Source organism: Capricornis sumatraensis, chromosome 8 (assembly GCF_032405125.1).
Source record: "Capricornis sumatraensis isolate serow.1 chromosome 8, serow.2, whole genome shotgun sequence".
In the NCBI taxonomy this organism is placed as follows: domain Eukaryota; kingdom Metazoa; phylum Chordata; class Mammalia; order Artiodactyla; family Bovidae; genus Capricornis; species Capricornis sumatraensis.
Window position 1 is genome coordinate 28,020,548 of NC_091076.1, and position 131,008 is coordinate 28,151,555.

The 131,008-nt window shown below is 38.7% G+C and overlaps 1 protein-coding gene across 1 annotated transcript; it reads left to right on the forward strand.

The window, feature by feature from the left end:
- The first annotated feature begins 18,586 nt into the window (after positions 1-18,586).
- ANO5 (anoctamin 5) lies at positions 18,587-89,632 on the forward strand. Its single transcript, XM_068977361.1, has 20 exons — positions 18,587-18,599; positions 19,735-19,808; positions 22,675-22,788; positions 29,171-29,239; positions 30,740-31,024; positions 37,624-37,737; positions 42,696-42,811; positions 48,812-48,946; positions 50,157-50,262; positions 50,360-50,420; positions 60,637-60,788; positions 62,811-62,885; positions 64,671-64,893; positions 68,730-68,899; positions 69,785-69,882; positions 78,456-78,586; positions 80,896-81,101; positions 82,753-82,931; positions 84,507-84,612; positions 89,402-89,632. Exons 1-20 carry the CDS (start codon positions 18,587-18,589, stop codon positions 89,630-89,632), a joined length of 2,658 nt encoding a protein of 885 aa, XP_068833462.1.
- The last annotated feature ends 41,376 nt before the right edge of the window (positions 89,633-131,008 follow it).

Sequence of the window (131,008 nt, forward strand, 5' to 3'; positions counted from 1 at the left end):
CTTTTATCTTTATTCTGACACTCTACAACATATCCAAAGACTTTGAAATAGTTTTAAAAATTAATAAAAGTATAGAATATATCCTAATAATAATAACAATATCATCAAGAATAACATTCATGATTTCTGTGCCAGCGACTGGCTGCATGAAGCAATTTACATGCATTTTCATTTAATGCTTATGCACATCTTAGAATATAGTATGGACATTAAAGCCATTTATATATTTGGTAGCTTTGAATTTGGACTTCCCAGGTGGCACTAGTGGTAAAGAACTCGTCTGCCAATGAAGAAGTAAGAGATGCGGGTTCAGTCCCTGGGTCAGGAAGATCCCCTGGAGAAGGGCAAAGCAATCCATTCCAGTGTTCTTGCCTGGAGAATCCCACGGACAGAGGAGCCTGGTGGGCTATGGTCCACAGGGTCGCAAAGAGTTGAATGTGACTGAAGTGACTTAGCATGGCTCAGCACACAGCTTTGAGTTTATGCTGTATTCTTAGATTGCAAAGCAGGCTAGGAAATGTGGTTTTTTGTTCTTTTTTTTTTTTGTGAGAGCTCATTGCTGTACCATATAATTAGTATTTTGTTAGTAAAGAACAAGGAAGAGAAAGGATATTTGTGGGGAGCCAGCAGCATCTGCTATATTAATTGCCTACCATTAATAATCTTCCCCATTTCAGTAAATGGATTCACAAATTGCTCAAGTCTAGTAATCTTTCATCTTCTTTGTCTTTCCACCTGCACAGCTGCAATTTGATAGCAGTTTGTTTTCCATTTTTACTGAGATATCTACAGTCCACTTAGGTGCCTTCATTTGCAGTGTTTCCAACTGCAGACTAGACCCCCATCATCTCTTGTGATTTACTGCAGCAACCTCTCATGATTTATTTCTTTTCTCAATTCTCACTATCTTTTAACACATCCTCCAGTCAGTAACTAGTGCTTTTCATAAAATTTAAATGTAAATGCTATTTAAATACTTTTTCATGGTTTACTATTTCACCAAAGAAGAAATCGAGTCATACAAGGTCCTCCACAAATGGTCCCCCACTCTATGCCTTTCTAACACCTTCTTATACCTGTCTGCCATTTACCTACTCATCTTTAGCTTGGCCTTTGTTTCTTTCAACACCTAAAAAAACTGTTCCTGTCTTGCAGCCTTTGGGTGTTCTCGTGTTTCTTGTATCTTCTCAACTTTCACATCTCAGTATAATTATTACCCCCTCAGAGAGATTTTCTGAGTTCCTTATGTCTAAACCGCATCCCTCCTTGTTTTTCTCTTTCTCTGTTTGCTCTTTTAGTCTCTTGTATAGCATTTATCACAGTTTTGGGTCTGTCTCCTCTCATTTCAGTCACCAAGTCATGTCTAATTCTTTGAAATCCCATGGACTGCAGCACGCCAGGCCTCCCTGTCCATTACCAACTCCCGAAGCTTGCTCAAATGCATATCCATTGAGTCGGTGATGCCATCCAACCATCTCATCCTGTCTTCCGCTTCTCTTCCTGTCTTCAGTCTTTCCCACCGTCAGTCCTTGCAGTGAATATTCAGGACTGACCTCCTTTAGGGTTCACTCTTTCAACTCCTTGCAGTCCAAGGGACTCTTAAGAATCTTCTCAAACACCGCAGTTCAGAAGCATCAACTCTTCAACACTCAGCTTTCTTTATAGTCCAGCTCTCACATCCATACATAACCACTGGAAAACCATAGCTTTGACTAGACGGACCTTTGTTGACAAAGTAATGTCTCTACTTTTTAATATGTTGTCTAGGTTGGATCATAGCTTTTCTTCCAAGGAGCCAGAGTCTTTTAATTTCATGGGTGTGGTCACCATCTGCAGTGATTTTGGAGCCCTCCAAAATAAAGTTTCTCACTGTTTCCATTGTTTCCCCATCTATTTGCCAGAAAGTGATGGGACTCAATGCCGTGATCTTAGTTTTCTGAATATTGAGTTTTAAGCCAACTTTTTCACTCTCCTCTTTCAGCTTCATCAAGAGGCTCTTTAGTTCTTCTTCGCTTTCTGCCATAAGGGTGATGTCATCTGCATATCTGAGGTTATTGATATATCTCCCAGCAATCTTGATTCCAGCTTGTGCTTCATCAAGCCTGGCATATCACATGATGTACTCTGCATACAAGTTAAATAAACAGGGTGACAGTATACATTGATGTACTGCTTTCCTGATTTGGAGTCAATCTGTTGTCCCATATCCAGTTCTAACGATTGCATCTTGACCTGCATACAGATTTCTTAGGAGGCAGGAAGGTGGTCTGGTTTTCCCATCTCTTTAAGAATTTTTCAGTTTGTTGTGATCCACACAGTCAAAGGCTTTCATGTAGTCAATAAAGCAGAAGTAGGTGTTTTTCTGGAACTCTCTTGCTTTTTCCATGATCCAGCTGATATTGGCAATTTGATCTCTGATTTCTCTGCTTTTTCTAAATCCAGCTTGAACATCTTGAAGTTCATGGTTCACAAACTATTGAAATCTGGCTTGAAGAATTTTGAGCTTTACTTTGCTAGCATGTGAGATGAGTGCAATTGTGCAGTACTTTGAACATTCTTTGGCATTGCCTTTCTTTGGGATTGGAATGAAAACTGACCTTTTCCAGTCCTGTGGCCACTGCTGAGTTTTCCAAATTTTGCTGGCATATTGAGTGCAGCACTTTTACAGCATCATCTTCCAGGATTTGAAATAGCTCAACTGGAATTCCATCACCTCCACTAGCTTTGTTCGTAGTGATGCTTTCTAAGGCCCACTTTACTTCACATTCCAGGATGTGTGGCTGTAGGTGAGTGATCACACCATCATGGTTATCTGGGTCATGAGGGTCTTTTTTGTATAGTTCTTCTGGGTATTCTTGTCACCTCCTCTTAATATCTTCTGTTTCTGTTAGGTCCCTACCATTTCTGTCCTTTATTTTACCCCTTTTGCATGAAATGTTCCCTTGGTATCTCTAATTTTCTTGAAGAGATCTCTAGTCTTTCCCATTCTATTGTTTTCCTCTATTTCTTTGCATTGATCAGTGAGGAAGGCTTTCTTATCTCTCCTTGCTATTCTTTGGAACTCTGCATTCAAGTGGGTATATCTTTCCTTTTCTCCTTTGCCTTTTCTTCTCTTCTTTTCTCAGCTATTTGGAAGGCCTCCTCAGACAGCCGTTTTGCCTTTTTTGCATTTCTTTTCTGTCTCCTCTGCTGTAAATTTAACAATAGAGAATGAATGCACGTTAGTGATTATCACCACCATTATTATCATCGTTGTACTGACAATCAGTGAGAAGAACTGTGAAAAGTCTGAGACTTGACTGCATTTGAAAGTTGACAAAGTAGGCTATTACAATTTCATGGTTACTGGTAGAAGATTATGAGACACCTGGATGGGAGACAAAGAACAGTTAACTATTCACAGCATTAGCAGTAGTCAGAGTAGCAGCATATGTCAATTTCCCGAGCCCAGGTTGTCACAGGTCAGTGCAGAGAGGGCGTAAATATTTGGTGTGTGGTTTGTAATACAGGACAGCAATCTGAGCTCAGGCAACTGGAGTGTTTTTTTGGCGAGTAATTGTATTAATTGTATCCCAACATTTACCTACCCTTAAGTATTCATCCGTAAGTAACATACTTTGGTTCTGCATAGTTAAACTTTATGTAATTGAAATAATGCTAAGTATTTCTGCCTTTTTGCTGAACTGTTTCTGGGAGATTTATGTTTTTGCATCTAATTAAAACTAATTCAATTTTATTGCTAAATACCATACATGGTGTGATTATACTACATTGTATTGATCCACTTTATTGTTTCTGGATATTTGGGGTGATGCTAGTTTTCTGAGTGTTATATGCTCAGTCATGCCCAACTCTTTGCAACCCCATGGAGTGTAGCCCACTAGGCTCCTCTGTCCATGGGATTTTATCCAGGCAAGAATACTGGAGTGGGTTGCCTTTTCCTTCTCCAGGGTATCTTTCCAGCCCCCAAAATCGAACACACATCTCCTCTGTCTCCTACATTGGCAGGCGGGTTTTTTTGTTTGTTTGTTTGTTTTAACCACTGAGCCACCTGGGAAACCTTGGTTTTCTGGTTATTACCAATAATACTGTTATGAACATTCTTGTACCATTCCCATAGTGCATGCATTTCTACTGAATTTACAGCTAAGATAGCAGTTGTCAACTTTTTTTTTTTTTAGTCTCAGACCCCGTTTATACTTTTAATACTTATTAGGAACTTCAAGGAGCTTTTGTTTATGAGTTAACTTTATTGCTCAGCCGAGGATATTCACTTCTGTCACTTCTATTCAGCATAGTACTAGAAGTTCTAGCCAGACCAGTTAGGCAGGAAAAGGAATAAAAGACATCTAAATTGGAAAGGAAGAATTAAAATTGTTTCTGTTCACAGATAATATGATCTTTTAAATTTTGAATTCTCCCTATTCAGAGTTTTAACATATTGTGATCAGTTGGCCATTTTAACATGACCTTTTTTGTTGTTTAATTTAGACAGACAATTCAGTAGAGAAGACCGTTATTCCAAAGCAAATGAGGTAAGTTAAATATATGTGTTAGCTCCTTATAAGTCAGAACAAAAATTGAGGCAAGGTTAGATATGTGCTTCATACAAATACTTGGGTCTTTGCACTTCGGTTATTTATTCATGCTACATTCTTCATGTTTTGTCCTCCAACCTATTACTTTTTAAGTAGAGCAAATTCCATGTTTCACGTAACCTTAATACTGACTCTTTCTGGGTGTTATAGGAGAGAAAACATAAGTTTGGATTTGTTTTGAGGCTTTCTGTGATGTAAACTCAGATATGCTGAGACTTGATATGCAAGATAATAGTATTTAGCTTAACCCGCTGCTTGATAATGCAAGGAATAATATTTGATGGCTTTTTTTGTCAGAGTTAGCAGTGTCTGATTAGTGCCTTTTTACTGAGGTGTAATTGACATATAATCTGATATTAATTTCTGGTGTGCAGCATAATGATTCATATTTGTTCATGCTGCCAAATGTCATCACAATAAGTCTAATTACCATCCATCATCATACAGAGTCACAGATATTTTTTCTTGTGATGACAGCATTAAGATTTATTCTCTTTTAGCAAATGTGCAATAGAGTACCATTGACTGCAGTCACTGTATCATGTATTACATCCCCATGACTTACTTGTAACTGACTGTTTATACCTCCTGACACCTTTCAACCTTTCGCCTGTCTCCAACCACCTCTTTTCTGGCAACCACCCGTCTGTTCTATATGTCTGTAAGTTGTGTTCTATTTTGTTTGTTTGTTTTATTTTCTAGACTCCTCCTCGTATAAGTGAAATCATACAGTATTTGTCTTTCTCTGTCTGATTTATTTCACTTAGCATAGTACCCTCAAGTTCCATTGATGTAGCAATTGGCAAAATTTTATTCTTTTTCTTATGGCTAAGAAATATTCCATTGTGTGTGTGTCCATATTATTTATTAACTTTTCCATTCATAGGTACTTCAGGTAGTTTGCATATGTTGGCTATTGTAAATAATGTTGCAGTGACCTTTGGGGTTCATGTATCTTTTCAAATTAGTATTTTCTTATTCGTTGGATAAATAACCAAAAGTGGGATTTCCAGACCCTGTGGTAGTTCTGTTTTTAATTTTTTGAAGAATCTCCATACTGTTTCCCATAGTATCTGTACCAATTTATATTCCCATCAGCAGTGCATAGGGGTTCTCTTTTCTCCATATTCTTGCCAACACTGTTATTCCTTATGTTTTTGATAGTAGCCATTCTTACAAGAGTAAGGTGATATCTCACAGTGATTTTGATTTGCATTTCTCTGATGATTAGTGATGTTGAACATCTTTTCATGTGCCTGTTGGGCATCTGTATTTCTTTGGGAAAATGTTTATTCAGATCCTCTGCCCATTTTTTCAATTGGATTGTTTGGCTTTTTTGCTATTGAGTTGTATGGGTTTTTATATATATGTATATATATTTTGGTGTTGACCTCTTATCAGGTGTATGATTTGCAAATATTCTCCCATTTGGTAGGTTGCCTTCTCACTTTGTTAATGATTTCCTTTGCTATGCAGAAACTTTTTAGTTTGATGTAATCCCACCGGTTTATTTTTGTTTTTACTGCATTTGGTTTTAGAGTCAGAGGCAAAAAATTATCTCTGAGACTGATGTCAAGGAGCTTACCACCTATATTTTTTTCCTGGGTTTTATGATTTAAGATCTTACACTCAATTCTTTAATGCATTTTTAATTTTTTTCTGTATGGTGTGAGATAGTGGTCTAGTTGCATTATTTTGCATGTGACTAACCAGTGTCCCTAACACTCCTTAGGGAAGAAGACACTATCCTTTCCCCATTGTATTTTATTGGCTCCTTTGTTATAAATTAATTGAACATATATAATAGGTTTATTTTGGGGCTCTCTGTTCTGTTCATCTATGTTTCAGTGTTTATATCAATACTATTATGTTTTGATTACTATATATTTATAATATAGTTGGAAATCAGAAGGTATGATGCCTCTAAATTTGTTCTTCTTTCTTAAGATTGGTTGGGTTATTCAGGGTCTTTTGTGAGTTTAGGCAAATTTTAGGATTGTTTATTCAGTTCTGTGAAAAATACCATTGGAATTATAGTTGATTGAATTAATCTTAGATTGCTTTGTGTGATATAGACACTTTAACAATAGTAAGCTTCCAATCCATGAGCACAGACAGCTTTCTACTTACGTGTATCTTCAGTGTCTTTCAGCAATGTGTTCTGGATCTTTCACTTACTTGGTTAAATTTATTCTTAAGTATTTTATTCTTTTTGATGCAATTGTAAATGGGATTGTTTTCTTAATTTCTCTTTATGATAACTCTTTACTAGTGTGTATGGAAGTGCAACTGATTTTTGTGTATTTTTATACCCTACAGGTTTACTAAATTTAATAATGAATTCTAACAGTTTTTGGGAGACAGTCTTTAGGTTTTTGGTTATATTAACTCAGGCCATCAGCATGAGTTAATATAAATAGTGACAGTTTTACTTTTCCTTTTAAATGTAGTAGGCCTTTTATTTACTCTTCTTGCTTAATTGATCAAAGTATCAAGAATGAGCATCTTATTATTGTTCCTGATCTTATAGAAAAAGGTGAAAGCTTTTCTTTTGAGCATGATGTTTGCTGTGGGTGTGTCATTTATAGCCTTTCTTATGGTGATATATAACTTAGTAATTAATCAAAAACTTCTCAACAAACAAAATTCCAGGACCAGATGGCTTCACTGGAGAACTCTACCAAACATTCAAAGAAAATTTAGTATCTATCATTCTCAAGCTCTTCCAAAATATTGAGGAAAAGGAAACACTTCCAAATTCATTTTATGAGGCCAGAACTATGCTGATACAAAAACCAGACAAGGACACCACAAAAAAAGAAAATTACAGGCTAATATACCTCTTGAACAGATACAAATATCCTTAACAAAATATTAGCAAGAAGAATTCAAAAATGCATTAAAAGGATCATATGCCATGGTCAAGTGAAAATTTATTCCAGGGATGTAAGGATGGTTCAATACATGCTAATCAGTCAGCATAATACATCACAGTGACAAAATGAAAGACAAAAATCATATGATCACATCAAAGATAAAAAGAATATGATACCAAAAACCATTTGACAAAATTCAACATCCATTTATGATAAAAACTCTTCATAAAAGTAGGTAAAGATCAGAACAGAAATAAATGACATAGAGACTAAAAAGATAATAGAAAAGATCAATGGAATTAAGACCTGATATTTGAAAAGATAAATACAATTTACAAGCTTTCAGTTTCAACTAAGAAAACAAGAGAACCTAAATAAAATCAGAATTAAAAGAAGAAAAGTCGTATCCGTGCTGTGCTTAGTTGCTCTGCTGCTGCTGCTGCTGCTGCTAAGTCACTTCAGTTGTGTCCGATTCTGTGCAATCCCACAGACGGCAGCCCACCAGGCTCCCCTGTCCCTGGGATTCTCTAGGCAAGAATACTGGAGTGGGTAGCCATGCCCTCCTCCAGGGGAGCTTCCCAACCCAGGGATCAAACCCACATCTGTTATGTATCCTGCGTTGTCAGGTGGGTTCTTTACCATTAGCGCCGCCTGGGAAACCCCATGTACGTACAGAATTTTGCATCCAATTTGATGTGTTTCATAGCTCCCCTGAATTGTAGGTTTAGATTTTGCATAGAGAATCTAGAGTTTTTGTTGTTGACAGTTGTATGCTCTCCATTGCCTTATTATTAACAGTGCTGTGTCTTCTCCATGGTGCTATTAGGACCTGAGAAGCAGCGAGTCCAGTTTTCTCATCTGTCAAGAACCACGGGTAAGCAGCCATCAGTAGCACACTTTCTTGCATAGACATGATGGGTTATCTTTGTATAATCAGCAGTTATGACTCTTACTTAGTTCACAATTATTTTTCAAGTTCTTATACATGATATTTGATACTTTATTTGCAAACAATCCATTGCTTGTGGGGAAAAAGGTGTCATCAGGCGCATTAGTTAGAATGGTGCATAAAGCATAGCACTTTGCCTGCATTTTACTTTCTCAGTTTTAGAGATGAGAAAATGAAGAGTGTGAGACGTTTAATAATTTGACCAAAATTAAGGGGGCATATCCTGGACTAGATTAGAACTCAGGTTTCTGAGGTCTAATTTAGTATTCTTTCTCCATACGCCTCTCGTCTTACCTGTAGGTACACACATAAGAATAATCATGAAGAAGTACAATTTATTTAGCAAATTTGAATGTCAATTAAGAGGTAAATAAAGGCATTCAAAATTTTATATTAGTTGCCCAGTAACTAAAAGATACCATTTGGGAAGATGGGGAAACAGAGTTATTTTCTTACTGACAATTTTGATACAAATGTTTTCCTTTTCACCAGCATACTGATCTTTATGTTCCAGAATGAAGGTTGTGTGGTTGATCACAGTAAAATACTGGAGATTTTTTTTTTTAATTTATTTTAATTTATGTTTATTTTTTGACCATGTTAAATGCTTACCTGATTGCCAAGTTGAAAACCATAGATCAAATAATGTTAAGTGGAGCCTAAAGCTTATGCATCCAAGCACTGCATCTCGGACTCTTTTGTTGACCATGATGGCTACTCCGTTTCTTCTGAGGGATTCCTGCCCGCAGTAGTAGATATAATGGTCATCTGAGTTAAATTCACCCATTCCAGTCCATTTTAGTTCGCTGATTCCTAGAATGTCAATGTTCACCCTTGCCATCTCTTGTTTGACCACTTCCAATTTGCCTCGATTCATGGACCTGACATTCCAGGTTCCTATGCAATACTGCTCTTTACAGCATCGGATCTTGCTTCTATCACCAGTCACATCCACATCTGGGTATTGTTTTTGCTTTGGCTCCATCCCTTCATTCTTTCTGGAGTTATTTCTCCACTGATCTCCAGTAGCATATTGGGCACCTAATGACCTGGGGAGTTCCTCTTTTGGTATCCTATCATTTTGCCTTTTCATACTGTTCATGGGGTTCTCAAGGCAAGAATACTGAAGTGGCTTGCTATTCCCTTCTCCAGTGGACCACATTCTGTCAGACCTCTCCACCATGACCCGACCGTCTTGGGTTGCCCCACAGGCATGGCTTGGTTTCATTGAGTTAGACAAGGCTGTGGTCCTAGTGTGATTAGATTGACTAGTTTTCTGTGAGTATGGTTTCAGTGTGTCTGCCCTCTGATGCCCTCTTGCAACACCTACCATCTTACTTGGGTTTCTCTTAACTTGGGCGTTGGGTATCTCTTCACGGCTGCGCCAGCAAGGCACAGCTGCTGCTCCTTACCTTGGACGAGGGGTATCTCCTTACCGCCACCATTCCTGACCTTCAATGTGGGATAGCTCCTCTAGGCCCTCCTGTGGCTGCGCAGCCACCACTCCTCAGGATGCTCCTGCAGGCCACCACCCCTGCCCTCGGGCGTGGGTGTCTCCTCCCAGCTGCCGCCCATGGCCTCGGGCTCCGGGTGGCTCCTCAGGGTCACGGCCCCTGCCCTCCGGTGCCAGGTGGCTTCTCTTGGCTGCCCCTGCCCTCGGACACAGGGTGTCTCCTCCCGGCCTGACCTTGTACGCAGGGAAGCTCCTCCCGGCCGCCCCTGACCTCCTATGCGGGGTAGCTCCTCTCAGCTGCCACCCTGACCTTGGACACAGGGTGTCTCCTCCTGGCCGCCACTGACCTTGGACACGGGGTAGCTCCTCTTGGCCGCCGCCCCTGACCTTGGACGCGGGGTGTCTCCACCTGGCTGCCGCCCCTGAACTCAGACGCGAGGTAGCTCTTCCTGGCCGCCACTGACCTCAGACCCGGGGTAGCTCCTCTCGGCTGTTCCTGCGCCATCGCAGCCTGGCACTCTAGGCTGCTGCCCCTGACCACAGACGTGGGGTAGCTCTTCTCGGCCGCGTTTAGTGCACCAGCTCTCATAGCCGCCTGCGCTTAGTGATTATACAGTGGAAGTGGGAAATAGATTTAAGGGCCTAGATATGATAGATAGAGTGCCTGATAAACTATGGAATGAGGTTCGTGACATTGTACAGGAGACAGGGGTCAAGTCCATCCCCATGGAAAAGAAATGCAAAAAAGCAAAATGGCTGTCTGGGGAGGCCTTATAAATAGCTGTGAAAAGAAAAGAGGCGAAAAGCAAAGGAGAAGAGGAAAGATATAAGCATCTGAATGCAGAGTTCCAAAGAATAGCAAGAAGAGATAAGAAAGCCTTCTTCAGCGATCGATGCAAAGAAATAGAGGAAAACAACAGAATGGGAAAGACTAGAGATCTCTTCAAGAAAATTAGAGATACCAAGGGAACATTTCATGCAAAGATGGGCTCGATAAAGGACAGAGATGGTATGGACCTAACAGAAACAGAAGATATTAAGAAGATGTGGCAAGAATACACAGAAGAACTGTACAAAAAAGATCTTCATGACCCAGATAATCATGATGATGTGATCACTAATCTAGAGCCAGACATCTTGGAATGTGAAGTCAAGTGGGCCTTAGAAAGCATCACTACGAACAAAGCTAGTGGAGGTGATGGAATTCCAGTTGAGCTGTTTCAAATCCTGAAAGATGATGCTGTGAAAGTGCTGCACTCAATATGCCAGCAAGTTTGGAAAGCTCAGCAGTGGCCACAGGACTGGAAAAGGTCACTTTTCATTCCAATTCCAAAGAAAGGAAATGCAAAAGAATGCTCAAACTACTGCACAATTGCACTCATCTCACATGCTAGTAGAGTAAAGCTCAAAATTCTCCAAGCCAGGCTTCAGCAATACGTGAACTGTGAACTCCCTGATGTTCAAGCTGGTTTTAGAAAAGGCAGAGGAACCAGAGATCAAATTGCCAACATCTGCTGGATCATGGAAAAGCAAGAGAGTTCCAGAAAAACATCTATTTCTGCTTTATTGACTATGCCAAAGCCTTTGACTGTGTGGATCACAATAAACTGGAAAATTCTGAAAGAGATGGGAATACCAGACCACCTGACCTGCCTCTTGAGAAATCTGTATGCAGTTCAGGAAGCAACAGTTAGAACTGGACATGGAAAAACAGACTGGTTCCAAATAGGAAAAGGAGTACATCAAGGCTGAATATTGTCACCCTGCTTATTTAACTTCTATGCAGAGTACATCATGAGAAATGCTGGGCTGGAAGAAACACAAGCTGGAATCAAGATTTCCGGGAGAAATATCAATAACCTCAGATATGCAGATGACACCACCCTTATGGCAGAAAGTGAAGAGGAACTAAAAAGCCTCTTGATGAAAGTGAAAGAGGAGAGAGATAAAGTTGGCTTAAAGCTCAACATTTAGAAAACGAAGATCATGGCATCTGGTCCCATCACTTCATGGGACATAGATGGGGAAACAGTGGAAACAGTGTCAGACTTTATTTTCTTGGGCTCCAAAATCACTGTAGATGGTGACTTCAACCATGAAATTAAAAGACACTTACTCCTTGGAAGAAAAGTTATGACCAGCCTAGATAGTATATTCAAAAGCAGAGACATTACTTTGCCGACTAAGGTCCATCTAGTCAATGTTATTGTTTTTCCTGTGGTCATGTATGGATGTGAGAGTTGGACTGTGAAGAAGGCTGAGCACCGAAGAATTGATGCTTTTGAACTGTGGTTTTGGAGAAGACTCTTGAGAGTCCCTTGGCCTGCAAGGAGATCCAACCAGTCCATTCTGAAGGAGATCAACCCTGGGATTTCTTTCGAAGGAATGATGCTAAAGCTGAAACTCCAGTACTTTAGCCACCTCATGAGAAGAGTTGACTCATTGAAAAAGACTCTGAAGCTGGGAGGGATTGGGGGCAGAAGGAGAAGGGGACGACCAAGGATGAGATGGCTGGATGGCATCACTGACTCAATGGATGTGAGTCTGAGTGAACTCAGGGAGATGGTGATGAACAGGGAGGCCTGGCGTGCTGTGATTCATGGGGTCACAAAGAGTCGGACACGACTGAGCGACTGAACTGAACTGAACTGAAAGCTTATGCTATTTTGGTGTCACTTTTTAAGAAGAATAATAGGACAATAATTTACTTTAAAATCTTTACGAAAATGTTAGACTGTGAGAACGAACACATTGCTAGAATTCTTCCTAAATGCTTGAAGGCACTGATGTAAGAGGCACTGAAACTTTGACTTCATTATTTGAATGCAAATCCATCTCCATTTGAAACTATGAATCAAAGCATTTCAAAGAAAATTTCTTCTTTCTTTTTTCCTTTTAAGGCTTCTGTAGTAAGCATTCCGTTTTTAATTTGTCCTTCCAGTGCACCCTTTACTTTTCTTTGTGTCCATGTCTAAATATGTATGTGTATTTACATTTCTCCTTCTTCTTACACTAAAGATAGCATACTCTATGTATTGATCTGTTCCTTGGTTTTCACTTAAAAACATCCTGGAGTTCCCTCTGTATTGCATATCGATTTTACTTTCATTTGCTAGTATGTGACATAGTATTCAATTGTGTGGGTTTAGGATAATGTATTCATCCAGTCTTTTACTGATGGACCTTTTGGTTGTTTTTAATCTTGGAAATCTTTTCTTTTTTTCAGTCTTTAACCCTTGGGAATCAGGCTTATATTTTGGCCAAGTGTATCTTTCTAAATACTATTTAATCATCAAAAATAAAGGCATATGTAATTTTACCATATACTACCAAATTTCCCTCTGTTTTGCATTTCTAAGAAATATACAAGTGTTCTCTTTCTCCAGAGCCTTACTAACAGTGTTTAGTGTGTTTAGATGTTTGCCTGTCTGTTAAAGAGCTACAGATAGTGGAGCTTTTTCATTTACTGCTGTATCCTAGGATAATTTAAACTTTCATACCTCTCAATATGTGTGAGACATTTATCTTTTTTCTGCATTCATGGTCATTTTCATTTATTTTGCTAGATCATTCTGTTTATATACCTTGTCTGTTTTCCTGTCAAGCTGTTAGGTTTTCTTTTTTTTTTTTTTCCTTGATTATTTTGGGGAAACTGTTTACATATTTATTATCACCCCCTTGCCCCTGAGGGAAATTGAGAGGGGACAATTGTTAGAACCCAGGAGACAGTCAGTGAACTTCAGTGGAGGGAGGGTTAGAGCTCTCCTGAATCCAGCCTCAGAAAGGAAGAAATTTATACTCTCCTCCCTCCCTTCCAGTCATCTGTAGGAAGCCAGAGATGAGAGGAACTCTTTGATATCTATATCCAGTCACCCTCCCAAGGGAAAAACAAGCAGGGTAGCGAAGGATAGAAAAGGGATCTGCTGAGACAAAACGGAGATATTAGCTGCACATCACTGGATGTATTTCCCCTTTGGGGGAAAAAATGTAATCCAACCATTATTATGCGGTAACTTACCAACGAATGATTCTACAACTTCGGAAGAATTCACACAATTTAACCTTTTATTTTAAGGTTAAAGTAGGAGGCCTGCTGGAAGAGGGCATGGCAACCCGCTCCAGTATTCTTGCCTGGAGAGTCCCCATGGACAGAGGAGCCTGGTGGGTTACAGTCCATGGGGTCACAAAGAGTCAGACATGATGAGCCTCTAAGCACAGCACAACGCAATCAACAGTGGATTTGATTGAGTATCTAAGTGTTCTTAAAAGTGTTACTCGCTCAGTTGTGTCCAACTGAGCAACCCCATGAACTGTAGCCTCTATTCATAGAATTCTTCAGGCAAGAATACTGGAATGGGCAGTCCCTTCTCCAGGGGATCTTCCCGACCCAGAGATTGAACCCAGGTTTCCTGCATTGTAAGCAGATTCTTTACTGTCTAAGCCACCAGGGAAGCCCTCTCAGCTTCCTCACCAGGAAGTCATCAGTACCTAAATGGCTTGCTGAATAGCTAGGTTAGAAGGATGCTAAAACCATTAAATGAGATACAGAAAAATGAAGATTATACCTAAAAGAACCTGTCTTAGAGTGAATGCCGTTTGTGTTTAAGGGGAATAATTTGAAAAGCTATTAGGGTTTAAAGGAGGAGGAATGGGTATTAGAAAGCACACTATAGGCATGCCTTAATAAGAACCAACATGCTGTTAATGGTTTTAAGGGGGTGTCGATTTTACTCACCTCAGGGACAATTATTCAAATATTTTATGACATGTATGGCATAGATGCAAACCATCCAGAATGTCTATTTGATTAAACGAACCAGAAGCAATTAGCATGAATATAGTTTAGTATTTATAATTGGTCCATGTATCTACTTAGATAGGATCGCTCTAGGACTCAAGACATTTAATTCCGTCTCCTGGAGATCTTATTCAGTTTCATGGTTTTAATTACCATTGATATGTTGCCACACTCAATTTGAAGTTTCTAGTATAGACATCTCTCCTGACATTCAGCCTTAAATATCCAAGTCTTTCCCCACCATATGCATTTGAATGTCTAAAGTGAAGTGAAGTCGCTTAGTCGTGTCCGACTCTTTGCGACCCCATGGACTGTAGCCTACCAGACTCCTCAGTCCATGAGATTTTCCAGGCAAGAACACTGTCAAAAGACATTCCAATATTTATGTGTCTAAAATGTAATTTTTTCCCCAGACAAGAAGCTGCTCAATTGAAATCTTTCATATCTCAACTACGCACAATGTATTCTTCTAGCTGTTCAAGTTAAAAATTATCATCACTATTGTTTATATATTACATACAATGAAATGCATTTTAGGTGTACAGTTTGACAAATTTTAACAAATCACAGCAGTCAAGGTATAAATTTCCATTACCTCAGGAAAAAAGCTTCCTTTTTTCTGTTTTACCCCTGCCCTCGGCAAGCTCTGATTTAAAAAAAAATTTTTTTTTCTAAAGTGATATGCAGCAGAATCATACTGTATATACTATATTTTATTTCTGGCTCCTGGACTTTTTGTTCAGCACAATGTTGCTGAAACTCACCTGGAATTTCATGTGATACTGATAAATTGAATCTTGTTGAATATCTCCATAATTTTTTGGTTTCTTTTGTTTTATTGCTAAGTAGTATTCCATTGTATGGATATACTAGAATTTGTTTATCCATTCACCAGTTTGATGGATATTTGAATTGTTTTCAGCTTTATAAATAAAACTCTTAGGAATATTCATGTAAGAGGTGTTTGTATAGACATATATTTTCATTTCTTTGTATTAATTTTCTAGGAGAAATTGTCTGGGTCATATGGAAAGAGTATGTGTAACTTTATATGAAATTGCAAAAATGTTTTTAAAAGGGGCTGTGTATTTTTCATTCCCACCAGTAATGCATGAGAGTTCTGGTTGCTCTGCGTGCTTCCCAGCACTTGATATTATCAGCTTTTTAATTTTAGTGGTTGAGTGAATGATACCTCATGGTTTCAGTTCTCATTTCCCTGATGAATGATAATGTTACACATTTTTTCATGGGCTTATTGACCATTCATACATCTTCTGTTAATTATATGTTCAAATCTTTTCTGTATTTTAGAAACTGGATTATCTTTTACTGACTTTTAAAAAGTTTGAAAGCAAGACCTTTGTCAGTTTTGTGTATTCCAAACATCTTCTCCCAATCTGTGACTTTCCTTTCTTTTTTTAACTTAACACTGTTTTTTAAAAAAACAAATTTTCAAAGTTCAGATTCTCATTCTTTTTTTTTAATGAACCATGCTTTTTGTGCTCTAAGAAATATTTGTCTGTACCAAAGTAGAGGAGATTTTCTCAGATTTTCTACAGTTTTATACTTTTAACTCTTACCTTTGGTTTGAGATTCATTTTGAGTTAACTTTTGTAGATGATTTGTGGTGAGAATTAAATTTATTTGCTTTTTACTATGCATATGTAGCACGTGTTATCATTTCCTCATAGAATCTTTGTGGAACCTGACCATGTAGGTGTGAGTTTATTTCTAAACTCTGCTTTGCCCCATCATATGTCTATTCTTCCGACAATATTACACTGTCTTGATTACTCTCACTTCAGTTCAGTTCAGTTCAGTTGCTCAGTTGTGTCTGAGTCTTTGCAACACCATGAACTGCAGCATGCCAGGACCCCTGTCCGTTACCAACTCCCAGAGTTTACTCAAACTCATGTCCATTGAGTTGGTGATACCATCCAACCATCTCATCCTCTGTTGTCCCCTTCTCCTCCTGCCCTCAATCTTTCCCAGCATGAGGGTCTTTTCCAGTAGTCAGCTGTTTGCTTCAGGTGGCCAAAGTATTGGAGCTTCAGCTTCCACGTTAGCCCTTCCAATGAATACCAGGACTGATCTCCTTTAGGATGGACTGGTTGGATCTCCTTGCAGTCCAAGGGACTGTCAAGAGTCTTCTCCAACACCATAGTTCAAAAGCATCAATTCTTCGGTGCTCAGCTTTCTTGATAGTCCAGCTCTCACATACATACATGACTACTGGAAAAACCACAGCCTTGACTAGAAGAACCTTTGTTGGCAAAGGTTCTACTTCTACTTTGTTTTCACTTTATAGTAAAAGTATGAAAATCAGATTATTTCCAATGTATTCTTCATTATCAAAATTGTTTGGCTACTCTAGAATCTACATTTTTCATATAAATTTTACAATCAGCTTGACAAGTCTAAAAAAATTATTATTGGTGTTTTGATTGTTATTGCTTAGAATCTGTAGATTAATTTCAGGAGAATTTACATCTTAACGATATTGATCATTTTCAGTACATCAACATAAAATATATCTCTGTTTTGATATGTTTTAGTATATATCAGCAATATTTTCATTTTTAATGTGCAAGTATTATACATATTGGACTTCCCTGATGGCTCAGAGGGTAAAGTGTCTCTGCAATCCAGGAGACCTGGGTTCAATTCCTGGGTCGGGAAAATCCCCTGGAGAAGGAAATGGCAACCCACTCCAGTACTATTGCCTGGAAAACCCCATGGATGGAGGAGCCTGGTAGGCTACAGTCCATGGGGTCGCAAAGAGTCGGACATGACTGAGCGACTTCACTTTGACTTTCATTATACATATATGTTAAATCTGCCCATAGATGCTTCATATTTTTGATCCTCATGTAAATATATCTTTTTTTCATTTCCACCTGGAAATTGCTCTCTTTCTCTCTCTCTCTTATCTCTTATCTTGGATTTTTAAAAATATGCAGATTTAAAACACCTGGCATAATAATTCAAAAGTTAGGACTTACGATGTTCAAGTTATGTGTAACGAAAGAAAGATGTTATTGCCAACTTCTGTGTAGCACCAGTAATAAAAGTTTTCAACTCTGTTTATAGAGAAGAGGCTCTAACATATCTTTTTACAAATAAATTAGATTAAATTTAATGAATTAGAAAGACACAGACAAGTTATGCTTATGGTAAGTTTATAATAATGTGAAAACTAATTTTAATATCATGGCAATATTATTAAAAAGGCAAGAAAAATGTGTGCATTAAATGTAGCCACTTACTATATTAAAAAATTCAGTGCTTAGACAAAACTAGAAGTGAATACACCAAATGGTTACAAAGTAGCAAAGAAATAGGAATGATTTTAAAAATACGTTTTTAGTAGGTTTAGTGTTACTATTTTATAATGAAAAGTGAACATGTTTGGCACATGATGGAAATATATAATAAAGTTATTAATTCTAAATTTTTAGTCTATGGAATGTTAATTGTATCATTTTGTAATCAAGTCCTTTGGTGATCTTCATTTAATATATTTAAAATGTTAAGTCAGTACTTTTTCTGGACCAACTGTTGATACTGAGCTCACTGATTTTTATATTGTGAGGATATCGTGTATTAGAAAGGCTGCAGAGTAACCTGACAATAGATGTATTTATTGCAGAAGGCTTTTTACCAGTCATTTAGGTAAATTTTTATACCTTGCATTCTCAACATTCTTAATGTGGTGGTACTAGTTAAACCATGACTCCAGGGCCAACTTATTCTTTAGGCCTGCGAGGCACAAAATACTTTTTGGAGCCCATGGAAATGTTTTAATTTTAATATATTTTAAAATCAGAGTAAAAAAAGTATAATCATATATATTATTTTTTATTGAAAATTTTAATAGAAAAGGGACCCATGAAAGTCATAATATGGTCCGATATGGCATCTTACAGTATGAGTGTTTCATTTCCCTTAACAATTTTGTGATGACTTCTGGTGAAACATCTGAGAAAAGTAGTAACTTGTGGATCTCATGAGAGATCCCAAGAAAATTAAAATGCTAAGTTGAAATATTTCAGCCCAATGCAAAATAATATGCTTTATACAGGGACCTCCATCCATCATGTATCTGTCTTTTTTTTTAAGTAATGGCAGTCATCTATACATAGTAGGCTCTTCAGTTTACAGAGCTGAGACTTTCCCAGCTTAGTCACCAGTTGCTGGGTCTCTCTAGCATATTCCAGAAAGAAAACAGTTTAAACAAAACTTTGCACGGCAAGAACTGAAATTCTTTATTGATAATTTAATTAGATAATTTATAATTTCATTTTACTGTGAAATATAGTACTTGCCTTTTTGTGCCACAGGTTGTTTTCCTTCCAAATATCATTGATTATCCCAGATGTTTTTTAGTGAATTGCTTTGGTATTCTAAAAATAATGGTAACTGAAGATTGAAGACAACTCAGCATTTAAGTAATTAAGTGACTTTTTTCCCCCAGCATTCTGATAGTGAAATATTTTATTTGTAATGAAAGATTGTTAATCTTTTAGATCTGATTAAAGCTTGGAACCTCTTTCTAAAAAAAAGTAATTACACACACACACTTATACGGTGATGGTAATTTCACTATTTTTTTCAGTAATGAAATATTTTACACTATTGGGTGAGCTTTTCATACCATACATGGGGTCCCAGAATAACTGTAATAATTTTGCTTTCTTTGCCTGATGTATATAGGCATACATAACAGAATTTCTACTACATCTATTTTACTTGACATTTCCATTCTCATGTTTTCCTTCATTATTTTTTCTGTTCTTTCTTTCTTAATCCAGGTCCACAGATGAGTTTGTTTAAAGTTACTGTAAAAAGATTTAGGGAAATTTACTTGAAAGTCCCCTATTTTTCTTTCATTTATTCTGTATTGTCTTCTTCCTATTTTTGTTCTTCTTTTCTTCTTACTGTCTTCTCCCACCTTCCAGATCTTAAGTATTACACGTACACATGAATATTCACATGAGCGATCATACTGGGGTTGGTTTGTCTGCATGTCTGTTTTGAGGGAAATCTTTAATTCTGGGCAGGATTTGCTAACATTCTATTGATTGCTTCACAGTCTGCCAAGCGATACAATTTGTTCCTGAGGCGGCGTCTTCTGGTAACCAGTGCAGAATGATAACTGCCTGTGCTTTGGATGATTACATTGCTAGCCTGAGCCATTTTTGTTGTAATGAATGCTATTAATTTGAGGGACTTTGTCATTGGTTCCTATTCCCCAGGCAACTGAGATTTTAGAATGGTGATTCATAATCTTTTTGGGGTCTGATTTAAGCTTTGGAACCTCTTCCTTAAAAAAAAAAAATGTAATTGCAAACACAAATACATGCACGTGCACTTACACACTTTGAATTTACATACAGTTTCAGAAGTTTATGAATTCCCATGAAGAATCCAAGTTTATGAACCTCAGAATAACTACCTCATTCAGCAGTCACACAGATGTTTGCCTCACTGTAAACAGGCATTTCCAAGAACAAATATAAATACAATCAAATATAAATAAAAAGATACACACACACACTGCAAAAAAACGATCTTAATGTCATGTTTTCTGCAAAACAAAAGAATGAGATGTTCTCATAGTTTTCAGTTACTTGTAACAAAATTATCATGTTTTTCTGCCCCAGTTGACTTCAGCCAGTTTGTGTGAACAGTGCTAAGGATGTCTGCCGCTGCTGCTACTAAGTCGCTCCAGTCGTGTCCGACTCTGTGCGACCCCATAGATGGCAGCTCACCAGGCTCCCGGGTCCCTGGGATTCTCCAGGCAAGAACACTGGAGTGGGTTTCTATTTCCTTCTCCAATGCCTGAAAGTGAAAACTGAAAGTGAAGTCACTCAGTCGTGTCCAACTCTTCACGACCCCATGGACTGCAGCCCACCAGGCTCCTCCGTCCATGGGGTTCTCCTCATAGCGTTTACAGGGCTACCAGTGATTTCTCTGTATTTTAAAAATTTTTTACAGTTTATAATTAGGAAGTGACATAATGATAGAAATGTGGGTTTTTCTAGGTAGCCTTTGGTTTTTGAGAGAAGGGAATTACATATGCTCATGGACAGAGGAGCCTGGCAGACTACAGTCCCTGGGGTTGCAAAGAGTTGGACACGACTGAGCAACTAAGCACAGCACATTTCAACTGAACATTCAGGAAATAATTGGATTAAATAGTCTAGCTACTTTGTTTGTTCCCTAACGGAAAAAAGCTCTGACTGTGGTTTTTGTTGATTTCTATATGCACAGCTTCTGTCACCAGAACTTCTCTTTGTGGACCTAAATTTAGCTGTTCAAACAATATGAATTCTTACCAATATATGTGATTAAAAAAAAAAGAAAACTCTACCAGACGAAATATGACTGACCCAGACTTAGAGCAAAGAGATTATTTTTCCCTCTAATTTTTTGCTTTGATTGTATTTCATCTAATTAGTATTATTTTCGCTTCCCCAGTTTGGTAATTTCATAAAATATGCTAATGCTGTGACAACTTACAAGAGCTCAAATAATTTTTCATTTTGTTCACTTTTTTTAGTGATTTATAATCAAGATCTATAACATGGTAACAGTTTGAATTTTTCACTTTTTTTTTTTTTACTTTCTTTTATGAGAAGAAAGATGACTGTGTATCCTTTGGGGTGCAAAAAACTCAGACATAACATTTAAATAACTATATCTTGATATGTAATCTCTACACTCCTTGAATATTTTTTGTTTCTTCATTCTTTTTTCACTCATTTCCTCCTGTGCATTGGGAGCTAGTTCTTTCTGAGACATACCAGTTATGCATTCATATAACTAAAATACAGTTATTCTGTTCATAAACCACAGATCAAATGAGATTTTTTTCTTATTCTTACTTGACTGATCTACATCCAGTCCTTTTTATGGGTGATTTGCCTGGCCTAACTTGAATGAAAAAGAACATCAGTTCAGTATAGAATACCATAAAAGAAACTCATACACTGAAATAAATACCAGTTATGAAAATTAAAAACCCAGTTCCCCATTCACTAGTTAGCTCAAGCAGTTGGAAAGTTGTCTATATTATGAATTTGCATCACAGGGTTAGAGAGATCACTGATATGCACTCTATCATCTATTTACATCATTCTAGGTATTATATGTGGACTGTTGCAAATATTAACTATTACATATTACATGTAAACTTCCAAGTGGACCAAATCAGTCAAACTTAAAATCTCTTCTTTTTGAAGCTCTGATTTTTTTGTAGTTTTGAAAGAGGAGGAATTAATGAACTATACATGTGAAGGGTAAATTTGCAAATTTGACTATTTTAATGAGAGAATTGATAACACAGATTTAAACAATGGATTGATTTTGGCTCACTTAAGTAATTGATGCTGAAAAGGAGATTTGTATGCGAGTTTATTTGAATTGAAGCCAGCTAGCAAGCTAACTTGCTTTCTGATTTTTAGCTGCATCTTGATTTTATTTTAACCCTTCAAAACGTTAATTAAAAATTAGCAATTTTATGAAAACATAGCATGAGCATGAATTATGTTTTTGTTCTTGCAGTGTTCTTGTACTAATTCATGAATTAGTCTGTAATTAATTATACCCCTAAAGTAGTATGTGACCATGAATTATTTGTTGGACTAATTGTTATTTTGCTTAATGAAGTAACAAGTCTCTCTGAATATGCTTTTGGGATCAATGTATACATGTATTCATTTTGTATTTTGGTATAATTGTAGCATTTTTATTATATGCGCATGTACTCAATATGCTTAGTTTCATCTTGAGTCTTCATTGTTTAATATGTAACTTCTTTATGAATGTGACTTTCTAAAATAAGCATGATCTTCCACTGATGAAAGCTCTTGTCTTCATCTGTCATTTTCAGAAAATGAAATTAGATGGTGACCAAATTTTAATTTAATTTCTTTCATTCTTTTGCCATCTGAAAATAAAACTGTAATTTAAAGCTGTGCCATTCATGTCTCCTGCAGTTTAAAAAAGATGAACAAAGCAAAGATTCTATCTTCTTCAGAGACGGGATTAGGAAAATTGATTTTGTGCTTTCCTATGTTGATGACATAAAGAAAGAAGCAGAATTGAAGGCGGTAAGTATTTACGAGAGGGAGAGATGGGAATAATAAAAAGAAGCACATTCCGTAATTTGACAGGGATGTTTCCACTGAAATTATTTTGTAAGAGTTAACGGCCCCAGAGTATTTCTGGAAGCAGAAACTGAGTGGAAAGGCTACAAAACATGCAACCGCAAAATGCATACGTAATTTCAACTTTTTTTTTTTTAACATTTTGGACAGTGGCTTCTTTTTGTAGCTCACCTTTGTTCTTAAATATGACCACCAGAATTTGAGGTGTATGTATGAATATAATATTTATCTTTTGTATTCAATATCATTTCAGCTTTCATTAATCCATTCTATCTGAAGTAGCCTTGACATTATGTTCCTTCTGAACTTACATTATCACTTTCTAAACTTACATTATTTGTGGTTTTTTTTTTTTTTCCACTTATCTACTGTCTCCAACACCATTAAGTAAGTTCACAAAACCAAAGACTTTGTCTTTGTTACTGGATGCTCAAATGCCTAGAGGAGTAGTTGGAGAATAATGGATGCTTAATAAATATTGGTTGGTTGGTTTAGTCCGTAAATAGCTGTGTCCAGCTCTTTTGCAACCCCATGGACTGTGTAGCCCACCAGGCTCTTCTGTCCATGAGATTTTCCTGACAAGAATGCTGGAGTGAGTTGCCATTTCCTTCTCCAGGGGATCTTCCTGACCCAGGGATTGAACTTGGGTCACCTGCTTTGCAGGCAGATTCTTTGCTGATTGAGCCATTAAATATTTGAGGTGTCCTGCAGTCCATGGGCAGAGACGGCAATGGCACCCCACTCCAGTACTCTTGCCTGGAAAATCCCATGGACAGAGGAGCCTGGTAGGCTGCAGTCCATGGGGTCGCCAACAGTCGGACACGACTGAGCAACTTCACTTTCATTTTTCACTTTCATGCATTGGAGAAGGAAATGGCAACCTACTCCAGTGTTCTTGCCTTGAGAATCCTAGGGACGGGGAAGCCTGGTAGGCTGCTGTCTATGGGGTTGCACAGAGTTGGACACCACTGAGGCGACTTAGCAGCAGCAGCAGCAGTCCACGGGCCCTCAAAGAGTTGGATATGACTTAGTGACTGAACAACAGCAATGGGTAAGCATATAAACACACATTTACTAACATGCTTAACATAGGAAATAAATGTCCCATAAAGTAAAAAACTAGAGATATTATGTAAGTCCCTGTACATATCCCTCCCTGTCCTTTTCTTCTGCTCTTTCCCTGGCAACTCTTCCACTAGGGCACTAAAATTCATTCACGGTCACCACTTTCAGCTCTTGTCTGAATGTCTCTTCAAGCCTAGCTTCTCTTGGGGATTTGATGCCTTCCCCAGCAGCCCGCTTAAGTGGTGGCGGTTTTTCCCCTGCAGATATTTTTCCGGAGATGGATGAATGCCTGCTTTCCTTGTATCTAGTTGTTGATTCCAGTCCATCCTCCCTTGCTTAGCCCTAAAACTCCTGAGCTTTAAATCTCATCAGAGTTATCACTACCTAGCACTGTTGCTACCCTTATTCCGTCCCTGATCTTCCAACAAGGAAGATTTTGTTAACAAAAAGTTTCTCAACAATTTTAGCTCCTGGTTCACTATTACTCTACACCCAAGCTCCTTTTTTAATTATTTATAATCTCAGTGCATATGTAGATGATTATTTTGGCATCTGGCCTCTCTGTTCCTTGAACTCCCTTTTCCAGTTATCTTAGTCTCTAACTCAGCTCTTCATTCCCCTAGAACTTGCCATTACTAATAGCTACAACTCTTTACAATCTCATTCCAAGTATCCAGCTGTCTGACCAATACCTGTCTTCCTTCAACTCACCAGGACCAGATTAAATATAATTATGTTAATCTTCTTACTGCTGTTCTTATCTTTATGCCCTTTTTTATGCTTGTTCAGTTTAAACCTCATATCAAATTATCCTGTAAGGCATATGCCATCAAACCCCTTGATCCTCTTTCAGTCATACTTAACTTTGAAAACAACTTCATTAAACCCAGCTGTCTACCTGTTACATGCCAGAACCATGCAGAAAGAAAGACATCTCACGCACTTACTGACTTTATCTCGTATTTGTGCCAATGGACCTCAACTAGGTCCTTAATGCTATCTGGCAGTCACACTTTACTTCTTTAAATTATTCAGTTTCCCAATCTGCTGGATGACTGTTTCATAACCTTTTCTCTCTCTTATCTGGATGTATCCTCCTTATTTTCAAGCTTGGCTGACCACTTTTCTAAGTCACTGAGAAAACTGAAGCAAGTAGAAGAGAAATAATTAATTTTCATTACCATATCTGTCCATCTACCAGTATCTTCATCTGTGTAGTCTAGCTTTCTTTCTGTTACCACAGATGAGCTGTCTTTCCTTCTGTCTGAAGCCAAGAACTCTGCTTGTGTCCTGAATCCATTTTTAGGGATCAGAAAGACTACCCCAGGTTTGCTGTTTCATTAAAAGACCCCACAGGACACAGCATGCAGCCATACTCAATGGCTATGATATATTGGAATGAAATAAGTAAAGCAAAATCAGCAAAAGGAAAAGAATGCATGGACAAAATCCAGAGAAAACAGGATACAGGCTTTTAAGAGTTCTCTCCAGGTGGAGGGGAGTCATGGGACACACTTGATTTTCCATTAACAATGTGTGACATTGCACTGGAAGTGTTGACTGCTAGGGAAGCTCATTAGTGATGCAGTGCTGTAGGATTTAACTTGTCACCTTCTGCTGAGCTCATAGCGATATTTCATAGTCCTGAAGGGAAGCAGGTGTTCAGTATAAATGACATAGTTTGTACAAAACAGGTGAAGTAAAGTCAGCCACTCTTAGTAGTTCCAAGAGTGGTGGGAACACTCCCCAAAACCAGTTTCCAAACACCAGAACCAACTTGCAGCCAGGCCTCTCTATCTTAGAGCAGTTTTAAGCCTGTTATAGTATGCCTACTTAGGGATGTTGCTTTTATGATTCTTTCTCCCTTAAACTGCATGTTGTGTTGTTCTTTACTGAATCATTTCTTCCAACAAATGAATGTACTGTTGATTTTTCCTTATTTAAAAAATAAAAGTTAAAAAAGCAAGAACAAAAACCTCTTGATCTCAGTTTCCCTGCCAGCTACTGTCAGTTTTGGCTCAGTTTTCTCTTAAACCCATTCCTATCAGGCCTTAACCTCACCCACTCTGCTTATCTTTATATAAATGAATCAAGCGTTCAAGTCTCAACCCTCATTTTGCTCGACCTGTTAGCAGCATCTGCCACCACTTAGCGTTCCTTTCTCCACGCTGCACATTCTTGACGTGGCTTCCCAGTCTCCACGTTCTTTCAGCTTTCTTATTTCACTAGCCACCCCTTCTCAATCTTTTCTTCTCCCTCATCCCTTGTGAGCATAGTCCCTTAGGCTCTGTCCTTGATCCTCTTCTTGTCTCAGTCTATCTTGATTTCTTTGATGATACATCCAGTCTCACAGTTTTAACATTTAAGACCATGTTTATGCTAATTCTGTTTACTTTTCCACTTCGTACATCTTTCCTATATGGCTGTTCTGTATCTCTACTCGTAAGTCTTACAGAATCTCAGACTCAGCAGGTCTAAAATGAAATCCTGGACTTCTCCCCAAAGCCTGATTTATCTACAAGTCTTCCTTGTCTACAGTTATTTATCATATATTCAGTGGTTATAAAGAACAGAATTTATAGTGTATTGTAAATGGTCCAGTTAAATCACTTTTTAGTTTATATCCCTAGAAGGTAAATGTCATGGCAATTTGGCACCATCATCATTTATTTTAAAAAAATGAATTATATGAAGAAACTCTTTTTTAACACTGCAAATTTTACATAATTTACTTTTCCCCACCTAAAATTTTCCTTCCACTTTTTCTGTGTAATTTCTTCCTAATTTAAATGTGTTTTATATTTAGGAGGCTTCTATCATTTGTTCAGTCAAGTTTGCTACAATAAATGTGTATGTACATTGAAGGGTTTTTATTTCTTCATCAAAACAGTCTAAACCTAAAGCTTTTTCTTTTGTTTTTTGAGGGTGGTTTTTTTTTTTTAATACAGTTGCACAAGTACATAATTGGTAAAACTTGAAATACTACAATATTTGACAAGTAATTATCAAACATCAAAAGTAAACTCATCCTAAATGCATCAGTTAATGAAATGAATGCATGGGCTTTAAACAATATCTTCTTTTTCTTTTAATAATTTTGTTGATTCATTCATATGTGACTGTGCTTGGTCTTCATTGCTGCTGCACAGACTTTCCTCTAGCTGTGGCTATCAGCAGCTACTCACTCGTGTGGTTTTCAGGCTTCTCGTTGCGGTGGCTTCTCTTGTGGAGGAGCATGAGCTCCAGGGTGCGTGGACTTCAGTAGCTGCAGCACGTGGGCTTCCGTAGTTGCTACTCCCTGACTCTAGAGCACAGGCTCAGTAGTTGCGGCACACAAGCTTAGTTGCTCCGCGGCATGCGGGATCCTCCGGGACCAGGTGCTGAACCCATGTCATCTGCCCTGGCGGGCAACTCCTCAGCACTGAGCCACCAGGGAAGCCCAGCCGAATTTTCTTTATTTGTAGATGAATGAGAATTATTCCTAGAATGAGATGAGGTCCGTTTAGTCAGCTTCAAGTATATTCTTTTTTTTATGTTAGTATGACTTAGTCTTGTTCAGATAAATAAGCAGATTGGAATAGAAATGGTACTGTTTTAGCAACTTTTAATCTTTTTGGGTGAACTCCTGAATTACAGCAGCAAATTGCAAAGTGATTTGTCTTAAAGGTAATATTTAATGGTCAATCACCTAACAATTCTTAGCTCAGCTTTCAATTTTACTGAAGTCAGAGAACTGGTGTCCACATGTCTCACAAAAGCATTTGTTACTGTAATGAGAGGAGGTTTTCACTTTTTTTGGAAGAAAAGCTATGACCAACATAGTATATTAAAAAGGAGAGGCATTACTTTGCTGACAAATGTCCATCTAGTCAAAGCTATGGTTTTTCCAGTAGTCATGTATGGATTGTGAGAGTTGGACTATAAAGAAAGCTGAACACCGAAGAATTAATGCTATTGAACTGTGGTGTTGGAGAAGACTCTTGAGAGTCCCTTGGACTGCAAGGAGATCAAACCAGTCAATCTTAAAGGAAATCAGTCTTGAATATTCATTGGAAGGACTGATGCTAAAGCTGAAACTCCAATACTTTGGCCACCTGATAGAAAGAACTGACACATTGGAAAAGACCCTGGTGCTGGGAAAGATGGCAAGCAGGATCAGATGGTTGGATGGCATCACTGATTCCATTGACATGAGTTTGAGTAAGCTCCAGGAGTTAGTTATGGAAGCCTGGTATGCTGCAGTTCATGGGGTTGCAGAGTTGGACATGACTGGGTGACTGAACTAAACTTATTCACTTTTTTAATACTGATAATGTACTTTGAACGTCCTTCTCGCCCCTTGTTTTTTGTTTTGTTTGTGCTTTCCTGGAGGATTGAAGCCTGCTTTTTCTTTTGGTCATATAGGAGAAGGATAATTGTGAAAAATATCAGATAGGGGAGAATTGTTCATAAACATATTCTCACATGTTGTAAATGTTGGATGTTGGAGAGAAAGAGCACATTAAAATTATATTCCTTGTAAAGTCTGAAGATCTCTCAAGGTGGACATACCCATTTGAAGATATGTCCTCTGATATCCTAGTAAAACCTTTTAAAATTTCATTTACTATTTTTCATAGTTATGTCATAATTTTTTACATTTAAGTCACAATTGCAATTTTTCACACTTGCATAAGGGTTAACTCATACTTGAATTATACTCAAATCACAGTTACAATTTTTCACACTTACAGTTAAAGCCAAAAGCATTTTGAATGTTAATTATTGTTTTAAAGCTCACAAGTAATGATTATTTGCACTTAATTGAATTAAATTTAATTTTACCTTTTCTGAGTGAAACTATTCTTCATGATTAAAAAGTCATGATGATTTTTTGCCTGAAAATTGCATTAAATATGTCATTTGTTTAAAGTGTCTGATATCTTTGTAGGACTGAGTCTTCCCAACTAGAAGTGTAATATATCTGTGTTTATCAAAATGTTTTATGTTAATTTAGTAAAGTTTTCTGTATTTTTTTTTCCAGAGAGCAGTCCTGCATATTTCCTGGAGATTATTCCTAGATATATTGATTTTTATAGTTATAGTGTGAATTATAATACAGGTGAAAAGCCATTCATGGCACTCAGATGGGGGTAATACATAGAATGCTTTTATATACAATCAGGGAACATCTGAAGGCCCAGTCATTGTGTAACAAGTCTGTTTATCACTGGGCAAATAAAAGTATATTACAGAATTCTACTGATTTGTTTTTCCATAGGAGAGAAGAAGACAATTTGAACAAAATCTCAGAAAAACTGGTCTTGAGTTGGAAATTGAAGATAAAATGGTAAATGGAGTTATTAGTCTATACCAGAGTCTTGGTTTTTTAAGTTTTGTTTCCTTGTACTCTGACCTTTGACTGACTAGACTGTTGTGTTTGAGAGCAAAATAAGTTTTTCTGCCTACAGACATTTACACTGGGGTTGACAGGGCCTGTGATATTCCAGGTAAATAACTAGGTCAGTGCTCTGAAATTGAGATGATGAGTGATGAGTAGAATGCTTTAAAAATAGGCATGCATAGTTCTTGTCAGGATCCAGAGAAAGTAAAGACATGGTTTTTGTTTCATATCTGTCTCATTTTGAAGGTGGCCTATAATCTAACACCTTGACTAGTTAACCTGGCTATCTTACAACACAGACTTTTAGTTAAGGCCTAGACATTTTTTTCTGTTCATTAACATGACATTTTTTTCCCCAACCTACCGTTTACTTGTTTTGAATTTCTTTCCAAATTGCTTTTAAAGACCTATTTCAGATCCATCCCTGTCCATGAAATTCTAATACTCTAGTTCTAAATTAATATTCTCTACTTTGTATTTATTGCTGAATTTTTTCTTACTAAACTCTAATAAATATGAATTATACCATGTATTCTATCTGTAACTTAACTATTCTCCTTTGTAATGAACTGTTGTTACCTAAAGTTCTTCTTCTAGGTATAGGCAATACATTGAAACTGGGTAAGAAGAGCAAGTACATCTTATATTTTGTGTGTATTTCTCGTATGTCCTAAGCATAGTTCTGAGCTAATAGCTAGTTGTTAAAAACTTAAGAGATTGTCCAGAACCGCATGTGTTTCTATAGGTATCAGGCTAGTGTACATTGACCCTGAAATATATTTAAAAAAAAATTCTCGCTTTGTTTTCTATGTCTCTTCCTTTCTCACACACATGAATAATGTGTTTGTACATACGTGTGTGTGTATATGTGTGTGTGTATGTTGCTATTTTTAGCTGCCAAGACTCTTTTGAAACCCAGTGAACTGTAGCCCACCAGGCTCTTCCATCCATGGGATTTCCCAGGCAAGAATGCTGGAATGGGTTGGCATTTCCTTCTCCAGGTGATCTTCCCAACCCATGGATTGAACCTGTGCCCCTCCTGCATTGCAGGCAGATTCTTTACCACTGAGCCACCAGGAAAACCCACATATTATACATACATACACACACACACACACACACACACACACACACATATGTATCTCATATACATATATATGAGAAAGAAATGGCAATCCACTCCAGTATTCTTGCCTGGGAAATCCCATGAACTGACGAGCCTGGTGGGCTACAGTCCATGAGGTTACAAAGGGCCAGATACAACTGAGCAACTAAACAAGAAGAAGGTATGTACCACTGTTTTAAGGATTACTTTTCTAGAAATTTTGCTGAAATTTTTCAAAAAATTGAGAATGGTGTGACATCTTTAATTTGAGGTTTTGTAAAAATTTTCTTTCTTTAATCAATTTAGTAATCTTTCCACTATTTTGCCTCCATTTTATACAGAACTCTGAAGATGGAAGGACTTACTTTGTCAAGATCCATGCCCCTTGGGAGGTGTTAGTTACTTATGCCGAAGTGTTGGGAATCAAAATGCCTGTTAAGGAGAGTGATATTCCCTCAGCTGACAGAACCCCTTTTAGTTGTATGCTTGAGCCTCTGAAGCTCCCAAGGGGCGTGAAGCATCCTACTCCGGATTATTTCACTGTTCAGTTCAGCAGACATCGGCAAGAGCTCTTCCTCATTAAAGATGAGTCAAGCTTCTTTCCATCTTCATCAAGAAACAGAATTGTAGGTAGAGAAGACCTTTGGGTGCATCCCTTCAAGTGTGCTTTTATACGTGTACATGTGCAATACTATGACTACAAGGTGTTTCTGTGTAAATTTTGATGTGTTCCACGATATTGGGCAGATCTGAATGTCCATCTTGGACCACATAACCCTGTCAACCTCCCTACTTCTCAAATTGTTTAAAAGTGAATAGTTGACAGTGTGAATATAGCAAAGAGGCCTCATGCAATATTGGGGAAATTGCTTAATTAAGACCTAGAGGACTTTGATGTTGTAAGGTTTCTGTAAAATCATTCTATAATTTTAGCCTTTGGTTTTATATATTCAGTGCATATTAGGAGAAATATTGGTCATTCCAAATGCAAATGAAGTGTTTTAATTTCTGTATATATGGTGTTGACTGGAAAAAAAAAAGCACAAGCTAAATTTTGAGAATTATGTTTTATTCAGGGACATTGTCATAGACTATAGCCTCTGAGGAACTGTTGCAAAGAGGTCATGGAGGACCCAGGATAAAACAAACAAACAAACATGTAATGGAGCATTAAAAGATTACTGCTAATCACAAAATGCAGATATCTCAAGTTAATAATTTTAGTGCTTTTCTGGGTATGGGAAGATTGAGGAGTCTGGGGTGTTGAAATTATTCCTTTGATATACCTCTTAACTATGTAGGACCTGTATCCTGCTTTTCTCTCTCCTGAATTCCCCATTGTGGCATGGCTGCAGTAGTTAATGGCTTGTTGGCAGGCAACATTCTTTGTTTATTGAAATGGAAGGCATTATTTTATTTTGTCCACAATAGACAGCATTTGAGAAACATCAGAGCTTTTTCCTTTCATTTAAAACCATTTTCAGTCTTTTTTATAATAATATTTCCTCTCCGGTTGTAGTCCTAGAATCTAAATTTCTCATTAAAAATCTCTCACCATTTCTTTGCCCCTGTTTCTTCTTGTTAAAATAAGAGTATGCCTACCTCATAGGTTACCCTGAGAATTAAATGAGTTAAGGTGTGAATGACTTTGAATAGTTTCTGGAATGCATGAGGGATTTACTAAGTGTGAGATCCTATTATTATTGATCTGACTTTAGAGGAAAAAAATTCAGGTTCTTTGTTACTATGTATCTCTTACTTTGTTACTATGTATCTGTTACCTACTAATGAAATCACCAGGGTTCTAACAATGACAAGAGTCTTCTTCTTGAGATTACTTACTCTTTCCTTGAGGAATGAGAGACTTCATTCCCTTTAGATTCACCACTCCTAAGTGTCTAAGAAGGATTTTGAAATAGTCATTCTTCCAGTCCCTAGATCTGGTTTTTGAACAATTCACTGACAGGAATATTAAACAAAATGTAATACCTAGAATTTACATAAAAATGCAAATCAACAAACTAAAAGTTCTCTCCCTTGTCTTACTTGGATTAAAAAGCACCAGTAGCAGGAACAGCAGATGTAAGAGGCAACATTTAAGGGGATGTTGAGCACATGGCCTGAAATCAGAAGGCCAGATTTCAATTCCCAAGTCTACTTTATAAACAAGGTAATCTGTCTTAAAACAGAGAATGGTAAAGACTAGCGTTATTGGAAAGATCAAATGAAAAAGTGTACATGAAGCCCTCTGTAAACTGTAAATGCTTTAACATATTGCTAGCAATAGGCGATTGAATTTATAGGAATAAGTTAGTAACTTGTTCAGGTATAGAAAGGTCAGTACTCATTTAGCTTTACTTGTTTTTTGTCACGAGTGCTATACATTGGGTTAATTCAGCATTAAAACTCAACAACTTCCCCTCCTTCACAATGGAGCAATATTGTTCTTGCTCTATTCAGGAAGTTATTTGGAAAATTGATGTAGAAAAGACCCTTCCTTCCTATCTGCAACTGGAACACTGTAGTTCATGTATATATATAAACTGTACAGTGTTACAAGAGCATCTTTCATTGGTACAGGATTTCATACTTTTCAAAGCATCTTCATCATGATATCTGAGCCTCACAATGTGTATTTCACAGATGACCCCTCTGTTAGGCTTGGCTGTACTATTTGCCACATAATTTATTCTAAGTTCATCTAATTGAAGTGTTCATAATAATAAAGCTTCTCATATCTCTATATGAAGCAGATAGCTACAACTTGGGACCAGATGCCTAGAATACACTCCCATATAGAGACAAGGAAACAGCGATGCTGCCTTTCTTGATGTTTTCATTTGAAAGAGATGGTTCCTAGAAAACTTAAGAAAAACACTCCTGAGTTAGAGAACTGGCAAAAAGTTTATTTAGCTTTTAAAAGGATTTGCATACATCTCTGAGAGAAGAGAAAAAGAATTTATAATTATAAGTCTCTGAAGGAAATGCTCTAAGATTTAGCACCAGGGAAATGTCTGTTCTTTCGTTCCTACCTCCATCCCTCCATCCTTCTTTACTCTCTCTTTTTTCCTTCCTTTCTGACTTTCTTTCTTACTATTTTGACATATACCAAATGCATGTATCCAAATTTGTATACTTCTCAGTCATATTTGCAAGTATATACTTAAAACAGTGACACTTCAAATGTGCGAAATAGTCTTCAGTTTCCTTAAAATACTATTACTCTTAATAATAGCAAGTATTTAAATCAGTTCAGTTCAGTCGCTCAGCTGTGTCCGACTCTTTGCGACCCCATGTCGCAGTACGCCAGGCCTCCCTGTCCAACACTAACTCCCAGAGTTCACTCAAACTCATGTCCATCAAGTCGGTGATGCCATGCAGCCATCTCATCCTCTGTCGTCCCCTTTTGCTCCTGCCCCCAATCCCTCATAGCATCAGTCTTTTCCAATGAGTCAGCTCTTTGCATGAGGTGGCCAAAGTATTGGAGTTTTAGCTTTACCATCGGTCTTTCCAATGAACACCCAGGACTGATCTCCTTTAGAATGGACTGGGTGGATCTCCTTGCAGTCCAAGGGACTCTCAAGAGTCGTCTCCAACACCACAGTTCAAAAGCATCAATTCTTCAGCACTCAGCTTTCTTCACAGTCCAACTTTCACATCCATACATGACCACAGGAAAAACCATAGCTTTGACTAGATGGACCTTGTTGGCAAAGTAATGTCTCTGCTTTTGAATATGCAATCTAGGTTGGTCATAACTTTTCTTCCAAGAAGTAAGCATCTTTTAATTTCCTGGCTGCAGTCACCATCTGCAGTGATTTTGGAGCCCCCCAAAATAAAGTCTGACACTGTTTCCACTGTTTCCCCATCTATTTCCCATGAAATGATGGGACCAGATGCCATGATCTTAGCCTTCTGAATGGTGAGCTTTAAGCCAACTTTTCCACTCTTCTCTTTCACCTTCATTAAGAGGCTTTTTAGTTCCTCTTCACTTTCTGCCATCAGGGTGGTATCATCTGTATATCTGAGGTTATTGATATTTCTCCCCTCAGTCTTGATTCTAGCTTGTGCTTCTTCCAGCCCAGCATTTCTCATGATGTACTCTGCATAGAAATTAAATAAGCATGGTGACAATATACAGCCTTGACGTACTCCTTTTCCTATTTGGAACCAGTCTGTTGTTCCATGTCCAGTTCTAACTGTTGCTTCCTGACCTGCATACAGGTTTCTCAAGAGGCAGGTCAGGTGGTCTGGTATTTGTATCTCTTTCCAAATTGTCCACAGTTTATCATGATCCACACAGTCAAAGGCTTTGGCATAGTCAATAAAGCAGAAATAGATGTTTTTCTGGAACTCTCTTGCTTTATCGATGATCCAGTGGATCTTGGCAATTTGATCTCTGGTTCTTCTGCCTTTTCTAAACCAGCTTGAACATCTGGAAGTTCATGGTTCACGTATTGCTAAAGCCTGGCTTGAAGAATTTTGAGCATTACTTTACTAACGTGTGAGATAAATGCAATTTCTGGTAGTTTGAGCATTCTTTGGCATTGCTTTTCTTTGGGATTAGAATGAAAACTGACCTTTTCCAGTCCTATGGCCACTGCTGAGTTTTCCAAACTTGCTGGCATGTTGAGTGCAGCACTTTCACAGCATCATCGTTCAGGATTTGAAATAGCTCAACTGGAATTCCATCACCTCCACTAGCTTTGTTTGTAGTGATGCTTTCTAAGGCCCACTTGACTTCACATTCCAGGATGTCTGGCTCTAGGTGAATGATCACACCATCATGATTATCTGGGCTGTGAAGGTCTTTTTTGTAAAATTCTTCTGTGTATTCTTGGCACCTCTTCTTAATATCTTCTGCTTCTGTTAGGTCCTTACCATTTCTGTCCTTTATCAAGCCCATCTTTGCATGAAATGTTCCCTTGATATCTCTAATTTTCTTGAAGAGAAATTTCCCATTCTGTTGTTTTCCTCTATTTCTATGCATTGATCGCTGAGGAAGGCTTTCTTACCTCTCCTTGCTATTCTTTGGAACTCTGCATTCAGATGCTTATATCTTTCCTCTTCTCCTTTGCTTTTCGCCTCTCTTCTTTTCACAGCTATTTGTAAGGCCTCCCCAGACAGCCATTTTGCTTTTTTGCATTTCTTTTCCGTGGGGATGGTCTTGATCCCTGTCTCCTGTACAATGTCACGAATCTCATTCCATAGTTCATCAGGTACTCTATCTATCAGATCTAGTCTGATATTTAAATAGCACTAATATTTAAATAGCACTTACTATATCCTAGACACTGTTTTTTGTACAACATAGTGATTCAATAGTTTTGCTGGTCATGCTCCATTTAATGATAAAATAAAATGGTTATATTCCCTGTGCTCTATAATATATCCATGTATCCTATTCATTTTGCATATAACAGTTTGTATCTCCTCTTATTCTCCATATCTCACCCCTCCCACCATCCTTCTCTTTATTGATGACCACTAGTTTGTTCTCTCTGAATCTGTTTCTGTTTTGTTACATTCATTCATTTTATTTTATTTTTTTTAGATTATAGGTATCATATTCTGCATATTTGTCTCTCTCTGACTTATTTCACTTAGCGTACTACCTTTCAGGTTCATCAGTGTTATAGCGGATGGCAAAATTGAATTCTTTATTGTGACTGAGATCTATGCTTTCAGATCTATGCTTACCCTTATAGTTTTCCCTTTTCTTATTCCTTTAGGATCATAAAGTTTAAACACAGGCCTTCCATAGTCCTCTTATGTTTCATAAATTGTTATCTGAACTATTTATCCTCACCAATCCTGTGAAACAAAGTACTTACCAGGTGAATTAACCAAACTGCAGTTGGACTTCTTTCTTCCCCCAAAGACCCTAAACTTGGCTGTGCCCTTAACCTGAGCCAGTGTTGGCATGTAGACCAGCCCTTCCTTAACACAGAGAAAGACACTTCCCGAACCTGGCTTTCTTCTCCATGTTCCCATCTCTCTCTATTGCAGTAGTCTGCCTCATCCGCTTCCTATAATCCTTTAAAGTCTTTCCTAAGTCTAAATTTGGTTTTATTTGATGATACCATGCTGTATTTATTAACATAGCTTTATCATAAGTCTTAGTATCTGGAAGAATTCCACTTTGTTAGCTCCCCAATATAGAGTTCTTTTCAGTGAATCTTGCCTTGGGAAATAATCCAAAGTATGTAAAATAGCTAATATTTATCACATTTTTTATAAAAGTAAAACTACCTCACATAAAGTATCATTTATTTATCAAGATGTAAGTATTAAACAGCCCTTAAAATGAATAACCAGATTAGATAAAGATTCAAGGATGACAGACCTTGCAATCAGCAATTCCTTAGGTAATGTTTAAAATGTGAGGGAAAGAGAAATAGACCTACACAGTGTGAAAAAGGCCAAAATCAGAAAAGCAGAAATTTTGAAAAGTTTCTGAAAGACAAAAAACAGATGAGATTGAATTGACAAATATACAAGAACACAGCCCAAGGAAAATATAGAGTCTTATAAAGGATAAGACTGATAAAAATATATAAATGATCCCATAGCAGTTATATAGAGAGGAATGATCTTCTTGGGCTAATAGACTCATCATCTCATGTTACTATTAGGAAAAGGCCCTGTATGAAACGTCAGAGTAATGGATTAGGGAGCGTTCAGGACAGCTTGGCCAAGTGTCACTTCTGCTCCCTATTACCCTGACTCAACTGTTAGGAGCAGTGATATTGGACTCCAGCTTAAAGCCCCAATTATACTGTCAATTCTGGTACAAAGAACTCCCAGAGGAGCTTGGGACATGAGAAGAAAAAATAAGTTAGAAGCCATTCTCCCTCTCCCTGAGGGAATAAGGAGCTCTCATACCCAGGAGGTGTGGTACCTATAACTCTACACAACCCCACCTTCTGCATCTTCCCCCAAACAGCAAGGGAAAGATTCCTTCCATTACCAGAGTCTGTATCTGCATTGAGAAAACCTGTGTGTGTGTGTGTGTGTGTGTGTGTGTGTTTAGTCACTCAGTCATGTCTGACTCTTGCAACCCGATGGACTGTAGCCTGCCAGGCTCTTTTGTCTATGGGGATTCTCCAGGCAAGAATACTAGAGTGGGTTGCTATGCCCTTCTCCTGAGAAAAAGTTAAATTGTGGTTTTGAAACATGTGGAAAGCATACATTTCTGAAAGGTATATCTATGCTTACCTCATAGGTTTATTATATTCTCTCACGGTGTCCTTTTGGCATGGAGGATGGGAAGAAAAGGTTTGGCATTGAAAGACTGCTAAATTCTAACACTTACTCATCTGCCTTTCCACTCCATGATGTAAGTATATGCTTGGTTTAGAAATACTGAGCCTGTTTTTGCTTTCCCACAGTCAGAGGCTTACTTGTTGGGAGACAGAATCTTCCATTTGCTTCCTCTTTCATGACAGATTGCTTAATCTCGCTTATGTTGGGGAAAATCCCTTGGATTTCCTAGGTCCAAGCTGAGAACTATGCTGAAACACATAGTTAAAACCTCTCCACATTGAGGTTTCAATGGAAATTTATTAAAACATCTTTACATTTGCACATGAGTTTTTTTAGAACCCATATTGAAAGTGGACATTATATTAATAGTAAAAGAACATTTTAGAACATGGCTTTTGAAAATTTATATTCAGATTCATCAGATCTTTTCTTTTCATACTTATAAACTTTTGAAGTTGTAAAGGACTTAAATTGAATGCGTTCTTGAATTCATTCATCAAATGTACAGTTGGTTTTAGTTACAGTGTAAAAAATTCCATGGACAGAGGAGTCTGGTGGGCTACAGTCCATGGAGTTGCAAAGAGACATGACTGAGCAACAGAGCACGCATCTTTGCAGAGCATTCTGTTAGGTATTATTGGAACACACCATGAATCCAGGCTCACAGGCTAGGAATTTCTGGGAAGTAAAGCATAAATACAAATGCAAAACAAACTAAAAACTTCAGTCCATAAGAAAGATTCAAATAACTGAGATTGTGCAGAAGGATTCCTTGGGCCTGGCAGATCATGTTGAGTTCAACAAAGAAGTGACATTTATATCATGCAACCATTCAACCAAACCTACAGCTTGACTTGTCACCCAAGACAGCCTAGTTTCTGGGGGTATCTGAGAGAAATCTTTCCTTTTGGATATTTAGTGTTTAAATTTCATCACCTGTTATCAGCAGGCATTTTTTGGCTAAATTCATGTGAACTACTTAAGGATCATTTCCTGGAGCTTTGCATTCCTTTGTTCCTGTTTAACTCTTCCACACTTATAAAGGCTTTTTGATGATGATCTCTTTTTGATAAACACATACCTTTAGAATGTAGAAGAATTAGGTATTTCTGTTTAAACAAGTGGCATCTTAATCATTGCCCATGTTTTTGAAAATTATATTGTTAAAATTATTATTATTGTTAAAATTATATTGTTAAAATTATTATGTTTTTGCTCTCATGGTTTCCAAAAGCCCAAAGGCAGCCTCTCTCTTTTTCAGCTATTCTCTGTCAATATTTATTCAAGTGTTAGCTGTTGACTCTAAGTCTGTTCAACATTAGTTAGTTGATTATCTTTTCTATGTTAGCTACAAGGGTATAGAGGAATTGTCCACAATGAGTGGCAATTCTCAATACAAGTATCAATTGAGGTGAATTTAACTTGTTTTAGAGAAACTCCCCGCATACCCCGCACCACACACACATATTTTTTTCCCCTGGGCCCAAGAACTTCTAGGGGATTATGTATTTTAAACAATGCCAAGACATTTGATCAAGTAGAGAGATCTATAGTAGTTTAATGAACACTTTGCAGTGCAGTCTTTGTACGTCTTTCTTCACCAATGGGTTCATTCTTTTTTGTGTGTGTGTGAAGATTTAAAAAAATATTTTCAGTTCCTAGCAAGCAGAAAAATCAGAGTTTCATTGACTTTCATCTTTTTAAAAAATATTATCTATATTTATTTGTGGTTGCACTGGGTCATTCTTGTTGCAAACAGGCTTTCTCTGGTTGTGGCAAGTGGGGGCTACCCTTTGCTACCCTTTGTTGCGGGGTGCAGGCTTGTCATTGTGGTAGCTTCTCTTGTTTCAGAGAGTAGGCTCGAGGTGCCCAGGCTGTAGTAGCTGCAACACATGGGGTAGTTGCGGCAGAGTGTGGGCTCTTGGGCATGCAGGCTTCAGCAGTTGCTGCGCACAGTCTCAGTAGTTGTGGCTTGTGGGCACTATAGCTTGTGGGCTTTAGTAGTTGCGGCACATGGGCTCAGGAGTTATGCCACGTGGGCCTAGTTGCTCCACGACATGTGGAATCTTTGAGGACCATGGATCAAAGGGCTGTCCTCTTCTTTGGCAGGCAGATCCTTATCCACTGTGCCACCAGGAAGTTGCTTTTGTTTTTTTTTTTTTTTCCTCAAAGATTTTGAGGATTGTTTGTTTTCAGGGCATTGATTCTTTTCTAACTATCAAACTGTCTTCAGTAACCAGCAATTTTAATCCATACATCTAGCCTTCTTGTAGAGTCCTCCATGCTCTCTAGAAAATCAGTCTTACTAGGCTGTTGCTAGAGAGAGCTATCACTTACTGTTAATTTTTACCTCTTTTTCTTTATTCTCTCCTCCATACAGATTTAGGTACTAGACTTTTCCCTTATGTGCTTTAAAGAAACTCTTTGTTTTTAAAGATATCCAAATAGGCTACTTTTTTCTTTTTTCTTTGTCATTTCTCAAGATTCAGCAGGACTAGCTACAGGAGACGAAAGTTGGAATCTGGATGATATAAAATTTTATACCTTGTCATGTGAGTTTAATTTTAAATTAGGTGTTTGCTCCATGTTGTCCTCAGCAGTTTGCTTTTCTAGGCAAACAGTTAAGGAAACAACATTGAGCAAATATATATAGATAGTGCTCTGCATCGGTACTCAGCACTCAGTCAGGTCCCATGCTGTGCAACCCCATGGACTGTAGCCCACCAGGCTCCTCTGTCCTTGGAATTTTTCAGGCAAGAATACTAGAGTGGGTTGCCTTTTCCTACTCCAGGAAATCTTCCCAACCCAGGGATCAAGCTTGTATCTCCTGGATTTTCTGCACTGGACGGCAGATTCTTTACCACTGCACCATCTGAGAAGCCCTAGACAGAGCTCTGCTAAAACCTAATTAACTTTATATAAATAAGGCTACTTGGAGCTTACCTGGTGGTTCAGTGGTAAATAACCCACCTGCCAATACAGGAGACATGATTCAATCCCTTGGTGGGGAAGTTCCCCTGGAGAAGGAAATGGCAACCCATTCCAGTATTCTTGCCTGAGAAATCTGAAGGGAAGAAGAGCCAGGTGGGCTACAGTCCATGAGCAACTTAGCAACTAAACAACAATAGTAAGGCTACTTGGTACCTAAAAATGGGGGAGGAACTTATATGTGAAATAATGTTGAGGCTCTGAAGTGCCTTTGACTGTGTGGCTCACAACAAACTGTGGAAAATTCCTAAAGAGATGGGAATACCAGACCACCTTGCCTGCCTCCTGAGAAATCTATATGCAGGTCAAGAAGCAACAGAACCAGGCATGCAGCAACAGACTGTTTCCAAATTGGGAAAGGTATACATCAAGCCTGTATATTGTCACCATTATTTAACTTATATGCAGAGTACATCATGTGCAATGCCAGGCTGGATGAAGCACAAGCTGGAATCAAGATTGCTGGGAGAAATATGAATAATCTCAGATATGCAGATGACACCACTGTTACGGCAGAGAGAGGAGAGAAACTAAAGAGCCTCATGATAAAAGGGAAAGAGGGAAATGAAAAAGCTAGCTAAAACTAAACATTCAGAAAAACTAAGATAATGGCATCTGGTCCCATCACTTCATGGCAAATAGATGGCGAAACAGTAGAAACGGTGACGGATTATTTCCTTGGGCTCCAAAATCACTGCAGATGGTGATTGCAGCCATGAAATTTAAAGATACTTGCTCCTTGAAAGAAAAGCTATGATCAACCTAGACAGCATATTAAAAAGTACAGACATTATTTTGCCAACAAAGGTCTGTCTAGTCAAAGCTATGGTTTTTCCAGTAGTCATGTACGGATGTGGGAGTTGAACCATAAAGAAAGCTGAGAGCTGAAGAATTGATGCTTTTGGACTGTGGTGCTGGAGAAGACTCTTGAGAGTCCCTTGGACTGCAAGGAGATCCAACCAGTCAATCCTAAACTAAATCAGTCCTGAATACTCATTGGAAGGACTGATGACGAAGCTGAAGCTCCAGTATGCTTATGTTCTCCAATATGCTTCAGTATGTTCTTATGCAAAGAATTGACTCATTGGAAAAGACCATGATGCTGGGAAAGACTGAAGGCATGAGGAGAAGGGGAGGGCAGAGGATGAGATGGTTGGATGGCATCAGCAACTCAATGGATATGAGTTTGAGCAAGCTCTGGGAGATGGTGATGGACAGGGAAGCCTGGCTTGCTGCAGTCCATGGATTCCCAAAGAGTCTGGTATAACTTAGCGACTAAACTGAACTGAACTGAAGTGCTAAAAGTCTGTTTTATATATTTTAATTAAATTTTTTGGATTAAGTTTTTTGGGGAAATGAGTATCAGTGATAGCCAGTGACTTTGGATCATTCACTAACTTTGCTTGAGGTTGTTTTTTCATCAATAAAATTAAAAAGTCAGCGTGTTTTCAAAGTCCCAGCCAGTTATAGTTGTAGGAATCCCTAAGCTATGACTGTTGGAACTTGAGTAGGAATGAAAGGAGCATTCCACATCAAAGGAGCAGCTTGAGTTAAACCAGCCCTAGGCTTCCACTTGTGGTTTTAGATAACCTGGTGTGAGAATTTAATAAATAAAGCACTGTTATTTTCATTTGTTACAGAGTGTAGCAAATATACTACACTCTATAATACACTAAAGTGAAAGTGAAAGTCGCTCAGTCATGTCCAATTCTTTGCGATCCCATGGACTATACCCTCCATGGAATTCTCCAGGCCAGAATACTGGAGTGGGTAGCCATTCCCTTCTCCAGGGGATCTTCCCAACCCAGGGATTGAACCCAGGTCTCCCACATTGGAGGCAGATTCTTTCCCAGCTGAACTATCAGGGGAGCCTGTAATGTACTAAATGATACAGTAATTTACATAGATGGCATATGAAAATCCAAATTGAAAAATGAAAAAGAACATTTGCCTCATTCACTCGCCTTCTTATGAAAGCAGTGCTCCTTCATTATCCTTTGTCTTTTGTTTTGCTGTTCAGTAATTTCTTCTTGCCTCCTGTAGGGTCAATATTGGAAGGCATCAGAACCTCCTAATCCTGTCAATCAAAGGAACATACTCTACCAGAACTGGGCTCGGTTTTCCTATTTTTACAAGGAGCAGCCTTTTAATTTGATTAGGTAAGTTTCTTACACAAATTCAAACTGATTAAAACTTGATGATGTCCTTTTTATTCACGATGGCATCACATTCCATTCTTTTTACTATTCTCACCCACTGTATTTCCCATCTGCCCAGTTTTGTATCTAAACTATCATTTAGTCATTCATTTGTGAGAAAAACACTGTTGTGAGAATAGTCTTAACCACTATGCAGAGATAGCTCGATGGTTCAGAGGTTAGGCCTTAGTTTTTAGGTAGATTAGGTTCAAATCCAAGTTCTTTCTCTTAGAAACATATAAACAAGTTCAAGTTATTTAACCTCTAGGAGACTCACCTGTAAAATAGAAATAACAATAGTATTTTCCCTTTGGGGTTATTTGATAATTAAATGATATATGTATGTTTTTTAGAATGGGGTTAGCACTTAGTGTTTAATATATTTTTTTGTTCATTTGTTTTTCTGTGGGTCCAGGAATTTAGAAGATAACAGAAAAGCTGTATATAGTTTGTATATATCGATCTCAGCTGTGAAGGCAGTTCTGTTATTTCAATTCTTAGTTTCATTCGCTTTGCAAGAAGACTCTGGTTGCAGGGTCTTGCTTTGCACCATAACAATGCTACATACATACAGGGGGTCAGGAGACTCCTGCTATGGTTTCAGTAAAGAACCAATCAGATGACAGAACCCCTGGTTATGGTATTTTTACTCAGTGATTTGTTTTAACTGCTCTGCTTGCACAGCATCACAGCCTCTTTTTCATAAGACTGATTTGGATGTGTATATGCAAGTCAACTGAAATGTTATTCCAATAGTTTCATTAAAGGCAAATAAGAGGGGAAAATTTTAAGAATAAATAAAAGACAGCTAGCGTATAAAAAATGGTTTCTATAAATCATTATATGAACTCTTCATTGGATGGATATTTTAGTTGTCCTGATTAGTAGTCATTTAATTTTTTAAGTTATAAAAGTAGGACATGTGTCTGAAAAAATTCTAAGCAATAAAGATGTGTGCAAAGTTTTAAGTGAAATTCCACCTCCCTTAAACTCCACCAAAGTAACTGTGCTTGATTTGGTGATAGCCATTCAGCTTTATTTTTATGTGCATGTAAAACAACATACATACACAAACTTTTTTTTCCTGAAACATGGGAATCTTTACTTACTTTTTTGCTAAGATTTTATCACTGAATAATGTATTGTTCATATACTTCCCTGTGAATGCACCCAGATCTATCTTCTGCTTTTTAACAGAACACGGAGTACCATATTAAAAATTTTGCATAACTCTTTTATCTATTTTTCTTTTGAGAAAGATTAGGCTGTTTCAAATTTTCGCTATTACAGTCAGTGTTGTTAAGAACATTTGCAGACATTGTTTTCAGAGAATGTTTTCATAGTATACTTCCAAATAAGCAAGGTTGTCAGAATGAGGCTTACATATTTTACATTGTTGAAAATATATTGAGAGTACTTAGCTGTCTACAGATATTTCTGCTATAAATATTCCCCAAAGGTGTATACTTATAACCTTTGATATAGACAAACACATTACATCTAAGATCAGTACCTTGTTGGCACTTTCTGATTTTCTTTTAGAACAAAGTGGAAGCTCAGATATTTCATCAGATAGCAGTACCTAACTTAAAAATAACTTTTAAAAGTTTTTCATCATATTATAGCTTTTCATTTATAGCAAATTGTACTGCTTTTCCATTTCAATAATGAGATAATCTTTAAAATAAAGTTTAAATTTTAACAAAATTTTTGTAAAGAATTAATGAGTAGGTGTGAAGTGTTTAACCAAGTAAATCAAAAAGACAGGAAAGAAAACACCATGGTATCACAGAGAAAGGAATTGCAGAAAGCAGTTATTATCCTTAAGGTTGCTCTCAGTGATTATGTAGGACAGTATCCTTACTCTTACTAATAGACAATGAAGTATTTAAGGTAAAGGACCATCAAGTACGCATTCAAACTACTTATTTGTAAATAATTCAAATATATATATACAGCCACCCACTCTAGTATTCTTAGGCTTCCCTGGTGACCCAGACGGTAAAGAATCCACCTGCAATGCGGAAAACCTGGGTTTGATCCCTGGGTCGGGAAGATTCCCTGGAGTAGGGCATGGCAACCCACTCCCGTATTGTTGCCTGGAGAATCCCCATGGACAGTGTGTATACACACACACACACACACGCACGCACGCACACACACGTGTGCGTTAGTTACTTAGTTGTGTCCGACTCTTTGTGACCCCATGGACTGTAGCCTGCCAGGCTCCTCTGTCCATGGCATTCTCCAGGCAAGAATACTAGAGTGAATTGCCATTTTCTTTCCCAGGGGATCTTCCGGACCCAGGGATCAAACCCTGGTCTCCTGCCTTGCAGGAAGATTCTTTACCATCTGAGCTATAGGGAAGTTCATAGACACGTATATATGGGGTAATATATGAAGTGAGGTAAAATGCAGTGGAACAATATTTTATTTATAATGAAAGAATTAAAGGGTACATAGGTATTATTTGAATTATTCTTGCAACTTTACCTCTATATTTGAAATTATTTCCAAAAAAATATTTAATAAAAGGAGAGTCCTGAAATAGATCCATATATGTATAGATAGATAGATTTCCAATAAAAGTGCCTGTTGTTCATTGGCGGAAGCATAGTCCTTTCAAAATATGATAGTAAAACAAGTGGCTATCTACATGAAAAGCATGAATCTTGATTCTTTCCTGTATAAAAATTTAAACTAACTTGAAATAGATAAGATAACTAATTATAAGGACTACAACTACAAAACTTCTAGAACATATTGGAGAAAACTGGTCTGGAGTTAGGCATGGACTTTTGAGATAAAATGCAAAAAGCACAGTTTTAAAGACATAAATTTAATTTCAAAAATTAAAATGTATGCTCTTTAAAAAACACTATTACAGAAATAAAGAGCAAACCAGAGGCTGGAGAAAATGCTTGCACAACACACATATCAGTAAAGGACTTTTATCCAAAATATTTAAGGAACTTTTATGACTCAATGATAAGAATAAAATGGAAAAAAAAAGATTATAAAAGATTTGTCAGCAAAGAAATATGTTTATGGATTGCCAGTAAGTATGTCCAAAGATGTTGTTGCTGTTCAGTCGCTAAGTTGTGACTCTCTGCAACCCCATGACTGCAGTAGTCCAGGCTTCTCTGTCCTCGACAATCTCCTGCAGTTTGCTCCAGTTCATGTCCATTGAGTCGGTCAAACTATCTCACCATCTCATCCTCTGCTGCCCCCTTCTCCTTTTGCCTTCAGTTTTCCCCAGTATCAGGGTCTTTTCCAATGAGTCGGCTCTTTGCATCAGGTGGCCAAAGTATTGGTGCTTCAGCAACCGTCCTTCCAGTGAATACTCAGGGTTGATTTCCTTTAGATTGGCTGGTTTGATCTCCTTGCACTCCAAGGAACTCTCCAGAGTTGTACACTATCTTTATTCACTAAGGGTATAACAATTAAAATGCCATTGACCACTGCACACCCACTAGAATAGCTAACATTGAAAAGATTGGCATCAATAAGGGCTGTTAGGGATGTGGGACAACTTGAAATCTCAAAGGTTGGTGATGGTGATACAAAATGGTATAGCAACTTTGAAACAACAATTTTGACAGTTTCTTATAGAGTTAAATATGCACTTTCTATTCAAAGGATAGATCTACTTGTCCCCAAAATATTAATATTATTAAAACATTTATCATTGCCACCTGTATCACACATGCTCAGTCACTCAGTGGTGTCTGACTCCTTGCAACCCCATGGGCTGTAGCCTACCAGGCTCCTCTGTCCGTGGCATTCTCCAGGCAAAAATACTGGAGCAGGTTGTCATTTATTCCTCCAGGGGATCTTCCCAACCCAGGGATCGACCCTGTGTCTCCGGCATCTCCTGCACTGGCAGGCAGGTTCTTTATCACTGTGCCACCTGGGAAATCCTTTATCATGTGCTAGATTTCTGTATGTACTCTAGCTGATTTCTGGAAGTTCTGTCTATTTAGTTGATCTTGCTAACTATCCATGCACCAGTAGCAGGCTGTTTTTTTTTTTTTAATTTAATTTTTATTTTATATTATGGTTGATTTGCTATATGTTGGTTAGTTTCAAGTGTATAGTGAAGTGATTTGAAGGCTGTTTTAATTGTAGTGGCTTAGCTCTAGTGCATTTTAATATCTAGTTGGGCTAATAAGTCATCATAGTCACTGTTTCTTTGTACATTCTACAAGTTTATTCTTTCATATAAACTTGAATCTCAACTTGTCTGTCTTGTTACTAAAAAAGGTGGTTGAAAATTGCATTAAGTTTATAAATTAACTTAGGTAGGCTGGTAGTCTCATCTTGAGACATTCTAGTCAAGGAAAAGTTATGTCAAGGGAAAGATGTGTCTTTGTTTAAGCCTACTTTGGGTTTTTCCAAGGGTGTTGTAGAGTTATAAAACCTTCTTAAGTTTAATCCTCAGTACTTAATATTTTTGTTGCTGTTATAAATTATATATTATATATATTCAAACTGTATAATCAGTAATTTTAAGGTAAAACATCAATCTTACTGCTATGCACCTAACCAGGAAATTACTAGGGAACTCATAAACTGATATTCAGATATTTTTATTCTTTTTATTTTGATATTATGCAGTATCATAATAATTGCTATATTCTTCAGCAAAAAAGAAGGGAGAAAAAGCAAGTTTACTCATCTTCTGTGAGTGAACCTAAGGAAGTTGTAAGTAAATTAACAAGGGAATATAATGGAATCATAGTTTAATTTCAGGTTTATAGTAATTTGAAAAGCAGAACAAGGAAAAATAACCATGTAAAAATGTTTATTATCACTGAGAAGAATAGAAGATGGTACAAGCAGAAAGATCCCTCTTTTGTTAGAAAAGATTAGAAATTTTGAAAACTGAAGGATGGGAGGTTCAATAAAATTAATATTGAGTGAGAAAAATACTTAAAAACCTTCTCATTGGGAAATTAAGTTTATGGTAAGTTTGTATTATGTAAAAGTTAAACCCTTTATGTTTAGATTTGTGTGTTTTTGAGTGTGGAAATTACAAGTTAATCATAAGTGGTATAATAGATTTATGTATACCATGCTATTAGTGTCCAAGAAGAATCATATCTCTCTGACTAGGAAGCTGTGGAAAGATTTCACATGTTTGGTGAGCTGAACTCTTTATGAATAAGGGAGAAGATTAACCTGTTTTGTGTTTTTTTAATTTTTTTTAAAGAAATCTAGTTTTCTGAGGCAGAAAAAACCTGTTCTCTGGGTCTTTGAGGGTTTCCTTAAGGGAAGAGTTAGTTTAAAAAACAACAGCAGAAAAAAGATAACAACTTGATTATAAAATTTGAACATTTGTGCTAACTAATGCTGTCATTTTTTATCTTGTAAAGCAAGAGCTGAGCCCATATATTCTTTGGAATTTTATTGCACACTCATTTTTTATTCCTTGGTTTGTACCCTATCTTACTGTTCTGTATGATCCATCAGAGGTCCAGATTTAGAGGAAGATAAAAGATCATACGTAAAACTACCCTTGTCCATTGTGATCCGAGTACTTTCTTCAATCTTAGAGATAAAGCAGAAATCTTGGCACATATTGTGAATGTGATTTTGATTTGTTAATTGCTAGAAGCATGTTCTGTACTTTATTTCAGACCATTTGAACTCTCTTTAAAACTTCAAAGTTTTGCAAATTACCTGATTGTTTAAAAATAAATCTTAACTTCCACTCAGTTGGCTTCTTATTTATATGTGTTGTCTCTTTCAATCCTTACACCAAGTCTATAGATAAGCATCATCCTGCATTTTATGATGTGGAAACTAAAGTTTAGAACATTGAATAACTTTATCAAAATTACAGGGCTAGAAGGCAATGAGGCCAAAGCTAGAATACAAGGGTGTCTGAATGGAAAACCAAGACTCTCTGAAGTGCATTATTCTTGCAGCCTCTGATTTTATTTTTACCTTCTTTCACAGGGATTATTATGGAGAAAAAATTGGCATCTATTTTGTCTTTCTCGGATTTTACACAGAAATGCTATTTTTTGCAGCTGTGATTGGCTTAGCTTGTTTTATTTATGGTTTATTAACGATTCCTAAGACCTCAAGCAGGTAAGTGCAACTGAGCTGCCCAAACAGAATCTTATGCTAACCAAAATTGTATTTTTCTGGAATTTGTGTCAGAATGTTTTTTATTACAGCAGATAATTGATATTTCTGAAAAAGACCCAAATGCAACAGTTAGCTCTCACTTGATACTTTATGGAAAGTCTGTTTAAGAATGGGCTCTAAAGATTCTGTTCCTTAAGCATGATTCGATCTACAAAAATTGCTGCTATATTGCCCCAGTCCCATATGTGAAAAATTGTATAAAGATGCTTCAATAAGAATAGCTTTGGATTTTCACTCAAACACACTTTTTTTTTTTGCTTGGAATGTTTTATTTATCTATTTATTTATTTTAATTAATGTTTATTGCAGTGTAGTTACTTTGCAATATTGTGCTAGCTTCTGCTGCATTGCAAAATGAATCAGCCATAAGTATATTTACAAATACCCCCTCCCTTTTGGGTTTCCCTTCTATTTAGGATACCACAGTGTGTTAAGTAGAGTTCCTTGTGCTATATAGTATGTTCCTATCTGTTGTCTATTTTATACATAGTATCAATAGTGTGTATGAGTCGTTCCAACCTCCCAGTTCCTCCCACCCCACCCCTTCTCAGGGCTTCTCCAGTAGCACAGCGGTAAAGAATCCGCCTGCAATGCAGGAGCCGTAGGAGAAGCGGGTTTGATTCCTGGGTTGGGAAGATGCCCTGGAGGAAGGCATGGCAGCCCACTCCAGTATTCTTGCCTGGAGAATCCCCATGGACAGAGGAGCCTGGCGGGCTAAAGTCCATGGGGTCGCATAGAGTTGGATGCAACTCAGGCGACTTAGCACACCTGCATGCCCCTTTCCCCCTTGAGAACAAATGTGTGGATATCAAACACATCTTTTAAAATAGCATTGCTCTTGGGAATTCCCTGGCAGTCCAGTGGTTAGGACTGTGTACTACCACTATACAAGACATTGTCTCTGTCCCTGGTTGAGGAACTAAGGTTCTTTATGCCATGAGGCATGGAGAAGGAAATGGCAACCCACTCCAGTATTCTTCCCTGGGAAATCCCATGGACAGAGGAACCTGGCAGTCTACAGTCCATGAGGTTGCAAATGAGTTGGACACTTAGCAACTAAGCAACAAATGCCACAAGATGTGGCCAAAACAAAACTCAAAAAAAAAAAAAAAAAAAAAACACCCAAGCAACTTTTCTCTTCCTTCTGCAGCATTCAGATCTGTGACCCTAATATTGGGGGTCAGATTATCATGTGCCCACTCTGTGATGAACTGTGTGACTATTGGAGGCTAAATTCAACCTGTTTGGCTTCTAAGGTATGTATGTATTGTGTTATGCTTGAAGACTTGCAGTTTACTTACTTTTGTATTGCATTTGATACTAAGTAGTCTTTCTGATATTGTTGTTTTGCAGATCTCCCATTTATTTGACAATGAGTCAACAGTGTTCTTTGCCATTTTCATGGGAATTTGGGGTAAGTAAATTGGCAACCCACTGTAGTGCTCTTGCCTGGAGAATCCCGTGGACGGAGGAGCCTGGTGGGCTGCAGTCCATGGGGTCGTGAAGAGTCGGACACGAATGAGCTACTTCACTTTCACTTTTCACTTTCATGCATTGAAGAAGGAAATGGCAACCCACTCCAGTGTTCTGGCCTGGAGAATCCCAGGGATGGCGGAGCCTGGTGGGCTGTCGTGTGTGGGGTCGCACAGAGTCGGACACGACTGATGCGACTTAGCAGCAGCAGCAGCAATAGTTACATAAAAAGAGCTTTTTCTGTGTTGTGAGTTATATGGCTATTCATATAACATACATAATTGGCATACCTTATAAACCAAAAGTAATTTTACATCTTTATGTCTCTGCAAGCATCACTACCTTAACGGAGTCTACATCCATGCTTGTTAGTCCTTGGTCCAGAAAGGTCCCTATTAATCATCTACTCATTTCTCTGAAAAACACTTTAATTTTTGAAACTTCATATTTATTCAGATCACATTCTCTCTTAGCACTGTGTAAAAATAAGCTCAATAATTGCTTAATTCAGGAGAATAAATGTTAAGTATTTGGTGGCTGGAGGATATTGAGTCATAGACACACACTTGAACAAGACTCAGAAATTTCTGAGGGCTCATGTATCAACATTTGAATTTAAGTTCCCTGTGTCAAATTCAACTTGGTTAAAAGCTCCCGTATGAAGTGGAATTCCCCTTGATTTTGGAAATGTCCCAGCATCTCTTCTCTTTTGTATCCCATGGGAAGTAGAAGTGTCATGAAGTTTCTCCCATTGTCAGGGAGGAAAGTATTTTCTGTAAAAGTAACTTGTCAAGAAGAGGCCTAAAGACTTCTAAGACATGTCTCAAAATGTGGGGGACTCTGGGAAAAGGTAGACTTTTTTCTCCCCAATTTAATGAACAGTCTTTAACAAAGCACAAGTATGTGAAAAAAATTGGCCAAAGGAGCAGGGTAACTTGATTCAGTCAAAAGGACGCCTAAATTTGTGAGGGCGTGTGTGTCTCAGAGGGGGTTATGGGTTTCTGTCACCTCTGCTTGACTGCTTGTCTGAAGAGAAAAGCCCAGATTCAAAGAGAAAATGGGACAGTGAGGTCTCACCCACAATTTTCCAACCTCCTCTGGTTAAGTTAGCGTATGGACATTTCTTCATCATGTGCCAGACAGATCCTGCCTCTGTCATTTATTGGAATCAAATGGATGACAGGTATGTATACAAATTACAGCAGATGTAATAATTTTCAATTCTTTCCATTGAGAGAGCTTGTACACCAGCACTAACCTTACACATCATAACAAACAGACGAGCAACCATCCATGGAACACCCAGCAGCGGCAGTGAATGGGGGTGAAGGTGTCTTCATGAGAGTGATTTTGTTTTCTCTGGATATGTGCCTAACAGTGGAATTGCTTTATCACATTATAGTTACATTTCTAATAAGTCACCTTCATACTGTTTTCCATAATGGCTCTATGCCAATTTATGTTCCTACACAGTGGTTCCCTTTTCTTCAGTTTCGTCCTGCAAACAAATATCCAATTGCCCCAAAACCATTTATAGAAGAAACTATTCTTTCCTCACTGAATATTCTTGGACCCTATGTCAAATATTAATTGACCATAATACATGGGATTATTTTTGAGCTCTTGATTGTGTTCTCTAGGTCTGTGTGTTTCTTTTTATGACATGCCAATTGTACCATACTATTTTGATTACTATAGCTTTGTAATATTGAGATCAGGAATATGATGCCTAGTGCTTTGTTCTTCTTTCTCAAGATTACTTTGTCCATTTGAAGTCTCTTGTGGCCCTATACAAATTTTAGCATTGTTTTCTCTATTTCTGTGAAAAATAGCATTGGAATTTTGGTAGTAATTGCATTAAATCTGGAGATCACTTGGGCAGTATGGACATTTTTATATTAATTCCTCTAATCTATGAGCATGGACTATCTTTCCATTTGTTTCTATCTTCAATTTCTTTCATCAGTGTCTTATATTATATAGTGTACATATCGTTCACTTCGTTGGTTACATTTTTCCCTGGGTATTTTGTTCTTTTTGATGTTATTATAAATGGGAATGTTTTCTTAATTCCTCTTTCTGATAGTAGTGTATAGAAACACAACTGTTTTTAATATATTTATTTTTATCCTGGAACTTGGCTAAATTTATTTATCCTAACAATTTTTTGATGGAGACTCTAGGATTTTTTTGTAACTTAATGTTATATGAAAATAGAGACAGTTTTACTTCTTTCCTTTTTTCTTTCTAATTTACATGTCTTTTTTTTTTTTTTTTCTTGAGTAATTGCTCTGGCTAGACTTCCAGTGCCCAGTTGAATAGAAATGGCACGGATGGGAATTTTTGTCTTATCCTTGATGATAAAGAAAAAGTTTTCAGCTTTTCACCATTGACTATGATGGTAACTGTGGACCTGTCATGTATAACCTTATATTGAAATACATTGTATTTATACCCATATTTTTGAGAGTTTTTATCATAATGGATGTTGAATTCTGTTAAATGCTGTTTCTGCATTTGTTGAGATGGGTTTTTTAAAAAAAATCATTTATTTTGTTGATATACCATGTTGATTGATTTATGGTTATTGAATTATCCTTATATCCCTGGAATAAATCTCATTTGATCATGGTGTATGATTCTTCTAATATATTGCTGAATTTGATTTGTTACTGTTTTGTTAAGGTTCTTTGTATCTACATTCATCAAGTGTAATTTTCTTTAATTGTATTGTCTTTGTTTGACTTTGGTGTAAGGGTAATGATGCCTCATAAAATGACTTTGGAAGGTTTCTTTCCCTTTCTAGGTTCTGGAAGAATTTGAGAAGGATTATTTCTTCTTTACCTATATTATAGAATTCACCATTAAAGCTTTGAGGCCTGGACCTTCATTTGTGGGGAAGTTTTTGATATCCTTAATATTTTCTATTTGTTCTTGATTTGGTTTCAATAGGTTGTATGTTTCTAGGACTTTATCCATTTCTTCTAGGATATCCACTTTGTTGCCGTATAATTGTTCATAGTAGCCTGTTACGATCCTTAGTATTTCTGTCATGTCAGGTGCATCAGTTCAGTTCAGTCGCTCAGTCTTGTCTGACTCTTCGAGACCCCATGAACTGCAGCACGCCAGGGCTCCCTGTCTGTCACCAATTCCCGGAGCGTGCTCAAACTCATGTTCATCAAGTCGGTGATGCATCACCGACTACATCAGGTGCATGTCTCCTATTTAACTTCTAATTTTATTTATTTAAACCTTATCTTTTCTCTTGGTAATTATGGCTAAAGGTTTTTTATTTATCTTTTCGTTGATCTTTTCTGTTGTCTTTTGCCCCTATTTTGTTTATTTACACTCTGATCTTTGTTAGTTCCTTACTTCAACCACCTTTGCTTAGTTCTTTTTCTAGTTCCTTAAGGTCTAAAGTTGGCTTGTTTATTGTAGCTTATTCTTGTTTCTTAATGAAGACATTTATCCCTCTGAACTTCCCTCCTCGAACTGCCTCTGGTATATCTCATAAGTTTTTGGGTATTGTATGTCTAGTTTTATTTGTCTCAAGATACTTGTTGATTTCTCTTTTCATTTTCCTAAGGCACATTGTTTGTTCAGTAGCATGCCCTTTATTCTCCATATATTTGTGAATTTCCAGTTTTTATTTTTCATATAATTCTAGTTTTATACCATTGTGGTCAGAAAAGATACTTGATATGATTTCAAACTTTTGAAATCTATTGGCTTGTTTTGTGATGGCAATATATGACCTTTTCTGGAGAACATTCCATGTGCACTTAGAAGAATATTTATCCTGCTACTGTTGGATGGAATGCACTGTAAGTGCCTGTTAAGTCCTTTTAGCTTAACAGTAAAAGTAATTTAGTGAAAAAGTAATTGCAATTTTGGACAGTGAATTTTAAATCATTATAACTAGGTTCAAACATGTCTTTATTAATCAAATAGGAACCATTACAATCAACACATTTTTGCCAACAAGAAATAAGATTGTTTATTTCTGTAGTGTAAAAACTCATGATTCAGATCATTTTTGCCAACAAGAAATAAGATTGTTTATTCCTGTAGTGTAAAAACTCATGATTCAGATTTTGATGAACTCTTGGAAAGCATTTTCTACCTCCTGATGGTTATGGAAGCATTTTGCCTGCAAAAAGTTGTTGAGATGCTTGAAGAAGTGATAGTCAGTTGGCGAGAGGTCAGGTGAATATGGCGGATGAGAGAAAACTTCATAGCCTTATTTGTTCAACTTTTGAAGGGTTGGTTGTGTCACATTCAGTCAAGCATTGTCATGGAGAAGAACTGGCCTTTTTCTGTTGACCAATACTGGCTGCAAGTGTAGTATTTGGTGCATCTCATCGATTTGCTGAGCATAATTCTCAGATATAATGGTCTCTCTGGGATTCATAAAGCTGTACTGGATCAGATGGGCAGCAGACCACCAAACAGTGACCATGACTTTTTTTTTGGTGTAAGCTTGGCTTCGGGAAGTGCTTTGGTGCTTCTTCTCAGAGCAGTCACTGAGTTGTACAAAATTCGCTTTTTGTCACATGTCGCAATCTGATTGAGAAATGGTTCATTCTTGTTGCATAGAACAAGAGAAGATGACACTTCAAAATGACAATTTTTCTGATTTGTGGTCAGCTCATGAGGCACCCACTTATAAAACTTTTTCACCTTTCCAGTTTGCTTCAAATGCCAAACAACTGAAGAATGGTGGGCTTGAGTTCTTTGCAACAATTTTGTTAATTGTTTTGTAATTCCTTTGTTCCTTTCTTCCTCTATTGCCTTCTTCTTTGTGGGTATGATAATTGTCTGTAATGTTATGCTCAGATTCCTTTATCTTTTGCATGTCTTTTATGGGTTTTTGCTCTGTGATTACAAAGGGGTAAAACATTTTGTAATTATATCATTCTATTGCAAGCTAAGACAAATTAATTTGAAATACATATAAAGCTCTATAATTTTACTTTCTGTCCTGTTTTATGTTTTGATGTTGCAGTTTATATCTTTTTAGTGTATCCTTTAACAATTATTTTATATATGTATATATATAATATATAACCAATTATTATAGTTATACAATTTTATTGTAGTTAGAGTTATTTTTACTACTTTTGCCTTTTAACCTTCATAATAGATTTACAAGTGATTTACCCACCACCATTGTAACATTAGAGTATTTTAAATTTAATTATATATCTACCTTTACCAGTGACATTCATACTTTCATATGTTTTCATTTTAGTTTAAAGAGGTCCCTTTAACATTTCTTCAAAAGCCACTCTAATTGTGATAAACTTTCCACTTTTACTTGTCTGGAAAACTTTCTAGGTAGAATATTCTGGGTCCTCAGGTTTTGTTTTGTTTTGTTTTGTTTTTTCCCAGTATTTAAACTCTGTGCTGCTCCCTTCTGGTCTGCTAAAAGTCTTATAAGTGTTGCCTTGTACATAACTTGGTTTACTCTTCCTGCTTATAAAATTCTCTCTTTTTCTTTAACTTGTGAAGTTTTCATTATAATGTGTCTCAGTGTGTTTCTCTTTGTTTTCATCTTTTTTTGGAACTCACTGGGTTTCCTAAATCTGATATTTTTTTCCCCCTATGTTAAGAGAAGTTTTTACCCATTATTTGAATATGTTCTCTCTCTTTTCTCTTTCTGGGACCTCCTCTAATGCAAATGTTTGTCTGCCTGACATTGTCCCATAAATCCTTTAAGCTAACTTCACTTTTTAAAAATCATTTTCCATTTTTATTTAATTCATTTTTGCTCCTCTGACTGGATGAATTCTACTTCCCTTTCTTGGAATTGGCTGATTCTTTCTCAGTTTGATCTAGTAAGCTGCCAAACACTTCTGTTGAATTTTGCCATAAAATTCTTGTGTTCTTCAGCTCTGTTTAATGCTCTTGATAATACTCTTGATTTTTGTTTCCTACTTTCTTAAATTTTCTGTCTCTGTTCACAGTCTCACTTTATTCATGCATTGTCCTCTGTACCTGGGTAAGCAGGTTTGTGACCCTTATTTCAAACTCTTTGTCAAGTAAATCACTTGTCTTCATTTCATTAAAGTCTTTTTCTGAAGTTTGTTTGTCTTGTTCTTTTTCTTGGAACCTATTCCTCTGTTTTTTCATTTAGCTTGCCTCTTTGTGTTGATTTCGGTGCATTAGGTAAAATAACTACCTCTCCTAGCATTAAAAGTGTGGCTTGTGATTGGCCAAGCTGCCTTCTTTATTCTCAGTGGCTCCCAGTATTTGGGGCTGTGCCAAGACCCATCAGGGTCCCAAATGGGAAGATCTCAGTCAGCACCTGGATGCAGGCTGTTTAGAAGGTGGACCCTAAGGCAGCAGCTTTTAAAGTTTGCAAGTTAATCTCTTTCAAGGAAATATTGGAAGATGGGTGTTTGTGTCTGCTGCTTCTGATTTAGCCCTGGGCAGAAAACCAGTCAGAAACTGTTTGTTTGCTACAGCAATCAAAACAGTATGGTATTGACATAAAGATGGACATGTAGATCAATGAAACAGAATGGAGTCCAGAAATAAATCCCTTTGTGTATGATTAACTAATTTTCAGCAGGATTTCCAAGAAAGCAAAATGAAGAAAGTATAGTCTTCCAGTGGTGCTGAGAAAACTGGATATTGACATGCAAAAGAATGACATTAGATCCTTATCTTTGTCAGCTGAAAAAAATTCACAACCTAAAAGTTGAGAATTATTTTTCATTTAACAGACTTTCTGAGGACTTCAAGCCTGGGAGGCAGACTCTCAGATAGCTCTGAGTGACTGCTCCAGAGAGATAAGGAAGGAACCAGGGTAAAAAGGAGTTTTGCAAGAAAGACCAGGTAGTTGGTACATCAAAAGATTACTGTTATTAAAGAAAGCTATATATATCGAATTAGTGAATTTAGCACTTTTCTTGGAGAAGGCAATGGCAACCCACTCCAGTACTCTTGCCTGGAAAATTGCATGGACAGAGGAGCCTGGTAGCCTGCAGTCCATGGGGTAGTTAAGAATCAGTCACAACTGAGCGGCTTCACTTTCACTTTTCAGTTTCATGCATTGGAGAAGGAAATGGCAACCCACTCCAGTGTTGTTGCCTGGAGAATCCCAGGGACAGGGGAGCCTGGTGGGCTGCCGTTTATGGGGTCGCACAGAGACGGACATGACTGAAGTAACTTAGCAGCAGCAGCACTTTGCTATATATGGGAAGATGCAAGAGTTTGGATTCACTGAAATCATTCCTTTGACATGCACCTTAGCTCTCTTGTCCGGTGACTCAGCTGGTAAAGAACCCACCTACCAATGCAGAAAAAAATAAGAGATGTGGGTTCGATTCCTGGGTTGGGAAGATCCACTGGAGAAGGAAATGGCAACATGCTCCAGTATTCTTACCTGGAAAATTCCATGGACAGAGGACCCTGGTAGGCTACAGTCCACAGGGTGGCAAAGAGTCAGACACAACTGAGTTGTGCATGTACACTCATTGCTTCGGTTCGCTTCTTAACTCTATAGTAGTCAGCATTCTGTTCTTTCCTGTCCTGAGTTTGCTCAAGGCTCATCACCTGGATGGTTGTAGTGGCTTGATGGCAGAAATATCCTTTGTTTACTGATGTGACAGACAACATTTTTCATTTGCATTTTGTGTGCTTGCGTGCCAAGTTGCTTCAGTCATGTCAGACTCTTTGTGACCCCATGGACTGTAGCCCATCAGGCTCCTCTGTCCATGGGATTCTCCAGGCAAGAATACTGGGGCAGGTTGCCATGCCCTCCTCCAGGGGATCTTCCTGACCCAGGCACTGAACCCATGTTTCTTACATCTTCTGCGTTGGCAGACAGGTTCTTTACTACTAACACCACCTGGAAAGCCCCTCATTCACATCTTATACCATCACAAAAGTCAATTCAAAATGGATTAGACTTAAACATAAGACCTGAAAGAGTAAAACTCCTAGAAGAAAACATAAGGAAAATCTTTATCACGTTGGGCTTGGAAATGATTTCATGCAGATGACACCAAAGTCCAGGCAACAGAAACAAACAAAATAAGCCAGAGTACATCAAACTAAAACACTTCTGAAGAGCAGAGATAACAATCAGCAGAATGCAAAGGCAACCCATGGAAAGGCAAAAAATATTTGCAAACCATGTTTCTGATAGGGGGTTTAGTTCAGTTCAGTCACTCAGTCGTGTCCGACTCTTTGCGACCCCATGAATCTCAGCACGCCAGGTATCCCTGTCCATCACCATCTCCTGGAGTTCACTCAGACTCACGTCCATTGAGTAATCTCTAATATGTATGAGGAACTCCTGTAGCTCATAGTAGCTCAATAGTAGGAACTCCTGTAGCTCAACAGTAAGAAAGAAAAAAAGAGAATAACCTGATTTAAAAATGGACAAAGAACTTGCCTAGGCATTTCTCCAAAGAAGTTATACAAATGACCAACAGATAACATGAAAAAAAAAAAAAACTTAATGTCTAGTTCTTAGTTCAGTTCAGTCGCTCAGTCATGTCCGACTCTGCGACCCCATGAATCACAGCACGCCAGGCCTCCCTGTCCATCACCAACTCCCAGAGTTCACTCAGACTCACATCCATCGAGTCAGTGATGCCATCCAGCCATCCCATCCTCTGTCATCCCCTTCTCCTCCTGCCCGCAATCCCTCCCAGCATCAGAGTCTTTTCCAATGAGTCAACTCTTTGCATGAGGTGGGCAAAGTACTGGAGTTTCAGCTTTAGCATCATTCCTTCCAAAGAAATCTCGGGGCTGATCTCCTTCAGAATGGACTGGTTGGATCTCCTTGCAGTCCAGGGAAATGCAAATCAAACCACAATGATATGGTATCTCATACCTGTCAGGATGACTGTTACCAAAATTAAAAAAAAAAAGGCATGTTAATGAGGATGTTGAGAATTACAATGAACTCCTGTATACTATGGATGGGAGTGCTAAATGTTACAACTGGAAAACAGTGTGGAAGTTCCTCAAAAATTAAAAGTAGAACTGCCATGTGATGCAGCAATCCCAATTCTGGGTATTTACCCAAAATAATTGAAATCAGGATCTCAAAGAGATGTTAGCATTCCCACATTCACTGCGACACTCTCTATTAGTACATTAACCAAGGTGTGGAGTGGAAACAGCCTAAATGTCCACTGATATACAAATGATTAAAGAAACTGCTGTGTGTATGTCTTTGGTATATTCATATATATATACACATATATATAAACCAGTTACATCTATGCCTTAGGGTTCTAAGAGTTTCTGGGGGTGCTGATCATGTTTGTGTGCTTTTCTGTAAATATATTATTCTTTAAGTGATAGTTTATTTTAAAACCTATATATATTGTATATTATACTATATATAATAATACATATTATATATAGTATATGTGCATATAGTATATGCATATATACTCTATAGTATATATGTATAATATATACATTATGCACCAGGTGCTTCCCTGGTGGCTCAGACGGTAAAGTGTCTGCTGGCAGTGCAGGAGACCCGGGTTCGATCCCTGGGTCAGGAAGATCCCCTGGAGAAGGAAATGGCAATCCACTCCAGTACACTTGCCTGGAAAATTCCATAGCCAGAGGAGCCTGGTGAGCTACAGTCCATGGGGTCGCAAAGAGTCGGACACGACTGAGCGACTTCACTTTCATGTACAGAGAGAGACAGACCAACAGATGTAGACAGAGGAGAGAAGCACAGAGGCACAAAGAAAGATACTGTGCTGTGAAACGGCTCTTGTATTTTCCTTAAATTTTCCTAAGCCTGAGAGAGTGGTACTGTTGCTTGAATGATTTCAGTAAAATACATGTAAACAAAATCAAGGTGATAGTGAAATGTCACATTCAAATATTATTTCAAGTTATCTGAATGAAGAGAGAATAGTGTGCCTAAAAAATTTTTTCTATGTTTATCTAAGAAACTAGTTTGTATTTATATATAGAGTTATTTCAATACTATTTTTTAGTAGTATACTAAAATTCATAGTATTATAATTTTATCATCAAACATAATAGTAACAGAATAACCATCATACAACCAAAATGATTTTTCTAAAGGAAAGAAAACCCAGTTACTGACTTCTTATTCATTTATTGTGCCATCTCCTTATTATATTTGTTTTTATATATTTCTTTGCCCATAGTCACATTGTTTTTGGAGTTTTGGAAGCGACGACAAGCCAGACTGGAATATGAGTGGGACCTGGTAGACTTTGAAGAAGAGCAGCAGCAGCTCCAGCTAAGACCTGAATTTGAAGCTATGTGTACAAAAAGGAAACTGAATGCAGTGACTCAGGTATATTAGGAAGCTGAAATAGGCAGTGTATTTCAGTGGACACACTGCCTGTGGATGGCCTCTCAAATAATGATGTGCATTTTCATCTGCCGTTAAATATGAATATTCTCCAACATATAAATCACATAAACTTATTTACTTGATTCTAATATGCATTTTGAACACATGAAAAAGTAGGTAGAAAAGAGTAATGAGTCCCAGGATGGAGTCATCACCCAACTTCAATGATTATTAATCCATGGGCAATCCTTTTTCTTTTACACACCCAAACACCCCCTTCCCCTGCCCCCGCCACTAGATTGAGCATGCGTGCGTGTGTGCTAAGTCACTTCAGCCATGTCTAACTCTGTGTGATCCTGTGGACTGTAGCCCACCAGGCTCCTCTGTCCATGAGATTTTCTAGGCAAGAATACTGGAGTAGGTTGCCATGCCCTCCTCCAGGGGATCTTCCCAACTCAGGAATCGAACCTGCATCTCCTGTGTCTCCCGCATTGGCAGGCAGGTTCTTTACCGCTATTGCCACCTGCAATTATTTTGAAGCAGATCCAAGCCATCATACATAAAATACCTAGTTTTAATGCTAAGTGGAATAAAATGAAATGGAAAATAGTGTGTTGTGGACTTTATATGTAAATTTATATATATATATATGAAACACCCACACATATATGGAAATGATACTAAGTTAATGTGTGAAAATTTAAATGGTATTGTATTAAGGTAATGAGCTTATGATTGATTGCTTTATTAGACCAAAGTTTATCCATCTAGACCATACTAATTGACTGTAATGGGAAGATAATTGCACTGGTGTCTAGAAAGGAAAGTCTAGATTTAGGGATAACTGGCAAACTGGCTGTATGTTGTTAACTGAGTTTTTTGACTTCTTGTTATCTTATTTTAGTTTCATGTGAAAATGAAAGGTACTTGGTAACTTTCGGCTGCATATTCTTAGAGTTCTTACCTTGCCATACTCTATAATCGCCATGTTACCTGATGATGTTAAACGGAGACTAGAAAGCCTCTAAAATCTCTTCAGTACAATTCCCTACTCTGTGCAGGACACTATTCTTATGTATAACACTCAAACTCCTCACAGTTCAGGCATTCACTAAAGATTTATTAAATTGCATTGAAACAATACAAAAAATTCAGTAAATGAATGAAGAGAAAAATCACCTCAGAAAATATATTAATAATTTGAAATTAATTGAAATATATTAAAAGAAATATTTCCTAATAATGATTTGATGTATATCTGTTCATACTTCATGGGATAGAAAAAGAATATAAAAGCAGTTCAGCTGGCTTTGCCAAAAACTATTGACCTAAAACCAAAATGTATTGAATGTTTACATTTGAAACCAGTTAAAAAAACATATGTATTAGTTCACTGTGAATCATCTACTTCACTTAGCTTTAATGGTTTTGAAATGAGGTTTTTAACCTCATTGCAGTACTCCTTCAGTCGTTAAGCACAACCTAACCTCTTACATTTGAGTCTGTTAGGGACATGCACATGCATGCATGAAAACCCACACAAGTATACACGCAAATATGCACACACATACAAACACACAAACATTGGAGACACACATGTACATCATCAGATGTATGCACACACATCCTGACGTTCAGGAGCGCTCTTGGGCAGCGTGCCCAATTCAGTTTAACTCAATTAGAAAATTTTAACGTCATTAAAGCATATCTACCTGAGCAGCAGCCTTCAGGTTTTGGGTTTGTTTTTCCTGTCTATGTTGCTCTGAATACCACTAGAATTCAACACTCAGGAAATAATGTATATCTTATAAGTCTTATCATTTGTAGAATATTCCATCTAGGAGCCCTAAAGGTTTCTACCTAAATGTAAGGAACCGCTACTAGAATGTAGCTTTCCATGAGCTACGGTGAAGCCACTGATTCAGAGCTACCTGAACTGGGCTTTGTGATTTTGACTACTGCTTGGAATCCCAACTTTGAGGGTAGATTTTTAATTTTGCTGTGATTTCTTCAAAATTACAGGAGATGGAACCTTACTTGCCTCTATATAGCCGTCTTCCATGGTACATTTTATCAGGAGTCACAGTGACATTATGGGTGAGCATTCTTTAAAACTGTTGTGATCTATTTGATTTCAAATCATATTGGGGTTACTTCAACAGTTTCATCTGCTATGGCCTGTGTCCCTCTCTTCCCTCCCCCTCCACGGTATTTTGTTTTTATCTTGAATGGAGCACTTACATAAAATAAACTGTAATTTACATGGATGTGTCATAATTAAAACTTGGAAAAAGAGTTGTGGGGAGAGAGAGGTGCTTTATATTAAAGCCTATTCCTCCTCCTCCCCCAGCTCTTTGTTAATCTGGTGATAACTTGAAATCAGAACAGTATAATAAACAATTTGATTACAGGCTATTTGGTTAGTTTTTTTAAAAAAATATTAATTTGTCTTTATACCCATCTAGAGTATCTATAAAGTACCATTAAGGTTCATTCTCTTGCCAAAATAATGGAAGAAAATGTTACATCTTCTACTTAAAGAATTTAATTAGTATATCCCATTGTTAGGGAGTCAGATTTTCTCCATGCCTTTTACCTAATAGCTTCCTCCATCTTCATAATCTATTTCCTGCCTTCCCTTTCCAAATCTATGCCCTCTTACAGTTGACCTTTAATTTTAGGAAATAAAGTTACCCTCTGAGATGTTAGCCTGTTGAAGTATAAATAATTTGCAACTGTAGACTATTGATTAACCTCACTACTCCATGTTGTCCCATAATTTTTTTAATCTTTAACCTTTTTCATTTAAAGGCATTGGTTTTTCTATTTAAATGTGTATTTTCCTAGATGATATAACAATCATTTTTGGAGAGATGATAGAATTAAAAGGGGTTATAATCAATTGGGGACACTAAATGAAAAATATTTTAGAGTGTGGTAAGATCACTGTCATTTATTTCTAGTACTCATTTAATTTTATTCAGTTCCTCAACTTTCTCAATAAAATTCTCCAATCATTGTTATAAAGATCTTTGTGATTTTGCAGTATGGGAAGGTATAAAATTTATACTATACAAATATCTAAACTACCAGGCATATCAGACTGCTAACGGCAATATTGTAAGGGGAAATAAAATTGAATTTTTAAACATATTTTTCTTGAGAAAGTATGAATCTTCACAATACATATTTAACTAAAGCAGAGGTTACCAAACATTTGCTGTAAAGGATATATTATAGATTTTGTGGGCCACAAATAGTCTCTTACACATAATTGTCTTCTTCTTTATAATCTTTTAAAAATGCAAAAAAAGGAAAAATCTTAGAGGGCTACCCAGGAACAGGTAAGGCCACAGTCAGATGCTGGCTTGCTGGCTAATTTTCCAACTTGTTCAAGAGGGTGGACTTAGAGGATGAGCAGTGAGCACTTTTCTATTTTCTACTTACTCAGCTGCTACCATATGCCTTATCTCTAACCTTTTTACTTTCCTAGTTTTCATCTCCTGTCATTTATACCATCTACAGTGAGAGGGGGCTTCCTTGGTGGCTCAGTGGTAAAGAATCCGCCTGCCAAACAGGAGATGTGGGTTTGATCCCTGGGTCAGGAAGATCCCCTGGAGAAGGAAATGGCAACCCAGTATTCTTGCCTGGGAAATCCCATGGACAGAGGAGCCTGGTGGGCTACAATCTATGAGATGGCAAGAGCTGAACATAACTGAGCAACCAAACAACAAGAGTAGTAAGAGGAACTGGCCTGGCTTGCTCTCCACGTCAGATCTGCTAAACTTAACACATGAGCTGAAGAGAAGAGTATGTTTCAGCTGTGTATGCATCGCACAGATACAGAGACCAGAGTGACCAGTTTTTGTTTCCCTTCCCCAGATGGCTCTGGTTGTCGCGTGTATGGTAGCTGTGATTGTATACCGCCTGTCAGTCTTTGCTACGTTTGCTAGCTTCATGGAAAGTGAAGCATCCTTAAAGCATGTCAAAAGTTTCCTCACTCCGCAGATAACCACATCTCTCTCTGGATCGTGCTTGAACTTTATTGTCATCTTGATCTTGAATTTCTTTTATGAAAAGATATCTGCCTGGATTACAAAAATGGGTAAGCTGGCCAAATCATTAGTATGACTCTGAAAAAGAATTCCTACCAATGTTACACCTTCATTCTGGATCAGCCCCCAGGGAGTTCACTTTTCAAAGCACATTTCAAGACAGTTTTGCTCTACAGGTAGACATGTAGCCTGGTACTTCAGAATTCCCTAATAGCTACATTCAGGCCTATTATAATGGAAGCAGGAAGAAGAACTAAAAGGAATTAGGCCTCTGTAGATCTTCTTTGCATATTCTTGCCTTAATCCTTCCTTGATGGGATTAATTGAAGCCTAAATAAAATCCTCACACATTTCTCAAGACACAGATAATTTTTATTTCTTGTATATGGTTTTTGCAAGGTGTTGAATTTTGAAAGCCTCTTGTCAGAAAAGCAGATCAATCAGGTCCTCCTGAATAAATCTAAAAGGTAGTGCTTTTCTTTTCAGTTGGCATGTCATAAGACCTGGATTATGTTCTTGTGAAAATTTCTCCTAAAGCCATGAGGGATGGTGAAGAGGTCCCAGGTGGAATGGGAGGTTCAGTTGGAGAGAGTAGCACAGTTTTTTCCTGCCCTTGCCCCCAGCAAGCTGGAGATGAGATCAGAGACTTAGCACCTGCCTCAGCTTCTTCTGTGACTGTACTCTCCAAGAGCTTCTGCCTCTTCTCGAAATCTGTGCACTGTCATTAGACCAATGTTAACCGAAAAGGCAGCACAGTATTTACTCAGCACTAGGGTAAATACTGGAGAAGGAAATAGCAACCCACTCCAGTATCCTTGCCTGGAGAACCCCATGGACAGATGAGTTTGGTGGGCTGTTGTCCATGGGGTCCCACAGAGTCGGACATGACTGAAGCGACTTTAGCATGCATGCATGCATTGGAGAAGGAAATGGCAACCCACTCCAGTATTCTTGCCTGGAGAATCCCAGGGACAGAGGAGCCTTGTGGGCTGCTGTCTATGCGGTCGCACAGAGTTGGACACTACTGAAGCAACTTAGCAGCAGCAGCAGCAGGGTAAACACTGGGAAGTCTCTTCCATTAAATATTCTTTCAAATTTGGAGTTTGCAACAGTATGTGTGTGTGTATGTGTGTATACATATATATATGTGTGTGTGTGTGTGTGTGTGTGTGTGTGTGTATGCACCTGAAACCCAGTTCAGTTCAGTACAGTCACTCAGTCGTGTCCGACTCTTTGCGACCCCATGAATTGCAGCACAGCAGGCCTCCCTGTCCATTACCAACTCCTGGAGTTCACTCAGACACGTCCATCGAGTCAGTGATGCCATCCAGCCATCTCATCCTCTGTAGTCCCCTTCTCCTCCTGCCCCCAATCCCTTCCAGCATCAGAGTCTTTTCCAATGAGTCAACTCTTCGCATGAGGTGGCTAAAGTACTGGAGCTTCATTTTAGCATCATTCCTTCTAAAAAAATCCCAGGGCTGACCTCCTTCAGAATGGACTGGTTGGATCTCCTTGCAGTCCAAGGGACCCTCAAGAGTGTTCTCCAACACCACAATTCAAAAGCATGAATTCTTCGGTGCTCAGCCTTCTTTACAGTCCAACTCTCACATACATACATGACCACAGGAAAAACCATAGCCTTGACTAGACGGACCCTAGTCAGCAAAGTAATGTCTCTGCTTTTGAATATACTATCTAGGTTGACCACAACTTTTCTTCCATGGAGTAAGTGTCTTTTAATTTCATGGCTGCAGTCACCATCTGCAGTGATTTTGGAGCCCCCAAAAATAAAGTCTGACACTGTTTCCACTGTTTCCCCATCTATATCCCATGAAGTGATGGGACCGGATGCCATTATCTTCGTTTTCTGAATGTTGAGCTTTAGGCCAACTTTTTCACTCCTCTTTCACTTTCATCAAGAGGCTTTTGAGTTCCTCTTCACTTTCTGCCATAAGGGTGGTGTCATCTGCATATCTGAGGTTATTGATATTTCTCCTGGCAATCTTGATTCCAGCTTGTGTTTCTTCCAGTCCAGCGTTTCTCATGATGTACTCTGCATAGAAGTTAAATAAGCAGGGTGACAATATACAGCCTTGATGTACCCCCTTTCCTATTTGGAACCAGTCTGCTGTTCCATGTCTAGTTCTAACTGCTGCTTCCTGACCTGCATACAGATTTCTCAAGGGGCAGGTCAGGTGGTCTGGTATTCCCATCTCTTTCAGAATTTTCCACAGTTGATTGTGATCCACACAGTCAAAGGCTTTGGCATAGTCAATAAAGCAGAAGTAGGTGTTTTTCTGGAACTCTCTTGCTTTTTCCATGATCCAGCGGATGTTGGCAATTTGATTTCTGGTTCCTCTGCCTTTTCTAAAACCAGCTTGAACATCAGGGAGTTTAAGGTTCACGTATTGCTGAAGCCTGGCTTGGAGAATTTTGAGCGTTACTTTACTAGCATGTGAGATGAGTGCAATTGTGCGGTAGTTTGAACATTCTTTGGCATTGCCTTTCTTTGGGATTGGAATGAAAACTGACCTTTTCCAGTCCTGTGGCCACTGCTGAGTTTTCCAAATTTGCTGGCATATTGAGTACAGCACTTTCACAGCATCATCTTTCAGGATTTGAAACAGCTCAACTGGAATTCCATCACCTCCACCAGCTTTGTTCATAGTGATGCTTTCTAAGGCCCACTTGATCTCACATTCCAAGATGTCTGGCTCTAGATCAGTGATCACACCATCATGATTATCTGGGTCGTGAAGATCTTTTTTGTGCAGTTCTTCTGTGTATTCTTGCCACCTCTTCTTAATATCTTCTGCTTCTGTTAGATCCAGACCATTTCTGTCCTTTATCGAGCCCATCTTTGCATGAAATGTAAAAACCCAAGCACCTAAAAATACCTTAGCTTTCATCACTGAGCAAAATCACCTGTACTCACATTAGAGATTTTGTAGGAATGCAACTAAATTTTAGTAAAGTTGAGGAGTTATCTGTGTCTTCAGAATATGTGTTACCATTTCCATGTTGCTGAACATGTCCTGGTTTTGGCTGGATCAGCTCATACCCTTGGAAGATATCATCTCAGAAAAACATGGTCCCTTACTCTTTCATGGCTTATGCTGTTCTCCTGTGGTGTGAAGAGACTCTTAACTTTTTCTTATCTTTGGAGTTCATTAAGCAATAGATCATGATCATCCACTTCCAATGAAGGAGATGGGAAATGTGTACTATTGCTGCCACTGTTTACATGACATTATTTTAAAAATTGATAAACCCATTTAATTCATGAGAGGGAAGCACAAATCAATGTGGAAATCACCCTCTGCCCTTTATATGATTTACTTTGTTTAAACTGGGTTGGAAACAGACAAGAGAGATCTGAAATATTTACAGGCTATCATGTAGTGATATGGAGACGAAATGGCAACCCACTCCAGTACTCTTGCCTGGAGAATCCCTTGGACAAAGGAGCCTGGTGGGCTACAGTCCCTGGGGTTGCAGAGTTGGACAGGACTGAGTGACTCACACACACACACACACAGATATCCTGGGAATCATGGGGATGAGCAGGAGGCGCTTCAGTTTGATAAGGGTTTGAATTCCGTATTCTAACTTTGTGGCCCTAGGCAAGTATTTCACCCCTCTACACATACTAATGATGGCTTCTCAGGCTTCTCTGGTGATGAGATTAATGCAATGCTGGTCCTAGAAAGCTTAGTACACATCCATAGCTAGTTAGTATTGGTCAGTTATGAACTGAGTGGGGAGCATTTCAATAGACTCTGAGTAATATAACTAGCTATCCACCTGTCCCAGGGAGTAAAACACTTTATGAAGAAACAGGAAGGTGTGATATTAAACCTTGTTGCTGTTGTTTGTTTTTTCTCAGAAATTCCTCGGACTCACCAGGAGTATGAGAGCAGTCTTACCTTGAAAATGTTCCTGTTTCAGTTTGTAAATTACTATTCATCCTGCTTCTACGTAGCTTTCTTTAAAGGGAAGTTTGTCGGATATCCCGGAAAATACACGTATTTGTTTGGTGTGTGGAGAAGTGAAGAGGTAAGAGTTCTCTAGAGGGGTGATGTTTATGGCTTCAGTAACTCATTGTTAATCCAGTACCTTTTGGTGTGCCCCATAGTTACTCAAATTTTATCAAGTTTCAAGAAAAGTCTAAGATACTGACTCTGTCCATGGAGCATATTGGTCTTAGAATCCTGCTATCTGATAGACTCTCCAGTTTATTTGGGGAAAGAAAGTTATATTGTACCTATTGTTTGATATAAAATATGAGCTATGAACTGGAATAAGTAAGTTCTATATTCCTGAAGGCTTCCAGCAAAGGATGAATGATAACTTCCTAGAGGTACAGCAGAAAGGGCTCCCCACATGGGTGTAGAATTAGACCAGCTCAGTCATTTCCAAATCTGGCTTGCAACCAGATCACATGAAGAAAATAACAACTTCCAGCCCTAACACAGATAGAAAGATTCAGAATTTTCTAAGAATAAGGCCCAGAAAAGTGTTTTGTGTTTTTTAATTAACATATTTCACAGCTGAATCTACTAGCTTCCCTTAGTAGCTCTGCTGGTAAAGAATCTGCCTGCAGTTCAGGAGACCTGGATTTGATTCCTGGGTGAGGAAGATCCCCTGGAGAAGGAAATGGCAACCCACTTGAGTATTCTTGCCTGGGGAATCCCCATGGACAGAGGAGCCTGGCAGGCACAGTGCATGGGGTCTCAAGAGCTGGACACGACTTAGCGACTAAATTACCACCACCACCACTGTGATCATGCTTGAAACTTGGAACTAAATATCCCTTTGTATCATTTAATATCTGTTCCAATGCAAATCTTCAGATTCTCACCTTCTGGTTTGAGATTTCTTTTGTTGCAGAAGTCCACCTTTCATCATTCACTTAATTTTTCTCCTTTTTCTTCCTGCTAGTGTGATCCTGCAGGCTGTCTAGTAGAACTGACAACCCAGTTGACCATCATAATGACTGGGAAACAGATCTTCGGGAACATTAAAGAGGCCATTTATCCGTATGTATGACTTACAGGTTTTTGCTTGATTTAAGTAACCATGAGAGATTTCCTCTGAAAGAAGGTGGAATTCTTTGATTATCATGGTGCCTTTGTTAGCTAACGTCTAAGTCAACAGTAACAACAACAAAATATTCACTTTAAAAAAACTTTGTGTATTTTAATTGGAGGATAATTATAATATTGTGGTGGTTTTTACCATACATCGACATGAATCAGCCACGGGTGCACATGTTTCCCCCATCCTGAAATCCCCTCCCAGCTCCCTCCCCACCCCATCCCTCTGGATTGTCCCGGAGCATTGGCTTTGAGTGCCCTGCTTCATGCACTGAATTTGCATTGGTAATCTATTTTACATGGGGTAATATACATGTTCAATGCTATTCCACTTTTAATCAACAGTCAAATATATATAAAGGTAATACAGACTTTTAAATATGCATCTCTGTTTGCTTGAGTGAAGTTTAGGGAAAGATAATTATCCCTGTCTACTGTGAATATTTCACTGGGAAATCTAAGTGTTATATGCCCTGTAAATTATTCTACAGTTGCATTTTATTTCTCAAAATTACTAGAAGTCAAACTCTTTGAAGATATCTGTGTGTCATGGACACATCTGTTACTGAACCAAACTCGGGTCCACTTGCCTACCCGCAGTAAAGTCAATCTGCTGACACCGGATTGTGGTAAAGGAAAGTGTAGTGTTTATTGTTCAGTTCAGTTCAGTCGCTCAGTTGTGTCCAACTCTTTGTGACCCCACAAACCGCAGCACACCAGGCCTCCCTGTCCATTACCAACTCCCAGAGTCCCCTCAAACCCATGTCCATTGAGTCGGTAATGCCATCCAACCATCTCATCCTCTGTCGTCCCCTTTTCCTCCTGCCCTCAATCTTTCCCAGCATCAGGGTCTTTTCAAATGAATCAGCTCTTCACATGAGGTGGCCAAAGTATTGGAGTTTCAGCTTTAACATCAGTCCTTCCAATGAACACCCAGGACTGATTTCCTTTAGGATGGACTGGTTGGATCTCCTTACAGTCCAAGGGACTCTCAAGAGTCTCCTCCAACACCACAGTTCAAAAGCATCAATTCTTCAGTGCTCAGCTTTCTTTATAGTCCAACTCTCACATCCATACATGACCACTGGAAAAACCATAGCCTTGACAAGACAGACCTTTGTTGACAAAGTAATGTCTCTGCTTTTGAATATGCTGTCTAGGTTGGTCATAACTTTCCTTCCAAGGAGTAAGCATCTTTTAATTTCATGGCTGCAATCACCATCTGCAGTGATTTTGGAGCCCAGAAAAATAAAGTCAGCCACTGTTTCCATGGTTTCCCCATCTATTTTCCATGAAGTGATGGTATCAGATGCCATGATCTTCGTTTTCTGAATGTTGAGCTTTAAGCCAACTTTTTCACCTCTTTCCCTTTCATCAAGAGGCTCTTTAGTTCTTCTTCATTTTCTGCCATAAGAATGGTGTCGTCTGCATATCTGAGGTTTATTGTAATGTGCCATAAAATAGTCTGGGACAGCTAGTGCTGAAAAAGTTTGGACTCCTTGATGGGTTTCAGGAAAGCATTTTCAAAGTCTGGGTGACCTCGGTGGTGGTCATAGGATATGTGATCAACTTGTGCATAGTTCTCGGATTGGTTGATGGTGAGGTAACAGGGTGATGTCACACGGGTAAACATTATAAATCCTAAGGCTCCAGGAATCCTGGGGGTATATGCTTATAGTCATCAAGTAGTTAACATCTTCCATTTGGTGGAAGTTTTCATATCTGTAAAACAACTCAGGAAATGTGCCTCAGATAATATTATCTAATTCCTTCAAAGAGGAGCTAAAGCAGATGATATGGGAAGGAGTCTGTCCCAGGAAGGCTCCACAGGGTCCTGCTCAGTTATACATCTAGGCGTGAAAATCGGTTATGAATTAAATGCTGGCACATGAAGGGATCACTCTCTGTCCCCAAAGCATAGCAATAATGAATGCATTGTTTTAAAAAAAAAGAAGAAAGAAAGCAAACCAAAATGACAGTTGTAAGATGAAAATTCCCATGGATAAAAAGAGACAGAATTATAAGTCTGTAATATTGCCGGGCTCCGAGTTAGGAAATGACACTTTTGGAGTATTAACACGTATAGGATGAACCAGACTAAAAGTGGAACATTTAAGACAGGGGACTAGTCAGTTTACCAGCACTTACATCCAGGGACTGGGTTTATTCTTACTCATGAAAGATGATTGAAAGCACCCTCCCACTCTGCTCTCACCCACCCCAACAGTTTCACAGTACTCCTGGGGTGCTATTTCATGTGCCAACAAAGGAAGAACGTAGATGTTATCCTTTCAAACAGTATTTGATATACCGCATCCCTAATATTGCCACAGAGAAATAATGCCAAACAAATGCCAAGTTGTTATTTTAAATCCTAGCACTAGATTGAGAACCAGGAGGGTTCTCTAAACCAAATGAGGAAAATTAATATTCACAGAGAGGAAAGGGGACAGACAGGGCAGTAGAAGAAAAGAGAAACAAGTACATTTAAGCCTACAAACCAAAATTTGAAAAGTTAAATGAGATTTAATGCTACAAATGTCACTAACAAAATCATTTCTTAGAAAGTGAACTTACTCCAGGTGGAAGATTCTGACAGAGTCTAAAAATATAGAAGGAGGTGATATTGTCAATAAAAGGGATCAGGAAATACTTAAATATAGATATAAATAAGAACAAGTGAATATCAAAAAGAATCAGTTATTAATATATATAAGTGAAAAATCATACTTAAAGAAAAATCATACCTAAAAATCATACTTAAAATCATACTTAAAAATCATACTTAAAATCATACTTAAAGAGTACAATAAACAAAATCATACTTAAAATCATACTTAAAAATCATACTTAAAGAGTACAATAGATGGGATCCATTACAGACTGGACACAATTGAAGAGTAAATTAGTGAATTGGAAAACAGTACTGAGAAATTCCCACATTGTACAGTGGAACAGAGAGACAATGAGGTTAAAAAAATTAAAGTGGCAGGGGGGCTATATAAAGTGGCTTCCACAGTAATATGCTAGTAGTTTTGGGGGGGAAATGAATGAATAGTGGAGGGAAAAATTCTTTGAATAGGTAATTGCTGAAAATTTTCTGAAATGTATAAAAGCATAAGTTCCAGAAATGAAAACAAATCCAAAGTATGAAGCAAGATAATTTAAATTCATAATTAGATATGTTATGGCCAATACATAGAACATCAGAGATAAAAACATCTTAAAATCTTTCAGAAGAAAAAGGAATGCCACCTATATTCAACAGAGTTCTTACTAATAACATTATATGTAAAAGTATTCTCAAGATTCTTAGTGAAAAATAAGTTCACCTTAGATTTCTAGAAGCATTTTAATTATTATATAAAGTACAGGTGAAATAAAGACATCTTTAGACATGAAAAAAAAAGAGTTTACATTCATAGATCCTCATTGGAAGGACTACTGAAAGAAGAAATGAAGTATGGAATGGAAGAAACTGTCAGTACAGTGATCGATAGTTCAGAAAAATTAAGCCCTTTGATGCAAATCTTAAAAATGTGCAAAATTTGTATGCTGTAAAACCACAAATCCTGTTGAAAAAAATTACCTCTGTGTGAGTGGAGAGGATTATTGTGTTGATGGATTGGAAGATTCAGCTTAGTAAAGATGCCAGTTATCCCCCTAATTAATAAATATATCTGTTACTCCAATCAAAATATCAGCAGGATTTTAGTAGATACAGAGAAGCATATGCTCAAATTTATATTGAAGGCAAATGAACTAGAATGGTCAGAGCAAATTTGATAAAGAAGAATAAAGTTGGAGAAATTAACACTATTCAATATCTCTCAGTCGTGTCCAACTCTTTGCGACCCCATGGACTGTAGCACTCCAGGCTTCACTGTCCATGGTTTTAAGACTTAACTATAAAACCATATTCCTGGAGAAGGGAATGGCAACCCACTCGAGTACTCTTACCTGAAGAATCCCATGGAGGGAGGAGCCTGGTAGGCTACAGTCCATGGGGTCGCAGAGTCGGACACGACTGAGCGACTTCACTTTCACTTTATAAAACCATATTAATCAACTCTGGACTGGTGAAGGGATAGACATATAAACCAAATGGAACAGAGACTGAAGAAATAAATCCACACAAATATAGTTATTTTACTTTTGACAGAGGTTCAGAAACAATTCATTAAAGAAAACTCCTTTTTTTCAGTAGCTAGTGCTAGAACAACGGCATCCATATGCAAAATAACAGAACTCTATGTACTCTGACTCTTCATTCAAAAATTAACTCAAAAGGATCATAGATGATATAACCATTTTTCTTTTTTGGAAAAAGCAGGGACGTGATTACAGAATTCAAGATAATGGTTACTAATAGGTAATTAAGAGGTTTGTAATTAGAATGGAGCACATAGATGTGCTTCTGTGATTCCTGAAAAAATTCTTTCTTGAATTGGGTGGTCTCCTTTCCTTTGTGACTCCAGTTACATGCATGCCCATCTTGTTGGTATTGTCTCAAAAATCTCAGGGGTTCTCTTCCCTTTTTATCATTCCTTTTTTTCTTTGTATTTCAGTTCTGATATAAGCAGCATATAAGTGTTCCTTTTAATTAACAAATTTGACACGATGCTTTTATATTGCTTATTTGTTGATTTTTTCCAGTTTAGAGAGTATAAATAATATCTCATTTTGCTTTTATTTTGCATTTCCTCAATTAATAACATGAATAAGTCTTTTGACCATACAAATGAGATGCTGTTCAAGTTGTTTAATCATTTTTCTCCTTATCTGTTTATATTTTTTCTAATTGATTTATAGGAATACTCTATAACTTTGGTTACTGTGTTTTTGTTTGCTTGCTTTTTGGTTATATGTGCTGAAAGTACCTTATCCCAGCACAAGTTTTTCTAATAGTATCTTTAATCAGTTTCTCATCTTCAGTACTGTATACATTTTGGACCAGATATTCGTTTGCTGTTGGAAGCTCCCTTTGCATTGTAGGATGTTTAGCAGCATCCTTGAACTCTACCTACTAGATTCCAGTAGCCCACCTTTCCCCAGTTATGACAACCAGATACTTCAAATAATGTCCCATGTGGGCTAAATCACTTCCAGTCTGGAACCACTTCTGTAGATGGACAAAAGTCCATACTTTCAATATAGTAGAGTTTTTATCAACTCTTTCTTTAATGCTTTAGCTTTTTTTTTTTTTGGTGATTCTAAGTACTCTATTTATTTTTTCAATATAAATTTATTTATTTTAATTGGAGGTTAATTACTTTACAATATTGTATTGGTTTTGCCATACATCAACATGAATCTGCCACAGGTATACACGTGTTCCCCATCCTGAACCCCTCTCCCTCCTCCCTCCCCGTACCATCCCTCTGGGTCGTCCCAGTGCACCAGCCCCAAGCATCCAGTATCATGCATCGAACCTGGACTGGCTATTCATTTCATATATGATATTATACATGTTTCAATGTCATTCTCCCAAATCATCCCACCCTCGCCTTCTCCCACAGAATCCAAAAGACTGTTCTATACATCTGTGTCTCTTTTGCTGTCTCGCATACAGGGTTATCGTTACTATCTTTCTAAATTCCATATATATGCGTTAGTATACTGGATTGGTGTTTTTCTTTCTGGCTTACTTCACTCTGTATAATCGGCTCCAGTTTCATCCACCTCATTAGAACTGATTCAGATGTATTCTTTTTAATGGCTGAGTAATACCCCATTGTGTATATGTACCACAGCTTTCTTATCCATTCACCTGCTGATGGACATCTAGGTTGCTTCCATGTCCTGGCTATTATAAACAGTGCTGCGATGAACATTGGGGTACACGTGTCTCTTTCAATTCTGGTTTCCTCGGTGTGTACGCCCAGCAGTGGGATTGCTGGGTCATAAGGCAGTTCTATGTCCAGTTTTTTAAGGAATCTCCACACTGTTCTCCATAGTGGCTGTACTAGTTTGCATTCCCACCAACAGTGTAGGAGGGTTCCCTTTTCTCCACACCCTCTCCAGCATTTATTGCTTGTAGACTTTTGGATCGCAGCCATTCTGACTGGTGTAAAATAGTACCTCATTGTGGTTTTGATTTGCATTTCTCTGATAATGAGTGATGTTGAGCATCTTTTCATGTGTTTGTTAGCCATCCGTATGTCTTCTTTGGAGAAATGTCTATTTAGTTCTTTGGCCCATTTTTTGATTGGGTCATTTATTTTTCTGGAATTGAGCTGCAGGAGTTGCTTGTATATTTTTGAGATTTAGCATTTTTAAAATCTTGTTCAATACATCCTTTCATACCTCAGTATCAAAAACCAATTCTCATGTACTTATATTTAAATATTTTTAATATTGTAACATTACTATTGCCTTTCTCTTTTAAATTCTTAATATACTATGGAAGGGATTTTCATGTTTGCTATAAAGGCCCAATTTCATTTCTTACACACATAATTTCATGTTGCCATTTATTGAAAGTCCCTTTTCCCCACTCTCTATGATCTGCAACACTGTTTATGCCAAACAGCAAATGCAAGGTTATAATCAGCCTCCATTCTGTTCCAGAATTTGTCTATCCCTACACCAGTACCACAGGGCTTCCTTCGTGGCTCAGTGGTAAAGAATCCACCTGCAGTGCAGAAGCCACAGGAGACACAGGTTCAGTCCCTCGGTCGGGAAAATCCACTGGAGGAGGGCATGGCAACCCACTCCAGTATTCTTGCCTGGAGAACCCCATAGACAGAGGAGCCTGGTGGGCTACAGTCCATAGGGTTGCAAAGAGTCAGACACCACTGAGTGACTTAGCACCAGGCACACCAGTGCTACACTCCCTTAGTTAAGACAGCTTTATAATTAACTCTTCATATATGGTGGAGCCAGTTACTTATTTTTTATCTAGGGAAACATCTTCACTATCCCTTTGTCTTTCATCTTTCTGTGTAAATTTTAGAAACATCTTGGCAGAATTCGCATGGAAAGTATTTTGGTTTTTTTATTGGAATTACATTTCAGTTGTTTCAGTAAAAACACCTGACATTTTATTATGCTGGGTCTTTTTATTCACAAACATTTATTTTTAACATTAATGACTTTAAATATTTAAACTTCGGCATACAGGTCTTATAAATCTCTGGTCAAATCCATTTCTAGATACTTTTAATTGTAAATGGTACCTTTTAAAAATTATATTTTCTACTATGTTTTGTGGACGTATTGCTAATTGCTATTGCTAAGTCACTTCAGTCATGTCCGACTCTGCGACCCCATAGATGGCAGCCCACCAGGCTCCCCCACCCCTGGGATTCTCCAAGCAAGAACACTGGAATGGGTTGCCATTTCCTTCTCCAATGCATGAAAGTGAAAAGTGAAAGGGAAGTCGCTCAGTCGTGTCCGACTCTTGGCGACCCCATGGACTGCAGCCCACCAGGCTCCTCCGTCCATGGGATTTTCCAGGCAAGAGTACTGGAGTGGGGTACCATTGCCTTCTAGGAATGTAATATATTGATAACCTCTTATTATTTGTAATAATTTTTGTCTATCTTCATTTGAGTTTTCTAGGCAAGCAGTCCATTCACATTACTGTTTGTAATCATAGATTTCTCTTTCATTTCCAGCTCTTTTGACTTTTTCATTTTATTGTTTGGCTAAGATCTCCAATAAAGTCTTGAATGTGATCATATACACTCTTATTTTGATCTTAATTCTAAGGGAATTCTGCTAATTTTTCCCTATTAAGAATTATGTTTAGCCCAGGATTTGGGTAGATGCTTTTGGTCAGACTGAGGCAATTTTCTTCTTGTCCTTCTTTTCTATCATAAATAGGTTTTAATAGATAGTCAAAACACATCAAATACATTTTTCTGCATTAGTCACCATGATTTTATAATTTTCTCCTTAAATGTGTTAATATGATCTCTTACGTGGATTGAGTTTTTAATTTTGAAAAAGTCTTTTCTTAAGTAATCCAATATATCATGATATATTAAATTATATATATATAATATATATATTCTGTATATATTTATATATAGAATTGAGTTAGGTAATATCTTGTTTAGGATTATTATATTTATTGTCATGTGTTAGATAAACTTCTGTATTCCCTTGTCATACATTTTCTATTGTAACCCATTTCTCATTCTCCCAAGTGGCCTTAGTATCACAACATAGTTAAGGTTAGTGAATTAAATATATAAAAACAGTCCTGTGGTGACCTCTCTTCCATGTGCTCTTTAAAGAACTCTCTCTGAGTAAGTACATTACCCTGCAGAGGCAGGGTTGTCTTACTTTCTTAATTATCCAAATAAAGATCTTTCACCCTTAGCAAGTAGATGTGAACAGAACACTAGATTTTGACTTGGGCTTTAGTTGCAGTCATGTCTCTCTCTACTTGTTCTATGATCTAAACTTACTTGCCCTCCCTCACCTCCATTTTTTAGATCTAATACTCTGACTCTCTGACCCCTTTCTCTTAATTCCTATTTCATGTATACTTTTATCACTTTCAACAGCTTGGTTCTGAATTGGTGGAGACGCCGAAAAGCCCGAACCAACTCTGAAAAGCTATACAGTCGATGGGAGCAGGATCATGACCTTGAAACTTTTGGCTCTCTTGAGTTATTCTATGAGTATTTGGAAACAGGTAATTTTCAACCTCTGCCTTGAAACATGAAAGAAGCTGAGTAAAATAAGTGTTTTCATCTCTTAATATTTCTTCCTACCTTGCACATAGTAGGTGTTCAATAAATCATTGGATAGTGAATGAAAAGATTGATGGCTAAATATGGAAAAAAATTGGCTCAGTATTTCTATTTTCCCCGAATATAATCCAGGATGAAATTTAGTTTCAAAACAGGAATCTCAGAAATATTTTTCCTATCAATTTAATGTTAATATTGTTGAACAAAATAAAGTAAGGATCACTTTTTAATACTTGTCTCAAAATAGTTTAAATAGCTTTCTGCTTTTTTTTTTTTTTTTTTTTTGCCTTGGTGATTGTTCATAGAGGGAATACAATGAAAAACATTACTAGAGTCTGACATACATTTAGTGTATATCCTTTATTCAGGCTGAAAAGAATGAAGCTAAAAGTAGGTATGCAAGGGAAACCCAAACTGGACATAAGAAATGCATAAAGTATTTTAAGGATTGAAGAGAGGTTGGGGTGAAATTTTAAGAGAACTCCAGGACTGATTGTGGAATCTACTCAGTGTGTTTCCTCTCAAATGACCTTTTCTGCTGTTTTGGTGAAATTAAAGAGGACAGTTTTCCCACCTTATTTTCGTGGCCCATAAAAGTCATGGTAGAATAAATGAGATGACTTGAATTTGTTACCGATTCTCCACTGAAATATGTACATATGATACCTGAATTAAAATAGGTATATTTGGGCAAATAGGAAGCTGTCTACAGTTATAAAACTAGGCAGTCCTTAATTTGTAGATTCATAAGGCTCTACTTTTTAAATAATTGTGTATGTTTCAAGTGAACTTTTGCATAAGTGTGTCAGAGGTTATAACTGAAAGTAAAAGATGAAATCAGTGTTTCATAACAAGATTAATTATCGAGACACAACTAAGAATTTATTCTGGCTGTTTTACATACTGTATCTCTAATCTTAAAACATTCTACAGAACAGTCATTATTCACTGCATTTTATTTGAAAGTATACTGAATCTTGGAGAAGTTCTTTGCTGTGGGCCACAGAGATTATTATAAATAAAGATCTGAGATTTGAACCTAGAAATTCAAGCTGTTTCTGCATAATACTTCACCTTCATTTTCTGTTTCTTGGTTCAGTAGAGAAGTTAGGAAGGAGGCAGTTTGTTCTCTTGGATTAGTAGATGAAAAGACTGATGCTAATCAGAAAGTATTATGAGAAATGCTGAAATCCAAAAGCACTTAAGATCTATCTAAAAATAGAGGACTAGTGGAAGATTCCTTTTTCTTTTTTCCTCCGATGGAAAGCCATCTTTGTCTCATTGTTTTTTGGTTCTCTCCTGTGGGAAGTACAGTCTGCCAGCTACGTGGATTCTTTTACCCCAAGCACTGATGGAAACAAAGGAAGAAACATAGAGAAATAAGCCAGCTTATATAGGTGTTAAGCCTTAGTGAGGAAAGAGAGTAAAACATACTTAGAAAGATGTCAAGTTAGTACAGAGGATTGGGACCTTAAAAAATACCTCATTCTAGGATATCTGTATTTCCTTTGCCCACATGCACCTTATATGTCTATTTCTGATGTTTATGTGGTTCATTTTCTGATTTATTCTCAAATATCTTGTTTATACTGCCTTCTCCTCTGTTAGCATTTTCAAATCTTAAATAATGCATTCATTCATAAGGCTTATAGTTGAATACTTTCATATACTCAGATCATACAAATGAGTCAGTAATTATTTCTGATCTTAAAAAGCACATAGGTTAGCAAAATAGAAAGCTTGATTACCCCACAAATGTGCCAATATCAATATAAATACTAGACTGCGGCTGCTGCTGCTAAGTTGCATCAGTCGTGTCTGACTCCGTCCAACCCCACAGACAGCAGCCAACCAGGCACCTCCATCCATGGGATTCTCCAGGCAAGAGTACTGGAGTGGGTTGCCATAGCAGACCTAAACATAGGCCATAATAATAAAAGACTGTGTTTTATGAATAAGAAGACTATCTTATCTAATAATAGTAGAGGCTTTCTTCAGACAAGCAGATCTTAAAAGAAAGAGCAGGGATAGAACTGAGCTGTGCGTGACTAATTTCTCTGTCCTGTTCTAGCAAGCGATAAGTCACTGTGCTTCCTCTAGGAAAGGGGAAGAAGGCAGATGGAAGGAGGCCTGGAGTGTTTTGCTGGTGTAGATCCCTTCAAAATGAAGGAAGTGACAGGAGTTAGGCCGACTGTTCCCCCTTTTTCCCTCCACAATGATGAGTTTGTGAATTTCTCTTTTATCCCCGCAGTTATCCAATTTGGATTTGTTACATTATTTGTGGCCTCTTTTCCTTTGGCCCCTCTTCTTGCGCTCTTGAATAACATAATAGAGATTCGAGTGGATGCCTGGAAGCTTACGACTCAGTACAGGAGACCTGTAGCTGCTAAGGCTCATAGCATAGGTGTTTGGCAAGACATTCTTTACGGAATGGCTGTCCTTTCTGTTGCAACTAACGTAAGTAGCCCTATTTCAGTGGAAACTGTACCTGATGATTTTTTTTTTTCTTGGGGATAGGGAGATTGTGAATAATGTTTAACTCAGTATTTACATTGATTTCATCATGGTGACCTTTCTAAAGACAAAACATCCCTAAACTGTTATGTGCTAAACAACACAGACAAATCTGTGACATGCAAACTCTTAGAAATACAAGGAAAATTGTAAAAACGTGCTTATTAAAATACCATGATACCCATGCCACATGACAGAGTAGACAGAAAATAAGTAGTGGTATAAAGAATATAAGCAATACAATTAAAGCTTGATTATACATAAAATTATGCAGTACAAATAGAATATATAACATCTACCTGTTATTTTTATGGAGCACTTATTCAAAATGGTAATAAAACTGAATTCCCAAAAGCTGAAATTTTGCAATGCATATTCACATACAATAATGGTATAAAAAATGAATTTGATAATAAGATAGCCAAAAAAAAAAATTTAGCCACTTAATATTCATGCTTCCAAGAAAGCTTATTGCACAAAGAAGAAATAAAATTGAAATTACAAGGAGAACTTAATTAAAATGAAAACTCATATGAATCAGCTAAAACCATATTTATAAAAAGTGTATACCAATAAGTGCTTTTATTATTGGAAAGAAGGAAAGTATGAACTGAGCCTGTTATATAAAATTAAGAAAAGATGTAAAACTAATCAATAGAAAGCGGTAAGAAAGAAAGAATAAAAGTATATGCAGAAATAATCACATTAGAAAACAAATCAAAGGTAATATAATTGCTAAATAAACCAAGAGTTGGTTCATTGAAAAGATAAACAAAATTCTGACAATCTCAAAAAAGTATTACAATGTACAGGTGAGAAAATTATAAAAATGCTATATATATATTTATTCTAATGCATTTTAAAATCTGTTTGAAATTGTCACTTTTTTAGAAAAGGAAACTGCCAAAATGTGCTCAGTAAGTGATATAAAACATGAAATGTATCACTAGCTATAGGAGCAATATTAAAATATTTTTTAAATATTTTACATTAAAAATGTAGATGGCAGAGCAAAATGATTTTAAATTGACTCATTTTACCCAAAGGAAACATGACATTTACACTATTCCAGAGCTTAGGAAAAGATGGGAGAATAGCATTCCTGCAGAGTCAAATACTGAAATTAATTGCACTGCACTATGGGAAATTTACCAGTACATGGTCTGCAGTTTCTCCATCCTCATTCCCTATACACCCCCTGACACACACACACACACAGTTGGTCCTATCTTATGAAATTGATCCAGGCAAGTAAAATTTGGTTAAAGAGAGTAGAACTGTGTTATGAAAGAATAAGAAATGTAAGAAATAGCAAGGCAAGATGGAAAGAGACATACAGGTATGGTGATTTTGGAAACAAATAGTGAGGTTAAATTTTCAATGTAACTCTAGCTGTGAAATCTTGTAACACTGATCGTACAGCATAAATGAACTATTTTATGTTTTAGGTCAAAGACTCATGTGTTAACATGATTAGTAATAGCATACTAGTAATTTTGCATCCTTAAGGCACAAAGATCTGAACGATATACAAATCAGACTTTCATAAAACTGCATTATTAGCTCATGATTTTCCTCTTGCTTTGTCCTTTAGGCTGTTATTGTTGCATTTACATCGGACATGGTTCCCCGTTTAGTTTACTACTATGCCTACTCAGTAAATGAAACTTGGCCTATGAAAGAGTATATCAATAACAGCCTGTCAGTATTCCTCATAGCCGATTTTCCAAACCACACTGTACCTTCGGAAAAACGAGACTACAACACTTGCAGGTTTTCTCTTGTCTTCATTTTGCTTTTTAAATGTGTTTCTTAAGTTCTCTGTTGTCTTCATGTCTTAACAAAAATTTACCTGGGGCAGTAAAAATCTTGGGTAAAGTACATCCGTTCTAAAATTCCACATTGTATGGTTCTGATTTGAAAAAAGTAGAATACTCAAAAGTAAGAGAATACTATCGGTAAAGATAATGTCACTTTTGAATTGTTTCTTATTTTCTAAATTTATTGGAAAAATTTTCTGTAACAAATTTCCCCTTGATTCAGGCTTTAATGTCTATAGATCACACAGCATGGTCAGTATATGTGCATTCAACCTACTTGAATTTAACTATGTGTCCTCAAACAGAGAGAGAGGAAGAGAGAAAGAACAATATAGCTAGTTCATTAGCCATCCCATTTGAAAGGTTTCTTCGATGCAGGGAGTGTGAAATTGGATTTGTAAACCTGCTCTTTTCACACTCTGTGTCTCGTGAACTGTGCGGATCTTTTTACTTTAGGATTTAAAGATCATTTATACGTATGTATGTGTGTGTATATATGTATATATATATGTATGTATACACACATACACACACACGTATATATGGTACATCAAAGCTTTTAAACTTAAACCTTAAACCAACTGCTTCATCTGGGATTCCAATAAAAACAGCAATATCGGTTATTGTCTACCTGCAACACAGGTAGACAAAAACATTTTTATATTCCATATTTTTTATTTGTTTTTGGCTGCCCGCAGGCTTTCTCCAGTTGCAGCAAGTGGGGCTTGGTCTCTAGTTATGATGGGCTTCTCATTGCAGTGGCTTCTCGTGTTGCAGAGCATGGACTCTAGGCGCGCTAGCTCACTAGTTCTGGCACACAGGCTTAGCCTCCATGGGGCACGTGGTATCCTCCCACACCAAGATTTGAATCTGTGTTCCCATTGACGAGGCAGACTCCCACCACTGGTCCACTAGGGAAGTCCTATTCTGTATTTATATAGAGAAGAATCATAACAAGTGTCAGATTTCTTGATGCCATCACTTCCTAGCTGGACTGACTCTCTGAAGAACATTAATATCTAGACACATTATAGGAAAAAAAAAATGAACTCACAAATTGAACACCAGGGAAACCCCTGAAAGATAATAAGTAACACGAAAACAATGCAACGTCATGTAAACCAAAAGAAAACAGAGTTTCAAGAAAATGAGAATGGTCCACAGTGTCAAGTTCTGTTCTTCAGTTGGTGTCAGTGGAGTGATGGTAGAACTCAGTTGTTAAGGAATAGGAAGAAAGGGAATGGGATGAAAAGAGCAAATTTAGCTAACCCCTGAGAAACGTGTCTTCATGGCAAGAGAGAAGTTTCACTTGTGTCTCCTGCTACATCTATGCTATACATTAGTAGCATATGGCTATGATTGTTATCTGTAGAGGAAAGATAAATGTTTGGTAATAGCAGTTATTTTCCTTTGACTTGACTTTTGTAGTTAACTAAAAGGGTCTCTTACAAGAAACAATATGAATTTATGCTAGGTCTCTTTGTTTGAAGTTGTAGCTTATTTTTTGCATTGGCTTCCATTTTTTCAGATACAGAGATTACAGAAATCCTCCTGACAGTGAGGACAAGTATGCTCATAACATTCAGTACTGGCACGTCCTTGCTGCCAAGATGACCTTCATCATAATCATGGAGGTAAGCCCTTCTTAACTTTCGGGCCAGTAAGTCTCTTCTCACCCTTCAGGCACATATTTCTAAGAGTATCTGTTGAGCAGAAAATTAGCATTATCTTACTAGAGTGTTTTGAAGGAAGTATTTGATGTCATAAAAAGTAAGTTAGGAATAGTTTAAGTACAGCAATTGCCTGTTATTCCTGGCTATTGTTGAAGATACCAAGGTCACAAAAAAGAAAAATTAAGACCTCTTCCCCTGAGGTCAGAGGACCCACCAATTTTACTGAACATCTATTATGTACCAGTTTCAGAAGCTATAATAATAACTTTCTACGTTCAGCCTTATTATTCAGCCTTGACAAATAAATCTGACAGTCAGCAAAATTAAGTAGTTGGTTTAAAGATAATCAGCTAATGTTAAAGCTGAGTTTCAATGCCAGATGTCTCACTGCCAAACCTCCACTCTTCCCACTATATTACATTTCCTTCCTTGTAGAGTAGCTAGTATAATTATGGATATAAGACAAGAGAACCAATACAGAGAGGGTGTTTGACCAAGGTTTAAACCGAGGGCCACAAATCATGAGACATGAAGACCTATAAGGGAGAGATAGATAAACGTAGGGCTTCCATGGTGGCTCAGTGGTAAAGAACCTGCCTGCGAATGCAGAAGAGGCAGGTTTGATCCTGTGTCGATCCTCTCCCGAGGAAGATCCTCGGGAGAAGTAAGTAACAACCCTTCGAGTAGAAGTAATGGCAACCATGGAGTGAAGAGTCTGGCAGGCTGCAGCCCATGCGGTCACAAAAGAGTCAGACACGACTTAGCGACTAAACAACTAAGAAATATAAGGCACTTATTCACTTGATTGTTGTTGGTGGTGTTCCGTTGCTAAGTTGCGTCTGACTCTTTGGGACTCTTTGCCATCCCCATGGATGATAGCACAACAGGCTTCTCTGTCTTTCACTATCTCCCGGAGTTTGCTCAAACACATGTCTATCATGTTGGTGATGCCAGGCAACCATTTCATTCTCTGTTGCCCCTTCTCCTCCTGCCTTCAGTCTTTCCCAGCATTAGGTTCTTTTCAAATGACTCAGCTCTTCACATTAGGTAGTGAAAGTATTGGAGCTTCAGTTTCAGTATCAGTCCTTCCAGTTAATATTCAGGAGTGATTTCCTTTAGGATTGACTGGTTTGATCTCCTTGCACTCCAATGGACTCTCAAAAGTCTTCTCCCAACACCACAATTTGAAGGCATCATTCTACGATGCTCAGCCTTCTTAATGGTTCAACTCTCATATCAGTACATGACTACTGGAAGTATCATAGCTTTGACTAATGGGACTTTTGTTGGCAAAGTGATATCTCTTCTTTTTAATATGCTGTCTAGGTTTGTCACAACTTTTCTTCCAAGGAGCAAGTGTCTTTTAATTTCCTGGCTGGAATCAACGTCAGTTTTTGAAGCCCAGTCTGTCACTGTTTCCACTGTTCCCCACCCCCACCCCCCCATCTATTTGCCATGAAGTAATAAGACTGGATGCCATTATCTTAGTGTATTTTGAATGTTGAGTTTTAAGCCAGCTTTTTCATTCTCCTCTTGCACCTTAATCAAGAGGTTCTTTAGTTCCTCCTTGCTTTCTGTCATTAGGGTGGTGTCATCTGCATATCTAAGGTTATTGATACACCTCCTGGCTCTTGATTCCAGCTTGTGAGTCATCCAGCCTAGCATTTTCCATGATATACCCTGCATAGAAATTAAATAAGCAGGGTGACAATATATATACAGCCTTGATATAGTCCTTTTCCAATTTTGAACAAGTCCATTGTCCCATGTCTGGTCCTAACGGTTGCTATTTGACCTGCATACAGGTTTCTCAAGAGGCAGGTAAGGTGGTCTGCTATTCCCATCTCTTTAAGAATTGTTCACAGTTCATTGTGATCCACACAGTCAAAGGCTTTAACATAGTCAATGAAACAGAAGTAGATGTGTTTCTGGAATTCTCTTGCATATGGATGTTGGCAATTTGATCTTGGTTCCCCTGCCTTTTCTAAATCCAGCTTGAACATCTGGAAGTTCTTGGTTAACATCCTGTTGAAGCCTAGCCTAAAGGATTTTGTGTATTACCTTACTAACGTGTAAAATGAGTGCAGTTGTGTGGTAGTTTGATCAGTCTTTGCTATTGCCCTTCTTTGGAATTGGAGTGAAAACTGACCTTTTCCAGTCTTGTGGCCACTGCTGAGTTTTCCAAATTTGCTGGCATATTGAGTGCAGCACTTTAATAGCATCATCTTTTAGGGTTTGAAATAGCTCGGCTAGAATTCCATCACCTTCACTAGCTTTGTTCGTAGTGATGCTTCCTAAGTCCTGCTTGATTTCACACTCCAGGCTCTTTGGCTCCAGGTGTTCTCAATTCACATACTGCTGAAGCCTAGCTTGAAGGATTTTGAGCATTAGTAAAGGCCAGTAATAGGCTAGATGAGTCTAAGGCAAGAAAACGCAAATTCCAGTCAGTTTTTGTTTAATTTTATTTTTATTGAGGTTATGTATATAATTTAAATCTCTACCCCTCTCAGTTCTCTGCGAATCTGTCACTTTCATTCCCACATTTTCCATCAGTGTTTTAGATCACCTTTCAGCCTGGTAAATTACAAAATGAATTCTTTTGAATTTTTGTTTTTGTTTATTTATGATTTTCATTACAGGTTCTGATTCACCATCATTCTGGGAGTTTAACTTCTCTTGTATTAAATACAGTATTTTCTTCAATCTATGTTTTCCCCATTCTCAGAGTACTAGTTTATTTAGATGAAGCACATCTTTTATTAATTTTCTGAGGAAAATGGGCAATTTTTGAGAACTTGAATATTAAAATTTCTTATTCTCGTAGATGGTTAATTGGTATAGTATTCAAGAGTAGAAGTCATTTTCCCTGAAAATTTTGAATCAACTTTATTTAAATATTCCTGAAATTTTAAGACATTGCTCTATTTTCCATCAGCTTCCAGTGTTGCTATAAAGATACAATACCATTCTAATTTTCCAGTCTTTGTTTATGATCTGTTTATATATCAGTAAACTTTGAGGATTCTCTCACTAGACCTTCTTTCATAAAACTTCACCAGAAAATCATGTGATATTGTCATATTCATTGTTTTGGGCACTCACTAAACTCCTTGAATCTGCAAATGTTATTATCCCTTAAGTTGAGACAATTTGCTTGTATTATTTCTTTGATAATTTCCTTCTTTTCTCTGTCCTTTGTTTCTGAGACTTTTCTTATTCAGATGTTAACAACTGTTTTGAAATTCTAATTATCATTTATTTTCTCTCTTATAAATAGTCTAGTTTGTGTCTTTGTCTTGTTATGCTACTGTTCTCTCATTCCCATGATTCTCTCTATATCCTCTTAGATATCCTAAATGGACAACAGATCCTAGTCATCCATTTCCATCTTACTCTTCCATGTTAGAGTCTTCCTTATGTATTTGGTTGTTCTTGGCAATCTGCTCATATTTAAGAGTGAAACAATGATACCTGATCATGAGCTTTGTGTGCATACAAGAGGAAGATCATTGGGGGTTGGTTTCACTATAGGCTGAAAAAGGGGCCTTTTCATTTGAGACCTACAAAATTTTGATATCTATAATTCTAATTTCTCTGATTAGGTATATTTTCTAGAGGAAAAAAAAATCATTCAACCTCCTGCTTGTTGAGTTATTTCGTGGCTGTGTTGAGAGCCAAGAAGGGAAGGAGGAATTAGAGATCTCATGATTGAGAATGATGAACTTCACTGAGTTGTCCTATTTTCAGTATGATGCCACATCTTCATCTTCTGCCATCTCTGCTGCCTCTGAGTGCACAGCTTTCTGTTTTAATTTCTGCAGAAAATAAAGCACTCAGTTGCTGCCAGGCGGGGGTTGGAGAGAAGTAATACCCAAATGTGGATGAGAGAGAGGTTCTGAAAATTCATCTGCCCCTTATACAGATTTTTAAATAATCCTCTTATTTTTAACTCCACCCACACTATGAATTCACAGTCCTTAGCACCATCTTTCCTGAACTTTTTTGATGATTCAAGACAAAATTGGCTTTTGTCTTGGTTTCTACCATCACGGTATCATCAATTGCAAATTTAAGTGCCAGCTTTCTTCACTCTCCAGTCTGTTTTCACTGTTTCCTCCTTTTTTGTTGTTGTTTCTTTGTGAACAATACAATTTATTAATTTCTTTTACAAATATTTGATTAGGTTTTCAGGAGGAAGCATAGATGAAGGGTATATTGAATAACCAAGTTCAACTGGAATCTCTGTAATTACATATTTTAGTATATATTTCAGAGAAGGCAATGGCAACCCATTCCAGTACTCTTGCCTGGAAAGTCCCATGCACGGAGGAGCCTGGTGGGCTGCGGTCCATGGGGTCGATAAGAGTCGGGTACGACTGAGCGACTTCACTTTCACTTTTCACTTTCATGCATCGGAGAAGGAAATGGCAACCCACTCCAGTGTTCTTGCCTGGAGAATCCCAGGGACAGAGGAGCCTGGTGGGCTGCCGTCTATGGGGTCACACAGAGTCGGACACGACTGAAGTGACTTAGCAGCAGCAGCAGCAGCAGTAGCAGTATATATTTATTTATTTGCTTAATGTTGGATTTATAGGAAAGTTCTAAGACCAAAGACTAAACCTTCTTGCTTTCCCTTCTATCTACTGTGTCAAGCACAGTTTATTGAATGAATGAAATGATTTGTAAGAACATTTTGCTGAACATTTGATAGCTAAACAGTGTCTCTGATTTTCTTTTATGTTTCCTCTAGCATGTTGTGTTTTTAATTAAATTTTTCTTGGCCTGGATGATCCCTGATGTCCCAAAAGATGTTCTGGAAAGAGTCAAGCGAGAAAAGTTAATGACCATCAAGATTCTCCATGACTTTGAACTTAACAAACTAAAAGAGAACTTGAGGTTGAATTCTGCTTCTTCTACTGATATTACCAAGCATTTAGCTATCCAGGAAAACAAAGCAAATCTGGCTGAATCAACAACCTAATTAACACAATGAGCAAGTGGTTGGTTGCCTATCTGGCTTCACAGTTTATCTGGATTTGGAGCTAGAAGCCAGAAGCCATGTGTCTTTTACCCTTTTCTTCTTCTTCTTCTTTTTTTTAAACTCAGAGTTTTTGTACAGTTTTATGGAGGCCTTTGTACAGCTTCATGGAGGTTGGAAGAACACCTGTCTGCTTCACTGGCTGAACCCTCCCTAGATATTGTTTCTGGGATTCTATAAATGATTGTTAAATGTATGTGTGAAATCAGAATATTGGAAAATCATGGGATGTTGCAGTTTGGAATTAAACACTGGACGTAGGCTCTCCTATCACCTTCCAGTGAAGGTGCACATTTTCATGGTCTTCTTTTGGGTTGTGTTGTATCTCTACCCTATCAGAGAAAGTATTGGCACAAAAAGAATAGAAGTGAAGGGGTCTACTGAGCCATATCTCCTGCCATTTTAGACTATGCAGATGAAAAACCAAAATCAGATAAGATAGGAAAACTTACATATTAAAAATACTGGATAGATATCATGGCAGAGCTTTGTTCTGAAGTCATCCTGAATAAGGTAAACTTCCATCAAAATTCCAGATAGTCCTTCCAGGTGAACACAAAATTGATTTTTCAAGAGACTGAACATTTGGATTTCAGCCAAGGACTAATAACTCAGTTTTTTAAATATAACACTTTGGTAGAAGTGGTTTTAAGACTGAATTGTCTTATCTGGGAAACAGCATGAAGAAGGTGTTAGATTGTTTCAGGTCTTTTAGTAAATGAAAGATACAGTGAAGTGATTATGTCTTCTTAGTAGTTTAAGAATGCAAGACAGTGTATATTGATTAACTTACTGACTTCAGTCTAAAAAATTGCTGAAATATTTTTAAAAACCGTTTTTCTTCCACAATGCCTATTGTACATCATGAAGCAAATCTGAGCATTAACTATTCCTGTAAGTTAGGTACAAGTCATTTATGAAATTTTATCTCATTGTTTAAAGCAGTCTCAAGTCTTTTAATGGGTTTACAACTTTTTCTATTGATGCACTGCTGTACAATGTTCAGTGCCTTTGACCCACAATATGTGGTTGTACTGCTGATTTGATGATGTAACATCTCAGATGTGAGCTTCTTTCAGAGAAATTGTTAGTTTAACATCAATCACAGAGTTAACACCAAATGTGGATCAACCAAGTAAGAATGCGGTGATGGATTTGACAGCTAAGTGAAAAAAAAAGTATGTTCATTGAATTACTTCTCTAATGCTTTGGCCTATGGCACAGGTACTCCAGTTCTTGTTCTTCTTTCTCTTAAAAATACTATGTATTTTAAACACTATAGAGAGATGTTTAATTATACAACATTTGAATCTCTAGTTTCAAATTACACTTCAGTTTCAAAAGAATAGTGTTCTGTAATTGCACACAAAACAAGAAACCATTTAAGATTTCGTTCAAAGTAGCATTTCATTATTTGATTCTAATAGTTTTCATAAAATTTCCAATATTAAGTATATGGAAGGTAATATTAACTAATGATCAGTATTAAGCATTCAGAACTGAAGATTATGAATTTTATAAAACCATGAGATGGTTACCCCAATATGGGCAGTAATTGGTCATCCAGTAGGTAGATTTTATGAGTATTTTTGCATAATTTTAAATGTTCTCATTATTGAAGAATGATTTCACTTGTGGAAGACATGTATTTTCCTGCTTGAGAGAACCAGTTAGTGATACTATGAAATTAGCTACAGATGCAGTATCTCTGTCAAATCAAACTCTGTTATTGCAGTGTTGTACATTTTGTACAGCTCATATTGCTTCCTTCCTGGGTGCTAATAAAAATAAGGAAGAGCATGGAAATTGGCTTCTTGTATATAAGCTTTAATTATTATGGCTGAAGAGTGTTTGCAGAGCTAGGTTGTAAGATAAATAAAGACAAATTTAATTCACAAGGTTATCTGTAACACTGCAATCTGAAACCAACTCAAGTGTTGAGTTTCTAGGATGTACAGAGAAACTCGCAAGGGAGGAAGTAGTTTTTAAGGTAAGTAAATAGTCCCTATGAGGTAGATATTTTCCTTTTAAAATGTTTTGTACTCACCTTTCAGTTTTCTACCAAGAAATTTCTCACATTTTAAAAGGAAATACAAGTATTGGTCACTTTCCTAAAAAATAAACAAAATCCAAAGACAAAAAATAAACAAAATCTGATGCCAAATCGGTTCAGATAGATTTGTCTTATCTGTCTCGAGTTGCAATAGGGGAGTCGGTTCTCCTCTTGAGTTGTGAGGGAGACATCAAGGTTTCTCTTGTGTTGCAGCAGGGAGTTGGTCCTCCTCGAGCTGCAAGGGAAAACTCAGGATTCCTCTCGAGTTGCAGCAGGGAAGTCGGGGTTCTTCTCAAGATGTGGCAGGAAATTAGGGGTTCCTCTTGAGTTGTGATGGGGAACTCAGGATTCCTCTCAAGTTGTGACAGGAAACTCGGGATTCAACTCATGTCGCTGCAGGGGAATTGGGCCTCATCTAGAGTGGAGGCGGGGAACTCAGGGTTCTTCTCCAGTTGCGGAGGAAAACTCGGCTTTCCTCTCGAGTTGCCATGGAGCTCTAGGGGTTCCACTTAAGGTGCAAAATGGTAGTCAGTCCTCATCTTGAGCTGAGGTGAGGAACTCGGGTTTCCTCTCAGTTTGCCACAGAGGACCCATTAGTTATTGTGAGAGGGCTGAATTGAGCATCTAACTGCCAAATGCAGGTTGATATTTATCAGGGTGGCAGATGTTTTTATCATTCACTCAAACCCATAGCTGTTTTATTTTTTTTTTAATAAATGTTCCAGAAATCATTTGGGATTTTATTCAAAATAACATTAAGTACAAAATTAAAAATTAAAAAAAAAAAAAAAAACAGCTCTTCAAATGTCATCTCAAATCCTTGCCTTCATCAGTTTTTCTTTGCACAAAAGAAGCAGAATCCACTTCAAAACATTACTTTTACAAAATCCATCAAAAAGAGGGTAGGGACTTAAGAAATGGAATGCTCTCTTATTTTTGCTATATTTTATGATCCCTTGACTTCAACAGTTTTCTTTTAACTAAGCCATCAAGCAAATTATCAAGGAAAAGAAAAAGGAAAGAAGATAAACAGGAGGCTAAGAGGAAGAAGGAGCTAGAGTTCTTTCTTTATGAAGAGCTCTTTCCTTATGAAACTTCGTGTACCTCTGTGGGGAGGGAGGTGTTGGGAGGTGCGTGGTGCAGCTGTGTGTCTTTCCTAAGCCATCTAATGAGGGTGAGAGAAAAGTCAAAGAAATTTCAAATTAAAAGCTCTTATGTGTCAAAATAAAACTTTTGATTCCAAAGTGACTTTGTAGTGTCAGGTGCCCAGTGTAGCCCTGGGATCTCTGTTGATTTACTCCAGTTGTGGGTAAGGAATTTGTAGTACTGATTCAGAAGTTGAATCTGTTGTGAAAGAACCTCTCTAATAGTTGTTTTCAGTTAGTGATAGTTATTATGTTTCCCTGGTAGCTCAGTCAGTAAAGAATCTGCAATACAGGAGACCCAGGTTCAGTCCCTCGGTTGGGACGATCCCCTTGGAGAAGGAAATGACAACCCACTCCAGTATTCTTGCCTAAGAAAGCCCATGGATAGAGAAGCCTGGTGAGCTAGTCAATGGGGTCTCAAAAGAGTCTGACACAACTGAGTGAATAAACCACCAAAATTAATAAGTTATCAAACAGTATCATTAAGGAAAATAGCACTGTGAGATATACCATTTGCCAGGCTTAGGGCAGCCTGCTCCCATGAATCACTATAACTATTATGTTATTCTTTTTCTAGACAATATTTAACCTCCCTAATTTGTGTGTGATAATTCAATCACATCACTTATTCCAGGATTATGTGAAAATTCAGAATATTAAAAAGGATAGTGTGTTTCAGTGTGTATGATATACCTGCTTCCATTCCCCCAAAACTGACTAGCTATGACTTTCCTATGAATGATTCATGGTGTTAACCAAGAAAACAAGTGCTTTCCTTTCTTCTCTCTTTTTTTTTTTTTTGAAAAGAGGGTGATATGAGGTACACAGGAAAATTTGCTCTTATGTTGTCTGCTCAGTTGACAGTCATGTCTGAGTCACGTCTACTCAGTCATGTCTGAGTCATGTCTACTCAGTCATGTCTGACTCTTTGAAACAACCTGGACTGTGGACTGCTAGGCTGCTCTGTCCATGGGATTCTCCAGGCAAGAATACTGGAGTGGGTTGCTATTTCCTCCTCCAGAGGATCTTCCCAACCCAGGGATTGAACTCGTGTCTCATGTCACCTGCATTCACAGGCAGGTTCATTATCACTAGTGCTACCTGGGAAGCCCATAAACATAAATTTCATTCATCTCAAGAGATTGAGGGGAAAGAAATGGCAACCCACCGCAGTATTCTTGCCTAGAGAATCCCATGGACAGAGGAGCCTGGTGGGCTGCTGTCCATAGGGTCACACAGAGGAAAAGGCAACCCACTCCAGTATTATTCCCTGGAGAATCCCAGGGACAGAAGAGCCTGGTGGGCTGCTGTCTATGGGGTCGTATAGAGTTGGATAGAGCTGAAGCGACTTAGCAGCAGCAGCAGCAGCAGCAAGAGATTTAAATAGGCATGATGAATAAAATAATACTTAATTTTAAGTTCCATTTTGATGAACTCAATTTATTCTTAGATTGGTAATAATTTTTTTTTCTGAATTTGAGTGTTCTAAGAGGATTTTAAATCATTTTTGGTTGTCTAGAAACATTAAAATGCATTATATGGAACATGTTCAATTCACAAAATTACAAGTTTGTCACATTTAGCAATGCACATTCCTTGAAGAAAGAGTCAGAATCGTTCATAAAAAAATGGAGAAGGTGGTAATTTTTTCTTGTTTTGCCTTTTTAATCTTTCCTACTTTGAAAGGTGATTAAAATGAACAGAAAAGTACAAGAAGAAAAATAGTGTGTTGAGATATATTACAAAATTTTTCTAAGTCCCTCTTTCCCCCAAAGAAATCCACAACAAGCTTCATTGGAATTGTCTGGGCTACTTGAGTGAGATAATGCATTTCCCTTGTTTCTATCCCATATCCCTAGGAATATAGTCTATGCTGCTGCCAAGTCACATGGGAGAGGAGCTTTCAAAAATCTTCAGGGTTACTTTGGGGAGTGGGATATAAAACTGGTAAGAATTTCATAAAAGTAACATTCACTAGCCAAGAGCATTTTATGTAATAACTCCCAAACATCTATCATAGGAAAAATATGCAAAGGCATGTAGACTCAGGGCTTCCCAATTTGTCAAATTGTTCTAATCCAGCAGTGTGAGAAGTGGCTGAAATCTTACACCCTCAGAAGCCTAGGCCTGTGTAGTTAAGAAAATAATTAAATAAAATAACTATGGAAAATCTTATTTAAAAGAGATAAGATTATGTGTGTTATGCCCAGAGTCCGAGTCCCCAAAACTGAGAGAATAAGACGTCCACAGCAATGCAAAAGCATAAAGGGGTTTTATTGCCAGCTCGAGCCAGGGCTCCCGTCTCATCCAGTGCAGTGGAGTCTTGACGAGAGCCCCGAGCCCAGATTTACAGTAGTATTTATAAGTTTAGAACAAAGACAGGGAGTTGGCAAGGGTTGATTGGCTGCAGGGGTTTCCTGGTATTTACTGATTGGCCAGTCATTATCCCTCTGATTGGCCAGAGTTATCATCTCTCTGATTGGCCAGAGTTACCATCTCTCTTATTTGCCAGAGTTACCATCTCTGGAAGCCCCGGAAGCATGATTCAGCGATTATTTTTGGCCTAGTGTACCTCTCTGAGCCTGTCATGGCTCTGGTGAGGTTGTAACATTCCCCCCTGTCTTTAGATCATATAGAGGAATCTTCTCTTTGTTTTGGGGTACAGTTTGATATTGCTGTCTAAGCACAAATAGTTGAACTGTATTAATATGCTCTTTTATAAACGTAATGAGCCGGGTGTTTGTTTTTGGGCCCAGTAGTCGTACATTATCTTTTCAGGGTGGTACAGGATTTTGGGCATTACAGTCACTATTATACAGAACTCTCTGTTTTGCTTAAAAACTGATGCATGTAAACATGGAGTTAGCCCGATGTGTGAACAAACCCACCATTTTTTGTCTCAGACACAATCTAATTTGTCTTATTTAGTCTTGTAATATTGGCCACCTGGGCACATAGTGGGGCTTTTTACTTTTAAAGATAGGGCGTATGGGAGGGGGCCTCTCATACATAACTTTGAAAGGGGTTAAGTCCAGCTTGTAGGGGGTATTACGTGCATGGAAGAGGGCGAAGGGAAGGAGAGTCACCCAGTCCCCGCCAGTCTCTACTGCCAATTTTGCCAAAGTTTTTTTAGAGTCCAATTTATCCTCAACCTGTCCTGAGCTCTGGGGATTGTATCTACAATGTAGCTTTCATTTGGTCCCCAGAGCTAGGGCCAGTCCCTGTATAATCTGACTCACAAAGGCAGGCCCGTTATCAGAGCCAATAGTCACTGGCAGCCCAAACCTAGGTACTATTTCTTTTAGGATCTTTTTAGCTACTATCATTGCTGTTTCTCTCTTAGTAGGGAATGCTTTCACTCACCCAGAAAAAGTATCCACCAAAACTAACAGATAACGGTACCCATACTTGCCTGGTTTTACCTCTGTAAAATCTATCTCCCAGTGTTGCCCTGGCCTCTCTCCCCGGTACCTCAATCCCGTATACTGTCCTTTTCCCGGCTTCATCACCTGGAACACTTTGCAAGCCTGGACTATGTCTCGTACAGTCGCCTGTTGTCAGGGAAACCGCAAACGTGCTGTCTGTAAGAGAGTTAGAGTCTTTTTTTCTCCTAGATGGGTGGTCAGATGTAGGTGCGTACAGAGGTGTTGACCCAAGTTGGTGGGAAGTATCAAGTTGTCATCTTGGTCCCGATACCATCCGTCTTCGCCCTCCTGAGGGCTCGCATTTTTTGAATCCAATTGAGATCAGAAGAGGAATACTTGGGGGTTGGGGGCAAGGTTCTCATACCTGGGGGTGACAGCCCCACAGTTAGTATAGGGGCTGTGCAGTCCCTGTTAGCCACCTCATGAGCTGCCATATCAGTGGCTCAGTTGCCTTGAGCCTTAATGTCTCTTCCCTTTTGATGTCCAGGGACATGTACTATTGACATTGTTCGAGGCTGCTGGACGGCTGTTAAGAGTCTGTGGATTTCAGGCAGGTTTTTAACTTCTTTTTCCTCGGCTATCAAAAATCCCTGCTCTTTATATATTGGGCCCTGGATGTGTACGGTGTCGAATGCATACCGACTGTCGGTATAAATAGTGAGTCTTTTCCTTTTACCCTCTCCAGAGCCTGTATTAAGGCTATTAGTTCCGCTTTTTGGGCAGAGGTACCTGGGGGAAGGGCTTCAGCTCATATTATCTTCCCAGAGTCATCAACTATTGCAGCTCCAGCCTGTCTCTGTCCATCTTTTATAAAACTGCTTCCATCTGTAAACCATATCAGCTCACTGTTATTTAAAGGCACATCTGTTGGGTCTTTTTGTATTGCCGTCGTCTCAGCCAATATCTCACCACAATCATGGAGGGGGCTGTCTTCCTCTGGGTTGGGTGAGAGTGGCCGGGTTCAGGAAGCAGGGCATCTGGAAGTGTATCCGTGGGGTGTCCAGCAGCAAAGCCTGATAATGGGTCAAACAGGCATTAGAGATCCATGTATTTGGTGGCTGCTTCAGAATCCCTTCGATGGCATGGAGAGTGTAGACCAGGAGTTGCTGTCCATAAGTCAGCTTGCCAGCATCATGGACCAGGAGGGCAGTAGCGGCAATGATTCGGAGGCAAGGTGGCTACCCCACAGCCACTGGGTCCAGTCGTTTGGATAGGTAGGCCGCTGGTCGCCTCCAAGGCCCCCATTGCTGTGTCAAGACTCCTTTTCCCATTCCCCGTTTTTCATCTACAAACAATTGGAAGGGCTTGGACGGGTCAGGGAGAGCAAGGGCTGGGGCTTCTAGCAGAGCCTGTCTGAGTTCTTAAAAAGCCCATTTCATTGGCTCAGTCTAAGTCCAGTTTTTATTTTTTTCTACTTTTTTCATATAGTGGCCGGGCCTTTTCAGCAAATCCCAAGATCCATAGCCGGCAATACCCAATAGTCCCAAGAAATTTTCTCACTTGTTGAGGAGTTGCCGGCTCAGGGATCTGCAATATGGCCTCTTTTATGGCCTGTGTCAGCTATCTCCATCCTTGTTTTATTTTATACCCTAGGTATATGACTTTTTGCTTAGCAATTTGGGCCTTCTTTGCACTAGCCCAGTACCCCAAGGTCCCCAAAGTTTGAAGGAGGTTGCCTGTTGTTTCTAGGCATGCTTTCTCAGTGGTTGCGGCTCGCATAAGATCATCAACATACTGCAATAGGACAATGTTGGGGTGATCAATGCGGTACTCATGGAGGTCTTCACCCAGAGCCTCACTGAATAGCATTGGTGAATTTTTGAAGCCTTGCGGAAGTCGAGTCCAAGTTAGCTGTCCTGAGGTCTGGCTGCCTTTTTCTATCTATTTGAATGTGAAGATCTCTTGACTCAAGGGGGCCAAGGGTAAACTGAAAAAGGCACCTTTTAAGTCCAGGACAGTATACCAGACATAGTCTGGTGGGAGGCCACTCAAAAGGGTGTACAGGTTAGGGACGGTTGGATGTATATCATTTACCCGTTTGTTGACTTTACAAAGATTTTGCACAGGCCTAAAGTCCGTTCCCCCTGGCCTTTTAACAGGTAACAAAGGAGTATTTCATGGAGATTGGCACCTTTTAAGAATTTTTGCCTCCAGAAGCTGTTGTATATGTGGTGCGATTCCTCGCCGGGCTTCTAGGCTCAAAGGGTATTGTTTTACCTGGATAGGGGTGGCGTCCGATTTAAGTTTGACAATGATGGGAGGCCTCTGCTTGGCTAGTCTTACCCCCGCAGTTTTTGCCCAGGGTAGAGGGTATTTTTGGACCCAAGGTTGTACATTGGGGTCAATGGCCATGAGCGGCTTTGGCTGATACAGTCTGTATTTGTCCCTCAATGTCAGAGACAAAACTTGTATGGGATATCCAGTCCCATCTAGAACTGATATCTCTCCATGGTCAAAGTGAATTTGGCATTGACTTTAAATAGTAAGTCTCTTTCCAACAAGGGTGCTGGGCATTTTGGTATCACAAGAAAAGAGTGGGTCACCTGCTGGGCCCCCAAGTTCACGTGACGTTTAGTAGTCCATCTATATCGTTTAATCTCGGTGGCCCCTTGTACCCAACGGGTCTTCTTAGACATCGGTCTGTCTTTTTGATTAAGGACCGAGTATTGAGCTCTCGTGTCCACCATGAAGCCAACCAGTTTCCCCTCCACATGTATAGTTATCCAGGACTCGGGGAGGGGTGCCGGGCCCTGAATTTTCTTTCCTCTTGCCTAACAGGTTCCTCCCTTTCCTCTGGAGTCTCTCTATGATTAAAACCCCTCTCTGTTGCCCTCACTAGGTCTTGCAGGGATTGCTCTCCCAACCTCTTTATTTTTTGTAGTTTTTTCCTGCTATCTGGGGCTGCCTGATTCACGAATGCTAGCATGACGGCTGCGTGCAACTCATCGGCTTGTGGGTCCATGGGGTTGTACTGTCTAAAAGCTTCCATTAATCTCTCAAGGAAAGCTGCCGGGCTCTCATTTGGCTCTTGTCTAACCAGATTTACTTTAGCCAAATTTGTTGGCCTCCTGGCGGCTGCTCGGAGGCCAGCCATGAGAGTCTGGTGGTACATTCGGAGACACTCCCTACCTTTAGCACACTCGAAGTCCCAGCAGGGCCGCGTCAGGGGAAATCCCTCATCAATCAGGTTAGGCTGTGTAGTGGGTCTCCCATCTACCCCTGGCACATTTTTTTTTATGCTTCTGACAAGATTTGTTCACGTTCCTCTGTAGTAAAGAGCACTTGTAACAACTGTTGACAGTCATCCCAGGTGGGGTTATGGGTGAAAAGGATAGATTCTAAAAGGTCAATGAGGCCCTGAGGTTTTTCAGAGAATGAAGGGGTCTGAGTTTTCCAGTTGTAAAGATCACTGATGGAAAAAGGCCAGTACTGGTATGTCCGTTCTCCGTCTGCTCGGGCAGGCCCCGCCCGAACTGGAAATGCCTGGACTGTGGAGGAGGGGGCACCCGGATTGTTTTTTTTTTTTTGCCATATTGGTGATGCCCCTGGTTCTTCCCCGAGTTCCTTGGGCGGGGCCTCCTTCCCAGGCTGGGGCCAAAGGCTTGGTGTCCCTTTGTATCCCTCCAGAAGAGACCTGAGGAACCTGCAGGGGCAGAAGTGGATCCACATAGGGAGATCCGGCGGGGAGAGTTCAATCTCCAGGTCAAGTAAATTGGGGTATAGTGAGGATTCCTGGAATACCGGTTTCACCCGGTTGCTGTGCTTTTTGTCTTCTTTCTCTTTGGATGTTTCTACGACTAGTACCTGTGGATGTAATGAAGCTGAGGACGGGGAAGAGGGAAGGGAAGTGAGGGGCTGAAAAACAAAAGGTTTTAGCCAGGCCGGGGGTTTTCCACCAGGTCCTGCCAGACCAAAATGTATGGAGTTTGGTCTGGGTGCCCTGAAGGGTAGGGAGCGAGCACCTTCTCTCTGACCACTTGAATAGTAGGCAGGCTGAAGGTGCCTTCTTGTGGCCAGCCAACATCAAAAGCAGGCCACTTGGCAGAACAAAAAGTTACTAACTTGCTTTTCTTCACCAGCAATGATAGATTCTGTGCTCTAGACTTAAAATCAGAGAAGTGGTTAATCATAAGAGATAAAGGAGTAGAAGTTGTTTGTCCCATGATCACAGAAAAATACACTGGGAGCCAACAGAGCACACAAAGAGCAACGCAGACACCACAAATAGACAAACAGATAACAAACGCAAGGTGGCCACCGACAACGCACCCAATCTTACCTGCAGGATGTTCGCAGAGCTAGCCACCTCCCCAGCACGATACCGGGCCTCGGCCTTACGCTGGACCTAATCCAGTAACCAGAGCCAGCTGCCTCCCCAGCATGATACCGGGCCTTGGCCTTACACTGAACTCAATCCAAAACTAACACCAGTGTTCAGATATCTCTTCTCCTAGTGAGGAAACCCCTTCTACTGGGAGAATGTTATTCTTCCCAGTTAAAGGGATCCCAGACAAGCCCCCAAATGTTATGCCCAGAGTCCGAGTCCCCAAAACTGAGAGAATAAGACATCCACAGCAATGCAAAAGCATGAAGGGGTTTTATTGCCAGCTCAAGCCAGGGCTCCCGTCTCATCCAGCGCAGTGGAGTCTTGACGAGAGCCCCGAGCCCAGATTTACAGTAGTATTTATAAGTTTAGAACAAAGACAGGGAGTTGGCAAGGGTTGATTGGCTGCAGGGGTTTCCTGGTATTTACTGATTGGCCAGTCATTATCCCTCTGATTGGCCAGAGTTACCATCTCTCTGATTGGCCAGAGTTACCATCTCCAGAAGCCCCGGAAGCATGACTCAGCGATTATTTTTGGCCTAGTGTACCTCTCTGAGCCTGTCACGGCTCTGGTGAGGTTGTAACAATGTGCTTTTACCAATATATTCAAGAAAATAAAACTGCACATTGGTGAGAAATTAAATACATCACATTCTAAGTTTAAACAATACAAGTTGATTCTCGAGATATAAGCAGGACCCCAGCAATTTCAGTGGGCTAAAATCATTCTTTGCGAATTCTTTGTTCACAATAAAAATCAAGCTAGAAAACAATAATAAAAAATAACTAGGAAAATGATGTAACAAATTTTGAAATAACTCACAGATCATATGATGGAATTTAGAAAATAATACTGTAGAACAGAAGATTCGCTATAAAGATAGGACTTTTGTATTGTGGAAGGAACTAGGAAGTAATTTTCTGGGAGGGAAGTTTTGGATGGGCAGGACAGTACCGTTCAGTGCTACTGAAACACCGCCATGTTGCGGACACATTAGAGCATGCGCGAATGCGGGACGCTCAGCAAAGTCTGTGTAAAACTTTGCCTGCTGTGTAACTACTTCCCTGAGCTCTCAGTCAAGCTTCACTCAGGGACTTGGGGCCACTTGCTGACTAGAAAGGTGTGAATGTGGAGTAGAAAAGATCTTGGACAAGTAGAACCCACTGGATCCGTTTCTGTGCGTCCTTCCCCATGTGCTGTGCTCTGTTGCTGCACATGTGTCCAGTTCTGTGAGACCCAAGGGTGGAATATTAACTATTTTACAATATTAAAACCTTAGTGATTAAACGAGAGCTGGTGAAAGACTCTGAGTGAAGATCACAAAGTAGGGAAAGGTTTTTGCCACAGTTCAAGCACAAAAATGTGAATAAACGCAAGGAACCAAAGAAGAAAACTGTTAAGAAACAGTATACACCATTCCCACCACCTCAGCCAGAAAGTCAGATTGATAAAGAATTGGCTAGTGGTGAATACTTTTTTAAGGCAAGTCAAAAGAAGAGACAGAAAATGGAAGCAATAAAGGCTAAACAAGCAGAAGCTCTTAGTAAGAGACAAGAGGAAAGAAACAAAGCTTTTATTCCACCTAAAGAAAAACCAGTTCACCTAAAAAAACCTAAGGAAGCTTCTACTGAAACTAAGATTGATGTGGCTGCCCTCAAGGAAAAGGTTAAGAAAGCAAAGAATAAGAAACTGGGAGCTCTTACAGCCGAAGAAGTTAAGCTTAAAATGGAAGCAGATGAAAAGTAAAAGAAGAAAACACACAAACTCTGAACTAAAATTTATTAAGCTATCTCCTTTCGTAAAGGATTTTGAAATACTGTAGTTGGCAACATTAGTTGCCTTATTCATGAGAAGTAATACCCTGATCACTTTTTTCTGAGTTTGTGCTTTATTACAGTGTTAATATAAACTGTTCTTTATAAATTATTGTGTTGTTCATATGTTTTTCGAAAAATTTCAAACTAGAGAGTGGTATACGTGTGTTTATATGCATTGCATCTAATCTATTCCAGGCAGGTTTTACCTAAGCATGATTTTAGGGGTAGTTTTTAAGGTTGTTTAGACTTTAAATATCGGAGAAGGCGATGTTACCCCACTCCAGTACTCTTTCCTGGAAAATCCCATGGATGGAGGAGCCTGGTGAGCTGCAGTCCATGGGGTCGCAAAGAGTCGGACACTAATGAGCGACTTCCCTTTCACTTTTCACTTTCATGCATTGGAGAAGGAAATGGCAACCCACTCCAGTGTTCTTGCCCGGAGAATCCCAGGGAGGGAGGAGCTTGGTGGGCTGCCGTCTATGGGGTCGCACAGAGTCGGACATGACTGAAGTGACTTAGCAGCAAGGGTGGAAGCTCACCAGGCTCCTCTGTCCATGGGATTCTCCAAGTAAGAATATTGGAATGGGTTACCCTGCCCTCCTCCAGGGGATCTTCCTGATTCATGGATTGCACCCACTTCTCCTGCATTGCAGGCAGATTCTTTACCCCTGAGCCAGCGGGGAAACCTCTTCCTTCCCCATAACTGGCTTCAAAGACATTCAGAAAGAAAGCTGCGGCTTCCCTTCTATCTGCCTCTTTTGTAATCTAATGTCACACCATATAAAAGAAAAGACTTCTGGTAAATGCAGCTTCACCAAATTGGCAAAGTACAAACTACCATGGAGACAAAAATATTAAAAAATAAACTGAAAAACTATTGATCATTTGAACAATATGATCAAAAAGTAGACTTCCTTCATGAAATATTGTACTCAATATCTGAGGAATAGAAATTTCTTTTCATGCACACTCTGAACATTTGCAAACCACATCAAATATCAGTCCACTAAGAACAGACTAAACCCCCAGCAATTTCAGTGGGCTAAAATCAATCATCATTTTCTTCTTTCACGATAAAAATCAAACTGTAAAACAATAAAAGTAACTAGGAAAATAATGTAACAAATTTTGAAATAACTCACAGATCATATAATGGAATTTACAAAATAATTTCAGGTACATGGTACTGAAAATAATGTCCAGCTCAAATATTATGGGTGCAGTAAATACTTCTCATGGGTTTTTAGGGACAATGTGTAGTTTTTAACTAGGCTATTTTAAAAGAACAAAGAAAAATAGCATCAAAAGAAGAGGATAGTAATATAAACTTTTTTTAAGAAAAGGAAAAGGAAGGAAAAAATCAATTTAAGAGGAAAAATTGATGAAAAGCATACAGAAAGCATTCTTAATGGGAACATATTAGACTCATCCTGTTTTTAATCAGCAGCAAGAAATTACACTTCCCATAATCCTGGTTCTTGTTCAGATTACTGAACTCTGAGAACAACTAGAGAAACTAGGTAAAGTGTTTAAAAAATTGATTGAAAACATCAGGAAATTTCAAGGCAAAGGGGGACTTGTGGCCTTACAGAACCAGTGTCTGGGAGAGGAAAGCAAAACAACGTGCCGGAGTTAAACCTGTGCTTATGGTGATTATTTGATCTTAAGGAAATAGCAGATTTCAAAAGCAAAAATAATAGCTGAAAACAAAAGTTCAACCTAGCATTCAACAGACTTAGGGCTTAGGAAAAAGTTATCTTTAGGTCCTTCCAAGAATAAGTACCCTTGATAAAATTCCAGAGTTTCCTTTTGAAACATTGCATATAAGAGCACAGGTTGAAAGTAACAGAATGGACCAAAAATACGCCAAGGAAACACTAAACAAAACAGATCTATTAGACATAGAAGATATATTAGACAAAGAAGATTGGAAAGCAATATGTAATACAAGAAATTGAGATATTTTATAATGAAAAAGCACTCCAAAATCACTGCAGATGGTGACTGCAGCCATGAAATTGAAAGATGCTTGCTCCTTGGAAGGAAAGTGATGACAACCCAGACAGCATGCTAAAAAGCAAAGACATTACTTTGCCAACAAAGGTCCGTCTAGTCAAAGATATGGTTTTTCTAGTAGTCATGTATGGATGTGAGAGTTGAACTATAAAGAAAGCTGAGTGCCGAAGAATTGATGCTTTTGAACTGTGGTGTTGGAGAAGACTCTTGAGAGTCCCTGGGACTGCAGGGAGATCCAACCAGTCCATTCTAAAGGAGATCAGTCCTGGGTGTTCTTTGGAAGGACTGATACTAAAGCTGAAACTCCAATACTTTGGCCACCTCATGTGAAGAGTTGACTCATTGGAAAAGACCCTGATGCTGGGAGGGATTGGGGGCAGGAGGAGAAGGGGATGACAGAGGATGAGATGGCTGGATGGCATCACCGACTCGATGGACATGAGTTTGGGTGAACTCCAGGAGTTGGTGATAGACAGGGAGGCCTGGCGTGCTGTGGTTCCTGGGGTCGCAAAGAGTCGGACACGACTGAGCAACTGGAGTGGAGTGAACTGAACTGAACTGAATAAGGAAGAAATGATTAAATAAGTTAGCCTAATGGGATACAGCACAATCATTCACTGAAATTGATATGGAGATTTTACAAAACAGTCATCTCATTTGTATATAGTTGAATTCACAATTTAACTCACACTAGAATCAGAGAAGCCACAAAATATTATCTTTTTTTTTTTTTTTTTGGAATTACTCTTATCTTAATCGCCACCTGCTGGTAGCCAGGGAGAAATATTTCTAACAGTTACCAGGTGTCCAACTTTGTTGGCTTCAAAGACATAAACAGTGCTTTTAGTTGGGTCTCAGTAATTCCTGGATAAACATGCTCAGTTTCTCAGAGAGCCTGTCTCCCATCTTGTTTCCACTGCAAAGATGGTGTTACAATTTATTCGTGGAAGGAAATGTGGCATGAGAGAAGGGTATCTGCTTTCATGCTGATTTTAGTCTGTGAGCTGCTTTCTGCTTTTGTTTGGCAAGATAACCCTTGTAGGTCTGGTCACTCGGAGCCCTCCTAGCATTCTATGACCATTGAACCTGTAGTCTTTTCTGCTGACATCATATGGCAAGTAAATCTGCAGTAGAGGCCTGGATAACACTCCTTGAGAGGAGCAACATCCTCCACTTGCCAACTCCATTCTCCTGGTTTATTTCTCTCCAGATTTATTTCATGCCCCCACCTTGCCTGTGGCTCAGTGGCCTGCTGCCCTCAGCCTCTGCTAGGTAGGGCACTAACTGGCAGTGCCACAGATTCTCCACTTGGGACCCCCTGGTAACAAAAATTGAGGAAGCCTTGAGGAAGAGAACTAGATGTTCTTTCTGATCAGACCTATCTACTCCTTGGTTGTTATGTTGGATTGATCCAAATTAATGTGAAGTCCTCTGTATAACTTCCTAGTTTCCCCCTAGGGACTCCACCTGGAAATGGGGGCAATCGCTCCCCGAGTCCAATGCCCCCCTGCTTATTGCAGAGTCTGGAATAAAGATTTGGGTAAAGAACTGTATTTAGGATGAAATTCCAGGGGGTGAGAAAGTGAGACAGAGAGTAAAGCAAATGTTTATCAGGGGGTTACCTTTATGGGAAATTAGAGTTCAATCTCACTGAGGGTCTTCAGAGACTGCGTAAAGCAAAGCATAGGATTATTACACTGAGGGATGGACAAGGTGGGATCTTTACCCACCAATTCCCGTCACTAATTGATTGAGGGTGGCTTCTAGGAGTAACTCTTATGCAATTCTACTTGCCCTACTAGGACAAGGACATTCCTGTACCAGGAAAAAAATAAATCCAGGTGAAGAGTTATAAGTACTTGGGTTAGAATACAACAGTCTTTATGGAAATTGTCCACTGAAGCTACAGGCAAACTCTAGGTGAGTGACGGCTTTGGTGGGGTACTGATAGCATCTGCTTACATCTACTTACATTATTAGGATGTGTATTCCTCTCCCACTGAAGCCTAGGAAGATGTAAATGCGATCTACATCTTATTAATATGCCTATCTCCTTCTGACTTTATCTTTCTTCTTGCCATCCTCCAAAGCTATGAGCAGTGGCATTTCCTACTTGTCATATTTTGCTTCTTCCTAGTTCTAAATCCAGGCTTCCTGCCTTTTTTTTTTTTAATGGCAAACGAAAGTTGTCTTCTCTATGAGCTAGAACTCTTACGGGTGACACCTGTAAGCTTGGCCCTTAATTTGTCAAGTGGAAGTCAAAAGAAAAGCTTTATTGATACATAAATATACAGCATACAATTTAGTCATTAGCGTGTATAATTCAATGGCTTTTAGTATATTCACAGATATATGTTACCATAGTACAATGAATTTTAGCATGTTTTCATCACTTCAAAAAGTAAACCTGTACCATTTAGCTATCAGCCCCTCCCTAGTCTTAAGCAAATACTATTCTACTTTCCGTCTCTCTGGATTTCCTTATTTTAAGCATTTAATATGAATTATATCACATAATATGTAGTCTTTCATAACTGGTTCAGTTAGCATAAAGATTTAAAATTCATACATTTTGTAGCATATCCCAGTGTTTTTTTCTTTTTGTAGATTAGTTATATTCCATTGTATGGCTATATCAAATTTCATTTGTCCATTGTCAGTTGATAAACATTTTGATGGTTTCCACCTTTTGGCTATTATGAATAATACTGATTTAAACATTCATGTGCAAGTTTTTTGTGTAACCATTTTTCATTTTTTTGGGTAAATACCTCAAGTGGAATTATTGGGTCATATGATAAATTACAGGAGAAGGCAATGACACCCCATTCTAGTACTCTTGCCTGGAAAATCCCATGGATGGAGGAGCCTGGTAGGCTACAGTCCACGGGGTCGCTAGGAGTCAGACATGACTGAGGCGACTTAGCAGCAGCATGATAAATTACTGTTTAATCATTTGAGAAGCCAAATGAATTAAGTAAATACTTTTACTATACATAATGCCTGTATTTCAATATTATTAAACTACTGCAAGATTCTATCATGGATTTTAGAAGCTGCATATACCCTATACTTTCTCTTCACTTTGCTTTTGTTTTTGAAAAATTCTTAACTGCTCCAATTGGACCAACATCTTGTTCTGACTAAGGTGAATATTGTCTACTTAAAAATATGGATAAGTTCATAAATAATTTTTAAATATTCTCTTTACATGTGTAAAAAATTATAGGTATTGACCTGCAAGTATCTTTGTAAGGGTACACACCAAACTGTCAACAGTAGCTTCTAAAGGGTAGGATGAAGGAAATAAGGGAAGCATACTTCCACCTTTGGGCTTCCCAGGTGGCACTGGTGGTAAAGAACCTGCCTGCCAATGCAGGAAACATAAGAGACATGGGTTTTGTTCCTGGGTTTGGAAGATCCCCCAGGAAGATCCCCTGGAGGAGAGCATGGCAATCCACTCCAGCATTCCTGCCTGGAGAATCCCATGGACAAAGGATCCTGGCTGGCTACAGTGCATAGGGTCACAAAGAGTCTGACAAAACTGAAATGACTTAGCCTGTCTTCCATTTTTAAGTTTCTGACATTGGTTATTATATGAATTTTATTCCAATGATTATATAACAAATAGATTAATTTTTAAAGCCTAGATGGAGAGTGTTCAGATTAATGAAATCAGAAATTGAAAAAGTTAATCCTCTAGGTCCCATAAAGAAAAGTGAAAGTCACTCAGTGATGAATGACTCTTTGCAACCCCGTGGACTATACAATCCATGGAATTCTCCAGGCCAGAATCCTGGAGAGGGTGACTTTTCCCTTTTCCAGGGGATCTTCCCAATCCAGGAAGAACTAGGGTCTCCTGCATTGCAGGCGGATTCCTTACCAGCTGAGCTACCAGAGAAGTCAGGTTCTATAAAATAGATAACTAATGAGAATATACTGTGTAGCACAGGGATCTCTACTTAATGCACTTTGATGACCTGGAAGGGAAGGAAGTCTAAGAGTGAGGGGATGTATGGCTAATTCATTTTACTGTACAATAGACACTAACACAACATTGTAAAACACATATACTCCAATAAGAATTAATTTAAAAAAGGGAAAGTTACAACCAACACCACAGACACACAAAGGATCATAAGAGACTACCACAAACAATTATATGCCAGTAAAATGGACAACCTAGAAGAAACAGACAAATTCTTAGAAAAGTACAATCTTCCAAGACTGAACCAGGAAGAAATAGACAATTATATAGGTTGACATACTGGATCAGAAATGATTGCTTTTTATTCTCACAAACAGCATGAAGGCAAGAGGGACGATTTTAGAGACAGCAGTTGAGGGGAACTAAAGATATTAACAAGGGGCTATGCTATAGGGTGGCTTCAGATTCTGATAACGAGACAACTCCAGTACATCAGCAGCACGTCCCTTTGCTGAGTCTCCAATAGATTGCAGACCCTGAGAGAAAGGGCTTAATGTGTAGTAACAAGGTGTCTGAATTGTCTGCGTCACTCATTGCAGCTGGGAAGATTCCAGGATGAAGGGAGATGCAGGCTGGAAGCAACGTGCTTGCTGACAGTTTCCTGATTTGGTAAAATGCTCTTTCTGGGAAGATGGAGGTCACCTTGCATTTTGTGGAATCACTAACATTGAAGGAAGAGAAAATTATAAGAGTGAACTGAAAGTTTTTAAATAAGATGATGAATGGGAGTTTAGCTTATTAACAAGTCAGTTATGTGTGTTCATAACCACTTGCTTTTCATACTGGAACTCCAGTTTGTATTGCTCTTCCCTTTCCTATGTCCTTCATTAATTTTGTTCCTTTATTCTTTCTCTCATTCTCCCTTTATTTCTTTCCTTTCCTTTTCTTCACTTCCCATCCCCTTTTAATCATTTGGTCAGAGTAATCCAGTGAAATTTTTCACAACTGAAAGCCATCTCATTCCTTGTTTGGAAGAGATAGAAGACGTTCTAAGTTGTCCCTTCTAGAACCAATTCTGCAGTCAGGAAATAAAGTATTGAAGGAGCAAAAAAGACTAAAGTTATTCCTTAGTTCTTCAGAAATCTGTCCTGCAGCAGAAATGAGGAGAAATTATTCACCAACTTTTCAATTGCAAGTTTTTTGAAACAATCTTAAAGCTATTTTATATCTTTTGGTTATTCATATAGTTAAAGATAACTTAATACTTTTACTGTTAAATTTTATTAAAATTTTACCAAGAAACTTATATGAGACAGTAATATAAAAATTCTAAAACAGCTCAAAATACAGGTAAATTAAGTTCGGGTGGGAAATGAAGACTAGGATATCCAAGGAAATTTAGGCTTCACCATCATCATAGATGCTGTCAATCTATATTATTGGCAGAGAAATATGAATTCACATACTGTTTCGTGAGTGAGCAAAAAAGCAACTTACATAATAGCATTCTTAATGTGAACCTGAATCAGTTAAGATAGTTATTTAACTGCGGCACAATGACTTAGGCTCAAATATTTATTATTTCAGGTAAGGACATCTTAGAGACAGGCAGTTGCAAGACTTTCTCATTGTTTCAATTATACCAGCAAGAACACAGATCTTTCTTTTTTCCCATTCTACCATCCTTACCTGTTTTTTTTTTTTTATCCTCGTTATCATTATTTCCTATTATAAGATGGCTACTATATCTGTAGGTGTCATGATGGGATTTGAAGCAGGAAAAGGGTATATTAGTCAAGGACTTGAGTTGAAAATAACAAATATGCTGTCACTAGTTTAGCTTAAAAGTAGTTTGCAGTATATTCAGCAGCTCATGAAACCATCGGAAGGGTGGGGAAAAGATCCATAGTTCAGCTTTGAGAAGAAAAGCTCAAAATCCACTTACAAAACACACCAGAAACTTTAGCCACTGCATTTACTTAATGCTAAATTCTAGCACAACTGCACTCATCTCACACACTAGTAAAGTAATGCTCAAAATTCTCCAAGCCAGGCTTCAGCAATACGTGAACCGTGAACTTCCTGATGTTCAAGCTGGTTTTAGAAAAGGCAGAGGAACCAGAGATCAAATTGCCAACATCTGCTGGATCATGGAAAAAGCAAGAGAGTTTCAGAAAAACATCTATTTCTGCTTTATTGACTATGCCAAAAGCCTTTGACTGTGTGGACCACAATAAACTGTGGAAAATTTTGAAAGAGATGCAAATACCAGACCACCTGACCTGCCTCTTGAGAAACCTATATGCAGGTCAGGAAGCAACAGTCAGAATTGAGCATGGACCAACAGACTGGTTCCAAATAGGAAAAGGAGTACGTCAAGACTGTACATTGTCACCCTGCTTATTTAACTTATATGCAGAATACATCATGAGAAATGCTGGGCTGGAAGAAGCACAAGCTGGAATCAAGATTGCTGGGAGAAATATCAATAACCTCAGATATGCAGATGACACCACCGTATGGCAGAAAGTGAAGAAGAACTAAAGAGCCTCTTGATGAAAGTGAAAGAAGAGAGTGAAAAAGTTGGCTTAAAGCTCAACATTCAGAAAACTAAGATCACGGCATCCGGTCCCGTCACTTCATGGCATCCAGTCCTGTCGCTTCATGGCAAATAGATGAGGAAACAGTGGAAACAGTTTGGTGATTGCAGCCATGAAATTAAAAGACACTTACTCCTTGGAAGGAAAGTTTTGACCAACCTAGACAGCATATTAAAAAGCAGAGACATTACTTTTTCAACAAAGGTCCATCTAGTCAAGGCTATGGTTTTTCCAGTGGTCATGTATGGATGTGAGAGTTGGACTATAAAGAAAGCTGAGCACCAAAGAATTGACTGTTTTGAACTGTGGTGTTGGAGAAGACTCTTAGTCCCTTGGACTGCAAGGAGATCCATCCAGTCCATTCTAAAGGAAATCAGTCCTGGGTGTTCATTTGAAGGACCGATGTTGAAGCTGAAACTCCAATACTTTGGCCACCTGATGTGAAGAGCTGACTCATTTGAAAAGACCCTGATGCTGGGGAATATTGAGGACAGGAGGAGAAGGGGATGACAGAGGTTGGGATGGTTGAATGGCATCACCGACTCAGTGGACATGGGTTTGGGTGGACTCCGGGAGTTGGTGATGGACAGGGAGGCCTGGCGTGCTGTGATTCATGGGGTCGCAAAGAGTCGGACACGACTGAGCGACTGAACTGAACTGAAGTTCGAGGACTTGGTTTTACTGAAACTTGAGTGTATGATTAAATCTGCATCAAGTTCCCTGACTAGGAGAGTTTGCTTGCTCAACGTGAGGCTAATCTGACAGCTGTTTACCCTAACCGACTGTCCAGTTTGCCTCCTATTGAGCAGGTTCCTGGTGACACAAGATTTTCGGTGGCAAACCGTGAAAGCCCTGGCCAACCCAAGGTGTATGTCTCTCTACCTCACCACTGTCGAGAATCAGTCACCACTGCAGGCCAAATCTGTTTCATTTTCTCCCTCAGTTGCATTAATGAAAGAGGTGCCAAAGGAACAACACAAAGAGATTGTTGATACTTTAACCTGGTAACCTGGCCCGTGGGTACCTGTGCCCTCACTGATATCTTACATTTCATTTGGGGAATCAAGTCTCTTCTGAGGGAGGAGGAAGAAGGGAGGTGGAGCAAAGGAAGCCAGAGTTCTCCTTTAAAAATAAGTAAATACATCTAAAAGTAGTGTATGTTTATAAATGAAACCATTTTTATCTATATTCACATATCATTCGCAGTTATTAAGCACTGTTTGTTACTAAAAGAGAGAATCCGTATTTCCTGGGTCATCATACAGGTGAACTTGAAACTCAGTAAGCAGAAAAAAATAAATCTTCAGTGTGCTTCTTTTAAAAAAAAACAAAATGTCTTTCTCACTTTATTAATTTTTTTTTTGGCTGGGCTTGGTCTTCGTTGCTTTGCACAGACCTTCTCTAGTTGCAGCAAGCGGCGCCTCCCCTCAAGTTGCTGTGTGGAGGCTTCTCATTGCAGTGGCTTCTCTTGTTGCAGAGCACGGGCTCTAGGCATGTGGGCTTCAGTAGTTGCAGCACGTGGGCTCAGTAGTTGTGCCACACAGGCTTAGTTGATCCTGGGCATGTGGCATCTTCCCAGACCAGGGATCGAACCCTCGTCTCCTGCATTGACAGGCAGATTCTCATCCTCTGGGCCACCAGGGAAATCTTTCAATGCCCTTTTAGTCCAGGATTTGCCTGATGCTGCATCTTAGCCTTCAGTGAAATAGCTGCCCATAGTAGGTGAGCCAAGCACAGGGGAAAGAAGTCTGATACCGGTGGCATAGATCTAGCTTTGAATTCTGAATCCAAAATACCAAATTGCAGCATGACCCTTGTCAAATCACCTAATCTCTCTTCTCCTCAGCTTTACCATTTGTGAATTAAGATATCTGAGCTAAATAATCTTTAATTTCTAAAAATATGTGTCTCAACAACAACAACAAAAAGTCATTGGTTCAGTTTCCCCTATTTAAGGAAATATAAAATGACTTCAGGAATCAAACTGTCAGCTCCTCTACCCCCCAAAGAAAACTTAAGACCCTGTACGATTCCTGATTCATTTTAAAAAGAAAGTGACATTTCCACCAGAGTTTCAAACCAGGTCAGTCTGATGGCAGAGGTGTACCACGGAATTGTCTCTTCTGCTGTATAGGCAAGGTGGACATAAATACTGCTTGCTCTTCAAAGGGCATGGTTATTCTGTGAAGAGCAATATATTCTTAGGATAGTGAATAATTTTCTTTTTGATACTGAAGCTGCTTTTATGTCCATACAACATTGGTTTTCCTCCCTTAAACTGTAGAGAAGTACAGTAAAAGCTGCAAAGTCCCGATGACTTTCTGTCCCTTCTCGCATGACAGCACTGTTGCCTCCAGACACACACTTCATCTGTTAAGGACCTGGACCCAGCTGATCTTTTTTCACAGCCCTCCTGTCCTTGTCCATCTCCAAAAGACCACCCTGGGGCTAGAAACAAATTGGATTCAATGAACCTTTTTCTTTATTTTGAATTCTTGCTTTAATGGGATTGTAAAGGTTATAATGGAGGAAATTATTTGGGGCAGTGGTGTTAAGCACCTCTTCCCTTGGGCTTTCTAGTTCGTTTGGTTAGAGAAAATCTCTAATAAGGCCAAGGTCACTGGAACATATTAAATTGCCACACTGTTCTGTGGCACAGGTTGAATTCCCAGATTTGGCCAATAACCTGTCTCATTCACTCAATATTAATTCATTCACTTCCTCAACTAGATGCCAGGAACTGAAAATAATACTAAGCAGCAGTTTTTAGGCACTTGAATGTACCAGGTACAATGAGCTGTGCTTTACATACAGGATTTCATTTGATCCATACAATTGCTTCATGCAAGTTATGTTATTAGAGCCATTTCATATGAGGAAACTGAAGCTTAAACAGATTAAGGGATTTACTCAAGGAAGAAGAGGTAGGATTCATCCCAGGCAATCTGAGTTCATATCAAACTAAAGAGAGTTCTCGTTCCCACAGAGCATGTGCCTCCATAGGGAGCCAGATACTAAAGTTTAACTAGCTAAAGTACATTCAGTTACTATTTGATCATAATAATTAACCAGTCATTACACAATTGTGATCAAGAATGAGAAAAGGGATTGAGGACTATTAGATTCTATGGAAATGTCAGAGAACACTGCTGAAGAAGTGACACTTAAGTTGAGGCACAACTATTTAGAAGGAGTTAGTCAAGTAAAGGCAATGACACCTCACTCCAGTACTCTTGCCTGGAAAATCCCATGAACGGAAGAGCCTGGTAGGCTGCAGTTCATGAGGTTATGAAGAGTCGGACACAACTGAGCGACTTCCCTTTCACTTTTCACTTTCATGCATTGGAGAAGGAAATGGCAACCCACTCATTGTTCTTGCCTGGACAATCCCAGGGACGGGGGAGCCTGATGGGCTGCCGTCTATGGGGTCACACAGAGTTGGACACGACTGAAGTGACTTAGCAGCAGCAGCAGCAGCAGTCATATAAAAAGTGTGAGGGGTGGTGAGGTTTCCAGATGAAGGGACCCACCCTGTAAAAATAAAAATAATTAAATAAAGGAAGAGGCCAACATTTATTGACTGATTCAAAACAACTAGACTCTACTAAGTCCTTTATAAGACTTACCTGTTTTAATCCATATAGAAACACTTTAAGGTAGATATTATTGTTTATCCTTATTTCATGCAGAAGCTGAAACTTGTCATGGGTTGAATAGTGTTTCCACAAAACTCGCTACTCAAACTTTGGAAGGTGACCTTATTTGGATCTTAAGACGAAATCATTCTGGATTCAGGCTGAGCCCTAAATCCAGTGGCTGATGCTTTTGTAATAAGAGAGGACACAGAGACACAGAGAAGGGAATGAAAAGAGAGAGCACAGATTTGAGGAACACATCTATCGTCTTTGTTTTGTTTAGTCGTAAGTTATATCCAACTCTTTGTGACCCCATGGACTGCAGCACTCGTGGCTTCCCTGTCCTTCACTACCTCCCAGAATTTTCTCAACTCATGTCCATTGAGTCGGTGATGCTATCCAACCATCTTATCCTCTGCCACCCCCTTAAACACTAGAAACTAGCCCAGATATAAGGCCATTTTCCCCTCACAGGCTTTTGGTGCTGACACCTTAAGTTTGGACTTCTAGCCTCCTAAACAGTGAGAGAGTCAATTTCTGTTATTTTAGGCCACTCAATATGTGGTAATCGATTATGGCAGCCCAAGAGAAATAACACAATACTCTTTGGCACAGGGGAGCTCCCAATAAAAAAGCTTAGGAGGATTTATTTATTCAGCCTTATTCACTGTTAATGCTGTTTGTCAGATATTTTGACATAAATTATGAAAGGTACACCTGATGCAAATATGGTATCCACTTTCAAAGACTGCAAAGCAGGCGCTGATAGGTGTCATATAAAAGTATAGATTAATGATAATAATAATAGTAATAATCTCTCTCATGTATTAAGTATATGTACCAGGCACTGTGAGTGATTACTTACATACATTAATTTAATGTGCAAAAGGTATGTATAACTTATTGCATTTAGCAGATAAAGAAACTGAAGCATGATGAAGCTTAATTACCTTCTTCAAGGTTGTATATCTTTGCCAATGCCAGGGTGGGATCTCAATTTCCAGTGAGAGGATAAAGGAAGGAACTTAAAGAGAATGCAAGCCATCAGCAGAAGTTTCGCCCAGGTCTTCAGATTTATGCTGTAGATGCCATCACTTATTTCCTGGGTCATGAATGATGAGTAATGTTGGGCGTTGATGAATGAAAGGCAAGGAAAAGGATGTTGTGGGCATTAACAGTGAGCAAAAAGGCAGAAAAACAGAAAACGGGCCTTTTGTTAGTGCTCCAATTTGTTGGGATGTGTGGTACACTGAAAAAGAAACATGGAAATTTATTTGGAATGGTAGATTCAGACCAGTTGTTGACCTATGAGCAAATGTCAGAAGAAGCTGGGAAATTATTCTTTGAAGAGACTGAAGATCAGAAGGATTGTGCCAAACCAAGCAAAATGATCCGATTGCTGCTTCAGGGAGATGAATCCCACAAGATGTGAGAAGCAGACTGGTGGCTGGCACAGACTGATGACCAAATAACCATTTAGGAGCCAAACGTTCTAAGAGAGAGAGGGACAAAATGCATTCACATTCCTCAGAAAGCAGCTCTTAGGCCAATCCCAACTGCTTTTTTATTTAAAAACACCTGTTGAGCCTTTCTGTGCTACCCAAGTAGGGATCCATATGAAAATGTCTAAGATTCACATCATAACTTAAAGGGAGACTTGTCTGGAGCACTTGATATCCTGCAAATGAAGGAGGAGGATTCTCCTTCTTAAAGTTCTTGCAGGAGGAATATACTTAGCGGCTTTCAAATAACTGTACCTCTACGAAAGGAAATAAGTGATGGTGTTTACAGCATAAATCTGAAGACCTGAGAGAAGCTTCCACTGAGGGCTTGTATGATTATTGCTATCTGGCTGATAGCAGCATCATACCCTCTAGGAAAACTGGCTGTGGGGCTGGGCTGAAGTTTGCTACTCCTGCCACAGCCACTTTTATTGCTGGCCACTTTGCTTCTGGAAACTTCACTAGTCAGATCCAGGAAGCCTTCCAGGAGCCATGCCTTCTAGTGGTTACTGATCCCAGGACTGACCACTAGCCTCCCTGCCATCACACTATGTCAGACTCTGCACTTTGCAAACATGCCATCCTTTACAACAACAGTGGGTCTGATGGGAGGGACTCTGGCCCAGAAAGTTCTGTGCATGTGTGGTGCCATGTGAGCGTCCATCAGAGCACGTCTTATCTCTACTTCTGCAGAATCCTGGAGAGATTGAAAAGAAAGCACAAGCTGCTGCTGGAAAGGCTGTGACCCAGGAGGAATTTCGGGGTGAGTGTACTGCTTCAGCTCCTGGGTTTACTGCATTTACAGCTCAGCCTGAGGTTGGGCTCCTGAGGTGGCGTTGCTGCTGCTACTGCTGCTGCTAAGTCACTTCAGTCGTGTCCAACTCAGTGACCCCATGGACTGTAGCCTACCAGGCTCCTCCGTCCATGGGATTTTCCAGGCAAGAGTACTGGAGTGGGGTGCCAGTGCCTTCTCCGCCAGGTGGCACTAGTGGTAAAGAATCCACCTGCCAAGGCAGGAGACACAAGAAATGCGAGCTTGATCCCTGGGTTGGGAAGATCCCCTTGAGGAGGACATGGCAACCCACTCCAGTATTCTTGACTGGGAAGTTCCATGGACAGAGGAGCCTGGTGGGGTACAGTCTATGGCGTCGCAAAGAGTTGGACACAACTGAAGCAACTTAGCATGCATGCATGCCCAACTGGAGGTTACAGACCAGTGTGAAACCCTGAGCACTCTCTGCTTAGTCACCAGTTCTCCAGGGCAGACAGCAGGGCTGAGCCACTCTCAGGGACTGGTCTGGAACTCGCACTGCTCAGGCCACTGAATGGGTAGGAATGACCACTGGGTGGTCTTAAGCTCTTCTTCCACAGGCTCCACACAGAAAAATGGAATACGGTTGACTGAAAATAAACAGCAGTTTATTTAAAACAAACATTCAATGATTAAAAAAAAAAAAAAAAACAAGGACCAGATTCCCTCCTAGAGGATTTAGAAGAATGCAGCCCAGCTGGCAGCTTGACTTTAGCTTTCTAAGGACTGTGTCTGACTTCTACAGAACTCAAAGGTAACATATTTCTGTTGTTTTAAGCCACTAAGCTGTGTTCACTTATTACCACAGCAACAGGAAACTAAAACAGATAGCAAAAAAAAAAAAAAAAGCCAAGATATTTTTGGGTAGCATTATGATCTAGAGTGAAGAAAAATTTGGAAGGAAAATGACAGTGAACCACTGAAAAGGTTATAACACCTGATCTGTGTTCTTGGTGTATAAGGCAAAGAAGGATTAATAGTTAAAATGGAGATGAAGAGGTGGGCTTCATTAGAGAGGAGACACTAACATTCTTCATGAGCTCATCTAACCCTGATTTGAATGAGGAAATTTAGAATGGGATAAGCTCAGACACTAATTTTTTCTGTGATGAATATTATGTTTTTTCTATGCCTAAAAAAGAGAAACATGGGCCTGCTTAAAGTTTTACACAGTGAAGGAAGGGATTTTTTTTTTTTCAATTAAGACTTTTTGTAAAAGAAGTTTAAGGTTCATGGCAAAATTGAGGAGAACTATGTAGCGATTTCCCATATACTCCCTTCCCCCAATATGCATAGCCTCCCCCATATCCACATCCCCCACCAGAGTGGTACATTTGTTAGAACTGATGAACCAACATTGGCACATTATAATCACTCAGTCTGTGTAGGTTCTTTAGGGTTTGTTCTCAGTCTCCTACCTTCTATAGGTTTGGACAAATGTATCATGACATGTATCCATCAATATGATATCATATTTTCACTGTCCTAAAAATCCTCTGTGCTTCAACTATTCATCTCTCCCCCACAAATCCACCCTTACCCTCATAACCGAGAGGGTCTTCATAATTTTGCCTTTTTCAGAATGTCATATAGTTTAATACAATTTGAATTGTACAGTCTGTAGCCTTTTCAGACTGACTTCTTTCACTTGGTTATACTCATTTAATATGCCTCCGAAATGGTAAAGAATCCACCTGCCAATACAAGAGACACAAAAGATGTGGGTTTGATCCCTGCATCAGAAAGATCCCTTGGAGTAGTCAATAGCAACCCACTCCAGATTCTTCCTTGGAAAATTCCAGGGACAGAGGAGCCTACAGGGCTACAGTTCATCGGGTCACAAAGAGTTGGACACGACTGAGCCACTGAACATGCATGCACGTGTATATGTCTTTTTACGGCTTGATAGCTCGTGTACTTTTAGTGCTAAATAATACTCCATCGACATAAATAACATTCCACAGTTTACTTATCCATTCAACTACTGAAGGACATCTTGATAACTTCCAAGTTTTGATAAGTATGAATCAGTTCAGTTCAGTTCAGTCGCTCAGTCATGTCTGACTCTTTGCGACCCTATGGACTGCAGCATGCTAGGCCTCCCTGTCCATCACCAACTGCTGGAGTTGACTCAAACTCATGTCCATTGGATCGGTGATGCCATCCAACCATCTCATCCTCTGTCGTCCCCTTCTCCTCCCGCCTTCAATATTTCCCAGCATCAGGGTCTTTTCCAATAAATCAGTTCTTTGCATCAGGTAGCCAAAGTATTGGAGTTTCAGCTTCAACATCAGTCCTTCCAATGAACATTCAGGACTGATTTCCTTTAGGATGGACTGGTTTGATCTCCTTTCAGTCTAAGGGACTCTCAAGAGTCTTCTCCAACACTACAGTTCAAAATCATCAATTCTTCAGCACTCAGCTTTCTTTATAGTCCAACTCTCACATCCGTACATGACTACTGGAAAAAAGATAGCCTTGACTACACAGACTTTTGTTGGCAAAGTAATGTCTCTGCTTGGTCATAACTTTCCTTCCAAGGAGTAAGCATCTTTTTATTTCATGGCTGCAGTCACCATCTGCAGTGATTTTGGAGCCCAGAAAAATAAAGTCTGACACTGTTTCCCCATCTGTTTGCCAAGAAGTGATGGGACTGGATGCCATGACCTTTGTTTTCTGAATGTTGTGGTTTAAGCCAACTTTTTCACTCTCCTCTTTCACTTTCATCAAGAGGCTCTTTACTTCTTCTTCACTCTCTGCCATAAGGGTGGTGTCATCTGCATATCTGAGGTTACTGATATTTCCCCCAGCAATCTTGATTCCAGCTTGTGCTTCATCCAGCCAAGCGTTTCTCATGATGTACTCTGCATAGAAGTTAAATAAGCAGGGTGACAATTTACAGCCTTGACATACTCCTTTTCCTATTTGGAACCAGTCTGTTTTTCCATGTCCAGTTCTAACTGTTAATTATGAATAAATCTGCTAAAAATGTTTAAGTGCAGGTTTTTTTGTGGACATAACTTTTCAACTGAGTTTTGTTTTAAATATAAAAGGGACGCAGGCTTCCAATTAAATTGGGATAATTGAACATACTCTTTGTGTTCATTTTCTCCCAGTGGCTCACTAAAATGGTAAAGAAAAAGTTTTTTAAAAAACAATAAAGCCCCAAGGAAAATGAGAATGGGACATCAGGCAACAATATTTAGAAGATGTTACCAAGCTTTCAGAAGATGGAAAGCTGATGGACAAGTGGAAAGTGACCTAAAGAGTGAGGAAGGGTGATCTCCAGATGCCTTCCAGTGGAAGCCAACCAGAAGTCATCTGATTCATGCACAAAGTAAGGAAAATCTCGGGAGTTGAAATGAACAGGTAACTCTGAAAGCAGGGTAGTTGGCTCAGGGTTAAAAACAGGTGCTCTGCTGCAATTGTATATCAAGAGAAGTTAGACCCACCCATACAGGGACATGAACTCACCTGTCAGGAAAGGATATGGAAATTTATCTCTCCAGGGTGATCATATGGTTCCACACCTCAAGGAGAGAGGTATAACTGAGGCCTGGGGTGAGATGACATGCCTTACTGAAATCAAAAGGAAAAATCAAAGTTTTCATACTGAATAGTAAGACTCTACCCCCAGCTCCTTTCTCTATTCAGCTTCCAGAATGTTGGTTACCAGATGTGTGATCTTCTCCAGGAAAAATCTTAGAGGACTCCAATGTAGATAAGAAGGAGGGGAAATCATCAGGAAGATTAAATAAGAATGTTTACTGATTTGAGGACATGAAAGACTCTGTCTCTTAGTGACAAGCACAAAGAATACAAAATGTCCCTTATTCAATTTTCCAAACAATAAAGATAGAGTACCATAATGTTTCCATAGAAAGATTAAAAAACAAAACACACACATGCACACACATTTCTTCAAGAGTCATAATGGAATTAATCTTCCCAATGGGAACACTATAAGATGGAAATCAATGAGACAATATGGTCAAATGAGAAAATATGATCAAAATTATCAGGGAAAAAAGTGTTATACTTAAAACTCATGGGAACAAAACTATCAATCAAGTGTGAAGGTAGATAAAGTAAACTTTCATATTTGCAGGGTTTCAAATAACAAGCCTTATATTAAATAAATAGCAGACCCCCTATTTATGTATAAACAGACTCCTATTTCAGGAAACCATGGGAGTATGTAATCCAGGAAGGATGCAGGATCCAGAAAGCAAGAAGGTGACACAGAAAAGAGTTGGAAAGAACTTTCAGAAGATGGTGACCGAGGACTCCAGGTTGGCATCTGTATAACAAAACTGGAAGGCATCTAGAGTAGATTGAAGTATAAGGACAGAAAGCTCCAGGAGAAATGCATCCATGAAAAAGCAGAATTGATACATTACCTCATGAGCTTGATTATATTAAGAGAAATTAGTTCTTTTGGCATGTTTTGAGATAGATTAATGACAGGAATATAGAAACATAATAAAACAACGTCAACACATAGAAGGGTACAGTTTTGAACACTAGGGAAAAGAAACTAGTGTATAAGAAAAAGGAAATGAAAGCAAAGTAGCCCTGTGGCTTGGCTGTGAGCGGGGTGAGGTGGAAGGCTTGAGTTGAAATTCTAACTTTGCCATTGAACTGTGTGATCATATGAGTGTTGCTTGTTATTATTATTTTGGTTGTTATGTTAACATTACATTTTGATTTAAATAATATCAGTGAGAGGATGGGGGATTGCAAGTGTGTGCAAGTGAGAGGGAGAGAGAGGGAGAGATGTGAAGCAGAATTAAATTTGATTCCTCATCTTCCAAAGAAGAATGTTGAAGGACAAGTCAAAAGTTGAAAATCAGCCAACAGCAGTGTAATGATTTTAATAGCTGACACATACAGAGCATACTTATTCTGTATAAGGATTATCCTTTAACACACACACACACACACACACACACACAAAATCACTCATTTAATCTTCTTCATAAAAGTGGTGTCGGCTAGTAGCAAGAATCATCAGTAGGTGAAATGAGTCAAAGATGGTGGTGGTGGTTTAGTCGCTAAGTTGTGCCAACTTAAAAAATACAGTCACAACCTGAAAGTTAGAGAGTTGTTTTATTCAGTAGGAATGTTTAGGACTCCAAGCCTGGGAGATAGCTTCTCAAGTAGCCCTGATAAACTGCTTTGAGAAGATAAGGGAAAGAGTCAGGTTATATAGAAGTTTGCAACAAAGAGGCCGATAATCAATATCAAAAGTAGAAAATGTTAGTCGCTAAGTCGTGTCTGGCTCTTTGTGACCCCTTGGCCTGTCCATGGAAATCTCTTGGCAAGAATACTGGAGTGGGTTGCCATTGCCTTCTCCAGGGTATCTTCCTAACTCAGGGATTGAATTGAGGTCTCCTGCATTGCAGGCAGATTCTTTACCATCTGAGCTACCAGGGAAGCAGTATCAAAGAATATCAAAGATTATTGTTACTTAAGGAAAATCAGATATCTCAAGGAATTTAGCACTCTTTTGTGTATGGAAAGATCCAAGCTTTTGGGCTCACTGAAATCATTTCCTTCATAGGCATGTCAGCTTCCTGGGGCCAGCATCCTGCTTTTTCACATCCCCATCTACAGGAGTGGCTGTAGTCTGATGGCTATTAGATAGTAGGTATTTTCCTTCCTGAATTCTTTTAGGGTTTACCAGCTCACACCAGAGGGCTGCAATCCCTAAAAACTGTGACATCTTTGTTTACTGATTTTGGCAGGAAATACTCCATGATACAGTCCTGTCGACTTATTGCAACCCCATGGACTCTATGTCCATGGGATTTCCCAAGGAAGAATACTGGATTGGGTTGCCATTTCCTTCTCAAGGGCATCTTCCCAATCCAGGGATCAAACTCAGGTCTCCTGCATTATAGGCGGATTCTTTAACGAAAGCTAGACTAAATATAAAATGTATACTGCATTAGAGATGTTTTTGTATTGTCTTACTGGCTAGGATAGAAAAGTGCTTTAATTTCTGTTATTACCAAAATTTTGCTTTCCATGGGGTCGCAGAGTCAGACACGACTGAGCAACTGAACAACAAGGATAGGAAATCATGAGCTGTTGGAAATTGCTCTCCTCTTACCACCTCTCCTCTTACCCTCTTCTGATCTATAGACTCTGAGGTAGGAAGCGCTGTAAGAAAGCTGAGTTCCAGTCAAATGGGGGAAACTTTTTTACACACAACTTGCATGTTTTGATATTGTTTCAAGATTCATTTCAATCCTGAGGACCTTCCCCAAAGGAAAAAGAACAAGTGGCCAATGAATGGGGGTTCATTTGCTCCTGAGTCATCTCAATCTGAAAGGAATGAGCCACTTCAGATCCACTGTTAGCTACTTCTGTCCTGAGGATGAATTCTGTATATTGTCACCCTGCTTATTTAACTTATATGCAGAGTACATCATGAGAAATGTAGGGCTGGATGAAGCCCAAACTGGAACCAAGATTGCCAGGAGAAATATCAATAACCTCAGATATACAGATGACACCACACTTATGGCAGAAAGTGAAGAAAAACTAAAGAGCCTTTTGATGAAAGTGAAAGAGGAGAGTGAAAAAGTTGGCTCAAAAAACTAAGATCATGGCATCCAGTCCCATCACTTCATGGTAACTAGATGGGGAAACAATTGAAACAGTGACAGACTTTATTATCTTGGGCTCCAAAATTACTGCAGGTGGTGACTGCAGTCATGAAATTTAAAGACGTTTGCTTCTTGGAAGAAAAGCAATGACCAACCTCTACAGTATATTAAAAAGCAGAGACATTACTTTGCCGATAAAGGTCTGCCTAGTCAAAGCTATGGTTTTTCCAGTAGTCATGTAAGGATGTGAGAGTTGGACTATAAAGAAAGCTGAGCACCTAAGAATTGATGCTTTTGAACTATGCTCTTGGAGAAGACTCTTGAGAGTCCCTTGGACTGCAAGGAGATCCAACCAGTCCATCCTAAAGGAAATCAGTCCTGAATAGTAATTGGAAGGACTGATGCTGAAGCTGAAACTCCAGTCCTTTGGCCACCTGATGTGAAGAACTGACTCATTGGAAAAGCCCCTGATGCTGGGAAAGATTGAAGGCAGGAGGAGAAGTGGACGACAGAGGATGAGCTGGTTGGATGGCATCACCGACTCAATGGGCATGAGTTTGAGCAAGTTCCGGGAGTTGGTGATGGACAGGAAAGCCTGGCATTGCGCAGTCCATGGGGTCACAATGAGTCGGACATGACTAAGCAATTGAACTGAACTGAACTGACAAGGGTAGAAAACTAAGAGTTGTTAATGGATGGCATTTTACTTTGACATTTTCCTTTTCTCCACTCACTAAATGAAAGTGCTAATTTTTCTTTTTAATGTCTGGGATCATGCCAGGGTTGAAATAGGAGAGTAGGCTAGGGAGAAATAGAATATACTTTTTAGAAATTAAGTTATCTTACAGAAGCAATCTCCCAATGCCATTTGAGTCCACAATTTTCAAACTGATCTAAGCAAATGTTCTAATGATGGCTGTTGTGTACTCTATCTATGTGTCTATGGGTAATTTTTCCTCAATCCCTGAATGAGTTAAAAGTCTGATGATAAAAGGGAAAAGAAGATTTTTATTTTTAAAATATTTTATTGGCTTACACACAACTATTACAGCAGTTACTTTCTGACCCTTTTGCTTTATCTTCTATCCATATACAATTCATCATACTGTAGCCTGATAAACTTCTAAGAACATTACTGTGCTTGATAAAATCATAACTTTTTTCCAATTATTCATAAGGAAAAAAATCTAAACTTCTTAATTAAAATCTGAGGTCTCTGAGAGTAAGAGGGTAAGTATGTATCTTATTTTTTTCTTCTTCTGTAGTATCCAGCAAACGATTGAGCATGTAATTAAGACTTAGAAATATTAACAAAGATTTCACTGAATTAACTTGAAATTTAAGGCTTTCTTTTGTCTTACCCCAATCTGCTTTTCTAATATTTTGTTCTATAATTACTCTTATATGACTCTTCCCTCTTTCTAGTGTTTTTAATTTGTATTTTAAACTTCAGATTTGTCTGTCCATCCTTTTTTCATTCATCTGTTTATCCATTCATAGATATTTTCAAAGATGATAAATCAAAATACTCTGAGTTGCAAGTAATGGAAAATCTAATTCCAATTGGGTTGAGTGTTAATTAAATGGCATTGTTACCAAGTCCAAGCTCCTGCTCACCTCAAGAAAAGTCAATGAATCTCAGATGAAGTGTTGGTGTCATTAAGGGAGCTGGCTGACCCAGAAGATGGCAGCTAGCACCTCACAATAACCATCTTGCAGGGGCTGGGTTGCCAGGTTATTTTATGGGTCAGAGATGGAAAAGAAATGCAAAAAAGCAAAATGGCTGTCAGGGGAGGCCTTACAAATAGCTGTGAAAAGAAGAGAAGTGAAAAGCAAAGGAGAAAAGGAAAGATATAAGTATCTGAATGCAGAGTTCCAAAGACTAGCAAGAAGAGATAAGAAAGCCTTCCTCAGTGATCAATGCAAAGAAATAGAGGAAAACAACAGAATGGGAAAGACTAGAGATCTCTTCAAGAAAATTAGAGATACCAAGAGAACATTTCATGCAAAGAGGGCTTGATAAAGGGCTGAAATGGTATGGACCTAATAGAAGCAGAAGATATTAAGAAGAGGTGGCAAGAATACACAGAAGAACTGTACAAAAAAGATCTTCAAGACCAAGATAATCACGATGGTGTGATCATTCACCTAAAGCCAGACATCCTGAAATGTGAAGTCAAGTGGGCCTTAGAAAGCATCATTATGAACAAAGCCAGTGGAGGTGATGGAATTCCAGTTGAGCCATTTCAAATCCTGAAAGATGATGCTGTGAAAGTGCTGCACTCAATATGCCAACAAATTTGGAAAACTCAGCAGTGGCCACAGGACTGGAAAAGGTCAGTTTTCATTCCAGTCCCAAAGAAAGGCAATGCCAAAGAATGCTTCAACTACCGCACAGTTGCACTCATCTCACATGCTAGTAAAGTAATGCTCAAAATTATCCAAGCCAGGCTTTAGCAATATGTGAACCGTGAACTTCCAGATGTTCAAGCTGGTTTTAGAAAAGGCAGAGGAATCAGAGATCAAATTGCCAACATCCACTGGATCATCGAAAAAGCAAGAGAGTTTCAGAAAAACATCTATTTCTTCTTTATTGACTATGCCAAAGCCTTTGACTGTGTGGATCACAATAAACTGTGGAAAATTCTGAAAGAGATGGGAATACTAGACCACCTGACCTGCCTCTTGAGAAACCTATATGCAGGTCAGGAAGCAACAGTTAGAACTGGACATGGAACAACAGACTGGTTCCAAATAGGAAAAAGAGTATGTCAAGGCTGTATATTGTCACCCTGCTTATTTAACTTCTATGCAGAGTACATCATGAGAAATGCTGGGCTGGAAGAAGCACAAGCTGGAATCAAGATTGCTGGGAGAAATATCAATCACCTCAGATATGCAGATGACACCACCCTTATGGCAGAAAGTGAAGAGGAACTCAAAAGCCTCTTGATGAAAGTGAAAGAGGAAAGTGAAAAAGTTGGCTTAAAGCTCAACATTCAGAAAACTAAGATCATGGCATCTGGTCCCATCACTTCCTGGCAAATAGATGGGGAAACAGTGGAAACAGTGGCTGACTTTATTTTTCTGGGCTCCAAAATCACTGCAGATGGTGACTGCAGCCATGAAATTTAAGACACTTACTCCTTGGAAGAAAAGTTATGACCAACCTAGATAGTATATTCAAAAGCAGAGACATGACTTTGCCAATAAAGGTCCGTCTAGTCAAGGCTATGGTTTTTCCAGTGGTCATGTATGGATGTGAGAGTTGGACTGTGAAGAAAGCTGACTGCTGAAGAATTGATGCTTCTGAGCTGTGGTGTTGGAGAAGACTCTTGAGAGTCCCTTGGACTGCAAGGAGATCCACCCAGTCCATTCTGAAGGAGATCAGCCCTGGGATTTCTTTGAAAGGAATGATGCTAAAGCTGAAACTCCAGTACTTTGGCCACCTCATGTGAAGAGTTGACTCATTGGAAAAGACTCTGATGCTGGACGGATTGGGGGCAGGAGGAGAAGGGGACGACCGAGGATGAGATGGCTGGATGGCATCACTGACTCGATGGACATGAATCTGAGTGAACTCTGGGAGTTGGTGATGGACAGGGAGCCCTGGCGTGCTGTGATTCATGGCGTCGCAAAGAGTCGGACACGACTGAGCGACTGAACTGAACTGAAATGAGGAAACAAAAGACTATTCAAGGGCAAGCCTCAGGCAGGGGAAGATGTTAGTTTCATTTCCTTACAGTCCTTCACTGGTGGGAGGCTCAGGTTATCTCCCTGAGGCAGCCCATTATGTATGCCTGCAGTAACAACAACAACAAAACACCAGGATGAGGGTAAAGTCACAGAAGCAGATCTAGCATAAATTTAAAACTAACCCTTCCCAATTACAGGATTCATTGACTCAAAATTTTGGAAAATCACTCTAGTCAGTTTCTGCCTGGAGAATCCCAGGGACGGGGGAGCCTGGTGGGCTGCCATCCATGGGGTCTCAGAGAGTCAGACACGACTGAAGCGACTTAGCAGCAGCAGCAACCAAAGCACAATGGATGACCGAAGGTATTGGCACTCAGGATCTCAGTGAATGATCACAGTCTCTGCAATTTACACAGTAAAACCTCCCCATTATGGTTCTCACCATGCTGTAATGGTGAATCTCCTGCTAATACTCAGTAGTTAAGTCATGTCCAGTCACTAAGTCATGTCCAGTTTCTAAGTCGTGTCCGACTCCTTGCAACCCCATGGGCTGCAGCCTGCCAGGCTCTTCTGTCCATGGGATTCCCCAGGCAAGAGGACTGGAGTGGGTTGTCATTTCCTTCTCCAGGGGATCCTCCCGACCCAGGGATTGAACCTGTGCCTCTTATGTCTCCTTCATTGCCAAGCAGATTCTTTACCACTGAGCCACCAGTGGTATTTTTACTATTATTGTAACCCCACTAGCAGGCACAAACAATTGTGTAGATGGCATAGGATTATTCAACTATGATTTATCAGTGCCCTGCTATTCTTTGTACTAACAGAAAAACCACACATATAAATATTATTTGAAACATGTTTTCCTATTGACTTTTAAAGAATTAAAATTAACCTCCTGGTGTATGTTAGTTGCTCAGTTGTGTCCCACTCTCTGAGACCCCATGACTGCAGCCTGCCAAGCTCTTCTGTCCACGGGATTTTCCAGGCAAGAATACTGGAGTTGGAGGAAACAGACAGAACAGGCTCTATCTTGAAAGCAGGACTCCATCTTGGGCCGGACTGTGGTCTTTGAGCTATACGCCCAGTATCTATGGAAATGACATATCAACTGGAAAACCAAGTCCCAGGATGGAAGAGCCCCAGGGCTCCTACCTAGACTCTCAGTCGCCTAAAATAATACACTAATTATCTGTGTAACCGAATAGAATCATGCATTCTATTATGCTTATTGGGGTATGACCACAGGTCTATTGATAATTGTCCACTGTTAACTACCTAGGCTTAAAGCATATGAATCACGGGTTAACTTTGATTATATCTTTCTTTTTCTTTGTTCAGACTAGTTTCAGGAAATTTGGCGAGGTGGTTTGGGCATGTACACTTAGAGTATATAAGATTTTCACAAAAACTGGCTGGGGTCCTTGGCTAAGGGGAGACTCTGCCTTGGGCCCGCTGGTGTAATAAACTGCACTCCACTATCTGGATTATCTTTCTGAGTGAGTTTGTTTCCCAGAGCGAGTGGTTACAACAGAATAGGTTGCCATTTCCTTCTCCAACCTGCTGTTCAGTTCAGTTCAGTTCAGTCACTCAGTCGTGTCCGACTCTTCGCGACCCCGTGAATCACAGCACGCCAGGCCTCCCTGTCCATCACCAACTCCCGGAGTGCACTCAGACTCACATCCATTGAGTCCGTGATGCCATCCAGCCATCTCATCCTGGGTCGTCCCCTTCTCCTCCTGCCCCCAATCCCTCCCAGCATCAGAGTCTTTTCCAATGTGTCAACTCTTCGCATGAGGTGGCCAAAGTACTGGAGTTTCAGCTTTAGCATCATTCCTTCCAAAGAAATCCCAGGGCTGATCTCCTTCAGAATGGACTGGTTGGATCTCCTTGCAGTCCAAGGGACTCGCAAGAGTCTTCTCCAACACCACAGTTCAAAAGCATCAATTCTTCGGCGCTTAGGTTAGCCCTTTTAGCCCAAAGAAAATTCTCTATTTGAGCACTAGAGGGCAGCAGTTAAAAAACATTAATAGCCGCCACTGCATTTCACTACATTTTTGTTGTTTCTTTTCCAAAATTACTACTTGACCAGAGTATGCTTACAGCAGTTAAACAGTGTATATTTTAAATATTCTATACCATTAACAAACTGTGTATTCATATATTTACTTTGGAACGTGTCACTTTAAATATTCTAAAATTGAAAGCTTTTCACCTTCTGCCTCTCATAACTTACTTAAGTAACTTAGAAAACAGAGTGAAGAAGTTAAATTGACAGTCTCTGGTGTGTGTAGCCAAGTGGGAGATTTCAATAACGTTATATGCTTTCCTTCGAGGAATATAATATCCCATAATCTGGAATGATGATAAAGGCAAAATAGCGTCCTTATAGGAGAGAGAGATTTCAATTAGGTAATATTTCATCAGACCATAAAAATATTCCATATTATAATACTTGTCACTTTGTCTGTTTATTAGTCTGTAAAATCCATTAAGGCAGGGTGTTCTCTGTTTTAGACTTCTTCATGTTGAAGTATTTATTTCATTCTCTTTACAAGTGGCACCTCTTATTTATTAATTTTTCCCAATTTTTTAAATTCAATCATACCTTTTACTTTAAGAAAAAATTTTTGAGAGTTTAAAGAAGCGAATGTTTTCAAAATCCTTTTGTAATATATCCCTTTGCTCTATGTATATATGCTGCTAAGTCGCTTCAGTCATGTCCGACTCTGTGCGACCCCATAGATGGCAGCCCACCAGGCTCCCCCGTCCCTGGGATTCTCCAGGCAAGAACACTGGAGTGGGTTGCCATTTCCTTCTCCAATGCATGAAAGTGAAGGGTGAAAGTGAAGTCGCTAACTCGTGTCCGACTCTTAGCGACCCCATGGACTGCAGCCTACCAGGCTCCTCCACCCATGGGACCCTCCAGGCAAGAGTACTGGAGTGGGTCGCCATTGCCTTCTCCGATAGTATGGGATTCAAAACAAGGAATATGTTTCTGAAATTAGAAGAACAATAGTTGGTCTTCATTCACTTTAACACTTGGATTTTTCCAAGGCACAATGCTGTGAAAGTGAATAAGGATTTTTTCCCCTTGGGTACACAAGGAAAGGAATGGCATAAAATGTATATATCTTTCTAATGGCAACTTATTTATAGAGAGTAAGATGCACATAGAAAAGACTAATATGTATTTTGGTAGTTAATACATATATATATATACTTGATTACAGTTTACATTTATTTAAAACTTCCTACTTCCAAATTTTTAATCAGACAGACCACAGGTAAATCAAAACATAATTCATATTAGGCCATTAAATATAGAAGTGCAGAGTACTGAGTTATATACACAGATGTGAATAAGACAAACTAAATTATTTCTTCTATCTCTGGTTCTCAAGAAATTGTACCATAATTTATTGGTAATTTCTCTAAAGCTAACACTGCAAAGGAAAGTCAAATAAAGCTGAACTAAAAACTGTCCACTTAAAAACCCTTAGTAAGAAAAAAGTCACAGATGAATCCTAGGGCTAATTTGCAATGCTTCAGCCTGAAAGAAGTATGTAATTAGAATGAACATTGATTAAAGAATGCAAAGTCAAATAAAGTCATACTATAAAAAGGCTTCTCAAAGCAGTTTTCTCTTTAAGAATATGCAAGCTGTACAACCTGTATAGAAAGCTAGAAACTGTACTAAGTCCATTAGTTTACTATACCCCAGGAAAGCACCTAGCCCACAGTGGGTGCAATAT

Coding starts and splice junctions, on each gene's coding strand:
- ANO5 (XM_068977361.1), top strand. Junction 31,025..37,623: donor CTTCATCAAGAAACAGAATT/GTAGGTAGAGAA, acceptor CTTACCTCATAG/GTTTATTATATTCTCTCACG. Junction 62,886..64,670: donor GAGTCACAGTGACATTATGG/GTGAGCATTCTT, acceptor TCCCTTCCCCAG/ATGGCTCTGGTTGTCGCGTG.